Source organism: Phacochoerus africanus, chromosome X, assembly GCF_016906955.1.
Source record: "Phacochoerus africanus isolate WHEZ1 chromosome X, ROS_Pafr_v1, whole genome shotgun sequence".
Classification (NCBI taxonomy): Eukaryota; Metazoa; Chordata; class Mammalia; order Artiodactyla; family Suidae; genus Phacochoerus; species Phacochoerus africanus.
Genome location: NC_062560.1, coordinates 127,062,796 through 127,206,974, shown reverse-complemented (window position 1 = coordinate 127,206,974; position 144,179 = coordinate 127,062,796). Strand labels below are relative to the sequence as shown.

The following is a 144,179-nucleotide window of genomic DNA, read 5'->3' as shown; positions in this document are numbered from 1 at the left end:
CCTCTTGTGTGGAAGAAGCCAGCCCATCCCAGCTGTGCCACCGCAGAGTGAGGGCCATAGGATGAGGTGACACTCAGGGGCCAGAGAGGGGCTGCCAGGGAAGTTGTCCCCCAGGCCCGTGCCCCTGCCTATTGGGGTTGCTTCCTGAGAAGACGCGGGCTTGGTCTGAAGGAAGGTGACCCCTCACTCAGACGTCTTGGCATGGCTCTTTTAGCACCAGTTTCTCCTGTGCCCCCACATCCTCTCTTCCCCCCCCCCCTCACGCCCCCCCCTTCTTCCTTCCAGCATCTCGGGGAGAGACACAGGGTTGGGGCTGGGCATCAGGATAGATACGGGAGCCAAGGGAACTGGGGGGAGGGAAGGGCAGCCTGGATGTCACCGTCACCTCCACCGCTAGAGGATAATGCGACTGGCAAGGCTGAGCATCGCCAAGGCGGGCACTGGGCCTCGGCCTCCACCCTCCGCGTGGCTCCCTGGCAATCCGACGCTCACCTGTCTTCTCATGATTTCCATCTCCAGCCCGTTTAGCTCCTCCAGGCCAATCTCAGCGATCATGTCTGCCCCCAGGTTGCTGGGAAAAAAGACAAGAGCGAGAGTCAGAGCTCCTGGGAGACCCCCATCGATCGGGTCCTTCCCCTCCCTGGTAAGCAGGTCCTGGGGCCTGAAGACTGGGAGGCGGCCCAGTCGCAGGGGTCCCAAACAAGCCAGGGGCCAGGAGGCAACGGAGCCCGAGCCCCACTGGCACGGCCAGCTGCTCACATTCCCCCCTGGCCAGCCTGCCTGCCAGCCCCTGTGGCCCAGCCTTGTCCTCGGGACCCTTCTTACCGCTCGTAAAGGAACCCCATGCCTTGGAAGCCGCCCTCCTGGCTTGGTTCTTTGGACGCTTTCTTTGGCGGCAGCTGGGGCCCCTAGAGAAAGGAACGGTCAGGCAGAGCAGCCTGGACAGAGGGCCCAGCGGAGCAGCTGCCCCGCACTCTGTCCAGGACCCATTGGAAGCGCTTGGGAACCCCACGAGGTGGCCGCCGGCCACACCCTGCATGGACCACGCTCCTCAAGAGCTCTTGGCCACCCAGGCTATGATGAAAGAAGAGCAGTGACGGTGTCCCTGCCCTCTGCCAGCACTGTCACATGCAGACACCGGCTGATCTGAGCAATGACTGAAGGAGAAAGAGGGAAAAGCCCCATTTCAAAACCAAGAAAACTGAGGCCTAGTGAGGTGACCACACTCCCTACGGACACACAGTAAGAGCCGGGGCCCAGGAAAACCGTAGCTTCCTCCTCTAGGGGAGCCCAGCTGTCCGCACGGTCTTCATTTTTATCCACCTGCGGAGGCCTCCCTGGAATAGGAGTCCCTGGCCCAGCACTCTGAGGTCAGGGTGTCTCCTGCCTTGAAGAGCCAGTGTGGGCTAGAGGAGAAGAACATTCCAGACCTGCCCGGATTCAAATCTCGACTGGAGCGCAAGTTGCTCAACACACACCACACGTCAGGGACCACGCCATCCCGTAAGTCTTCACCAATACCAAGTCATTAAAGCCTCATCACAACCCTTCCAAAGGGGTATGGCCATCAGCCCACTTTGAAAGATAGGAAAACTGAGGCACCAAGGTCCAATAGCCTGGCCAAGTCACACAGCCGATAAGCAGCAGAGGTCGGGCTTCCTTTACACTCGGATGCCTCTCCTATTTGACACTGCTTCCCCCTAAGGCTCCATTAAAGTCACTCGAAGACAGGAAAGTGGTATAAACACGTGAGAAAGAAGCTAATGGGGGAGGCAACAGAGAATGAAAGAGCTCTCAACAAGGCTGTGCAATTCGGAAGACGCTGATAAAGAAACCCAGCAAAGCAGGCTTCTGTGTGGTTCACGGCTTGGAAGCTGATGGGGCAGATTCTGCAAGGACATTGGGGGGGGGGGTCTAGAGCTGGGATGGAAAACAAGGGGCATTAACTGAAGGTCCGGACATGGAAGGATAGTTGATTTACAGTACTGTGCATTAGAAGCCTCTTAATTGCCAAAGTAGAAGCTGCCATCTGACAGGCCTCACCCGGACTCATATTTCTGCGCTGCCTCTTCTATTTGCTTCCTTCTTAAAAAGAAGTAGACACCCGGGGCTCACCTGTCACCTGAGAAGGACCTGCAACCCTCCTCTGTTCTTAAGAAAAACATGAAAGCCACCAGGCTCCATTTCTTACAATAGGGTGACTTTTCTTCCTCTCAAAAGTGGACACCGATGGGAGTTCCCTGGTGGCTCTGTGGGTTAAGGATCCAGGGCTGTCACTACTATTGCTCTGGTAACAGCTGTGTGCATACAGATACTAATACGCCTTTTAGGGTGTGCGTGTGAACAGTTGCACTTCGCGGCTGTACTATTTTATTTTCTTCTTTCCCCTCCTCTTCTTAGTTTACCTCTTCTCTTTCTTCCTCTTCTTAAGATATCTCAAAAATGGAATTCAAAGGTCAGTAGATATCACGAAGCCACCAAGATTATAAAGGGGAATTCGATGGCCAGTCTGTAGTGGGTTAAAGGATCTGGTGTTGCCACAGCTGCGGCGTAGGTTACAACTGTGGCTGGGATCTCATCCCTGACCCTTTCCTGCCCTGAGAATTCCATATCCGGTGGGGCAGCCAAAAAAAAAAAAAAAAAGAAGAAGAAGAAGAAGAAGCAACTACAACTATTTCCACTGTATCCTCTCGATTTTCCTATAGATTGAGATCAGAAGGAGAAAAAGCTTTTTCAGAGACTTGAAGGTAACATAAGGATGAGTGATTGTTCTTAGTTGGAGTTCATTTGTTTGAGGTAACATTTTTTGCTTTTAACATTTCAATATAAGAGCTAATTTAACCGGAGTTCCCGTCGTGGCGCAGTGGTTAACGAATCCGACGAGGAAGCATGAGGTTGCGGGTTCGGTCCCTGCCCTGCCCTTGCTCAGTGGGTTAACGATCCAGCGTTGCCGTGAGCTGTGGTGTAGGTCGCAGACGCGGCTCGGATCCCGCGTTGCTGTGGCTCTGGCGTAGGCCGGTGGCTACAGCTCCGATTCAACCCCTAGCCTGGGAACCTCCATATGTCGTGGGAGTGACTCAAGAAAGGCCCCCCCCCCAAAAAAAAGAGTTAATTTAACAACATTTGCAAATTCATGATAACTTGTGATCACCCATCATATGACAGGTCTAAGTGTCCAAAAAACGGTTGTCTTTCTCTCCTTTTGCTTTTAATTTTAAAAATAATCTACTGAGAATTATATACACTGTAAACCATCAGGTTTTTATTAACATTTGATGGAGATTAGGGAATGCTATGAACCATGGCAAATACCAGCTTTCCTCTGTTAATTATTTCAAAATGTTATTTTAATTTTCATGTACTTTTTAAGGCCTGGTACATTTTCCCCAAAAATGGGAAGAACAGTATGTGATTTTTTTTTCAGTTCATGTTGTGATTCTGTCAGAGGCAATAACAGCTCCATTATACCTTTTTTTCTGAACAATAAATAATGAAAGAATAGAATTGGTAAATTGCATTTCTTAATTCTAAATGTTGAATTTAATTTTAAATTCAGTAGAACAACTAAATTTGTTAAAAGTGTACTCCTTTGGTCTGAAGAGGTAACATTAATTCATCAGAGATGAACTAATTCCCTCAACCGCCCCTCCCCAATCCCATCCCACCTCAGTTTCAGGGCGTGCATAGCTTACTGAAGCCTGAACTAGTGGAGCCACTTGATGTGCCTTCAGCCTTTGAACACATGGAGCCAATTCAACGTTTATGGCTTCTTTTCATTCCCAAGAGGTCTGTGACCTGGGACTTCTTTTTATCTTTATTCATTTGTGGCTGGAATCGGTTCCATATTTATTATACCCCATTCCCTAGAAGACTCAGATCTCCTTCCTCCCCAATGGGGCTGCCTTTGCCCGATGGCATTTGCAACAGTTTAACAGTCGTGTTTCTAAAAATTGCCCTCATCCAAGGTGAATGCAGCTGGCGGAATCAGCCAAACAACAAGGACTCCAGTGATTTTTCTAGAGGAGTCACGCGTCCCCCTCCCTAAAATGGCCACCATTTTTCCTAGAACGTTTCCTCAGAAGGTGAACGGGGCTTAAGATGCACTGCAGAACAATGGGACTCAGGTGATTTTCTAGAACATCAAGCCTCCCTCCCTCTCCAACCAGGTTGCCTTCCCTCAGTAACCATTTCCAGAGTCTAACAATCAGGTTTCTAAAACTTTCACTCAACCACAGTGAAAGTAGCTTAAAGGATTGGCTACAGAGCATGAGACTCACATGATCCCCATCAACAGTCCGGTTTTCCTCTTCTGCAACCTGGTTGCTTTTTCCAAGTAACTTTTGCAACAATATAGCCACCATATTTCTAAAGCTTTCCCCCACCGGAGGTGAATGTAGCTGAAAGGACTGGCTACAAAATGATGGCACTCAAGGACTCACTCCATTCCCTAGAGCCTCTCCAAAATGGCTGCCTTTCCCCAGTATCCTTTGCAACAGTAGAACCACCATTTTTTCGAGAACATTCCCTCACTCATATGGAGTGTAGCTTAAAGGATTGGCTACAAACTGCTCAGATGCAAATGACTGGATTTCCTAATGGCCATGGAGCATAGCAATCTCACTTGCCTGAGTCTTGTCCCATCCCTAAGATATACAGATGTACATATATTTATTTGTACGTATATCTCATTTGTATATGCTTATATATTTTTATATTTTATATACTTCTACATAGAAATGCATCTATATACAGGAATAAAAACAAAATATAATATATATTGGGAAAATACAGATATATAGATATACATATGTGGCGATAAATACAGATGTGTTTATTAATAAAAGAAAGTGTTATTTCACACACTTTAGAGTTGCACAGAATACGGTATATTTGTACTCCCCAAGCAATGTGTAATTCAGCATTCTGTACTTTCAATACTGAATTCCTAGCCTAACAATGAATAGTCCTGACCCCTTGTTGGACCATGTGGCCTTCATTTCCCTGCCTACTGCACAGGAGCATCCTCTCTCACCCCTAAGTCAACATCTGGCCTTGCTTGACCTCACCATCTTCAGATTTAGATCCCCTATAGCTGCTACTCTCAAACCCAACCATGTACCAATGTCCCCATATAGTACCGTTTTCTTGGACTTGTTGGCAGCCGAATTCCAAGCTGCAGCAGAATCGGAAATCTTTGAATCCAACTTCTGACGGCGCTGAGAAGCACCCAGGGAACGGATTCCATGCTCCAACATTTCTATGGAGAAAAATGGAGGTCCCAGGAACACACATAAGCTATACCAAGGCTTCATGGGCACAGGACACACCAGAAAAGGGACAAGAACTTCTCAGGAATCACCAAACACCCATTCACTGATATCCACTGGCCAAACCCATGTCTCAGTTTCTTCATCCATTCAAGATGTAGCAGGTATTTACTGAGCATAAAGCTCTGGGCTACATGACTAAAGAGAGGACAACGGCCAGGAGATAAGATGACAGCAATCAGGAGACTGACCATGTATCTCAAGGGAGAGTGAGGGTGGCAGAAAATACTCTGTCCATGTAGATTCAGATCACTAAAAACAAGACAGAAGGAAGGGGCTACATCTAGAAAAGTCAGGAACAACACTGAAAGAGTCCAGCCATGAAAAATCTAGAGAGGCCTGCAAGGTATATGGAACAGCTATAGCACAAGGGCTGTGAGGCAGAAACAATCTTGGGATGTGCAGTAGGTCAGCAGGCCACATAGGCAGGAAACAGCAGGAAATACATGGAGGAGGTGACCTTGATCAGACCTTGCAGATCATGGTAAAGACTTTGGATTCTACTCCAAAAGGCAGGAGAAGGTATTGGAGGGTTAGGAGAGAGAAATCATTTGATTGATCTTGTGAACTGAGCCTTGGGAATGTTTTGCGATAGACACCTCCCTCATATCATCAATCCCTTTCTCTCCAACTCCCCTGTCACTCAAGCCACAAATATATGTGTACGTGAACCAAGGCCCCTCCCACACGTACCCCCAATCCATGCATCAACATACATGCAGATATGAATATCTGCCCAGCCACTCATGCACAGTTTCCCACACACACACTCACACACATACACACACACACACACACACACACACACACACACACAGGTGCAGACACTCAAGGGAAGGTCCATTTCAGGGGCTCCTCACCTGCTATCAGCACTTGCTCGCGGCTAGGCTCCTGGCTTTTAGGAACCAGCTCTTCAGCCAAGGACATTTCTACCTTCTTGGTGTTAGTGGAGCCTCCTGCCATCACAGCCAGCTCTTCACTTGTAAGCAGTGGCCAAGGATGCACAGAGAGCAGGGCACAGAGGACGCTCTGGGAAAATCAGCTCTTTGAGGGGTGGGAGCTCAAGGATATATCTGGACATGGGGGTGGAGCCAGACTCCCCCTCTGCGCTCAGGCCTTGGACCCAGTACCTCCTGTTCCTGCTGTATCTTGCTGGCTGGGTTCGAGGCTTTGTCCCCTGCTACTCTGTAAGTAACTTAGGGGAAGAGATAAGACTTGGAACATTTGTCTGTGAGAACCTCCCTGGTTCTTGGGCCACCCGATTTGGTCCCACAGGGGCACGGGCAGGCTCCACGCTGCATCAATTCTAGAAAGAGGTGGGGGGGGGTCAGTACCCCAGAGCCAGTTTTTGGCCAAAGCAGAGTTACATCCCGAGCCTGTCATGGCTCCTGCAAGGCCTTCTCTGGCCAGTAATCCACCCCGCCTCAGAAGGCATCTTCTGTAGAGCATGCCCTGCCTCCCCTCCAGTCCAGAGTTCCCAGGCAGGGCAGATGGCCTTTTGAGGCCCTGGGTCAGACTGCACAGGAACCCTTAGGGCCAAAGGAGGGAAGGCAAGAGAGTAGGGACCTGCCTACAGCCCCTAGAGCCCTGGGGTCTCCAGGTCCTGCACCTCTTGGTCTAAGTCAAAATTCTCCCTCAGTTTTGCTATCAAAGTCTTTTGTAGCTGTTGTCCATGCCTACAATCAGCGGGCTTGAAGTAAAAGATGTGCCTAATCCTCGATGGTGTGGGTGGGCCTTGTCCAATCAGTTGAAGACCTTAAGAGAAAAGAGGTCTCCCAGAGAATTAATTCTCCTCAAGACTGCAGCATCCACCCTGAAGATTCCAATGCGCTGAACTGCCCTGCATATTTTGGCCTTGCTAGCCTCACAATGGCATGAGCAAATTTCTTAAGATAAAATTTTCCAGACACACACACCCACATGCATACGTACACACATACACATATATGTATCCTATTGCTTCCATTTCTCTGGAGACCCCTGCCTGACGCACCCACCAACGATGAGCCCCCAAGCCCCTGGGGGAAGAGGAGGCTATCTTGTTAAAGAAACCCAGCACAGCTTCGGCCAGGTGGGAGCGAGCTCCGAGGAGGAAGAGGGGAGGGGGAGAGGAAGGGAGGAAGGAAAGGGCAGGGAGAGGAAAGGGAGGGGCCAGACTCGTTTCGAGAGGGTGGCAAGACCTGGGCTGCCTGACCCCCTCCCCAGCCCCATCTGTCCAGCATGGGGAGCAAGCTCTCCAGATCGGATAGGATCGGGTCGGAGCGGACAAAGGCCCTGCCTGCACTCCTGAGGGCCCTGGAGAAGTGCCTCCCGGCTCCAACAGAGCAGCTACGATGAAATCCAAGCCTCCTGGAGGCCACCTTACGAACAGAGAAGTGCACTCTGCAGGACCCAGGAGCCTGGGATGCAGGAGCTGTGGGTTTCTGGCAGGCTAGGGATGCCAATTGATTTGGGATCTCAAATAAACCACAAATAATTTTTTTTTTTTTTTTTTTTTGCAGCATATGGTCTGGGCAATGTTTGGGATGCGGATAACTGAAAAATGATTCAGGGCTTATCTGACATGCACGTTTAACTGGGTATCCTGTATTTTATCTGGCAACCCTAGGCCCTGCCTCTCCTCCCCATGAGCTGAAGAGCTGACCTTGAGCAAGTCTTTCCTTTGGGCCTCCGTCTCCCCATTGGATGATGGCGCTAATAATCCCCTCCCTACAGGGTGCTTGATTTTGAGAGCAGTCACGTCAGCAGAGTGGGACACGTAAGGTTCTCGAGCACGACCGTGCACTGTTGACCTCAGATCAGAATCCACTCTGACTGCCAACTGGCCCTGACCAGCTGGGGCTTCCTGGCCCTGGGGCAATGGGTCCAGGCGCATGCAGAAGCACTGCCCCCTGGTGGCAAAGGACCCGATCACTCGAAGCCACGCAAAGAGGATGGGGAGCCTTTCTTCCCAGTCTCCAGGCCCCGAGTGCCACCCAGAAACCCTGGCATCTCACGACCCTAGCATGTCTGCTTCTCTTGGATTGGGGACCAGGGAGATGAAATTTGCTGTGTAACTTTGAGCTTGTCCCTTAGCATGTTTTTCTAGCATCTAAACCTTTCTCTCCAATACCATAATTTCCTTCTGAAATTGTCCCAAACTCTTACTCCAAACACTCCCAAAGTCCTCTCTTGTCTGGCGTGACAACCGCATGGGCCCAAAGGGCTAGAGTATCCAGGGTGCCAGGTTTAACAGGGTCCAGGAGCATAGCCCATGGCCGACTGTGAGCAGTGGGCTGCAGAGACCTAGACCCCTGTGGAAGGCTTCCAGAGAAGAGCGCTAGTGTCTTCCCAACCTGGAGGTTTGACGCACGACTCTGGGAGGGGGGCGGCAGGAGGGATGCAGGGGACATCTGGCTTAGATGTGTGTGTATATGTTTGCAGAGCGTTTTACACAAATGAGATCATGCATTTGAGGTACGTGCTATTCTGAAACTTAACTTTTTTTGAGGGAACAATGTGCCTTGGGGATCTCCGGTGTCAGAACAAATCTCCCTCACGTCATTTGAATAGAGTCCAGTGTTTTTTGCTGCGTGGCTGCACCCCTGTTTATTGACATGCTCATGGACATTTGGGGTGTCTTAGAGCCTTTCACTTTGATAAACAATGTAGCAGGGAACATTCCTGGACATGGCCCTTTGCACGCATGTGTACTTGTGCTTGTAGAGCAGAAGCCTAGGAGGGGACCCATGGAACCATGGGGTTCTGGGGTTCTAGGGTTCGTGGGCCGACAGTTTTCACCAATATGGACCAAAGTCCCCTCCGAAGAAGCTGCACCCAGTGGGACCTCAGCAAGGGGAAGAAAGTGCCGGCTTTCCGAAAGGCATCATGACAGGTGAAAGATGATATCTACTCATTGTTGCTTTAATTTATATTGCCTTAATTATGAATAAACCTGCGCATTTTTCCTGTTTATTGATCTTCTGCATTTCTTTCCTGTGAACTGTCTGCTGGAGGGCTTGAATTTTTATTAAAATAAAAGCTGTTTTATTAACAGAAAGGGGTGGGGGTGACAGCTCTCCCTCCCTTCAAGCTAAGCATCTCCAAAGAAAACATATCATCTTTTTCCCTAAAGGTGATCATGAGCGTAGAGCCTCCACTGGGGACCAAACAAACGCAATTAACTGCATCCAAGTTTGTGTTGAAATCGAGAGGGCACCCAGCCCCCTTCCCCACAGAGCAGGTGTTCAGCTCGGGCTGTTGCCTGTCTGTCCGCCTGTCTGCCCTCTTCCTGGGTCTCTCCGCCTGCCCAGCCACCTGCCCCCAGCAATGCCTTCCACCCGTTGGCCTCTTCCAGCTGTCCAGCCCGCCATGTCCTCGACTCAGATTCCTGACTGGCTTGCGGTCTGACAAGCCATGTCTGCTCCCTGCTCCCACCAGCCCTTCCAGCGGAAGTGGGAGACGGTGGGAGCCCAGGCCAGGGGTCACTACACCCAGGAGAGACTCTTACCTTGGACACTGGGGCATCTTAGGCAAATTGCTTCCCTTCCTCTGAGCCTCAGTTTTCCATCTCACCTGGAAAATGGGGCTAAAATCTCATTTCAAACTGTTGCCTGATTTCAGGGAAGCGTGCTGGGGCTACTCCACAGCAGGACTTTGACCACTCCCTTAGGTCAGGGTTCTCTGGAAGCCGCCATTCAAAGCCAATGGATGCGACACTCTGCCTCCTCCCAGCTCCGCCTAGAGCACAGTCTCAGGCAGCGACAGTCCCCGGCCTAAGTCAGCAAGTGAATGAGCCAGATTTTTGGCTGCAAACCCAGATCTTCCAGGCATCTGGGAGCTTCCTCTCCACTTGCTAATGAAACTTACGAACCTGTAAACAATTCTGCTTCCTGCTTCTGGAAGCAGCTGGTCCTGAGGTCATCCCAGAGGGGAGAGAGAAGGGGGACTCACAGAGCCTGGCAGCTGTCCCGCCATCCCTTAAAAAGACAGGCAGGACAGACAGCACCCTTCAGGGACTGTGGCCGGCCCCGGGAAGGCGGGACACTTCATGCGCAGAGAGAGAGAAATAAGTGGCAGGACCGCCTGGGGCAGCCCTCAGAACCCACCCCTCGTGGGGACAGGGCCATCAGCAGGAGGCTGCAGGGAGCTCCTCGACTTCCACTGTGGGCTCGTCTCCTTCGGTCTGACTGTCTAGAGTCAAGACGGCCCGGGTGCCAGGAGCTGGGGATAGGCACCAGGTCCCCGTCCTCACGGAGTGCATGCTCCAGAGGGCAGATAGAAAGAGACAGGCCGGAAGTGCCTGGATCTGTGGGGACCGTGGCGGGGCTTGCTTTGTGGCGACCCTGGCCTTAATCTTGCCACGGTCTGGGTGGGCTTCTGTGGCGGTGCGGTGTATGCTTCCTAGAGCTTTGCCAACCTATGGAACCAGGCCTTGTCCACGGCACCTGCAGCCTCCGCTGCACACCTCAGGGACAACTCACCACCTCCCCAGGGGACTCAGCACGGTAGAAGTCTTCTGGGCTTGGAGCGAAAATGCTGTTCACGCCCCCTGGACTCGGGTCCGGTTGGTGCGGAGTGGCTCCAGTAGAAGTGAGTTAGAGACACTGGCACAGCCCCGGCCTGGCTGACCACCTGCCAGCAGGAGCGTGCTGCTGAGCTGGATGTGCCTCTGGGTCCCTTCAGATCACCTCCTAAAGGGCCCCGCTCCGAGGGGCCAGCTGCCAGGACAAGTCAGGCGGAGCTGCAGCCACCCAGTTTAGGACAATTGCTGCTGGCTGGTGGCCTGAGGGACTGTCCTGCGTCAGGGCCAAGAGCAGGACCCAGAACCGAGAGCGATGATGGAGAGCCCGCCCTCGGCGCCTGGGTAGCCAGCGCCGTCCCTGCTGCTCTTCCTTCCTTCCGGTCTCTCTGCTGGCCCCCAGGTCCCTTCTCAGAAAAGCTGGCAGCAGATTCTGAAACCAGAGGGACCTATCGGTCATCTGTGCCTTGGGCACAGGAAACTCTGGTGGCAGGTGGAGGGGCCCCCTTTCCTGATTCCCCAGGGAAGGGATTGGACAACGTGACATCACAGAGCCCCCAGCATCTGCTTTCCATTGTCTCCACTGAAATGTGGTGCATGTGTGGGAGTTCCCGTCGTGGCGCAGCAGAAATGAATCCGTCTAGTATCCATGAGAACACAGGCTCAGTCCCTGGCCTCGTGCAGTTGGTAGGGGATCCAGTATGGCTGTGAGCTGTGGTGTAGGTCGCAGACATAGCACGGATCCCGTGTTGCTGTGGCTGTGGTGTAGGCCAGCGGCTACAGCTCTGATGCGACCTCTAGCCTGAGAACTTCCCATGCCATGAGTGAGCCCCTAAAAAGCAAGCAAACAAGCAAGAAAGAAAGAAAGAGAAAGAGAAAAAGCAATGTGATGTGTGTGTAAAATTCAGAAGAATCAGAGGCCAAAGGAACATGGCCAAGAGTGATGAAGTGGTGAGAAAGGTGCTGCAAAGGCTCAGATGGAGGTTGAGCAGCTCAAGAGCACAAGCAGCAGCAGCACCTCTGACCTGGAGGAAGTCACCGAGGAGAGGAGACCCCGAGCTAAGAAAGTCCCAGGAAGCTGGTGGGTTTTTTTTCAGTATCCCCCATTTCACAGGTAGGCCGCTGGGGCCACAAGAGCACTGCGATGGGAGCCAATTCAGTGGCAGGGCTTAGATGAGAGCCAGGGTCTTCAGACTGGCGACCCTGGGTCCTTGCTAGAAGAGGAGAAGGGCCCAGGGAGGAAATGGCTCAAGAAGGTTCCAGCAAACACTGTCTAGTGTCTTCACCCCAAAGACAGTACCAGCAGGCACGTCATAACACACATATCCACACCAGGGACTACGCAGGGTCAGAGCCCGGGCTCTGCAGTCCGGCTGCCCTCCTCTCCCCGCTGTGCAGTTTGAGTTCCAGCTCTTCACTTAGAGGCTGCGTGACCCTAGGCAGTATGCCTCGGGGATCCCACCTGAAAATGGCCTGGAAGGGGCCATGGAACGTGAAGCACTCCGCTTCTAGCAGAGTTTGAGCTGGAAGCGGGTGCCACGCAGATCTGCACACCGTCCACAGGGCTCGCCCTCTTGTTCATTACAAAGGGTGAACTGCCTGCTGCCAGCAGGGCTGGCAGCCCTCTCATTGGGGCCCCGGCTTCGGCTCTACCAGTGCCCATCCTCCTGGCCTCCCCTCGCCAGGTTCTCCCCTCGCCAGGCTGACCCTCTTCAGCATGGGGACATCGGCACAGGTTTCCTGGCGCCACGAGAGCAGCTCCCTGAGGGCACAGCCCTTGTCAGCTTGGCTCACCTCTGTCTTCCGCACTCAGCGCCCTGCCTGCCACAGCGGAAGCTCATCAGTTGTCAAAAACAAAAATGACTTGAAGGGTAAAGAACAGCAACCACGGCAACCACAGCTGTCTTCCCCTGGCGGGTCGTCTCACTCCTGCTACTACTCCTTCTCCACTCCTCCAAAGCGTTGCTCCCACCTCGGGCTCCGCCCATACATTCCCCCCCTCCGTCCAGTCGGGCTTCCTCATCCACCAGTCGCCAGGCCATGCGCCAGGCCAAGGTCAGCAAAGACCTCCCCTCCTGGCAGCTCAATCCAACGAACCCACTTGACGCCTCATCTTCCTTGACTTGCTGGAAGCATTGAGGTCATTCTCCCCCCTCTTCCGCTGGAAACACGCTCCTCCCTTTTGCTTTCCCAGACTCCCCTCCGGTGGTCCCCTCCCCTCCTCCGGCCTCTCTCTTGACCCCTGGGCCCAGACCCAGACTTCGCGAGCATCTCCGTGGTAACTCAAGTCACTGCTGTATCTCGCGCCGCAGCCTAGGCCGCCCTCCTCAGTTGCCCTCAGGGACACCCCACACCTCCCCCTCAACAGGCTCCCCAGCCCACTCTTCCTCCAGCGTGACCCTTCCCGGAGAAGGGTCCCACCCTCTGTCCGGCGGGACTCCTCCCCACCCCCTCCGGAGCCAGCCAGTCACTGTCTGATTCGACAGGAACTCCTGTGATAACTAATTTATTTTTTGGCTTTTTAGGGCCGTACCCACAGCATATGGAGGTTCCCAGGCTAGGGGTCAAAGTGGAGCTGTAGCCACCGGCCTACACCACAGCCCCAGCAACGCAGGATCCGAGCTACCTCTGCCACCTACACCACGGCTCACCTTACCCCACTGAGCGAGGCCAGGGATTGAACCCGTAACCTCATGGTTCCTAGTCAGATTCGACGGGAACTCCTGTGATAACTAATTTTCTGTGTCGGCGTGACTGGGCGACAGGATGCCCAGAGATTTGGCTGAACCTTATTTCTGGCTGTGTCTGTGATGGTGTTTCAAGGTGACAGCAACATCTGAACCCGTGAGTGAAGAAAGCAGGTGACCCGATCCGGTTAGGGCCTGAAGAGAACTCAAAGGCGGAGTTTTTTCTGTCTCTCTCGTTTTCTCGCACTCTCTCACTCCCGCTCTTGCTCTCTGCCTGATTACTTGAGCTAGAACATTCCTCCTCCCCCTGCCTTTGACATGGAACTTACAGCGCTGGCTTTCCTGGGCCTCCAGTTAGCAGAGGGCACGGCTTGGGGCTTCCGAGACCTCATAATTGCAATTGCATGAGCCGATTCCTTACAATAAATCCATCTCTTTCTCTATCTATCTCTATAGAGGCATTTATTTCTCTGTCTCTATAGCTCCTCCTGGTTCTGTGTCTCTGGAGAACCCTAATAAGACCTCTTAAATATATGATTCGTGTTGTTGATGCTGTTGAGCCTGGTCTCCATACAGCGGGCAGAGAGACTGATGGAAATATAACAGAAGCCAGACACCTTTCCAATCTCATCTTGCACCAGTCTTTCCCCTTTTGCTCTCCTGGCTTTTTCTGTTTCCTCAAAAACATGGTGGCCTCTTTATATGCCGTATACCTCCGCCTGATTTAATTGTCATCCGTGCATCTTGCCTGATGGATATCAACCTGTCCTTTAAGCTTTAGACTGGAGATGGAGTCTTCAGGAAGGCTTTCTCTGGGAACCCCCCCTTCACCCCCCGCATCCCCTGAAAGGCCCCTCACAGAAAGTTCAACACGCTCTGTTGCTATGGCTTGTCTCATGCCTCTCCCATCAAGCCACGCCTAGAGCTCCAAACAGCACCCATCCCTGTATGCCCTGTCAACCCCAGAATTCTGGGGTGCTGGGCTCAGCCAGCCCACTTCCTGTGCTCCTGTGATGAAGTGTAACCAGCCTGATATGAATGGTGCCAACCTCTACAGCTCTGTAGAGAAATCATCAAAAGCCACTGTTATTGGAACTGCCAGGCTTGGGATTCATGAAAACGACATGCTTTGTCTATAGAAAAATTCTGAGTGTGTCTGCTCTTCAGGCTTTGGAGGCTCGCATCCTTTTCCACAGAGAGGCACCCTGGGAAAAGTGCTCCGGAGCCCACGTCTCCTCTCTCAACTGCAACTGCCCTGTGGAGCCCTTCGGCAACTGTCCCAGGCCCGTCCAGCTGTCCCACGGAAGGATCTGCTCCAGGGCGTGGCTGGAGAATGGCAAGGTGCCCCTGTCTCTGCCAGCATCCCAGAGAAGCTTTTCCAGAGTGTTGTGATGTACCCGGGGTCGGGAGAAGGAGCAACGAAGGCTCCCCTGCTATGAATAGTGTTATGGGGTGAACTGTGCCCCCTTCTCAAGTTCATATGTTCACATCCTGACCTGCTGTACCTCAGAATATGATCATATGGGGAGGCGGGATAAGGGATAAATAAGGTTGAATAAGGTCAATTGGGCCTTGATCCAATCCCACTGGTATCCTTAAGATACAGACACACCCAGGGACTTCCGCATTGTGGCTCAGTGGGTTACGCACCCAACCAGGATCCATGAGGATGCGGTTTGACCCCCCGCCTCGCTCAGTGGGTTAAGGATCCGGCATTGCCGTGAGCTGTGGTGTAGGTCACAGATGTGGCTTGGATGTGGCATTGCTGTGGCTGCAGTGTAGGCTGGCAGCTGCAGCTCTGACTCGACACTTAGCCTGGGAACTTTCATATGCCGCACATGAGACCCTAAAAAAAAAAAAAAAAAAAAAAGATACAGACACACGCAGAGGGAAGAGCATGTGAGGACACAGGGAGAAGCTGGCCATGTTCATGCCATGGAGAGAGGCCTCTGAAGAAACCAACCCTACCAACGCCTTGATCTCAGACTTCCAGCCTGTAGAAGCGTGAGACAATACATTTCTGTCATTTAAGCCATCCGGTCTGGAGGACGTTGCTACGTCCCCGAGAAAAACTGCTACATGGAGCTGGGGCTATGGCTAGATACCAAAATCAGTCAACGTATTTTATTTAATGGAATGCCGACTGTGAGGCAGGCACTTCTGGGGAAGAAGTGGTGAGAAAAAAAAAGTTAGACATGGTCCCGGCCCTTATGGAATTAACACTTGGGGTGGGGGGTGGCAGTGCTGGGAGGATGAACAGTCAACAAGAAGAGAAAAGCCAAGCGACCTCCAAAGGTGATCGGCAGTGTCATAAGACTGGCCTGAGGTGTGACAATCCGGACAGACCTGTGTTCACACGATGAGGCTGGCACTTCCTCGCTGTCTGGCCTCAGATTTCACGGGTTCGTTGGGAGAGGATTGTCTCAGGTGATGCATGTACAGGGCCTAGCATACACTAAGTGCTCAATAAATGCCGGGCATGATCAGTTCCGAGCAGAGCTCGTAGCTCTTCTCCACTGTCCTTCAGTCCCTTCATTCTGTGACATCTCAAGCAGGCCGGGGGCTGGAGAGAGCCTAAGAGAGGTCCCACCTCCCAAGGCCTCATGTATCAGCTCCCTAATGGGCTAGGCTGGGACCCTAAGCCATGGCCTTGAGTGCTGGTTTCTGGCATAAAGAGCCTAAAGTCCAAAACCTATGTTCAGAACAGGACCCCATCATCTGTGCGCATCTCCAGGAGGTTGGCATCGTCAATAGGCCAGCTTGGGATAAGCATGGAAGCTAAGGCCTCTCTCTGGCTGTCATTCTTGGCATGGAGCCTCCACATTCAGTCCTCGAAGGAGGCCCCGAATTTCACTACCATTGTCTCATGGCTGCCATGACCTTTCCTATTAAAGGCTGGATTACTTTCATTACTGTGGATGGGCACAACTTTTGCCAGCAACTTCCCACGGCCACATCTCACTTTGTACCAACAGCTGGGAGCATTCGGGGCCAAGACCACGCTTCCCTGAATGGAGGCTAAGGCATCACCTACGCAGGGCCCAGAGGAATTTCTCCCTCCCACCCTCCCCCCAGCTCCCAAACCAAGCGGGACATCTTTCCTAGCAAAGGACACTTGCACGAGTAACCAGGGATCGGGTGAGGGGGTCAGCAGATCATCTTAGACACGTGGGAGAAATTTTGGACCCAGGACCTCTCCGCTTCCTGCTCCTAGACCGGTTTGAGCTGTTTCCCTATCTACAGCCTGACTTTCGGAAAAACAAGTCTGGCCCACAACCATCCATGCCCCGTGCAAGCTTGAGAGTCCGCAAGGATCCAAGATGGATGAGGACAGGACGCAAGTGAATGGCATTTGCTCTTTATTATTATTCATTATCTTCTTGTACAGAAAGAGACCAACAGCTAAAGTCAACAATGACAAAAAGAGAGCAGGAGAAAGGAAATCAGAAGAGTTTGTTGCCCCCAGGCTCCAGTGGAATCCTGACATATTACCGAATGTACAGATTTCCCAGCTGACGCGGGGCAACACATGAATACGAGTACGGTGTAAAGTGGTACCCAAATGAATCCATTTCACAGTAATCATGTCTATAAGCTCAGTTGCACATATCAGGGTTTCCACTGTCACAAATTCACGATCACAGAGTGAAAGAGCAGGTGTGTTCAGGCCTGCGAAAGCGGCATCCATAAGGGTAGACAGATGAGGAGGCAAAAGCAGCTGTGGGATTTGTCCCGATCTTGAAGGTCTGTGTTAACGCTCGGGCGGGGGGCGGGCGAAGGGCAGGCACTGAGTCCGGGGCGGGGGGGGGTGGTGCTGTGCTGTTTGGATGTCTTTGTCCGAGAAATTCTTGCTAGAGAGAGCACGCGCCTCACCGCCCACAGCCCCTGAAAGGAAAAAAGCTCACTGTGTTGGAATAGTCGGGGGCGAACGATGGGAGCGGCCAGTCTGATAGCGAAAACATCTGCTTTGCAGACTAGTTAGCAAGAGACACAGTTGTATTACTGTAAATTGCAGTTTAGTTCACAAACTATTGTATTCATAGAGCAAAGAAGGGAGGAGAATGGAAAAGCTGCCAGAGCCAACATCCCCACAGCAGAGAAGAAACTAACTACGGGTCAGCCTAACGACAACTGCTCAACCCCAAAGCTGAAGGCACGGTGAGGGGATTCTTAATGTCTTGAGCCTTTTATTTGCAAAAGGTACTCCTTTTAAACTCGGTCCCCTCTTACACATAGGACCCTGAACACTGACTAACGGGAAGAATATTTCAAAGACTTCTGCCGAGCGAGAATTGCAGATTCCACGAATGACCTGGAGTTGTGGGTTTTCTCTAAGGTCTGAATGAGTGGGCTTCCAGTTAATGGGCTTTTACTGTAGTCACAGGCAGTCTGATTACAGTACTGTTAAATTAGCTGATTATACAGATTAGCAGGAGAGTTCAGTGGGGAGCCTGTGCTTGTTTCTGAATCGCTGCAGTCCTGACACGGAGCTGTGTCACCTGTCAAGCCGAAAAGCAGCGCAGACGGCAGCTTGGCTGCCCAGCTCCCCGTCTCGGCCTTGAACATGAGGGCACACACATGACACAGAGCACACGTACACACACTCCTAGAAAGACAGAGCGTCAGTGACGAAGAGAATTTCTATCCATCAGCTCGCTCCCTGTCTCTCTCGTGGACAAAGGAACGATCTAGAGGCAGTGTTGTTTTGAGTTCTTCGGTTGTGAGCAGACCCACCCCCAGCCAGAGAAGGGCCATCTGGCTCCAACTCCTTAAGAAAAGGATGCTTTCCTGTCCTGGATCCGTCCTCTTCCGGCTACCAAAAACACCAGGTCCAACCAATCGGGCGGATCCCTATTTTCTGAAGCACCCTAAGGAATTCACACTAATGGCAGTGGGATTCGAGCGCAGAAGAGGCGGCCCCTGGTCTCCAGGTCAGATTGCGCAGCGCTGCACGTCCGTCTGGCCATCTGCACGTCCCCCACGCAGCTGTGCGGGGGCTGCACATACTGGGGGGCACCTGCGCGCCCCGCTCTTTCTCTTGTGCTTCCATTTGGAAAACCCCAGGCAATGGGGAGGAGCAGGGGAGGGATGACGAGATCGTGATGCTTGTTTGAAAGCGTCTTCAAAAGAGTTTGGTTGAGAACACGTGACCGTCACATTCCGAGGAATTTTTTTTAAAGCCTTTTCTCTTTTTTGTTTAAATGAAAAATACCTAAATAACTAGTCCTGCCATTCCCACAGTCAACAGTCACCCACCTTTCCACCAAAAAATAAAAGTAAAAAAAAATAAAATAAAAAGGCTGAGGAGTGCTCAGATTGCCTTCAGCTGCTGATGCTCAGAGAGCAGGCGTGGAGGCTGGGGGCACGACGCCAACAGGGCTTGACAGTGGGGGTCCCACAGCATGGAGTGGCTCCGTCTTCTTCCCAAATCTTTCGGGAAGGGGGTGGAAGGAAGCAACTTTGGCGGGCTCCAACAGCTAAGCTCGGCTTTCTTCACTCAGGGCCCTTCAGACCGGAACCCTCCTGGTACAAATATAGCCACACACCGGCTATTGTTTCAGATAAGCGTGTGAGAAAAGGCAACGTGCACACGTGTATACGGACACACAAACACACACACACACACACACACACACACACACACACAGTCCAAAACCAACAAAAATGTGGCCACTGCAGGTGTAGCATTGTATCAAATCAACGTCCGTACAAAGACAGAGTTGCAAAAGATATGTACAGGGCATTCATAAAAGCCAAATGTGCACCACGAGGAGTTCTGACCATTGTGAACTGTACAGTCTGTTTTCTACGAGATGCTGCAAAAGACGTCCCAGAGGCCACGGTGGCAACCCCACGTGGAAGAACGCTGCGAAGCACCTGACCCGGAGAGCTCTCACCTCCGGCTAGCTGCAAAGGGGCCAAAGGGAGCAGGCGTTCCTGGGCATCCTCCCAGGTCCCAGACAGGCACGGGCCGAGGACATGCTAGAGGCCCGCGGGCAGGAAGAGGAAGGGGGAGAGGTGGAATGCCACCTGGTCAGCACCTCTGGCATCAGGGAGCTCCGGAGGAGGGCGAGGGGGAGGGGCGGAAAGGTTCAACTGGCAGGAGACCGACTCCCGTGTAACCCACAGATTTCTAGAAGTGCGTTCCTGGCCGAGGGCCCAGGGCGGGAAGGGCCTCCAGAAGTCATCGGGGGCCTCTAGGCAGGGCTGCGTTCAAAGAACGAGGCCCGAGGCTTGCCTTGGAAAGCTGTTTAGACAGAGAGAAGCTTGTCTTCTCCGTGGGTTTTAAACCGCTGTGGTTGCCAATAGACCCTGGCTGTGCACTCTTTTTGGGCCCCACAAAAATTTGCTACATTTTGTAAAGCACCACAGAGGAAACATGGTTTGGTGCTGAGGCCAGGAGGATGAAGACGGCGGGGTGGGGAGGCAGTGTCGACAGTGTCTTTTGTGTGCTCACCTCCGCCCCACTGCTGTCCGAAGCCTCCCTGAAATGGAGAGGCGGACAGCTCCCGGGGCCACAGAAGGGGGGGAACTAAAAAGGGACCAGCACCTGGCAATGACGGAGCAAATCCCAGATGGGCCCTCAACCCCAGGTCATGGGCTGCCGCATCCCCCCCACCAAGAAACTCCTCCAAAGGGACCCTTGACGATCTTCTCCCCAGGCGGGCACCAGGTTCATCTCAACACACCTATTCACAAAAAGGCGAATAGCCTCCAAGGTCCAGGAGCCAGAGAGCCCAGCACGGAGAAGGCCAAGTGCATGGCTTTACTCATCCTACGGGCCACCCTCAGGAGGAGGACGCTTCAGCTCTCTCCCCCAGCCTGCCCTCAACCATTCAAAGACCCTGGGTGCCACAGTCTGTCCTCCTCGGCCTAAGCCTGGGCTTGAGCCAGTGGGTGGCGGCTCTGGCTCGGGGGGTACCGGTGCCCCGGGAGCCAAGGGCTGGGGGACGCCAAGGTCCACAACCTGCAGGAGGCAGCTCTGCCAGCCAGGCGCTGCCCCTCATCCTTCACACACCCCGTGCCCCTTCCGGGTGGCTCTAGACATTCCTCGGAACCTGGTCAGGAGCGTGGGGTGGGCGTTGGGGGAGGGGAGTGCCACGGATCCGTGCCACTGATTTCTCTTGAACGCGGCCCAGGGGACAGCGTTGTGTTGTATTGTGTTCAATCAGGTTGTTACTCTTTCCGGTTCTGTTCGGTCCTTGTCCTTGTCACAAGTGAGCCAGGCCCTAGAGCCCAGCAGGGCTAGTCAGGGAAAAGGGTGCTGAAGGGCTGGCTTCTCTCCCTCGTCTCTGCGGCGAGGCTTCAGACAAACGGGTCGCCAGCCACGATCAACTCAACAGGGGGATTCCTTTGGCATAAGAGAAGCCAGGCCCTGACAGGAGGACAGGAGGGCAGGGGCCTGGGGGCTTCTGGAAGAGCTATGGGCTCTCTGGCTCTCGGCTCCTCGCTCCCCCCACCCCCAGCCCGCGGTCGCGGCGCATGCGTGATCCCTACCCCCCGCCACCTGTCTCTGACAATCGACTTCCCGCAAATCCACGGGTGGGAAATTATTTGGCAACGAGGAGGCTAAGGCTGTTTTGTGGTGGCACAGTCTTTAAAAAGTTAAAAAGAAAAGAGGAGACCCCTGAACGAGGCTTTCCCGCTGGATGGGACCCGAGTCCCACTACTTGTCGGAGCCGGGGTTGGCGGCCACTATCTCTTCGTACTTGGGGGGCGGGTCGCTGTAAGAGACGCTCGCCTCCTCGCTGCTGCTCTCCTGGGGAGCAGTCACCTCCTCGTAGGACGGGGGCGGGGTGGCGCTGGACAGTCTGGAGAGGGAGAGCTCGGGGAGGTAGAGGGTGCTCTCGAGGCGGACCGTGGTCCTACCTCCGCGACTGGGCCCCAGCACCACCTGCGGGTGGCTCCCTGCCTCCCGGTGCCCGGAGGACTCGCCCTGGCTGTGCACAGTGCCCCGGTAGACCATGACCCGGGGGAGGCTGTGCCCCGCGCGACTCGCTAGGTACCGGTTCTGAGCGTACGACGGGTGATGACGGGTGGCTTTCTGCAGCTGGCACCTCCAAATGATGAACAAGGCGATGACAATCAGCAAGGCCACGCCCAGAAGGGGCACCACCACGTACATGGCGTCTGAGCTCTGCGCAGGGTCTCGGACGGAGTAGACGGCGTTCGGGTACCCCTTCCAGAACTCCATCTGCGGAAGAAGAAGGGCGGCTTAGAGGCCTGCTGTGACGTTCAGCAGGGTCTGCGGTGGCCCCCAGCCTGCCCTTCGGACGGGCCTCTGAGAGGCCGGGGGACGCCCCGGGCCGGGGGACAAAGGACACCTCTCCCAGGTCAGGAGACCCCCGAGGCGGGCCGATGGGACGCTCAGGGCAGCCTTCTGTTCTTCCAGGGCCCCCGGGGCTTCCGGGGCGTCGGCGATCCCAGGGCCTGCTGGTGTTACTGCTGAGCCTACGCCTGTCCCCAGAACCCAGCCCCCCGCCCCCCGGGCGGTACATGCCGTTTTCTCCTTGTCCTCAAACACCTCCTTGACCTCCTCGTAGCTGCAGATCTCCTCCATGCACTCCCGCTCGATGGTGCCCTGGCGCAGCTCCTCCAGGAACTCGTTAGCACGGGGGAACCGCTTCAGGACCGAATGGGCGTTCTTGGCCTCCAGAAACACTGAGGAGAGAGCCGCGCTGAGGCCGGCGCGGGAGGGGCCCAGAGGCTCCCGCCAAGTGGACTCGGTCCAGGGACGGGTGGGCGCGCACGGGTGGAGGGAAGCGAGGCAGAAGAGGCGGCAGGCAAGACGCCACCGCAGACGCGGCTGGCCCTTGGTAGAAGGGATGGAAGGGCTGGCTTTCTGTGATGCCCTGACGGGTCTGCCTGGAGTATCGTGGCCCCAACAAGACGGGGCCGTCCCTCCTGCCTCATGGCACAAGGAGAGAATCAGAGCCCTTCTCATGAGCACGTGCTCCCCTCTGGGGCTCATGCTGGCCACCCAGTGCCAAAGAGCCCAGCAGATGCTAGCAGGGAGGCGCCCCTCCACCTAAATGGCTACCTGTGCCGACACATGGCCTGGCATCAGTAGCCTTGCCCGAGACAGTCTAGTGCAAAGCCAGGCTGCACTAGATCAGGAGACTGGACGCACGAGAACCTGACAGTACCTCTAGGAAGGCGGGCGGCAGGGTCTGTACGGAGAATCTAGGCCTCTGTCGACTGGGCACAGATGACGGCAGCCAGCTTGTCACCGTCAGGGAGCCATATCTACTTGCTCCCAAGGAGATGCCAGCTCCAGCTGAGCGACTGGCCTAGGATGAGCTGCACTCCCCCGGGAGCCTGAGCTGAGAGTTTAGAGGATGAGGAAGAGGTGACGTCTCCTCCTGGTGTTTCCCGAGAGCCGGGACTTCCTAGTCCCAGGCAGGCAGGCGGGCCTTTGTCAGGAGGCAGGCTCCCTTCCCCAGGCCCCCTGGGCTGCGGGACTCGCTTCTCTCAGAACGGCCCAGGTTGGTGCGACCCCCAGCCAATCAGACAGAGATCACAGGGATGCCCCCAGGGAGACCCGCACCTTTCCCGTGAGTCCCTGGGCATGGCCCTTGACCCCTCGGCCCCGGCCCAGAAAAACTCACCTGCCATCGTGCTCCCTCAGATCCAGTGTCTCACTTGCCTGGCAAAGGAGAAAAGCAGAGTCATGATGAAATCCCGCTTCAAAACCCACAGCGCCCCCTCCTGGCCCTGACCCCTGCCCACACTGGCCTGGTCAAAGGTCAAAGCAGCACCTCGTGGGGCACCTCAGCCTCTGCGGCCACTCAGAGCTCTGCTGCTCTCCCTCTTCTCCAGGCCGAGAAGAGGCAGCAGAGGCCAAAGCAAACCTTTTAGCTATTTCCTCCAAGAACACATTCTGAGGGTCCAGACCTAAGCGTTGACCTTTTCTTTAAGGAAAGAAAAACCTCTACAAGCCGATGCTCCTCCTTTGGCACTGGCCTCAGCGAATCCCTACATTTTGCGGTGGAAAAGCCCTCCGGGAGAAGGGACACTTAGGTGACGTCAAGCAAGTCAACAGTGACAGACAAGGACCTGTTTGGGGAACCAATTTTGCTCGCAATGGCAAGTCCCAGATACCTCTAATGACAAGCACGGTCCCTGAAACCAGGTGGCACGTGTTTAAGAAGCGGGCACTGGCACAGCTTAACATGGCAGCCACAGCCGTCTCCAAAGTCATGGCCCAAGCCCAGATGATGTGCAGCAGGGGACCTAGATACGGACCGACGTGACCCAAACGGACCCACTAGCTAGACAGGAGTGTGGCCTCTAATGGGAACTACAGTCTGTAAGCTCAGGAATTACCCAGCTGACACTCCCACTCATGGCCATCTTCTGGAATACCAGCCAAGCTGTCCACATCTGGGGGCGATCACCCTGCTGCTCCCTTCCCCAAGCAGAAGCTCCGGTTTTACAACTAAACGGACGTAAGACACAGGAACGGTGTAACCCAATGTGCTACCCTTTTTGCCTAGGCTGCCAGGAAGCTCAATGGTAACACTGACCGTGAATCACAGGGGCACTAGAAACTCAGCTGTTGAGCACCTACGTGCTCCTCCCCTGTGACACGGCATTCACTTCTCTATTTACGTTTTCAGCCTTATGTATATTGAAAATCCATCGTCTAAGCCTTTTGGCAAACAGGTAGAAAACGAATCACAAGTAAAATTAAAACCAAAGGAAAAACAGCAACTCTAACGTCCACCTACGGAAATGCCCTGCTAAAAGGGGGCCTTTCTCTTCTGAATGCCACAAGAATCCCACCCAAAACTATCCACATGTGACTATGCCAACAGACGGGTGTTTATAAGAGAGGAGATGGAATATCGTCTCAAAATCTTGCTTCCATTAGGGATCTCTGCGGGTCCCCTAGGGCCACTGCCAGTCCCCTGTCTAGGGTTGTGGGTGTGGCGTGCGTGACAGGAAGGTTCTCGATTGAAGAAAAATGGAGCTGCGTGTCATGGATTGACGAGAGTGAGTGGAGGCTTTACTAATAAGTGACGTTAGAAAAATATCTATCTCATGGCAGTGTTGTGTTTTAAATTTTGATGTGGAGACATTACATAACAGCTTCCATATAGCTACGTCTTGTCCCAAACACACCCGACCGTGGTGCCCGCACACACACCCACACATGTCATAGGCCCCAGTGTGTGAGCCTGACACCCGCCTCAGTCGTTAGCTCCTTTTTAAGCCTCAGACAAGCCAGGCACCCCCAAAACAGCTCCCCGGCAGGGCCCACCCAGTAACAATTCTGTAGCCACCCTCCCTGCTGCTGCTGCTGCTGCCATGAGGCCCCCTCCCCCTCCTTCCCCAAAATTTAGCGCCTGCTTCTTCCCCTATAAATACACCATCAATAGGCCGTTACTATGGCAACAGTGAGGAAGCGCGAGGGCTCCACGACAGAGAATGCTGCTGCAGTCACGCATGTATATGTCCCTCCTGCCCCTGGTGGATACTGTAAGGCCGACTGGAGGCCAGAGGAATTTTTAACCCACTCCCCACAGGAACACAGCTGAATCCTGAAGGCCTGGAAAGGAAGGAAGGCAGGGACGGGCCACCACAAAGACCTTCCTCCACCCCACCCCAGGCTGCAGGCTCCCAGTCGCAGCACTCTGGGACAGAGCTCCCCAAGTCCCTCGCCTGGGGACTGGCGGCCATCAGGGCACCTTAGTGTCCTAAGACGTGGCCTCAAAAACGCTTCTCCAAATCCCAGCCCTTTGCATTTTCCCTCCCTCAGAACTGATCCCCAGGAAAGGCTTCTTCGGAGATCTCCAAATCTCATGACTCATCAACCCACCAGTGACACGGAACTCCCAGATTATGCTCCAACCCAAAGTCTGGGCCCTCCTCGTCCCCTTTCCACTCCTGCCAGCCCCGAACGTGCCAGTCCTCGCCCACTGTCGCCCGCCACCAGTGCCTGCCACCAGCGTCCTGCCCAGGAATTCCTGCTTCTGGCCCAGCAGCACTCTTCTCCCGGGTCTGCTGGAGAACCCCCAGCGCCTTGGCCCGGCCGGGCCTCCAGATCCTCCCCCAACAGTGCCCAGCGCCCCGCTCAGCGGCCCTGGACACGGAACCGTGCCCTCGGGGCTGGGGCGCCCAACCCCAGCGGCCTCACCGTTCTCCGGGCCCAGGAGGCGGCCGCCCTGTTTGCGCACGCAGCCCGCCACCTCGCTGCTGCGCCTCTTCCAGCAGGGCCCCTGTCCCCGCCCACCTGCTCCCCGTCGGCCAAGCCCCCCGGCCCACCCCTGCCGTCTCCTCCCTCCCTCCCTGCCCGCCCCGCTGCCCTCCCGCCGCCCCGGGCGCCCCGGGGCTCAGCCCGGCCCGGGCCGAAGTGCACCTGGAGCTCCCGCCCCTCTCAGCCGGACGCCCAGGCCCTCCCCATTACCTCGGTGCCCCCCTGCCCCTGCTCTCCTCTGGGGCTTCCGCCGCTGCCCGCCCCCCGCACCCCGCCGCGCCAGGTCTGGCCTCGCGCCCCGCGCCTGGCGCGCCACCCTCGAGCGCCACGACCACCGTGCCAGGCCGCGATCGTCGCGCCGCACCGCGCGCCGGGCCGCCGGGCCGCGGAGAGGAGGAGGAGGAGGGGTGGGGGGCGACGAGAGCCGGCCGAGGGGGTAGGGAGGGCGGGCCGGCGAGCTGGGCCGGAGGGGCGGTGGCGCGCACCGAGCACCGCGCGCCCGCGCCCCACTCCGCCGGCGCCGCCCCTGCCCCCGCCCGTGCCGCCGGGGGGCGGGGCCTGGCCGGCGGGCCCGGGGCGCGCCTGGGACCCTCGGCCCAAGGCGCGGGCCGCGGGCCGGCCCCGGGCGCGGGCCCTCGGAAGCCCCGCGCAGCAGCGGGCCCGGGCGGCCGCACCCCAAGCCGGCGCGCCAGGCGTCCCCGCGTGGCCCAACCCCCGCGACCGTCCCCTGTCCCGGCTCACCTGTCATTCCGGCCCGCCCGCCCCGAGTGCCTGCAGCGGCAAGAGGGGCGCGGGCCATCCGCCCGGGCCGGCCTCGTCAGGGCGCCAGAGGGCCTGCAGGAGCGGGGCCGGGTCGAGGCCCCGTTCCGCCAATGACTGGGTGACCTTGGCTTCGTCACTTACCTCCCCCCTTCCCTGCCCCCGGGGCGGCAGGCTCCTCTCCTGTCCAATCTGGGAAATGGGGAGAAGCCTGCCGCCCTCGCGGGGATGCAGCGAAATCAAGGAAGAAACGGGCTGGGGAAACGAAAGGCGCAGAAGTGGGAGAGGAAGGAACCTTCTGGGCCTGCAAGGGGAGCGCGGGGTGGGGGCGGGGGGCCCTCGGGAGGCCGCGCTGTGGGAGGTTCGGCGTGGCGGGACAAGACGCCGGGAGCAGAGAGATGACACTAGTGGGCAGAAGTGCGGGAAGAGCCGGACCGCTAAGAGAGGGCAGGACGGCCCGGGGAGCTCCGGGTCTGCGTCTGCCAGAGCCCCCCAGGAGCCGCCCGGTGCGGCCTGCTGGGCTTTCGGGGCTCTTTTTGTTCGCACCTCTGGAGCGCAGCCGGGCGCTGGGGTTTGGGGGGCAGAAGGGGCCTGAGAATGCGTCCCCCGGGACTGCTCCCACCCCCTCTCCCGCCGGAGAAACACCAGCTTGCTTGCCCGCCGCCCGGAGGTGGGGGGGATAGGGAGGGCCCCCTTCCGTCACCCCCGCCGCTTCCAGTGCAGCTCCTGAGCCTGGGGCAGAAAGCAGCTTTGGCCCCGGCTGAGCTCCCCCCTTCGGCCCCTTCCCCCATTCCCTGCCCAGGCCCTCCCAACCCTCCCCAGTGGCGGCAGGGCCAGCCCCTTGGCCTGTGCCTGGGCTCCCACAGGAAAAAGCAAGTTCACCTATAGGGATAAGAAGGGGTTCCTTTGCGGCCCAAAGGGCTGTATGTTCGTTTTAAAGGCACCCTCAGTTCACAGGGTGAGAACCTGGGCCCTGGTTGGTGGGGGAAACTGCGTAGGGCTCTTTAAGAACTTACTTCCCCCTGGGTCTCCTAGTCCACCACCAGGTCCCCATCCTGAGCTTAAGGACCCCTGTGTTCGCAGAGGACCCCACACAGCTTTCAGTATGGAGCGAGGGTCCCCCGCTTGGCTTCCACCATCCCCAGCTGAGCTTCTGGCTCCAGCACAGCCGGGCTCCTTCCAATTCCCTCTCGGCCCAGAATGCCTTTCCTCCCACTGTCAGCCTCTGTGCACTTGTATTCATTCCTCCCAAATAGCTCAGATGACATCTCTCCTCTCTGGGTCTTGTGGGATTCTCCACCCCCGCCTGTGTTGACGGTTCCATTCTCAGGGCTTTGTCTGCAGGGACTGTGGGGTTCTGTGTGGATGCCAGGGGTGGGAAGGATAAAGAGCAGCGCCTCTGCAGTGCGCTGCCTGCTTCAGCTCTTGACGGTCCCCCCAGATCAGCTCTGGGATCCCCAGCAGGTGACGACACCTGTCTGCATCTCAGTTCCCTCATCTGTGCCTGGGATGGGGCTGGGCCTGATACTTGTCGTGGCTTCTGCCTGCATCCAGCTGTGGTGTTCCTTGGCTTGCTCACTTGGGCTGCACATCTGCCTCCTCTACCTTGAGGCCAGGGACCTTGTCTCTTGGTGTGTCTCTAGCATCCAACTCAGAGGCTTGTCCACAGCAGGAGAGGCTGGGCTGCAGTGAGAAGCTGGGTTCGGGCTCAGCCTTCAATTCGCCACCAGATACTGTCCCCAACACCACCAGCGGCTCTGCTCCGTCTCCATCATGTGCAGTGCGCAGCCTCTCTTACTCATTGCTTTGTTGAGTAAACACGCAAACACACATTGGCAGGCATCTAAACCACATGTGTAGGGCACTAAGGATCATGGGAAGACCCAGCCCCCTAAACAAAAAAAGATATGATACGGTTGCTAATAAAACAAAAAGATGGCAAAAGGCAGATCATATTTCAATCGAAATTCCCAAGGCAGTGCAAGAAGATAGACCTTCCGCCCCAGCCTTGTTCAAACTTCTAACCTGTTTCCATTTCTGATCCAGATCCGATCTGGCAAGAAGAATTTCATGGCTGCTGGCTCTGTGGAGTTGGGACGGGGTCCAATGCCTAGAAAGTTTCCTTATGTTTGGCTCAAGGTTCTGCTGTCACCATCTTGAAATTATTAATACTCTTTGAGCCACGGAACTGCATTTTCATTCTTCACGGGGAACCTCGAAGTATATAGGTGACCTTCCCATCTGTGACATTCCCGACATCAGCGATACTCTCGTCCCAGGGTCTCAACCCCCCACCACTCTCCTGACCCCTCCTCTCCTCCCTTCTGCAAACTCAGGCCAGTCGCTCCTGTCCGCACACTCCACTGCACTGACTCCGTCATCTTCCTCCCCTTGGCCTCTCTGTTTGGCTGAAAGAAGCACCCTCTTCCAGCCTCATTCAACCCTGGCATCTCGCTCTCTATCCCACTGCCATCCATCCTGGCACCAAACCCCCTGTGAGCTCTGTTGCCTGCCCCTCTCTGATCGCTTCACCCATTCCTGAGCTGAAACACCAGTCCCTCCTCCACAGGAGTCTCAAGCCATCGCTGTACCCTGATCAACAGATGAATCAAGTATTATGCACTGAATTGCACCCCCCCCCCCGTTCATATGTTGAAAACTCCAATCTGCCTGGTGTCCTTATGGGAAGAGTTTAGGACACAGACACACGGAGGTGAGATCATGTGAGGACACATTGAGAAAGTAGCCATCTACAAGCCAAGGACAGAGGCCTCTGAATAAACCAACCTTGATGTCATCTTGATCTCAGACTCCTGGCCTTCACATCTGTGAGAAAATACATGTCTCTTATGGAAGCCACCCAGTCTTGTACTTGATGAACAGTACCTGGGGGTTGCCGGTTCGGTCCCTGGCCTCGCTCAGTGGGTTGAGGATCCGGCGTTGCCGTGAGCTGTGGTGTGGGCCACAGACACGGCTCGGCTTCCGCGTGGCTGCGGCTCTGGCGTAGGCTGGCATCTACAGCTTCGAGTAGACCCCTAGCCGGGGAACCTCCATATGCCTTGGGAAGCAGCCCTGGAAAAACGCAAAAAAAAAAAAGAGAGAAAGAAGGAAGGAAGGAAGGAAGGAAGGAAGGAAGGAAGGAAGGAAGGAAGAAAGAAAGAAAGAAAGAAAGAAAGAAAGAAAGAAAGAAAGAAAGAAAGAAAGAAAGAAAGACAGACAGACAGACACTTGGAGGGGTGGCAGCTGAAAAGGAACCAGCAAATGAGACCAGGAAAGGGTGATCAGTGAGGCGGGGGAACCAGAACAAGGTGGAGCCAACTGAAAAAGGTGTATCAAGAAGAAGGGAGTGGGAGTTCCCGTTGTGGCGCAGTGGTTAACGAATCCGACTAGGAACCATGAGGTCGAGGGTTCGGTCCCTGCCCTTGCTCAGTGGGTTAGCGATCCGGCATTGCCTTGAGCTGTGGTGTAGGTTGCAGACGTGGCTCGGATCCTGCGTTGCTGTGGCTCTGGCGTAGGCCGGAGGCTACAGTTCCGATTCGACCCCTAGTCTGGGAACCTCCATATGCCGCTAGAGCGGCCCTAGAAATGGCAAAAAGACAAAAAAAAAAAAAAAAAGAAGAAGAAGAAGAAGAAGAAGGGAGTAAGGAGGAGGGGGAGGGAGTGGGATGAACTGGGAATTTGCACTTAAGAGATGCAAACTATTTATTTATTACTTTATTACTTTATTTATTTATTCACTTATTTTTGCTTTTTAGGGCTGCGCCAGGAGCATATGGAGGTTCCCAGGCCAGGGGTCCAATCGGAGCTGCAGCTGCCGGCCTACACCACAGCCACGGCAACGCAGCATCTGGGCCGTGTCTGTGACCTACACCACAGCTCAAGGCAACTCAGGATCCACTGAGGGAGGCTAGGGATCGAACCCGCATCCTCACGGATACTAGTTGGGTTCGTTACCACTGAGCCCCAACGGGAACTCCTTAACTATGACATTTAGGGTGGATAAGCAATGAGATCTTCCCGTACAGCACAGGGAACCATATCCAATGTCTTGGGATAGAACTTGATGGAAGGTAGTATGAGAAAAAGAATGTGCACATAGGTATGACTGGGTTGCTATGCTGTACCGCAGAAATTGGTGCACCATTGAAAATCAACTATACTTAAATAAAATAAAAGAAGGAGGGATTACTCAATCGCTCAAACGCTGTTGACTGGAGAATTGCATTTAGCAATGTGGAGGCCGTTGGTGACCTTTAAGAGTGATTTCCAGGGAAAAGAGACATTGGAAACAGTGAGTAGTGAATGACAGTTCTCATGGGGAGTTGCACTGCAAAGGAGAGCAGAGAAGTGGGAGCTTGGGGGTTGTAGGGATATGAGGGGACAAGATAAAAATATATATTTTTAAATATGGGAGAAATGACAGCAAATGATGAAGCAAGTCAGCAACGCACAGATGCAGGTAGGTGGGAGAGGTGATGGCGCAGGGAGGGAGCTCAGAGCAGTTCTCTTCTGATGGCTTCTGTTTTCTCAGTGAAACAAGAAGCCAGGCCACGAGCTGAGAGGGGGCGGGGAGAGAGGTGACAGCAGTTTGAGGAGACAAGGCTTGAAGTCGTCTTCTGGGAGATGGGGAGCCTGGATGTTCCATGGACACAGAACATGATGGCTGGGCTGCGTTAAGGGCTCACTTGAGGTTTAATGGCTATTAATTTAAAGTGAAATTACTCAGCATGTCTGCATGGTTTTCTGCAGCCACGCTCAATCTCAAGGATGCAGATTCAGCGTAGGTGGAAAGTTTGGATTTTATCAGGGCTGAGTTTTGCTAGTTGAGTACAAAGACATGATGGTGTGGCAGAGGAGTCTCATGGGGCTTCAAGAGAGAAATTTGGATCATGGATCATGGATTTTAGTTTGGGTAAGGAGCAGAGGGAAGGTGAGAGTCAGGGTTAGGTGAAAGAGTGAAAAAAAAAAGCAGTAGGTTTGTTGGTTGAGGGTCCTGGTGGGGGTCAAAGGACGGTTGGAAAAATAAAGGACCAAAGGAGATGATGCGAGCGGAGAGTTTAACGCAGCGCCTGGTTCAGCGGGGCCTCAGTCAGTGCTAACTACAAAAACACACCAGTCTTGGGTAAATGGCCTGGTGCGGTGGGTGCTTCTGGGCTGATTTCCTGCACCCAGCCTGGAGGTCCGCCTACCATCACAAGGGAAGTTCTGCCCTCACCAGCATCATCCCCACCCTGAGGTTTGGAACATTCCCAGCAATCTCTGAGGTTCTTTTGACAACCTCGGGCAGAGGAATTGGGACAAGGAGAGGCGATGCTGACCTTGAGGTTGCAGGACTAGGTGCATCAGAGCTGCTTCTGCTTCCCCAGCTGGTACTGGACTGCCTCCCATCTATTGGCTCCAGTGCCGAGAATCCTGCTCCATGTGGTCCAAGAGTTTGAGGCTCCGAGGTCCTGCCTGACATTAGAGGCTGGGCCTTCTGTAAAGAGGAAGGAAAAAATCCCTCGGTGGCTGAAAGGTCCCTGGTACCCCTGCCCTGGCATTTCCTCCCTTTCGCTGAGCGATTGTTTTCCCTTTGGTCATCCAGCCTGACTAGGGGTAGAAGCACCCCAGGCCAGTATTTCCCAAAGACTATGATGCACCCGAATCATCTGGGATTCTTTTTAATCACGGCAGTTCTCATGTCTTGCTCTGTATCCCAAGACAGTAGGCCTGGCCGGGAGCCTTAGGTCTGCCCGCTTCCCCACATCCCCTGTGTCAGTGGCTCTAGGATGCGGATACAGACCTGGGCGAGCCACACTTGCAGAAACACTGCTCGGATCCTGACTTTCTGCTTGGGAAATGCCCCAGCGCCCACCCCCTCATACACCTCCCACCCCAGCAGAGGACTAACCTCACATTTGGGATGTCAGGTGAGCAGGCACAGGAGGTATTCAGAAACCTTAGGAGCCAACAAGACCACCTCAAAACCTGGGACACGTCCTCAGTCTGAGTGGGGTTACCTGGGCTGGCCAGCTTGTCCAGGGGCTGAAGAACAAAACCCAGGGCTGGGTGCCCATTATTTAGCTCATCACAGCCGCACACCCCTTTTGTCCCAACACGCACGCATGCACGCACGCACGCACCCCAAGCCAAGAAGAAGATGCTTTAGCACATAAGCTCCCGGGGACCTCAGCCCTGGGGCGCCTCCCTTCCCCTGCTGCCCTCTCCTGGACACTGCAGGCACTGTGGCCACCGCCACAATCCCAGGCAAGCACATTCCTTTCCTCTCTGGATACCATCATCACACAAGTTGCCTTCACCGTGCTTGAGGCTCCAAAGTCAAGTCCAAATACATGCCTTGCCCCTGACTGATGATTGGAGGTGGGGCGCCAAAAGCACGCCAGGTTTCAGAAGGGATTGAGCCTCCTGGAGCCAGTGCCTTGACTGGAGGGGTCACCAAGCATCAGAGGGGGCACAGGCCACCAGCCTCGGGTCTTCAGGGTTAGACACTTTGAAGTGGCATGCTTGCTGTTCCGAGAGCACCAGGAGCACCTTCCTGCCTCAGGATGTTTGCACCTCTTGTTCACTCTGCCTGGAATTCTCTTTGTTCAAAATGTACAATGAGGAGTTCCCGCTGTGACTCACTGGGCTAGGAAACCAACTACAGTGGCTAGGGTCTCTGTGGATTTGATCCCTGGCCCAGTGCATGGAGGTTAAGGGATCCAGCACGGCTGCAACTGCAGCACAGGTCCCAGCTGTGGCTCAGATTCCATCCCTGGCCCAGGAACTTCCATATGGTGCGGCCATAAAATGACGATTTTTAAAAAAAAAAAAATGTTCATTGAGCACCCACTCTGCACAGGTATGTTCTGGAGGCCGAGGGTGCGGCAGTGAACCAAGTCAGCTGAAGCTCTCGTCTTCAGGGACGTTACAGCAGGGAAAACAGGCAACACGCTCATAGATAAGGACAATATGGATCGAATTCCATCAAATCTAAGAAGTCATCAGTTGCACAACCAATTAAGCCTTGCCTCCAATTAAGACATGGTACCGTGCTTTCTTCGCATGTACAATTTTTATTTTGTACCTATTGAAAGAGCTCTTTCAGACTTCATCAGTCATTGCTTTTTTTTTTTTTTTGTCACAGGCCTTTCTGGTGTCTGCATAAAAAGGAAAATATAAGTAAAATCTATTAGTTTAAGTAAACTCGCTCACATTCCGAGGCCAACTCTCCTGAATCATCAGGCATGTGGGGGAGGCTACCTCCCTTTAAATCATGTGCTCTTTTGAAGCCTGCGGGCCCCGACTTTGGCACCACGTCCATGGCCATGGGTTCCTAGAAGTTACAGTGGTCTGTCATCCACTCTCCTGGTTCATGAGTATGGGATCGGCTCCTCCAAACACAGCACTCGGTCTCTCGGGTGGAACTAAGGACTGCGGGCGGGGGGGCGGGGGGCGGTCACAGGCCCACCTCTCCCCCCTCGGTTACTTCCCAACCTACTGCCTCTGCCACTCGCCATTTTTTTGGATTCATTCATGTTTCCCGGTGGTCTGTTTGCCCCACCAGCTCCTCCCTGAAGCCTCAGCTCCTTCCTGCCTTTCTAATCCTGGCCATCACCTAGCCTAGGAAGATGGTACATTTTTTTTCAGTTCTGATTATAAACATAATACGCCCCCATTGTGGCACATTCACACTAGCCAGAGAAAAGCTATTATTACAATTTGTATATATTGCTTTCCTGGTTTTCATTCCATAAATCCAATTTGACATCATTTAGTTTATGTGATGTAAAGATTTTTTTTTTAATTTACTTTGTTTTTATCTGATTACAAAAGTCACAACACGCACATTATAAAAACGTCAAGACCACACACACACACACACACACACACACACAAACTAGAAAGTTAAAAATCACCCTTAATCCCACCACCTGGTGAGAATCACTTTACTATTTGGGATCCAGCCTTCCACTGATTTTTCCCCCCTTAACAAGATCTGTCCTTGTCAGGATGAGACAGACTTCTTTCTGGTCCACACATCCTCAACGTTTTGAAAAGGTGACTCTTTTCACCATTTTGAGGTTTTCATTAGTGAACATGTCAGTTTTTAATCTGCCCAGAATTGAATTTGGTTTAATACTTAAGCTGGGGATTAGCTATATTTTCCTAATTGTTTAATCTGTTTGCAAGACATCGTCATTTCTCCCTCGGGGTTGGAGAGAAAGGGTGGCTTAGGGGCCTTGATCCCCTATAATATCTACTAAAAGTGCCCTCCCCAGCACTTATTTGATATGCACCATTAATATTCCCTCAGCCTTCAAAAATCTGCCCCCGTCTACTGGCCAGAGGCCCACCCTGAAGATCCTTCTCCAAAGCAAGTCTGGAGCCACAGCTAGGCCACACTGATGGAGGTTTGGGGCCTGCCATTTCTTTCCCATATATCCTTGCCTCTGTTTCTGGTCCAGTCCACTAGTCTGGTCCATCCAGCTCCTCCTAGGGCAGTCACACACCGTTAAGGCCAGTGTAGCCCTAACACGCCTGTAACGCCCTCTGCCCCCAGTCATAGCTACTTCCCTGCCTCCATGATTTCATGATCACTTATTTACCCTTCTATCAAAACTCTGGGATACTTTCATAAAGTTACAAAAGAAAACTAATGCCATTGATATCATGGCTGTAATTGCATTAAATTTACACATTAAATTTGGAGGAAACTAATATCTTTACAATATAAATCTTTTCAATCAAGCTCATGGTATTTCTCTTTCTTTTTCTAAATCTTACCTGATGTGCCTTGGTCGTGTTTTCTGGTTTTGTTCTTATAGGCTCTATATATTTTTGAATATTTTTGTATAGTATGTGTGTGTGTGTGTATATATATAAAACATATATGTTAACAATATAATGCTATGATAGTATATGGTGTATACATTACATGATATATTATACATATTACATATTACATGCTAACATATATTATATAATGTATTTTTTATATATATATATTTGTTGCGATTGTGAATGGGGTCTTTTTTTCTGGATAGTTATTGCTGGTTTATGAGAAAGGTGCTGATTTTTGTAAAATGATCTTGTATCCATCTGCCTTACTAAAAATTTTCTTACTCATCTACAGGTATTCAAGTGGGTGATTGTAGAATTTTTTAATGATTTTTATTTTTCCATTATAGTTGATTTACTGTGTTCTGTCAATTTGCTACTGTAGAGGAAAGTGACCCAGTCACATACATATATTCTTTTCAAAGGATGATAAATGTGTCTCTTTCTTTCCAGTAAACCTTCTATTTATTTCTTGCTCTGATCCCACTGCAATGTCCAGTTCTTGGCCTTCATGGCAACACCTATAAGGATTCACGAGGCATAGCGGTGTTCCACTTAGCACTGGTTCAGATGCACCTAATATATCTGAAGAATCCTTTTATTCCTAGTTCAACGCTACTTGCTATTTTAAACTGAAATGGAAATTGAATTTTATTAAATGACTTATTTGCAGTATTTTTAATGGATACAAATAATTTCATTATATGGAGGTTTCAAAATGTACTTAATTCTTCAGGGAATTGAAGGCTGGGTTTTTTTTCTCTTTTTCATTATTGTAAATGATGCTGCAAATCAATATATTTTTTTAAAAAATAAATATGCCTCTTTTTTAAAAAAACACGAGCTTAATTCAGCTCAATAAATAGCCACTGAGTGCTCCTTGTGAATTAGAGATGATATGGATTAAAGACAGATTTTACCAAGCATCTCTCTGCCTTTGAAGGTCTTTTCATGTGAAAGAAAATATGGATAGATTTCCTTTTTTGCTTTTTTTTTCCCCTTGCTTTTTAGGGCCGCACCTGTGGCAGATGGAGGTTCCCAGGCTAGGAGTCCGATCGGAGCTGTAGCTGCCAGCCTACACCAGGGCCATAGCAACATGGGATGGGATCCGAGCCGCGTCTGTGACGTACACCACAGCTCACGGCAACACCGGGTCCTTAATCCACTGAGCGAGGCCAGGGATCAAACCCACATCCTCAAGGGTGCTAGTTGGGCTCATTTCCACTGAGCTACAATGGGAACTCCACTCTTTTTTTTTTCTCAATGTAATGCTTGTCCACCCTGTTTCTTTATAGTTCAGAAGTATGTGCAGAAGCTAAATAGTTATTTCTTCAAAATGTTTAAGTCCATCTACTTACTCATGTATTCAATAAAATAATATATAAGTACACATTGAGGTAACATGTGTTGTTATGAGAGTTTATGACAAGGGTGGGGATTTTACTTAAAATAGTGTAGTAAGACTCAACAAGAAAAGAGAGGCATCCCCGTTGAAAATGATGTGTTGCAAGGGTGTATCATTAATCACAAATTCGATGGTCACCTTCGTAGAAAGCTAAAGATGATTCGCTAACCAATCTCTCAAGTAAGGGATACAAGACAATTTACACACAAAATGGTTTTTTTTTTTTTTATTAAGCAGCGATAACCAGCTAGAAAATACAACAGAAAAAGATCCCACTCCCATCGCAACCTCCACTCTGAGGAAGAGATATTTAAACCGAGACCTAAAGGGAGAGAGGGAGTCAGCCAAGGAAGGAGGTGTTGCGGGATGAGCATTTCTGGCGGGAGCAGCAGCAAGCACAGAGGTTCAAGGCACAGCAGTGCTTGATGCTCATGGGCCGTAAGGGAGCCCAGTGTGGCTGGGGCATAGTGAGCATGCGCTGAGGGCAGAGAGGAGACGAGTTCAAAAAGAGGGCAGGGGCCAACCCATGCAGGGCCTTAGAGGACTTTGCAAGGGGCTCACAAGCTTTCAAAGTGCAATGGAATGCATTGGGGGTTTTAAGCAAGTGACATGATCAGTTTTCTATTTTGTAAAGACCGTTCTGGAAGTGATATAGGGAAGGGACTGTAAGGAGCAAGAATGGAAGTAAGAAGACGAGTGAAGAAAGCACAGCAGAGAGACAGGGAATGTTTCGGATAAAGAGCAGTAGATGGATTCCAGCTAGATGGAGCCAGAGCCATCAAGGTGTGGGTGTTGAGTGCATATGGAGAGTTTAGGCAAAGGAAATACTTAAGGCTGATCCCAAGTGCATTAGTACCACAAACTGGATGGTTTGAATATCAGACATCTATTCTCTCACAGTTCTGGGGGTTGGAAAATTCAAGATCAGGTTGCTGGCAAATTTGCTTCCTGGCGAGGGCCCTCTTCCTTACCTGCAGATGGCAACCTTCTCGTCACCCCTGTCCTCACATATGGCCTTTCCTCTTCTTATGAGGATCCCAGTCCTACTGGATCCATTCCCCACACTTCTGACTTCATTCAACCTTAATTACTCCCCTAAAGACTTCATCTCCAAATACCGTCACACTGGGGGGTTAGGGTTTTAATATATGAATTTGGCGGGGGGGGCATGATTCAGTTCACAACAGTGGTTTAAATGAGAAAAAAAAAATTTTTTAGGACCGCACCTGTGGCATATGGAGGTTCCCAGGCTATGGGTCGAATCAGAGCTGTAGCCACCGGCCTACACCACAGCCACAGCAATGCCAGATCTGAGCCGGCCGCCTACACCACAGCTCACGGCAACGCCGGATCCTTAACCCACTGAGCAAGGTCAGGGATCGAACTTGCATCCTCATGGATGCTAGTCGGATTCGTTTCTGCTCTGCCCTAGATTCTGGGGATGTGGAGACACATCACCTCAACCACTGCCTCCATTTTCACACGCTCTCCTCCCTGTGTGTGTGTGTCCGTGTGGATATTTCCCCTTGTGTAAGAGCAGCGGTCATGTTGGATGCGGAGCCCCCTCGACCCCAGGGTGACCTCATCCTAACTAATATGTCTACAATGACCCTATTTCCTAATAGGACCACATTCTGAGGTCCCAGGGGGTTAGGGCTTCCCCACATGAATATTTGGAGGACCCAACTCAGCCCACAGTATTAAACCAGAAATGAGGATTTAAAACCAAGTCCCCCTAAAACGGAGTTCCTCTGCTGAGTTTATGACTAACATCTCTTATCCGAAATGAGAGCTCCTCAAGATTGAGGAGTATCAAAGAAGAGGGGGAATTTAAACCGGGCAGGGTCCTGTGGGGCTCCTGGGCACACAAGCCTTGCTGTGTCCCCCATTTCTTGTTTTTAGGGGATAAACGTCAGCCTCCAAGACCTGCCCTGACTTCCAAAGGGCAGGGAGGGGATGCAGAGACCAGGGAGGAGCCGTCAAGAGACAATAGTGCAGCTTTGGGGCAGGTCCTGGCTCCTCCTCAAGGAATATACAGAACAATACCTTTGAGTCCCTCCACAGAACTGAAACCCCCAACAAATGGAAGGTGTTAGTGAAGCCTTCTTTATTCTGCAAAGAAGCCCACCAGACCATTGACCACCAGCTTTGAAAACAATGCCAGCTTGCCTCTACCCAGATCCTTACCTGCAGCCCTATTTTTCACTCCCCAAACCATAAAATCACCTCCCAATCTCTCCTAAGGGGGTCACAGTCTTTGAGGCATTAGCCTGCTGTGACCCTCCTTTGCCTAGCAAAGCAATAAAGCTATATTTTCTCCTTGGCCCCAAACTCTTGTCTCTGAGTTTCTATTCAGCACCGGTGAGCAGAGGCCAAGTTCCGGCAACAACATCAGATTTCTGACTTAGAGAACTAGGTGAAGGAGAGCTTCCATCTCCTGAAAGAGGAAAGGCTGTGGGGCAGGCAGGCTTGTGGGGGTATCAGAAGTTTTTTAATATATGAGACTCGAAAAGCCAATGCTAAGTTCAGGGGTATAGAGTGGGCTGTGGCACATCTGAGTGTAGTTCTGTAAAGAAATGTGGGGTGGTGTGGGGTGAGGTGTGTGGGCGTGATTTAAAGTTATGGGACTCGACACTTGGCTGTACAGCAGAAACTGGCACATTGTAAATCAACCATACTTTAATTTAAAATAAAAGTTTTGGGACTCAGTGTGATCACCCAGGCTGTGAAAGGAGATAAGGAAAAATCCAAGACCCAAGTTTTGGACCCAGGAGAAGAATCAGCAGAGGAAGAGTGAGAAGGAGCAGCCAGTGAGGTGGTAGATGTGGAAACAGAAGTGCGAGGTCATAGAATCTAGAAGAAGGCAGCATTTACAGGAAGGCCTGTCTAGTGTGTCAACACGTCTGAGAGCCTGGGTAACACCAGGGCAGAGAGGTGAGGGGGGAACTTGAGGACATGGAGTTCATGGGCGACCGTGGGAGGAGCTATTTCAGTGGAGAGGGAGGAGCTGAGCCTGGATTCAAGTGTGTTGATGACCACACTGGGAAGAGAGAGGAATTGAAGGCAGTACCTGAAGGCAAGTACTTTGAAATGGAGCAGAACAATGTGACACTTTTGGGGGAAGGATGTGAGACTTGAGTGATGATTTTTTTTTTTTTTAGATGAAAAACTAGGACAGAATGTTTGCATGATGAGGAGACTGGTCAAAGTAGAAGGAGGAGATCCAATGATGCTGGACAGAAGGGCAGATGGACAGAAGAGATCTAGAGTGCAGAGCTGGCATCAGCCCTGGAAGAGTCAAGGGAGATTTCCACTGTTTCGGCTTGAGGAGAGGAGAAAAGCTTGGTTATCGAGGAAGGCAGGTTAATCTGCTTGGTGACGGTGTGATGAGAACATTTCCATTCCGTATGTTCTAATTTCTAAAATGAATATGGGCAAGGCCAGCAGGAGGGAAGTGGGAAGATATGGAGACTTTGGGGAGAGTGCCAATCACCATTCTGAGAATGGAGCAGAAAAGCACAAAACACAGAAGTTCTTTTGAGCAGTGAGGGGTGACCAGGTGAGGCTGGAGATCCTACATCGATAAGGGTATATGATCTGCCAGCTTGTGTGATTCCTTCTGGCAACAGAGAGGTACTTAAGTGCAGGCATACAGAGCACAAATAGCTGGGTTCATCTAAAGTTGGGGATTTGCCCAGTTGTGAAAGAGGGAATGAGGGACAGGAGTGATTCTATGATGGATCATGACTCTGAGGGCACGTGGAGAGTAGATAAGGGACATGTACCAGGGAGCTGACCCAGGGCTGGACTGAAGTCTTAAGAATGGGCTTCTGTGCACCATGGAGTCTGGCCCAGTGTAGGTGCTCAGGAAATACTAATTGAATTGGTCACAAGGGAGGCCACTGGAGAGCTGCAATACTGCAACCATACACCAGGGGGCAAGAGACGACAAGAAATGGGTCAGCCCAAGCCCCACCTGAAATTTGGGGGCAGTATGGCTGGAGCTCCAGTGGCCCTCCTGCCTGCTCGCAGCCTCCCTTGGCCGTGGGGGTAAATGATGCTGCCTACGAAAGCTGGAGTCCACTGTAGGCATCACCAGGAGGCTGGTGGTGGAGGGTGTGGGGCAGGAACAGAAGAAACCATGAGCCCGAAGACAGAGATAAGGGAACCTCCTTCCATGCAGACCTGACCTGTGCTCTGAGCAGGTCACAGGAAACAGACTCTGTGTTCCTGGGTCTCCTTGGGCACCGAGAACTGCTACCATTAAGCCCAGCCGAGGTGTGGGCCCTGAGGAGCCATTGCACCTCCCCGCTGAGATTCGTACCATGACATAGAGATTCACACGCTGGCCCCAACCTAGAGGGGGCCTAGAGCTACACGCCCAGGGCCTGCAAAGCTGCTTTGCTGGAGCAGACCTGGGAAGTTTCTGGAGGAGAGGCGAGAGCCCATGGCTCAACAAGTCTTCCCTGATGCCGCCTGAGTGTCCGGCTCATGTTGAGGACACAGGACCAGGTGGACCATCCAGTCATCTCTTGGTCCCTTTACTCTCTCATCTCGTCACACCTTCCCCACCCCCCTACTGTGTGCTAGTGGAGGAAACAGACAGCAATGCCCACTAGGATAGCCCAGGGGAAAGGGAGGAGTCAAGGCCGGTGCCTGACTGTGGGCGCGGGCGACTGAGGGAGAAAGGTGCTTGTCCGTGAGAGGCGAGTTGGTTTCCCGAGATGCTGAAGGGCCTGTCTTGGGCTGCGCTGACACTGGGGTGCCTGGGGATGCCCTGTGGGCCGACGTCCAGGATGCCTACTTGGACGTTGAGCAGAAAGGACCCAATGGTACTGGGGGGGGGGGTGAGTGTGAAGGCAACAAGGAGGGGACGGTGGTCTCTGCAGGGTTGTCCACCTCCTCTGGGACCAGCCACCAGCCCCTCCGTGTCTTCTTTAGGCTGAGGAGGGGAGCACAGGGCCAGATTGCCAAGGCACAGACTGACTGTTTTTTGCTCATTCATCCATCAGTTCCTCATCCAGGAGGGCTCCTGGTTCTGGCCCCATTTGAACAGGCTTCTTATCCTTGCTCCTATGTTCTAGCGAGTCTGCAGAGGCACGTGGAGGTAAAATGATTTTCCCAGGGTTTCAGAACAAGTGGGTGGCCAGTAGAAGCCTAACTGAAGAGTTCAGTGTCTTGCCTTCCTCAGCACCACATCCTGGATGGAAACGGATGAGGGGGAGAGAGTGGCGGAGCAGTATAAACTGGATGGCCCCATCTCCTTCCGGGTCCCCGTTGTCCACACCCGCCCCTCTGATCACAAAGTCTGGCTTTTCCGGCGGACCACAGGCTCCAAGGTTCTGGGTGTAAGTCTCCCTGTTGGCCGAGCTCTTACCCGGAGCCCTGAGTCCTGTTCTCAGCTGCAATGACTGCCCCACTTGGGCTGAACCTCCAGCCCCTCTCCCTCCCACCTCCTCCCCCACCCCGGGCTGGCGGGCTAACCTCTAAATAGATTACACAAACACTTGAATGCGAGATTCTAAATGCTGCAATTTGGGGTCTGTTGACCTTTGCCTCTATGCCTTTGACATGTTTTGATTCTACGGGGTTGAGGGTTTTGTTTCATCAACAAGGTGACCGTGCAGTTAATTACCCTTTGACCTTCGGGGTCGGGGCCTCCATCTGGGCAGGAAACATCCACGGCTCCAGGAGTTTCGGATCTCTTGGCATTTAGTTGTCACTGCCAATCCCCCCTGCATGCCTCCCCCACCTCCCCATCTCCCCATCTCCCCACAGGGTCTCTGCCTGGTGGGAGCCACAGAGGGATGTGCCACCTTGAGTGCAGTGCCTTGTCACCCACCAAGCACCTCCCCCCGGTCCCATGGGGAAGTGGCAATTCAGGGGCCAGGGCGGTGCCCCCACTGCAGGTTCTGAGTTCCCTTCTGGGGCCCGGGGCTGGGAAAGTGGGCTGCCTTTTGGCCCCAGGGACAGCCTGGCCATCCCCATTGCTAGGAATTTGCCCAAGAAGAGGCTGGAAGGACTTTGGTTGTAAAGAGATGGGCTGATGTCCTCCTGCTCAGCCTGGAAGATGCAGTGGGGGTGGGAAAGGCAGAGCTGGGAGGCAGGGACACTCTGGGGACAGAGAAGAGGGCCCAGTCTATGAGGCAGGAAGGCCAGGGCTTGTGTCAAACCCAGTGGTCCCCCAAGGCTGGGGACAGCATGTAGGAAGAATGGAGGGCTGTGTGCTGGTGGAGGAAGGGTGCGGCTGGGCCACGCTGGGCTGAGAACTCAGATTTTCTCTGCTAAGAAATGGGGCTGTTTGGTGTGGTGCTCAGAGCCTGTTCTGAGAGCTGGGGTGGCGTTTGCTGTGGTCTCTCCTGAGGCGGGAGGCTTCTCTCACGCTGGGCTTTTGGCCCAGGTGAACACGCTCACAGCCCAGAAGCTTCATTGCTGGCCAGGGCTGTGCTGTGTCCTGCGAATGCAGGCCAGGAAGATCACGGACCAGGGCTGGGGTTTTAATAGCGCTCTTCCTTATTATCAAAGTCATTTGAGACTAGGAACATTTATAAATTTTTGATGCCATAAAAACCACATGAATATTCAGCGGTTAGGTCTGTGCCTAGAATATTCTATTACGTCCAGCCCAAGTCTTGCTCAGTGACAAGGCTGTGCTGCTGTCCTCCCTCAGTGACAAAGGAGGGAAACAAATCCTCACCGAGCCACCATCGGGGCTTGTGGGGTGACGTAAGGTGACAATGCTCTGGGCCATTGTGGTGAGGGCCTGCCCTCTTGGAACCTTGGGGCTGCTGGTGGCCGCATTGAGGGAACGAAGGCCAGGCTCTGGGGTCCTGGACCAACTGTGTTTGGACCCACTTTTGCCCTGGCCACTCTGTGCCTCTGCCTTTCAGGCCAGGCTGCTGGGGTGAGGGCCAAGGCCACAGCTGTCCCAGCAGAGGCACACAGCAAGGCCAGAAAACTCGGGGGACAGGCAGCCCTTGTGTCCCAAGCCATGGAGAAGCATGGGAGTGGCTGTGCTCAGGGCCTGAGGCCAAAGGCTGCTGCCTCTCTGGGGCTACCCAGGAAGAAGAGCCGAGAGGCCGAGGCTGGGGTGCTGGGGACAGGCGTCCTGGGAGCAGGGCTTGCTTTGCCTCTGCATGGGTTCTCCCTGCCGGCCCCTTCCCTGGGATCTGCCTGCCTCCCACACCCCAGAAGAGTCTGAGAGTAGAGACAAGGCGGCTTGCCCCAGGTGCGCTGTGCGCGCAGCCTGTGAGGCTGGGAGGGACAGAAAGCATTGGTCCTGAGCAGTTCCAGGTGCAGAATCCATTCAAAGATATCCCTGGTGAAACTTGGGGCTGTGGCCTTGGACGCTTGTCCCATGACGGTCTTCTTGACACAAGTCATGGCCAGACTTACCTCCTGCCCTGGGCAAGGCTGGGACAGAGCCCGCCCCTCAGTTCGCGATCAGAGCCCGGGCAAGCCTCACCCACTTTTGCTAAAGCTGCCCCTCCCCCTCACGGAGCTACTGCCAGCCTTTGGCCTGAGAGCCGACAACTTTCTCTGGAGCTGCAAAGGTCAGGAGAGGCTGTGGACCTGGGGGACTAGGGGGAGAGCCCACACCTGGGAAGACGAGGGAGAAGATGAGCAAAGCTGTTGGGCTGCCCGGGGAAGCCAAGTCTCGGCCAGGAGGGCCCAGAACTGCCCAAGAGAGCTCCGGGGCACGGTTTGAGTTGAAACTCGTGACTAGACCATCCCGCGTGCAAACACTGGTTCTGGGCTTTTAGCCCCTGTGCCCTGGCCGCCCCCCATCCGAAGATGGGGTGCCCTTGCAGCTCCTTCCGCAGGGATCCCTGGAAAAAAGCAGGCCAGGCACCTGCCCCTCTGACTCTCTGGCAACCCGGCCTGCAGGCCAAGCCAGAAGATGAGCAGTTGCTGGAGGCAGAGCCTGGGGACCCGAGACCTTCCCGGCTCAGGATCCCCGTCTGAAATCCGGGAATGGTGAAGCCAGCCTAAGCTGGACCAGATCGGACCAATCCCGGCCCAGGCGCACCCTAGGTTAGAGGAAGGGGGGCCACGAGGCTTTAACATATGAACTGAGCATGAACCCATTCAGTCCCTAGCCCCCTGGGAGAGATCAAGCTGCCCGAGGAATGCCAAGCTCCTCCTGTGGGTACATGGGGCTTCGTCTTCTTCCAGCAATGCCTCATCACTCCAAGGCTGACATTCAAGGTGCACGATGACTTTGGCTTCGGGTACCCAAGCACCCTCTACCCCTGCTTCCCTCCACTGTGCAGACAGCTGGGCAGATGCTCTCCTTGGTGCTTGACTGAGAGCAAATCACTCTTCCACCGGGGAGCACACCTGCCCGAAAGGAGAAGGAACCTGCATGCCAAGCAACCTGGGCACCGTGTCCTTCCCCAACCAGGCTGGTGGGAATGCGTGAGGCATGAGCACGGTCTACACAGAGTGGGTGGTCCCAGGACCACTGGGTTGGGCCTCAGCTACCCAGAGGGCCAGGGCACAAGGCCACGTGGGAAGACAGGGACCATTTCTAGGTTCCACAAAGTCAGTTATAAGTTCACGGAGACTTGTAGTAAATAACAATTTTTATTAGACAGTGGAGCTGTGATTATTTTAGCACGCAGTGCCTCTGTTGGGCCAGTTCCAGCTTCCCACAGTTGGCCTGCTCTTCCCCATGGGTTTCCCCAGCACAGCCTGCGGAGGAGGGGCAGGTCTTGATGGCCAAGGCCAAGGCCTCGGAATTCCTGCAGCTTCAGAGGCAACAGCTTCTTACGAGACTGCTAACAGTGCTGGAGAATGTTTCTTGGCAGAGAAAAAGGGTATTCAAACTTGAGCAGACTCTGCAGCCAGCCCGCCAGTGGTGGAGGAGGTGCGTGCGAGGCTGGTCGGGGCAGGTGGGCACAGCGGTCTCCTGCTGTGGCCTGGCGGCTGTCGCACACCCACCCCCCCAGGAACCCTGGGCTGCCCCTGTGGGATTCTGAGAAACAGGTTGTGTTCCACTAACAATGACAAAGAGAACTTATCAGGAAAGGAAATAAGGACCCACCCCACCCCCTACCCCTGCCTCCAGGGAGCTCTGTGAGCCCTGGCCAAGCGGGCCTCCTCAGCCCGCCTCCCCCTCTGCTCTCCAGGCTGGATGTGAAAGCACAGCTGGTGCGGCTACTCGTCCAAGTCGGCCTGCTCGACAGACATGAGGCAGCTGATTTGTTCTTGGACAGTGTCTCCATCCAGAGAGCTCTGGACGTCTGCCTCAGGCGTGGGCACCTGCTGGGAAAAAGGGGCACAAGGTGGGTCCTTTGCTGGAGTCCCCAGGCCCGTCTGGCAATGGTAGGGGGGTCCCTTTCATTCAAATCAGCAGGCTGCTGGGAAGCACGTGTTTGGAGCCGCAGCCTGCAAGGTGCCGCTCAAGGCCAGCCCCCAGGAAGATGGGGTTCATCCCTGCTCTCTCTGCCAACAGCATCTTGGCTCAAAGAGCAGCAGAAGCAGGCCCGGGCTCTCCCAGGCTTGTCTTAACGCTAAGGCTGCGGCGTCCTGGGGCTGGCCCTGGGCAGCCGAGGCCTTGGACAGCCTCCCCCTGTCCCGACCTTCAGGCTCTGCCCTCACTCTGCTCCGACGAAGCAACTTCCACACTGAGCCTGACTCGCCACCACCTGGCTCGCCTGAGCCAGGTGACAGGGAGAGGGAACAACCCAGTCCGGGTGGTGGACGGCGGAGGAGGGCCGGTGGCACAGATGAGGGTACAAAAAGTGGGCTGTGGGAGTCTTTTCTGCTAGAGGAAGAGGGAAAACCCTTGGGCGGGGTTTTGAGGGTGGAACTCAAGGGGGTTGAGGAGAAGGCGGGGGAAACAGAAGGAGCCACGCCGGGCTCTGGGAAGAAAGCTGCCGGCGTCTGGGACCTGGCAAGAGAGAGGGTCCAGGCGGTGTAGACAATGGTGTGGGGAGTCCCGGAGTCTTGCAGACAGGGACGCGCTGCCACCATCCTACCCTCGGCTGCTCCACTGCGTTGTCCCCACTGGGCCGCCTTCTGCCACCCCAGCCCCCCTTCCCACTGCCCTGGGATATCTCTCAGCTTGAGGAAGGGGCTTGGCAGAGTCTGGCTTGGTCACTGAGCCCCAGCGTCCACTGACCATCTCTGACCTCATATAGGTGAAGGAATTCCTGTCGTGGCTCAGCAGAAACGAATCTGAGCAGCATCCATGAGGACGCAGGTTCAATCCTTGGCCTCGCTCAGGAGGTTAAGGATCTGGCGTTGCCGTGAGCTGGGGTGCAGGTCGCAGACGCGGCTCAGATCTGGCATCGCTGTGGCTGTGGCACAGACTGGCAGCTGCAGTTCCGATTCGACCCCTAACCTGGGAACTTCCATATGCCGTGGGTGTGGCCCTAAAAAGACCCCCCCCCAAAAAAAAACAAAAACAAAAAAAAGAAAGAAAGAAAGAAAGAAAAAAGGTTAAGCCCTGTTAGGATTTCTAAAGTCAGAATGCCAACAGCCTTTGTAAGGTTGGGGGTTTGCGGTTCCCAGGGGCCACGCTACCGTCTTTGAGTAAATCACCCTCGGATTTGCTTGGGCTTTGAAGTGTGGGTTTCGCGCATGGCGCGTAGGGGGAAGGGGTGCTCTGGACGGGTCTACCTGGGCCCAGGTGATGTGGTCCTGCCAGGTGGCTTCCTCTCCGGAGGGCCAAGCGCTCCCTCGGAGGTACAGGTGATGCTGCAGCTCTTGGGGCTCTTGCCACAGTTGGGTGTCATCCTCGGGGGTCTCCACGGTGGTTAAGGTGGATTCGGAACTTGGGGGAGACTGAGGAAAACTGGTAGAAGAGAGAGTCTCTGAACTGGGGCTGTGTGGCAACAGTGGCTGTGGACTCGGGCTGGGCCCCAGCTGGTCCTCAGGAAGGAAACTGTAATGGAAGAGCCATGGGACAGTGACATGGATGTAGACACGAGGGCCCAGGAGCCACGGTCCTGCTCACCGGTAGGAGCCCAAGGCCCCTGAATGAGCCTCAATTTGCCAGAGTAAAGCAAATGCAAACACAGAGAAAAGAGAGTCCCTTGTATCAAGTGAGTTTTGTTTCTATTACTCGGACAGTCCTGGTTCCGCCACGATGGTGCTCTCTGGGGCCTTGTGCAGGTCCCTTCAGCCCACCCCGAAGTCAGTGACTGGCCCTTCATCATTAAAGGACCTAGTGGCCGAGAGAGGCTGCAAGGCCTGTTTGCTCGGGTGGATTCTGATGAGCAGGCCAGTGGGAAACCTGGCACTGACCCACCCCACGTGTCAGGTCACTGGTCCTAAAAGAAGGCCCCGAAGGAAATCCGGAAAGTTCTGGGAGCCCTGCTCAGAGAAGTGGCATTCATTCAAAGACAGTTACTGGCCGCCAAGTATGTGCTAGGCCACCCTTCATTGCTGAGCAGAGCCTTCTTTTTCCGGCATTTGGGACCAGAGATCTCAGCCCCCCCCCGAGCAGAAAATGTGTTCATGTGCTCACACCGCCTCCCAGGGCTTGGTCCTTTCGTGTCCTTGGCTCTTTAGGTGTCCGATGGCAACCTAGCAACTTCCTCTCACCTGCTCCCCCCATATGGATCACCAGTGCTATGGGGAGCCCTGTGCCTGGTCTACTGGGAAGATCCCAGTAAAGTGGCAGCAGGAAGCCAGGAGCCAGGAGTTATTCAGCGGGGGGATATTCCCTCTCGACACCCTGTGCGGTGGCACTGGGCTTGGGTGCAGGAAGCCAGGCGATTTCAAGATGAGTGGGGGCACGCTGCTTTGAATGCGGGGACTTGTGGCACCCTGGGGGCAAGCGACCTGTGGTTGTTTCAGGCAGGGGGTCCAGCCACGAGGGGAAAGCAGTGACCTCAGCCCCCTTGTTCCCATTCCAGGCGCTTCTTACCCAGGACTCCGGTTTTCCTGGCCCGCGATGTTTTCATCAGTTGGTAAAGGGGCAGCAACAACGGGGGGCTGGTTCTGCATAAACACCAGTGTGTCTTCAAACATGGCCAGAGAAAGGCCAGTCTGGCCGGGCAGGCATATCTGCAGCGTCTGGTTGTCCACAATGAAATCAGGCTTCTGGGGCTGCTCCTGCAGCCTCTCGTCCTCCACCTGCTGTTCCTCCTGCTGCAGGTACTTGTCCTCCTCCGGGAAGAGCAGCTGCATCACAAGGAAAGAGCTAATAGTACCTCGGGGTCTGCCAGAGCCACACCCTCTCCATTCTCCCACAGCAGAAGAGGACAGGAAGCCTGGCTCCCTGCGTGTGGCCGTCTGGGTGACTGTCTGCTTGTTTGGTTTGCAGCCACGCTCCCGGCTGGGAGAAGCTGCAGTCCAGAGCATGCATCCATGTACGTGTGCACATATGCATCGCCAGGATTTTCTTCTCTCCCGGGCAATTGAGCTGCAGGCAAGGGAGTAGCCAGCACCCCCCTCCCAGGAGAAACAGGAGAGCCCACATTTTCATGAAAATGAAATCCCCTTTCGGCTCCACAGGTAGAACAGGCTTTTTCCATACCTGGGTAGAGAGGTCACAGGGCTCCTCAAGCTCCTCCGGGAACTGGAAAGACTCAGATGAACACGGACCACAACAATACATGTCCTCCTTGAGATCCCAGAAAGAACTCTCCACTGGCTCGATGCGTTGTTTCTTGGCCGCTGGCTCCAAAGACTGGAGCTCAGGGCTACGGACGTGGCGCAAGGAGGACGCCTGCATTTGAAAGGACTCAGTGTCACCGAGGTCTTATTCGGGGCCCACACCTTTCCTGAGGGCACAAGACGCACTGCTCAGGGAGCAAGACCTACCTGCAGGCAAGGCCACAGGAAGCCTTGGCTTTGTATGAGCCACATCAGCCACGGCCAGAGCCCGGCTGGGCCCCTCTCGGTTCATGCAGCCAAGAGAAAAGGGGCAAAGCCATAGGTTCCTACTGAAGACGACTCCAGATGTCCCAGGCTGCCCTGAAGACTGTCCAGGTCCCCTTCTCCCCTCCCTTCTGCCCCTTACACAGAACTGGCGTCTGACCTGAAGCATGGAATCCTGCATGGCCTGAAGCTGCTCCTTCAAGATTTCCAGTGCGTCCCTCTGGGTTTTGATGTCAGCCTGCAGCATCTGACTCTCCTCCTCCAGCTGCTCCCTGAACTTCTTCATCAGCTCCATCTCTCGTCTCTCGAGGTAGGATACGATTGCCGGCGGCAGCTGGGATGGCCGTGGGGAAGAATCGCTTATGGTCCACACTCGGGGCCCCCAGGTCCTCTAAATGCTACCGCACAGATCTCTCCCCTTTTGAGGGCCGTACCCGCCGCCCGTGGAGGTTCCCAGGCTAAAGGTCGAATCGGAGTTGCAGCTGCCGGCCGTGTCGACACCACAGCCACAGCAAGGCAGGATCTGAGTGGCATCCGTGACCTACACTAGAGCTCACGGCAACGCCGGATTCCTGACCCACTGAGCAGAGCAGAAGTGGTCATTTGAAAGGAGCCTGGGTTGGACCCACTGGCTGATCTTAGCAAGCCTTCCAGAGAGACAGGAGGCGACTGGAGCTCACCATGGGACACAGATGCCAGCGTCAGCCACTTAGGGGAGCTCATTCTGCCACGGGGAACTGGTGCTGGCAACTGCCATTTTGGAATGCTCCCTCTAGCTTGCTGGCTCCAGGACCTGCCCCGACCACCATCCTATTGGCACCAGTATTGGGATGTGTCAGGCCAAGCACATCGCCAGGTGGGAATGCTGGCCCCTACCACCAGCAAATTGGCTGCCTTAGGATCACTTGAGCTCCCAGCTACCCCAGGACCTGACCCCACCTACCAGAGGGCTCAGGACATGGACGTGCCCACTAGTGAGCCAGCACTAGCCACAGGACCTCCTGGGCCCCCACCCCGTCCATCAGCAGGCCAACATCAATTCAGAGGCCCCAAGGGCCCTGCAGCCAGAGGCCTCAGGACTCAGCTCCACTCTCCAGCGGCTGGCACTAGCCCTGAAACCCCCAGGGCCCCAGCCCTGGCCACCCGCAGGCCGATACCAGCCCCAGGACAACCATAGCCCACAGATTGCCCTGTCAGGACCTAGTCCACCCACCAGCAATAAATTAATTAATTAATTTTAAAAATAAAATAAAACTTCTAAGAAGAAACCTACCCAAGAAGGTTAAAGACCTGTACTCAGAAAACTCTAAGGCACTGGTGAAAGAAATTGACCATAGCTTCGTAAGTCAATTACATTCAAAACAAACAAACAAACTTGTAGAAAAAGGGACCAGATTTGTGGTTATCACAGGAGGAGGTGGGGAGTGGGGGAACTGGACGCAATGTACAGCATGACAAATGCAATTAACACTGCTGCATGTTATATAAGAAAGCTGTTGAGAGTAAATCCTAAGAGTTCTTATCACAAAGAAATCTTTTTCTTCTATTTCCTTAATTTTATATCTGTGTGAGACGATACTTATCGGGTAATTATTTCATGATGTAGCAAATCAAACCTTTACACTGTAAACCTTAAACTTTTACAGCACTCTATGTCAACTGCATCTCAACAAAACTGGAAGGAAATAAAATAAAACATGCAAAGGCAGGGACACATTTTAGTGAAATAAGAAAGTGGATAGCACTTCTCACCTGATTGGCTGCGGTTGACAGTAAAGACGCGAGATTCTTGGAAAAGAACTATCTGTCAAAGCTGTGAGCAAGACCTAGAATTGCTTGCCTTGACCGGTGCTAGATAATGTGAGTGTCTAACAAGATGAGAGAGCCATAATCCAATACTAATGTTGAGAAAAAGGTACATGGGCATGGCAATTGCTAAAGACAGAAAGAAGACATACTGTGGTCCTTCATCCTCTTTTAGGATTAGTGGAAGCATGTAGCTGAGTTATTAAAGAGAGAGAGAGAAAACTTGCAAGTTGGTTTTTTTCTCACTTGGAATAAAACACTGTATGTGTCATTTTTAATCCATTGAAAATTGTCCCACTGTCCTTCTTTCACTATGTAAGATAGATAGATAGATAGATAGATAGATAGATAGATAGATAGATGATAGATAATCTTCCTATAAGAAAGCAAGCATTCATTAGACAAAAGAAAATCTCAACTCAGGACCCGAAGAGACAAAGCTCGCAGGTTGTCCCTTACCAGGCAGGACTCTTTCTCTGCTGTCCCTGGCAGAGGAGCTGCCACCAAGCTTTGGCTCAAACCTTTCTGTTGAGGAGGAGGGGTTCACAATGCAGGGAGGGAGCCTAATCCTTCTAGAAGGGCTTCCTTGTAGGGAGCAAGAAAACTGCCTGCCCTGAGCTGCTGGATCTCTGCAGAGAAGAAAAATCTCTCAGCAGTGAAAGGGGAACCACAAGTTTTCAGCATACGGGGACATAAAGACAAAGGTGTTTCTACAGAATTTTTCTTTTAAATAGTTCAAAGAATCTTGATAGTGGTCTAAGAATCCCTGCAAGGCAAGCAGACCATTTCAAAGTGGAGAAACTGAGGCTCAGGGATGTGCCAAGGTCACACCACTGAGGCCAATCTCAAACAACTGTTATCTAGCGCCCATTTCCTCTCATTAGGAGAGGATGCCTTTGGCATTGGGAATGAAGAGACTCTCTAAGGCTTGGTGATTAATGCATACAATTCCACCTAACAGACCCTAAACTCATTATCTGGGCTGCCAATCCTGATTATAATAATCCTGTCTAATCTAAGAGATGATCTCCAAAATCTGTGCTATGTACACCAATTTAGGAGTAGAAGAGCAACAAAGAAGTTCATCCAATTGTTTTGATGTGGCCTTGAACCATACACTGGTGCTGACAGTTGAAGGTTGGGTATATCTAACATTCTGAAAGGAATGCACTTAATCTAGGACTGATTCCATCAGGGACTCCAGCACACGGCGGGGAAGTATTGGTGTGGGCAGGCAGGGCAGCCATCCTCTCACAAGATAGCATCCCCCACAAGCCATGCGGAGCATGGATCTTCAAAATGCCACCTTTTTTTTTTTTTTTTTAGTAATTAAGCTTCCCATTTGGCTCAAACTGTCTCTCAAGCACAAAGTGTCTTTGCATATGTCACAGTAAGAGAACAGGACTTGGTCCTACCTAGAAAAACTCCCATCTCCCTGTTTGTTAGGGCACTGGATTGTCAGCTGCATCCGAAAATTTAGTACAACAAAAAAGGCAATACAGTTTAAAAAACCAGAGTGTGCTAAAAGTGAAACTGAGCACAAGAGTGGAAATGTGGGGCTTTGCAGGGTTAGTGGTACAGACAAATATGTGGAGCAAGGCTCCCAGAAGTACCTCGTCACTGATGTCAGCAGCCATGCTGGAGGACAGGAGGGGCTCCTGCACCACCTGGTCCTCCTGCTCCTCTTGGTCCTCCTGGTCCACCTGGTCCTCCTGGTCTTCCAGGTCCACCTGGTCCACCTGGTCCTCCTGATCCTCCTGGTCCACCTGGTCCTCCTGGTCTTCCAGGTACACCTGGTCCTCCTGGTCCTCCAGGTACACTTGATCCTCCTGGTCCTCCTGGTCCTCCAGGTACACTTGATCCTCCTGGTCCTCCTGGTCCTCCAGGTACACTTGATCCTCCTGGTCCTCCTGATCCTCCAGGTACACCTCGTCCTCTTGGTCCTCCTGGTCCTCCAGGTCCTCCAGGTACACCCGATCCACCTGGTCCTCTGGGTCCTCCTGGTCCTCCAGGTCCTCCAGGTCCACCTGGTCCTTCTGGTCCTCCTGGTATACTTGGTCCACCTGGTCCTTCTGGTCTTCCAGGTACACCTGGTCCTTCTGGTCCTCCTGGTCCTCTAGGTCCACCTGGTCCACCTGATCCTCCTGGTCCTCCTGGTACACTTGGTACACCTGGTCCTTCTGGTCCTCCTGGTCCTCCAGGTACACCTGGTCCACCTGGTCCTCCTGGTATACTTGGTACACCTGGTACACCCGGTCATCTTGCTTGTCATAGTACAGATGGTACACCTGGTCCTCCTGCTCATCCTGGAACACCTGGTACATCTGGCCCTCTTCGTCCTCTTGAACATACTGGTCTTCCTCATCTCCCTCATCCACCTGGTCTACCTCCTCCATTTCATACATCTGGTCCATATGCTCCGTCTGTTCCACCTCATCCATATAATTCACATGTCCCAACTCAGGATCAGATTCAAAGCTCTGCAAAGATGATGTAGCTGGGAAAGAAAGGACAGTGGAATTCATGATCAAAAAAAGCAAAAATACTATCAAACAGATTACACAGATTTCTCTCTTTATTTTCTGTAATAAGTTATAAAAAGAGGAGAGTCCATTTTTACTGCATGTTAAAGATTAGATGTGCCAGGTATCAGGAATCATTTAGAACATTACTGAAAATCTGTTCACATTTCCAAACGAAATAAAAGGAGGGAATGTCTAACTTTACCTCCACCCACCCAAGCATAAGTGGGCACCCAACACATGCATGTTAAGTGTCTTGTCATTATAAAATTCTTTTGGCTCTCCTTCTGGAATTTGGTACTTTCCAACTGATAAAGCCAAATCAAACCTATTCATCAATCGCTTCTGAAAAACTAAGTTCCCCAGAATGTGGGATTTTAGGAGTGCTTGAAGTCCTCTTGGAAGTGTTGTGACTTGACTTTCCTTCAATGACCCCAAAAAGCACACACTTCCCATATGGCCCAGTAGTCCCACTCCCAGGAATTTACCCAAGTGAGTTATAAATTTATATTCATACCAAAAACCTCTATGCAAATGCCCATAGTAGCTTTATTTATGATCACCCCAAACTTGGAAATAACCCAGAGGTCCTTTATCAGATGAATTAATTAAAAAAAAACCACCATGGCTCATTCATGAGATGCAGTACTTCTCAGCAAGAAAAAAGGGATGAACCATCGATTCACACGTGTATGAATCTTAAATGCATTTTGTTAACAAAGTCAGACCAAAAAGGCTAGATATGGTGTAATTCCATGTACATGACATTCTGATAGATGGAAACCAGAGATGGACTACAGATCAGTGGTTGCCAGAGGATGGGGGACAGAGTTTGAGTTCAAAGAGGCAGCACAAGGAATTCAGGGAGTGGTGGTGGATATATAACTCTTTGCCTTTGTCAAGAACTGTACACCCCTAAGAGTGGATTTTACTGTATAAGCTAAATTGCTCTTGTGTGTTTTTATACAGTGATATTTATGAAATGTATTTAATATCAAAATTTCTATAGTAAATATCACTGTTTTTGAGAGACTATCCTTTGCCCTTTACTAACAATTCTTTTTATGGTACAGTTTTTAAAAACAAGAGGTTTCTTTGGACTGCACTTGTTATGCCATAGCAGAAAAGGCTACATAAATATGAAAAGATAAGAGGCTACGCCTCCAAGGACTAAGATCTAGCACCAATCTTTAGATGAAAATTAAATGTGGGAGATTTACAATGTTGTGTTAGTTTCAGGTATACAGTAAAGTGATTCATTTATATATGCACACATTTAAGATAAACACACACATATATGTTCTTTTTTAGATTCTTTTCCAGTATAGGTTATTACAAGATACTGATTAGAGCTCCCTGTGCTATAAGTAGATCCTTGTTGATTACCTATTTTATACATAGTAGTGTGTATGTGTTAATCCCAACCTTCCAATTTATCCCTCCCACTTTCCCCTTTGGGAACCATAAATTTGTTTTCTATGTCTGTGAGTCTATTTTAGTTTTGTCAATACATTCATGTGCATCATTTTTTAGATTCCACATATGATATTTCAATAAAAACTCTTAAAAATTAAAAAAAATTAAATGGAAGATAATAATCCAACTTCCAAACACTTGACCTATCCATGAGATATTCATTCTCATTGCTCTTGAATCATTATCTCAAAAAATGTACAGAAGATGAAGGAAGTTAGAATTCACTCTCACGATTTCACATCATTATAAAATAGAACGCTATCTTCATTTGAAAAACTGTAACTCCTCTATAAGCCACTATTTTTCTTCTGATAGGCCCCACCCAAATGTCCACATGTACCCACCTGAAGATTTAGACGTGCTTTCCGAGGAAGATGTACAGGAGTCATAAGCCGTATCTGACTCTATGTTAATTACATAAACAGATTCTTGTGGTCCATACTGCTCGACTGCGACTGTGTTAACTTGATCCTAGAAATTTCCAAAGGGGAAGGAGAAGATGACATTTCATTTGGAGACAAAGGGATCCATAAACAACAGGAAACACGGGCAGAACACAAATTCCGAAGCATTTCACATCATTTCCAACATTGCTTCAATAAATCGAATACCTAACACAAAGCCATCATGAAACATGTACTTGGAAAAAAAAATTGCTGGAGGATAACAACAAGCAAAGATTATGGGTGCCACATGCTATCTGATGTCCAAACAGAGAAAAGAAACATAGTGTAGATGTGCTTTTGAAAACACAAGCATAAGAAAAACATGTGCCTATCAAAGGCCGTGGCAAACATATATATTTCAGAGGTGTTGCTAGGATGCTGGTAGGATGCAGTGAGGTGGGAAGGCTGTAGGAGAAATGCATCCCCATTGATGGGGCCATTTTTCTAAAGGTCCTGCACGTGCAGCCCAGGCTTAGAGAAAGGAAAGGACAACTGGGGGCCATTTAACCCTACTCCGTGTTTTTATGCAAATTAAAGTTGAAAGTATAATTAGCAAAAGTACCTAAAGAGAAGAAGGTCATACAGCAAGTAGGGAGCAGAGTGAGAGCTATAATCCAATGACATACAGCGCCCCTTTCCTTAACCCTGGTACCTCAATTTAAGCCATTTGCTGCTTTCAGCCATATATATTATATTCCAATTTAGTGATCCACTTCTACTTCCGTAACAACTGGATCCTTTCTGCATAGTTTGGGGCTCACTGCTCAGATGAAATTTAAGTACCTGGTTTATCAGTGAAATCTCTTACATCTGCCAAAAGATTGTCTGCTTGTTTACTTGTTTCTTTGGGACTGGATTAAGACATAGACCCATGCTGATTTTTCCTCCAGGAATCTGTTTGTTGGAGCATACTCATCCAGATCAAATCCCAGCATTTCAACTTCAGGAAACTAGGCAACTTTACTGTTCACGTACACTGTGTTTTGTACTCTTCCAAATACGCAATATGTTGCTGGGGATGTGGCAATATTTTCACTATTTAGAAAGAATTCTGCTGGGGTGTATTCATTGAGAAGGGACACAACCTCTCTCAGTCTTCTTGTTTCTGCTTTTATCACAGCCATATATCAATTTAATCACTAGCTCCTTGCTCTCTGGATGATTTTCAATATAAGCGTATATACTTGGGCATGAAGAGGTCCATTTTTGTCCATTCACAATTTTTATTTATTCATTTATTTTTAATTTTGTTTTTGTCATTTTAGGGCTGCACTGGCGGCACATGGAGGTTCCCAGGCTAGGGGTAGAATCAGAGCTGTAGCCGCTGGCCTACACCACAGCCACAGCAATGTGGGATCCGCACTGCATCTGCAACCTGCACCACAGCTCATGGCAACGCCAGATCCTTAACCTACTGAGTGAGGCCAGGGATCAGACCCGCAACCTCATGGTTCCTAGTCTGATTCGTTAACCACTGAGCCACGACAGGAACTCCCCATTCATAATTTTTAACCTATCAATGTAAATGCAGTGAGCTTAAATGATCTTAAAATGACAGAATCATGGGCAGGTATGGTAATCGGCTTGGGAAAGAAACAAAACAAAGAAACCATTTCGGAAGTAGAAAGATACCAGTCTAATATGCACTTAGGACTAAGGCCTGAAGACAGTCTTTCAAGAAAGGCAGCTAGAAGCTGAAAAGAAAGATGAAATGAACATGCGTCCATGGGGACAGGAAGGCAATCCATAAACAAGTTCAAGAGGAGTTTTGGATTCACTTTTATTCCATAATTGTTTCCATGAACTGTATGCTAAAGGTCAACAATGGCTTCCAGGTCCTAAATTTAGTGGTCACTTTTGAGTTGTCAACCTACCTGATCTATCACTCCCTCCTTCTGGAAATACTTTCTTCACTGGTCTCTTCCTCTCAAGTTTCCACTGCTGATTCCTTCTCTTGTCTCTAATTTTAACTCTGCAGGTGCCCCAGGCTTAGTCCTTGCTTCTTATCTCTTATCAATACTTACTCCCTTAGGGAGTACCTATGGTGGCTCAGAGGGTTACAAATCCAACTAGTATCCGTGAGGACGAGGGTTTGATCCCTGACCTCGCTCAGTGGGTTAAGGATCTGGCATTGCTGTGTGATGACATGGCTTGGATCTGACATTGCTGCGGCTGTGGTGCAGGCCGGCAGCTGCAGCTCCAATTTGACCCCTAGCCTGGGAACTTCCATATGCTGTGGATGCAGCTCTAAAAAGCAAACAACAACAACAACAACAACAAAACAAACCAAAAACCTTACTCTCTTGGTCACCTCATTCAAGCTTGTAGCTTTAAGACCATCCATGGTTTTTTTTAATTTATTTATTTATTTTATTTCCCCACTCTACAGCAAGGGGATCAAGTTATCTTTACATGTATACATTACAATTACATTTTTCCCCCACCCTTTGTTCTGTTGCAGCATGAGTATCTAGACAAAGTTCTCAATGCTACTCAGCGATGATGGTTCCCGTATTCCTACCTCCAGTCTAGCTCGACATTTCCAATTGAGTATGTACTAGGCAATTCAAACATTTTCAAAACTGAGACACTGTTATTACACCTCCCAGCAAACACCCTTAAGCCTGCAAAATTTTCCCAGTTTCCTCCATCTCTGTCAACGAACACCATCTTTCCAGTTGCTCAGGTCAAGCACCTTTAAGTCATCCCTAACTTCTTTCTTCTTCTCATATACTTCATCCAATGTCAGCAAACCCAAGGGCTCTATCTTCAAAAAGGGATCTAGAATCTGACCCCTTCTCACAGTTTCCACTGTTACTCCCCTGGTCCGAGCCATCAGCACCACTCCTCACTTGGATTTGCTGAGATAACCTCCTAATTGAGCTCCCAGCTTTCCCTCTTGCCTCTGCTCCCACAGCCTATTCTCAACACAGTGACTCTTTTAACAAAGCAAACATTTTATGCCATTCTTCCACTCGTGACTCTCCAGTGGCTCCCTCCCATTTCATTTAGAGTAAAAGCCCAAATCCATACAATGGCTTCCAAGGCCCTACTTGACCCGGCTGCCATTACATCTCCGACTTCATTCATTCAAACCTACTCTTGCTTTTGCTCACTCTGTTCCAGCTATGCCTCTAAACCAGGGACACGTCCACCTCAAGGCCTTGCGTTGGTTTTCCCTCTTCTTCAATCTCCCCCCAGATATCCCCATGGCTAGCTTTCTCGCCCCCTTCAATCTTTGCTCATACTTAACACTGCACTCTCCCATCTGTTGGATTCCCAATCCTTCTCATCCTGCTCTACTTTTTTTTTCAATAGCTCTCCTCGCCTTCCAATATATGATTGATTTTTTTTTGTCTTTTGTCTTTTTTTTTTTTGTTGTTGTTGCTATTTCTTGGGCCGCTCCCGCGGCATATGGAGGTTCCCAGGTTAGGGGTTGAATCGGAGCTGTAGCCACCGGCCTACGCCAGAGCCACAGCAACGCGGGATCCAAGCCGCGTCTGCAACCTACACCACAGCTCACGGCAACGCCAGGTCGTTAACCCACTGAGCAAGGGCAGGGACCGAACCCGCAACCTCATGGTTCCTAGTCGGATTCGTTAACCACTGCGCCACAATGGGAACTCCTGATTGATTTATTTAAAATATTTATCTTGTTTATCATCTGCCTCCTCCCACTGGAATGTAAGCTCCTCTAGAACAAGACTTTTTCAGTTTTGCTAACTGATATATCTGCTCCCCTTACGCTGAAACAGTGTATGTTACAAAGGTGTTGAATAAATACGTGTTCAATGAATCAATAAATGAATCTAAAATAGTGTTTACAAAATAAATATGTTTAATATGTTCAGAAATATAAAGAAAGAGAAGTCTTAAAACAAAGACTAGGACAATGTAAGAAAATAAAGAGATTTATTTTGAAAGTAGATACTTCATTGCATAGTAAGAAACACAGGTTTTGAGACCAGGCAGGTCTCAGTTTGAATCCTGGCTCTGCTACTTATACTGTGACTTTGGGCAAATTACTCAATAACAAGAATCCAAGATTTACCTCCTGTAAAAATGGAATAATAATGCCTCAGAGAGTTACTGTGGGGGTCAAGCACCCACTGACCTTCTTAGACTATTTTCTGGACACTTTCCTAAGTACCTGTTGAATGAACACAATTAAGTGTCTACCACACGGTAGCTGTAAAATCAATGGAAGATAACTTTCATGATCAGTCCCTAAGTCTTGTTTGCCCTGCCTCTTCATTAATACATAATCAGCTTGGGCAGAGTGCTTCCAGGTCTGATGTATACTATGGTTCTCCTGCCCCACCCAGCCCCTGGCACATGCTCAAAGCCAGCTTCTTCTGAAGAACTGCCTGCTACCTCCAGGAACAATGGATTTGAGTGAAAAGGCAACCTGATAATGTACAAGCTCCAATTTTGCCAAAATGCCTGTGTGCTGCAACACTGTCCAGGAGCAATAGATCTCTAGGGACAGATGCCAGAATGTCAGTAGCAGGCAACAGGAGTCACGTAAACTCATCATCAAAATAAAATATTTGGGACAGAGTCAATTAGGAAGAATTTGCTTTGCACTGCCATCAGTGCTACTACTTAAAACTACACTGCCATTCAAATGGTGGCTTTGGGGAAAGAACTTTGTTCTTAACACATTGCCTTGCTCTCAACTCCTTGCCAGTTAACAGCTGTTATCAACAGAACATGCTTTTTTGAACACAGCATTGTCTATAGTAACAGCTGACAGAACTGGGAGGGGCCAGTGTATGCTTTGTGTGGTTTTCTTCATGTTTCTTTTGCTTACGTTTAGTTGAGATCCTTGGATCTCTGGGTTTATAGCTTTTATCAAGTATGGACAATTTTATGGCCATTAATATTTCAAATATTTTTCTGTACATCCCTCTACACTTTAGAGACTCCACTGACACATACATTTGGCCACTTGAAGAGTTGCCCACAGCTAATTGATGCTCTATTCTTTTTTTCTTGTTCTTTTTAAACTTTTTTCCCCTTGGGTTTAATTTTCGAGAATTTCTACTGCTGTGTCTTAAAACCCCCCTAATTTACTAAATCTGCAATATTTAATCTGCCATCAATTCCAACCAGTGCTGTTTTCATTGCTCCAGTTTCAATTTGAGATTTTTCCCCATCTTTTATATCTCCACTTAAAATTTTGGACATATGTAACACATATGTTAATATCCCTGTCCACTAACTCTAAAATCTGCATTTGATCTGGGTGAGTTTCTATTGATTGGGTTTTCTCTCCAGTAAGAGTCACACATTACTGCTTTTTTTGAGCATCTGCTAATCTTTGACTGAATGCCCAATATTGTTAATTTTACCTTGCAGGGTATTGGGGGGTTCTTTCCCCTCAAAGATCTCATGCCGCCCTCTCCCCTAGACTACCTGTACTCTCACCCCAATCTCCTCAACTCAGGAATTCCACTGGGATCCCTGTGTGTTCTCCCTCTCAGCTACATGGCCTGGAAACCCACTAGGTAGTAAGCTACGGCGATGGTAAGGCTCACTTCATTCATTTTCCATCTCCTAAGAGTCCCAGTCCTTTGTTGCCTGATGTCCATTATCTTGAAAACTGTTATTTCATATATTTTTTTCTGTTTTAGTTTTGGGCAGGGAAGTCAATCTGGTCCCTGTCACTCCATCCTAACTGGAAACACAAATCCCCCAGTTTCATAGTATATTGTACAGTTACTGAAATGATTAAATTGGGGACAGTAGAAAGAAGGAATTTAGTGATAAGTGAAAGCCAAAGGGAATGGAATACCAGGAAAGCTGGAATCATTATGACAAGTAAAAAATAGATGTGATGGTGGACCGAGACTGAATGGAAATAAGCAAAATTAAAGAGCCATTGTACCACAGTGATAAGATTATGAGTTTCTTTAAAAAAAAGAAAAAACAACTTACCTTTACATGTTATAATTACTTAGGTTTTGTAAATTTTATAAAGTGAGAATTTTTTAATCCAACTTTCCCCAAAACACTATATTGAAGGATTGGATTCTTAACACACAGCACACCACAGCTCTTGGGTAAATATTTATTGACTGACTGTAGATGTCAGACTAATGGCCAGAGCTATATGGATGTCTTGGCCTCTTTCCTAGTGTAACTGAAATTAGCGTGTGTGTACACAGAACATTGCTCTGTTTCAATTAACCTTCTTCTACCTAATTTCCTCACTGTTTCACACTGTCTTGAACAGAATGTTAGGTTAAGCAGAGGTATGTCCTCAGAAGGGAGAAAGTTTTGTCTACATGGAAGTACCTTGTTGAAAGAGCAAGAACTGGAAAATACAATCCAAAAATCAGTACATCATAATTACAATATGTGTTCACAGTGTCTCTGTGTTACAGAAGAACTTAAATACTAAAAAGCCTGCTGTTTGCATAGTCCCCAGGAACATGCAAATCCTTTCAGGCAAAATCACGTGGAAGCCTGAAAACCAAAGTAAGATTCCACACATTCAACCTATCGATACTGCTCTTGAAATCCCTTTACCAAATATTTGAAGAGAGCTATAAAAATAATAGAGTGCATGAACATACAAGGTTCATTTGTGCATCTAGTATTTATGAGCACCTACTATGTGTGGCCAGCCTTGTTCAAGACATTTGGTGATATGCTCATGAACAAGACAGCCCCTGTTCTCAAAGAAGCTTCATTCTATTGCAGGAATATGATCTATTAATAAGCAAGTTTCCTTTGAGCATTACTATATCCTTATGAGGTAGACTGGCAGAGACTATTACCACTCTCATTCTACAGATAACAAAACCCAGGCTCTCCATGGTAAAATGAGAGTCCCCAGGTCACGCAATGGGTAAGTGGCAGAATCAGGAATTGAACCCTTTTGTTCTCATGTCTAGGTCATCTTTTCTCTCTGTAGTACTATCATCACGGCAGTGAAACAGCTTAACAGCTATGTTACATGTACCCACGGAGTGGCAGGGAAGGTGAAAGACTATCTATCCATTGGGAAGGCTTTCTAAGATGCTTTTTCTGTTGACCTATATCTATTTTTCTTGCACTTTGATCTTGTCTCCCAGGCTAGAATTTAGATCATTGAGAGCTGAACCCAGGTTTCATATTTTATTAATGTGTATCCCTGTAGGATTCTTTAGAGTAACGTCTTGTGAATAGATAATCGGATGATACATCCAATGGCTTAAGGAGAGGATGGGGGAACAATCCAGATTAATTAGGAACTGGATTCTGCCCCTTGGCAGGCAGGTCAGTAACCTCTAATTTTGCAATACACTCACACATCAAAAAGACCTTGAAGAGTATCTGGCATTGAGCTCAGCTTAATTCTTTTTAAAGCTACTACAGGGACCATTCTAAGCATGGCCATTACTGGCTCCCAATAAGGAATGGCTACAAAATGGCAACTGTGGAACACTGCTCACATGATCTGCCCATATGGGAGACTTCTTGAAATTAACACCTTTCTATGTAAATTATGGGAAGCAGAATTTGTTACCGCAAAATACGTCTCCTTGGCATAAGGATTATTTTGAGCTGGATATTTTTTTTTCCCACTGTACAGCAAGGGATATTTTTAAGAAACAGCAGCTTCAGGAGAAGCTCTGAAAACCAACAGAAATTACCCTTTTGTAAGAAATATTTATATTTATAGAAATTTGTAAGGGTGTCTCCCTTTCTGTATCAGGAAGAAAAGGATGACTTGAAGTTTCTAAAAACTCTTATCAATGTAGAAGGCAAGGACTTAAATCTGCATGACAACCTTACCCTTGCTTACTGTGTCCCCACAACTGATACCCCACTCCCAACATCTTTTATCTTTAGCTGAAAAGGGTATTTAAGGGGATAGCTTGACCCATTTTGGGGAGTTCCTCAGCATTCCTGGGGCTCTCCCATGTATACAGGAGAGGTACATGTTATTAAACTTCTATTTGTTTTTCTCCTGCAAATCCTGTCTTTTTTATTACAGGGGCACCTCAGCCAAGAACCTAGAAGGGTAAAGAATCAACACTGTGGGAATAAAGGTCCGAGCTTTTACTCTATGTACTTAATGTACGTACTTCTGAGGCAGGGCCATCAGGTTCAGCATTCAGGAGTCCCATTCTAGAACTTCTTCTTTGGCCTTGGACACTTCTATAAATAGGTGAAAAGACAGATGGTAAACACATCTCACTTGCCATTTAAATCTAAGTTCTCTATTTCACAGGAAATACAAGTTTCTGTTAGAGAGAAAATTCATGAGCCCCAAATGGCATCACTCATGCTAAAGCCTATGATACCAAACCTAGATTTAATACCTGACTTCATTGCAGTTCTGACTTTCACCAGAAATGTAGTCTTAATCAACCAGTCTGGAATTTCCTGATCAGTACCAATGAGGTCATCTGTCACATGGGCCCTCTCTGTCCCCCAAAGAAAGAAGAGGCAACCTGAAGGATAAAACCCTTGCCATTACCTTTCCCCACAAAAGATGTCCTGGCTTTAAAATAATACTCTAGTTGCTAGACAGGATGATACCTGACTCATGAGTTGCGTAATAGAGCCAATTAGATCTTCAAATTTACTCAGTTAAAGGTTGTTTGCTAACAATTCAAACAAGAAAAAAACCTATTTTTCTTAATATATAACATCATCAACCTTTGAGGTGTCACTTTTCCTACAGAGAAAGTTGTTCTGCACCGTATCTAAAAAGTAAGTCATCTGGACCCTCATTATAATGAAGTTTGCTGCAGGTCTCAATGCCTTTTTTTTTGTCTTTTTTTAAAATTTTTTATTTATTTTGCTTTTTAGGGCCGCACCCGTGGCACATAGAAGTTCCCAGGCTAGGGGCCGAATTGGAGCTACAGGTGCCAGCCTATACCACAGCCACAGCAATGTGGGATCTGAGCCACGTCTTCGACCTACACCACAGCTTACGGCAACACCGGATCCTTAACCCACTGAGCGAAGCCAGAGATTGAACCCACATCCTCATGGATACTGGTTAGATTCAGATTCGTTTCCACTGAGCCACAACGGGAACTCTCTCAATGCCTCTTTTTGGCAATGGTGAGCAAAGTAAGCTTTTTGAAAAAAAGAAGCCAAGGTGTATGACTGAATGTTCTTAAATTTTAAATCAACTGCAATTATAAAAATGCCTTCAGGTGAAATTTAATTTTGTTTCCTATAATTAGAGAAACTCTCCTTTCTCTGGATCATTAACAATTAATGTCTATCAAAATTAGAATTTTGATGCCCAGGGTGAGAATGCAGCTTCATGGCACAGTCAAGTCTAAATACTAGCTGACTTTTCATTGAATAAGTGGAAGATGAGAAAGAAAAAGTGGGAGAGAGAGAGAATATAAATGAATAACCATCTTGTTTTTAATACTAAGATTATTTTTTTAAGCCTCCAAAATTTCATAATTTGAAAGTGAGCAGTTCCCTGCAGGGCCTTCACAGGTCCAACAGCCACTCCGTGTCTCTCACTTCTTGTTTGTAAAAAAAAAGAAAAAAAAAGCTTTAGTCTCCTAGGCTTCTCCTGAGTTCCAAAGAGTAGACTCAAGCAGTTACTAATTAGGGAAGTGAGGGAATAAAGAAACAAAGGAAAAGCAGTCAAGCAAGAGAAATAATGAGAGTTTAAATAATGGTCCAGCAATAAAACAGAGTCCTACTCCTCCAGGGATACAGAACAAGCTGATGCATGTCTTTGAGTCACTCTGCAGAAACTAAGACCCCCACCCAGGTGGAGGAGGTGACTCCATGCTGACAACATGTAGGAAGACTTCAGACTAGTCGGAACCAGAAGGTTGATGGTCAAGATTCCCCAAACAGGAGTTTTTGCTGTGCCTCGCAGTGGGTTAATGATCTGGCTTGTCTCTGTGGCATTGCTAGTTCGATTCCTGGTCCGGCACAGTAGGGTTAGGATTCAGCATTGCTGCAGCTGTGGTGTAGGTCTCAGATGTAGCTCTGATTCAATCTCTTGCTCAGGAAATTCCGAATATGGCAGGTGCAGGCAAAAAAGAAGCAAAAAAAAGAAGAGGGGAAAAAAAAAGATTCCCAAGGCTCTGCCCTGTTACCTCACCACCGACCAATCAGAAGAAAGTTCACAAGCTGCAACCCTAACCCCAAATGTTGCCTTTAAAAACCCTTCCCTGAAAGCCATGAGAGAGTTCAGGTCGTTTGAGTATAAGATGCTCATTCTCCTTGCTTGGTGTCCTGCAGTAAATGTTATACTTTCCTTCACCACAACCCAGTGTCAGTAGGTTGGCTTTGCTGTGCATGGGCAAGTGGACCCAAGTTCAGTTTGGTAACCAACGGAATATTTATTATGGAAATAATTTTTGTTTTCAAGAGTTTTTCTTTTGCAGGCCAAGAAAAGCCCTTATTGCCCTGCAAAATGAGAAACTGGAGCCTAATTACAGATATGATCAAAAGAAAGACCTCAGACTAGCAATACGGTGACACGATGATAATTGTGAAGTGCTGTCAATTTATTCAGAAGCTACAGGCATACTTCATATTACTGTGTTTTGCTTTACTGCGCTTCACAGATATTGCATTTTTTACAAATTGAAGGTTTGCGACAACCCCACATTGAGTAAGTCTATTGACGCCATTTTTCCGTCAGCATTTGCTCACTTCGTGTCTCTGTGTCTCATTTTGGTAATTCTCATTATATTTGAAAGTTTTTCATTATTATTATATTTTTCATGGTGGTCTGTGATTAGAGGGAGATCTTTGATGTTACTACTGTCATTGTTTTGGGGTACCATGAACCATACCCAAATAAGAGGATGAACCTAATCGATAAATGCTGTGTATATTCTTTTTTTTCTTTAGGGCTGCACCTGCTAGGAGTCGAGTCAGAATCAGAGCTACAGCTGCCAGCTTACACCACACCCAGACCAACTCAGGATCCAAAACAGCTTGTGGCAACGCCAGATCTTTTAACCAATGAGCAAGACCAGGGATTGAACCTTCATCTTCATGGATACTAGCGGGGTTCTTAATCCCCTGAACTTCAACGGGAACTCTGCTGTGTATGTTCTGACTGCTCTACTGACCAGCTGTTCCTCAGCTCGCTCACTCTCTCATCTTGGGCCTCCTTACTCCCTGAGATACAACCATACTGAAATTAGGACAATTTATAACCTTACAGTGGCCTCTACACATTCAAGTGAAAGAAGAGTCACACATCTCTCACTTTAAACCAAGAGCTAGAAATGATTAAGCTTGGAGAAGAAGGCATATTGAAAGCTGAGACAGGCCAAAAGGTAGACCTCTTGTACCAAACCATTAGCCAAGCTGTGAGTGCAAAGGAAAAGGTTTTGAAGGAAATTAAAAGAGCCACTCTAGTGAACACACAGACGGTAGGCAAGTGAAACAGCCTCATTGCTGATGTGGAGAAAGTGTTAGTGATCTGGATAGAAGATCAAACCAGCCACAACATTCCCTTAATCCAGAGCCTAACCCAGAGCAAGGCTCTAACTCTTCAGTTCTATGAAGGCTGAGAAAGGTGAGGACGCTGCAGAAGAAAATTTTGAAGCTCGCAGAGTTTCGTTCATGAAGTTTAAAGAAAGAAGCCATCTCCATAGCATAAAAGTGCAAGGTCATGCAGCAAGGGCTGATGTAGAATCTGCAGCAAGTCATGCAGGAGATCTAGCTCAGATCATTAGTGATCAGATTCTCAATGCAGATGAAACAAACTTAAATTGGAAGAAGATGCCACCTAAGACTTTGATAGCTAGAGAGGAGAGGTCAATGCCTGGCTTCAAAGCTTCAAAAGACAGGTTGATTCTTTTGTTTGGGGACCCAGCAATCCCACTCCTGGGCTTATATCCAGAGAAGTCATAATTCAAAAAGATACATGCACCCCTATATTCATTGCAGCACTATTTACAATAACTAAGACATGGAAGCAACCTAAATGTCCATCGACAAATGAATGACTAAAGATGGGGTACATATATACAATGGAATACTACCCAAAATGAAATAATGCCATTTCCAGCAACATGTATGGACCAAGAAATTATATTGACTGAAGTAAGTCAGACAGAAAAAGACAAATATCATATGAGATCACTAACATGGAGCTAATGCAACTGGTGACTTTAAATTGAAGCCAGTGCTCATTTACCATTTGGAAAATCCTAGAGCCCTTAACAATGATGCTAAGTCTACTCTACCTTTGCTCTCTAAAGGGAACAAAAAAGCCTGGATGATAGCACATCTGTTTACAGCATGGTTTACTGAATATTTTAAACCTACAACAGTGTAGTTGTTCTGACCTACTGCTCAGAAATAAAGATTCCTTTCAAAATATGACTGTCCGTTGACAATGCACCTGGTCACCCAAGAGCTGTGACGGAGATGTACAATGAGATTCATGTTGTTTTGATGCCTGCCAACACAACATCCATTCTGGAGCTCATGGTTCAAGGAATCATTTCGATTTTCAAGTCTTATTTTTTAAAAAATATACCTGATGGACCAGGGACTAAGGATCCAACATCATCACTTCTGTGCCTCAGGTCACTGTGGTGGTATGGGTTTGATCCCTTGTCCTAGAACTTCTGCATGCCATGGGTGTAGCCAAAAGACAAAGAGACAAAAAACAACCCCCCCCCAAAAAAAGAAATACATTTCATAAGGCTATGGCTGCCATAGTGATTTCTCTGATGGATTTGGACAAAGGAAATAAAAAACCTTCTGGAAAGGACTCACTATTCTAGATGCCAATAATAACATTTGTGATTCATGGGAAGAGGTCAAAATATCAACATTCACAGGAGTTTGGAAGAAGCTGATTCCAACTCTCATGGATGACTCTGTGGGATTCACGACTTCAGTGGAGGAAACCACTACAGATGTGGTGGAAACAGCCAGAAAACTAAAATCGGGAGTGGAGCCTTTGGATTTGACTGAATTGCTGCAACCTCATGATAAAACTTCAATGGAGGAGGACCTGCTTCTTAGAAATAAGCAAAGAAAGTGGTTCCTTGAGACAGAATCTACTCCTGGTGAAGATGCTGTGAAGATTGTTGAAATGACAGCAAGGGATTTAGAATATGACATCAACTTCGTTGATAAAGCAGCAGCAGGGTTTGAGAGGACTGACTCCAATTTTGAAACAAGTTGTACTGTGGGTAAAATGCTATGAAATAGCAATTCATGCTATACAGAAACTGTTCATGAAAGGAAAAGTCAATCAGAGTGGTAAACTTCATTGTCTTATTTTAAGAAATTGCCTCAGCCTCCCCAGCCTTCAACAACCACTACCCTAATCAGTCAGCAGCCATCAACATCAAGGCAAGACCCTCCACCAGCAAAACAATTACAACTCACTGAAGACTCAGGTGGTGATTAGCATTTTTTTAGCAATAAAATATTTTTCAATTAAGATATGTGCATTACTCTTTAGACGTTCTGCTATTGCACACTTAATAGACTATGATGTATAGTGTAAATATAAATTTTATATGCACTGGGGATGCAAAAAAAATTGTGTGATTCACTTTATTGTGTTATTTTCTTTACTGCATTGGTACAAAACCAAATTTGCAATATCGCCAAGGTGTGCCTGGAGAAAATGAATAGAATAATTGGATTACTCTGCATGGTTTCAAAAAGTGAATACTGATCCAATGGAGAGAAATTTTCCATTCTTTTATTTTATTTTTTGTCTATTTAGGGCTGCACATGCAGCATATGGAGGTTGCCAGACGAGGGGTTGAATCGTAGCTGCAGCTGCCCACCTATACCACAGCCACAACAACGCCAGATCTGAGCCACATCTGAGAACTACACCACAGCTTAGGGCAACACCAGATCCTTAACCCACTGAATGAGGCCAGGGATCGAATCTGTGTCCTCATGGATACTAGTCAGATTTGTTTCTGCTGAGTCACGACAGGAACTCCTGAAAATTTTCCATTCTACATTTCACAGGACACAGCCAAAAATTTCATTTTACTTCTATCATATAGGTAGAAAATTATGAAAAGTTTGAAACATATTTTGGTATCAAAGTAATATTTAGGAAGTATTGATTTAAATAGAATAAACAGCTAGTTAATGAGCTTGAAAATTCAATCATTTGTGTGCACGATGGGGCTACAAAATATCTAACAGGTGTTTCTCACTGTTTAGACTTTCAGTATCAAGTAGCTTAGATATAAACAGAGTTGCAATCTACAGATTCAATGCAATCCCTATCAAATTACTCAGGACATTTTTCACAGAACTGGAACAAACAATCCAAACATTTATATGGAACCACAAAAGACCCAGAATCGCCAAAGCAATCCTGAGAAACAAAAACCAAGCAGGAGGCATCACTCTCCCAGACTTCAAGAAATACTACAAAGCCACAGTCATCAAAACAGTGTGGTACTGGTATCAAAACAGACAGACAGACCAATGGAACAGAATAGAGAATCCGGAAATAAACCCTGACACCTATGGTCAATTCATCTTTGACAAGGGAGGCAAGAACATAAAATGGGAAAAAGAAAGTCTCTTCAGCAAGCATTGCTAGGAAACCCGCACAGCTGCATGCAAAGCAATGAAACTAGAACACACCCTCACACCATGCACACAAATAAACTCCAAATGGCTGAAAGACTTAAATATACGACAGGACACCATCAAACTCCTAGAAGAAAACATAGGCAAAACACTCTCTGACATCAACATCATGAATATTTTCTCAGGTCAGTCTCCCAAAGCAATAGCAATTAGAGCACAAATAAACCCATGGGACCTCATCAAACTGAAAAGCTTTTGCACAGCAAAGGAAACCAAAAAGAAACCAAAAAGACAACTTACAGAATGGGAGAAAATAGTTTCAAATGATGCAACCGACAAGGGCTTAATCTCTAGAATATATAAACAACTTATACAACCCAACAGCAAAAAAACCAATCAATCAATGGAAAAATGGGCAAAAGACCTGAATAGACATTTCTCCAAAGAAGATATACAGATGGCCAGCAAACACATGAAAAAATGCTCAACATCGCTGATTATAAGAGAAATGCAAATCAAAACTACCATGAGATACCACCTCACACCAGTCAGAATGGCCATCATTAATAAATCCACAAATAACAAGTGCTGGAGGGGGTGTGGAGAAAAGGGAACCCTCCTGCACTGCTGGTGGGAATGTCAACTGGTACAGCCACTATGGAGAACAGTTTGGAGATACCTTAGAAATCTATACATAGACCTTCCATATGACCCCGCTATCCCACTCTTGGGCATCTATCCGGACAAAACTCTACTTAAAAGAGACACGTGCACCCGCATGTTCATTGCAGCACTCTTCACAATAGCCAGGACATGGAAACAACCCAAATGTCCATCGACAGATGATTGGATTCGGAACAGGTGGTATATATACACAATGGAATACTACTCAGCCATAAAAAAGAATGACATCATGCCATTTGCAGCAACATGGATGGAACTAGAGAATCTCATACTGAGTGAAATGAGCCAGAAAGACAAAGACAAATACCATATGATATCACTTATAACTGGAATCTAATATCCAGCACAAATGAACATCTCCTCAGAAAAGAAAATCATGGACTTGGAGAAGAGACCTGTGGCTGCCTGATGGGAGGGGAGGGAGTGGGAGGGATCGGGCGCTTGGGCTTATCAGACACAACTTAGAATAGATGTACAAGGAGATCCTGCTGAATAGCATTGAGAACTTTGTCTAGATACTCATGTTGCAACAGAACAAAGGGTGGGGGAAAAAAATGTACTTATGTATACATGTAAGGATCACCTGACCCCCTTGCTGTACAGTGGGAAAATAAAAAAATTATAAAAATAAGTAAATAAATAAATAAATAAGTAGGTAAATAAAATAAAATAAAATAAACAGAGTTGCTTATAAATTTAACCCTACATTATTTAAAAATAATATTCCTAAAATGTTAATCTTTACATTTTCAGTATTTTCTGTCTTTAACTAAATTTATAAGCCTTAGTCTAACAGAATGTTTTCTTAGTTAATAAGAGTTGGACAAAAGACAAAAAAAAAAAAGAAAGGGAGTTCCCGTCGTGGCGCAGTGGTTAACGAATCCGACTAGGAACCATGAGGTTGCAGGTTCGGTCCCTGCCCTTGCTCAGTGGGTTAACAATCCGGCGTTGCCGTGAGCTGTGGTGTAGGGTGCAGATGCGGCTCGGATCCCGCGTTGCTGTGGCTCTGGCGTAGGCCGTCCGCTGCAGCTCCGATTCAACCCCTAGCCTGGGAACCTCCATATGCTGTGGGAGCGGCCCAAGAAATAGCAACAACAACAACAAAAGACAAAAGACAAAAAAAAAATAAGAGTTGGTATTTCTTCAAGATTGTTCTTCACATTCTCTTCTTTCTTTCTCTTACCTCCCTTGCTAACCACATTTTGTCCACTGGCTTCAACAAGGGGCAATGCCAACATCTCTATCTCAAAACCTCTCCTTGACCTGGAGACCCATAGATCAAACTGCCTTTAGGACATGCAGTCTGGATGTCTAACAGATGCCTCAACTCAACATGGTCCAAACAGACTCCTCCGCTTCCAGCTCCTCTTCCTTCTCTTCACTCCCCAACTTCCTTCAGTGTCTCCTATCTTGGTGAATAGTTCTACCCTCCACCTGGTCATTCAAGACTAAAACCTGCAACGTATCTTTGACTTTTCCCTCTTAACTCTCTTTTGTTTTGTAGGAAAGTCTGTTGGAATTTTCTGCCTGCCTTTGCTACCTGGTGAGTTTTTTGATGGCAATGCGTATCCTTTGAACTTCTTGTATCCTCAGCACCTACCACAATGAAGAGCACTTACTAGGTGTATTCATGAATATTTGCTGAGTACATAAAGGAACAAACAAGCTGACCAGTCCACTCATTAAAATATCCACACATCCCTCACCCCAGGCCTAGGTGGCTTGACACAATTATTTCCAAGGACAAGCTGAGGCTTCCATCTGTTCCTTAAAAGCAATTAAATGACTCCATATTGACTTCTGAATAGTAAACATCTTTATACCTGAGATAAACAGCATGTGAATGAGTGTCTGATATGGTAGCACTAACTACATGTGGCTCAATTAAAGTCAAAATTGAATACAATTTAAAATTTAGTTCTTCACTTCACAGCACACATCTTAACAGTTCAGTAGCTGTATGTGGCTATTGGCTACTGTACTAAACAGAACAGATTAAGGAGTATTTCTGTCATCACGCAACAGTTTTATATTCAAAGGATGCAGTGGGAGTTACTGCACAAGACACTAAATTTGACAACAAAACATTGCGATGCATTTAGGTTTTGCTTTAAATCCATTGGTTTGAACATTAAAAATATAAAGAAAAGCAAAGTTTTCCCAATTCTTCCATGAATTTACATTTCATGCTTCTATATATGTCAAAACAGATGGCAAATATTTGACTTCAAATCAGAATGTACAAATAACAAATACACACATCCATTGTTCACGAAAAGCATTAAGGAGTCTTTCATACCTAACCAGTCACATCCATTGCTGGTCTCTGGATCAGAACAGATACAAATGGAACCTTCCTTTTCCAAATTGCATCAGTTAATTTTCAGAAAGAAAGAAAATGATCAAAGAACCCTTTCCTACGTGTATTTACATGAAAAGGACACTTTCTAATTTTACGAAGAAAAGTTCCTCCGTCTCATTATGTAAAATTTCAAAATGTTACTCTGAAATTGGGCCCTTAATGTTTTTCGCCCTCTCTCCATTTTAAATCTTTTCCCGAGGTTTGATATTCATTGGTAAAGTACTCAACACTGCTGAATTACTTTAATGGAAGGTTGTTCTTGGCTCCAAAAAGCATCGACTTCTACTTGCTATATAAATGAAACTGTAAATATGAAAAAGACATCCAATGAATACTGTCCTTTCATACGTCAATGCAGTACAAACTAAGGTGTGTTTTGAATAGTCGTGGCAGAGAGTCAGGAAACTGATGACAGTACAAATATAATCCTAAATGTCTCTGTTTGTTTAACTTACAGCTCAGATGATCTAATCTGAAGCGATGGAAGAAAGGAAAATCAGATTTCCCTTCTTGGTTGCAGGTTATGACCAAAGTTTAAGGAGCTAATTTTTAAGATTATCCTAACCAAAGCTAGTCTGTAGGCCCACAGAGGAAACCCTGTACCTCTCCTTGTCTGAAATGTGAAATCTTGAGTCAAGTTGGGGGCATCCTTTTTTCTTTCAAGCCCAACTACATCTCGGTCGTCCCTGACAACTGCACCGGTACTAGCATCTCCAGAGCCTAACTCTCCCCAAGAGTCAATATGCTCTCTAGTGGGATCATGCCTGCGATGGCCTCCTGCTTTCCCGGTCACCACCATTGTGCCCGGTATGTCAGAGCTGCCATGGAAGATGGAGAGAACGTGTGGTCACCCACACTTGGTTCAAACCTCAGCTCAGATACTTCCTAGCTGTGAGACCTAGAGCAAGTCTCTTAACTTCCCTGAACCCCAGTCTCCTGCTGTTAAAGTGAGACTCATACTACGTACCTTGTCAGGGGCTTGTAAAGATAAAACAATATTTGGAAAAAGTGCTTTGGTAATCTCTACAGTCCAACATGATCCTGACAATGCCCTCATTAGCCTTTCTCCCTTGCATGGCTCCATATGCCTCTAAGTTTCTTCTCCAGTGAAATATATGATTGGGGATGTAGAATAGTGTACTTTGCTTTAAAAAGGTTCTTTAATGACTTGAATTCTCTCTCCCAGAAAATGTGTTCCTCGGGGATGAGTTCTGCATGAGCTATCATTTGTTCCTCAGAGCCAGGAGGCAGACTCTCCAGTGTTCACACAAGAGTTGCTATTGCTGGAGATCCCATCCTGGTGCAATGGGTTAAGAACCCAACATTGCTGCAGCTGTGGTGTAGGTTGCAGCTGTGGCTCGGATTCAGTCCCTGGCCCGGGAACTTCCATGTGCTATGGGTGTGGCCAAAGAAGAAAAAGAAAAAGAGTTGCTATTGCTATACATCACCTAGACCAATACTCTCCTTCAGGAGAGGAAGAGGGGTGTTTGTGGTGACAGGAAACTGCATGAGGTGCACTCTTACGAATAACCCCGAATGAATGTACAAACTGATCCCTCCTAATACAAAATAACTACTGTACTTTTAAAACATTTCTCCCCTTTCAATATAACACCTTGCAATGAATAAATCATTGGAGAATATCATCCTAACAGCCTTACATTATCTGAAGATGGAACTAGTTTATTTCAGGAACCTCATCCAAAGGCACATAGGCAAAGGAGATGACTTTGATCAGTTCAGAAAAATCAGTAACTTGAAGTGAGCGTTCCATCATCACTTTCACTTATCATGTGGCCACTGCTAACTAACCGTACACCCTACCCACCACCAATCTCACATCTGGCAGGGGAGGTACCATCACTTACTGAGTTCCTACTGTGTGGTAGGTACTGTACATATATTATCCTTTTGGATCCTAAAATAACTCAATGATGTGTCCTGTCATTATCCCCACTTTACAGATGAGGAAGATGAAGCTCCATAAGGTGAATAATGTGTAAGGTCTATAAAAAAATTAATAAGCAGAAACTTGAGTTACATTGTGTTGGGAGAGCAGAAGGGGGCGCTGTCCCACCCTGTGGGGATAGCAGGGTGCGACAAGAAGAAGAAAGGCTGCTGTTCTTTCCTGGCAAGGACCAGCCAATGATAAGCGCTGGCCTCTTTGTTCCCCAGCGCCCTCCAGCTTCCTTTCCCTATAAATGTGTGCTCCTTCCCTGGCCCTGCAGTAACACCAGGCAGGCTTGGCCTTCAGCCTGTTCCTTTAAAACGGCTGTTTTCTGCAGGCTGGTTAAAGGAAAAGGCCTTCAGCCTGGCTCCTCCAAGACCAAGCTGTTTCCTTAGGATTGGCTGGATTGGCTTGTAAACTGTTTGAATTGAGCCATTTGTGCTGTAAGCTTTTTAAGCTGATGGAAAATTGTTCTTGAGAGGAAAGCACTCTGGGTCCCAGTTATCTAAGCATTTTGAAGGCACCCTGCTGCTGCCTACAGAGACTCCAGCCCATCTGGAGGAAATACCCTTGCTCCTTCCTTAGGCACATTTCTAGCTGAATGGACTGACCTGACCAAAAGCAATTTAGAATATCAATGGCCAGGATGGAGAACTTGGCAATACCCAGACTTAGTTTCCTTAAAAACAAGTTGGACTGTAATAGCTCAAAAATCTTCAGAACTGACTGGAAGGCTGATTTTGATTGGTATTTTGAGGCTGCCCAATGTTGTCAGGAGTCTGAAAATTTCCTCCCCAGCAAAATAAAATTTTAAAATTAACTGAAACGAACAAAGGATTAAAGAAAAACCTCTGGATGTTCTACTCAACAATAAAGCCCCTGACACAATTTTGTGGGATAAACTGGACTGTATAGGCTTCAAAGCCTTAGAGTTGAGTGAACCCACTTACCCTTGGGCATCCTAATGACCAGATTCCCTTTTTTCCTATTGTATATGAAAAGGAAGAGAACTCGCCCCCAAACAGATGACCACCTATCAATACCATCTGTAATAGCATCTATCAGGGTATTATAGCCAGCAAGTGGACCCTGTGTCATGGGGGTATACCCTTGCTTTAGAGCTGTCATGGCCATTTTGCCCTTTTAGTCAAAACTACCGAGGAAATTGTTGTGGGATTCCCTTTAATCATTTTTGTACCTCATGCAAATGTATCCTACATATTACATACTATCCTATGTAACCTAACATGGAATTCAGACTATCCCATGTTAAAGGCCCTGGCAGTTTTCAGGTTCAAGCTCTGGAAAAAAGAATATGCATTTTCTGATCCATTACTCCAAGGTCAAGAAGGACAGAGGAGGGGAATGATTGGGCTGTGTGTGTGTTGGCACGTGTGCAAGGGTTGGGAGAAAGGCAGACAATGAAATAAGATGGCTTAAGAAATACTGAGTTCTTCTCTCAGATTCCCTGCTCTGAGTGTCACATCCCGCACTGCTCCCTGGGCAAAGTGCAAAGCGGATTGGTACCCGTAGACAATGACGTAGGGTCTGTAAACCAAATGTACTTTCTTTCCCAACAGCATCTTCCATTCTTCCTGCTCAAGCCATGGACATGGATTCTTGTGGCTTTCAAAATCATACTGTTTGTGTGGGCTGATATAAATGTGATAAATAATTGATATACCTGCAGCTAATATATCTAGGCAGATATATAACTGATCTTATATAAAATAGTTCAGATGATTTTACATATTAGAATATGAAGATTTAAAGCAAAATGTTGAGTTTCAACTACTTAAAATATGGAATTCCTTTTAAAAATATTTTGGTAGGTAATGACCTTCATCACATAGCTAAGAAAACTCGATCCTTATCTTAGTTATATGTTAAGAGACTTGGCTTCCAACCACCATGCATACACAACTAAAAAGAAATAAAACTCAAATGCTCCAACCCTCATGCATTTCGATGTTTTACAAAGGATGGCATCCAAATGAGAAAATTTCCACCAAAGGCTTACTCCATCTATTTCATAGAAAACATCACTCTCTAAAGGGCCAGTTTGAACTTCTCTAATGTGCTTTTTGGTTACACCAGTTTTCCACAAACACACAAAAAACATCTAATGGCACTCGGTGGTATTTCCTCACCAGAATGGAAAAACAAGAAATGCACGATATTCATAACACTTTGAAAGCACATACAAATCATAAACATGGTAAAACTACTCTGATGTCCCCTGTACCTCAAAGGGCAAGTAATCTATGATGAGAAGTGCCCTGAGATCAAAGAATAAAAAGAAAGCAGATAAATACCAATTAAACAAAAACCCTATTGCTATGAAAAAAAATACCATAGGCCATCAAAAACCACAAAAACTTTTTTTCAAGGTTTTATCATCCTGAAAAGAATATTGCTGTTATTGGCCTCTTCTGAACAGCATAGAAATATTAAGCAAATAAGAAGGCACCTTGAGAATCCGATTAGTGTTTTGTGGTCTGCCCCCTTTTCAAATGTAGAGAAGGCAACATATAGTGTTGGTTGGTGAGTCACTGGAACATGCCTGGAACCCAGCCTGGATGCCAGCTGCTAACACTAAAGACATTCATGGGCAGAGTGAATGTCAAGGCTACACAGTTCTCCATCATATATTTGTGGAAAATTCATTCCAGGAGAAATTCATAAATCAGACTAGAGACTATACTAAGAGCAGCACTGTGTGGTAAGATATAAAGAGAGTTTGCTCTGTTCCCACTAGCTACTAAGCCTTTTAGGCCAAGCCTTCCCTCAGAGCGTCCCATAGGGTGTATGTCCTACTCTCCAAGTATTTGACGAACTGGAACTGACAGCTCAGATGTGTTTTTGTAGTTCATCTGCTACCATGGTTACTTTCAGACAGCATTATTTTCGTATTATCAAATATTTGATAATCAAAAATACTGATCTATTATCAAAAACGTCCTCTAGCATAAAATGGTCTAAAAACTTTTTTTTAAATTAAAGTTCATCACTTTTCAGTCAAAAGGACTCCCCTGACGTAGCACTTCAAAGGAAGGAAATGCACACATTTCTACATCTCAAAGCAGAGCAAGACCAACTTCTTTTTAATACAGCCAGTGGTTCCAGGGGCCTGGCCTGGGTACATATGTTCATGGTAAGGTTTTGCTAAATGGCCCATGTTTTATTTGGCATCCCGATCTTCCTACTTTAAAATCCCCTCTTACTCATTTCTCAAAGGTGACATTCTGCGTGTTTCTTCTGTCACTTTTAGAGGACTACTACTGAGCCAGTTGTGGAAATGGAGCAACAGAAACCAGTCAAGTCCCAATACATGTTAAAAGAAAAATAACTTCTTATGTGTCTTTCCTACTTTGCCTAAGTGTTGGATGTGCAGATATGAGCTATGGCTTTAAATATGGACTTCTTTTCCTTTTTCATTCTACAAGTCAGACCCCATAGCTTCTAGTGGCAAGGTCCACGCATAAGCTAGTCACACACTTGTCTCCTAGAATTCAGACAGTGAGTTAATTGAATAAGATGAGCTACTTTCTGAACTGAGAGCGACATAAGCTGAATGCAACGTGGAGCTTTTGCTTCTCTAGCTGAAGAGCTAAGTCGGTCCCTATGATCACAAGGCAAAGTGGGGAGTGGCAATAGGAAGGTAGAAAGCAGAGAGGGGAGAGCTCTTCCAACCTGGGCAGCAGGAAGGACTTCTGAGAGGAGGAAGGAACTGGTTCCCCAATGGGGAGGGGGATGTGAGCACACAGAGTAGAAAGGGAAGAGGCATTTTAATCCATGCAGAAAACAGCAACACAGGTACACAGGGTTACAGGGCATCTACGTGGCATGGTGGCTTTATTATAGTTTCTGGTTTACTTGTCCACCTCCACTAGGCAGTGAGTTTTGTGAGGGCAGGCACAGTGCTGGACCCTGAGAACACAGTTTCATGCAGTTTACAGTTTCATGGGGAATCCAGACAATGAACACATAGTCCAAAGATAACTATACACTTACAAATTGCAAAAAGCATGACAAAGTAAAAGGGCAGGGTGCCAGGGGAATAGAGCCCAACGCGGACCTAAGAGAGAACATCCTGCCAACCACATGACAACATAGCAGAGGAGTATTTCAGGCTGAGGCCAGTACAGCTGGAGAAGGACAGATAAGAGGGAGTGTGGCCCAAAATGAGATTCCAGGACTAGGCAGGCATAAGAGCAGTATGCCTCACAGATCACACAACAGGATTGTAGATTTTATTCTAAGAGCAAGGGGAAGCCACTGAAAGCTTTTGAGCAGGTGAAGGACAAGATCGTATTACAACAAATGATTTTGGAACCATCGGATACCCATAGGCTAAAAAATATGAACTTCAATCTAAAATTCACACTTCATAAAAACATAAATGAAAAATGGATCACAGACACAAATGTAAAACTCAGAACTATAAAAAGTTTAGAAAAAAATAAGAGAAAATCTATGTGACTTTTTCTTTGGCTATGCATTCTTAGACATGGTAACAAAAGCTGAATCCATCAAAGAAAAAAAATGGTAAAATTATCCTCCTTCAAAATTAAAAACTTTTGTTGCACAAAGACACTGTTAATAGAATGAAAAAAGAAGCCACAGCTTGGAGAAAGGACTTGTACATCAAATAATTGACAAAGGAGTTATATCCAGAATATACAAAAAATTCTCAAAACTCAATAATAAGAAAAAAAAACACATAATTTTTAAAATAGGCAAAACATTTGAATAGTAAAATGAAAAGATCCTTAATGTCTATATATTTTTTTTTTGGCTGTGCCTATGGCATGCAGAAGTTCCTGGGCCAGGAACTGAACCCAAGCCACAGCAGTGACAATACTGGATCATTACCCTGTTGAGCCACCGGGGAACTCCCTCAACATCTTCAGTCATTAGTGCAATGCAAATTAAAACCATAAATCAACACCTTAGAGAAGTGAAATGAAAACTTATGGCCATAAAAACTTGTACGCCAATGTGTACAGCAGTTTTATTAACAACTTCCAAACCCAGCAATAACCCTGTTGTCCTTCAATAAGTGAATCACTAAACCGTGAGACATCATACAATGAAATGCAACTGAACAATAAAAAGTTATTGATGCATGCAACCACTCCAATGTATCTCAATGGAATTATGCTGGGGGAAAAAAGCCAATCTTTTTTTACTTTCTTTTTGCTTTTTCAGCCACACCCATGGCATATGGAAGTTCCTGGGCCAGGGACTGAATCAGAGCCACAACTGCAACCTGCATGGCAGCAGCGGCAATGCCAGATCCTTAACCTACTGAACCACAGCAGGAACTCCAGAAAGAAGGCAGTTTTGAAAGATTTTACACTGTACGACTGTATTTCTATGACATTCTCAGGAAGACAAAACTATAGAGGTGCAGAAAAAATCAGTGGTTGACAGGGGTCAGGGGTGAGATGAGGTAGAATTGCATATAAAGGGACATCACAAGGAACTTTTCGGATCTGTTGGTTATCTTGACTATGGTCATGGTTACACAAATTTATGCATGTACTAAAAACCATAGAACTTTACACCAAGAGAAAACAAATCAATTGTACTCTATAATGTAACAAATAAATGTTTAATAGTTTAAAAATGAAAATATATCCTGCTGTGTAGCACTGGGAACTATGTCTAGTCACTTATGATGGAGCATGATAATGTGCGAAAATAGAATGTGTACATGTACGTGTAACTGGGTCACCATGCTGTGCAGTAGGAAAAAAACGTATTGGGGAAATAACTATTAAAAAAAAATAATAAAAAACAGGGGAGTTCCCGTCGTGGTGCAGTGGTTAATGAATCCGACTAGGAACCATGAGGTTGCGGGTTCGGCCCCTGGCCTTGCTCAGTGGGTTAACGATCCGGCGCTGCCGTGAGCTGTGGTGTAGGTAGAAGATGAGGCTCGGGTCTGGCATTGCTGTGGCTGTGGCGTAGGCCAGCGGCAATAGCTCTGATTAGACCCCTAGCCTGGAAACCTCCACATGCCGCGGGAGCGGCCCAAGAAATAGCAAAAAGACAAAAAAAAAAATTAAATTAAAAAAAAAATAAAAAACAATGAACATGAAAATATATGTCCACAAAAACGCTCCTAAAAAAAAAGGTTCACTGCAGCTTTGCTCATACTAACCACAAACTAGAAATAAATGCTCATTGATAGGAAACTGCCTAATGAACTGTGATCTATCCATGGACTAGAATAGAATACCCCTCAGCTACAAAAGAGAATGACCCACTGATACACATAACATGCTGGATGTCAGAGACATTGAGTTTAAGAGAATGGACTCAACAGACTATGTATCATATGATTTTTATGAAGTTCTAGTAAAGGAAAACTTAACCTTTAGTGAAAAACATCAGAACAGCGGTTGCCTCTAGATGAGGGGATAACGGGGAAGGGGTACAAAAGAGCTATCTAGTGAGGTGAAAATATTGGATGTCTGGATCAGAATGTGGGTCCTGTGGATTTACGCACTTGTCAAAACTCAAGGAATGACATACTTAAGATCTGTGCTGTCCATTATATGTAAACTTGACCTTAAATATGCAAATAATATGAACTCAATTGAGGAGGTTTGCTTTTCACAACAACATGACTTGACAACTCTACAACTATTTTCCGTGCATTCTAGACTTGAGCAACTAAGTAAATCTATTGAGGATAATGGGGCCAGGCCCCTCTGACAAGTGGAGAAAAGTGTTGCCAAAGTGGAAATGGGAAGACTGGGATGAACCTCATGGTGTTGGCTTAGGCTTGCAGGTATCCCTAGGAGGTCATGGCTTGTATTATTTTATATACACAAATGCACAAAGGTACACACACATATAGATATGGAAATAAGTGTAGATATAAATTTTTATGCCTATGTATATGTGTATTTGTTTCCCACTTAAGAAAACACCTTTAAGCAGTAAGAAAATCAATAAGAAGGAACCTAGTAGTATTCAGATCTCAGTTTCTAAGCAGCTGCTCTTAAGGAAGCCAGGGTTCCCCTTTGACTAAGTCTCAGAGAACCAGCTGATTTCATTGCTAAGGTGGAGAAAGTATTAACAGAACCCATAACATCACAGAGCGCCAGAAAGGAAGAAATGTTTCAAGAATGATGGAAATCATCAGAAAGGCACATCGAAGGGGATGCCGTTCATTTAGTCCGGGACAGTTTGAGCATTTAAATAAGTAATAACGCAAAATGTCATAATCCACTGAATAGACAAATGAAAAAAAAAATAAATCATGAATGAATGAATGAGGCAGGGGGAGGGGAGAGGGAGAAAAAAGAGAAGGGAGAAAAGAGGGGGAGGAGAGCAGAGGAGGAGATGGGAGAGAAGGCAGGCAGGGCAGAAGTGGGAGGGAGGGGAAGAGAAGGAGAGAATAATGATAAAGCACATGGCCCCACAAATAAACAGTTGTGAGTAAAGACAGACACGCAGGGTAGTTCCTGCCAAGATACAAATAAAGGGTTTAAAAGTTAAAAAAAGTGTTTAATGGAACTAAAGTGAAGAATATTCTGAGATTACAAAATTAAAAAGGTAACCCAAAAAGCATTAAGTTGAAAGACAGAAGTATCTTTCTTCTCTTCACCTTGCTATGCTGGAAATTCTTTTTCCAACCTGTGTCCATGGACCATGACAGAACCATCTCATAAAGATGGAGGTTTAAAATGTACTGGCTTGAACCAGAAAAGGAGAACAACCTTAAATGAATAGAAAAATAAATAAAAGTGTTGAAGAAATCACCAGACATAGACTTCAAATCATGTCCATAAACCAGCTTCACAGGTAGCCCTTTGCACTTAATGTCTTTATAGCTCAGTAAGAATTGAGGATAGTTTTAAATTGTAACTATCCTATATTTGGAAGTACTTCCTAACTGATAATAACTTGACTTTGTACAGTATTTTACAAAGCATATAGATTTCATTTACTTGTCAAGGTAGATAGATCTCATTTCCTTATTTCATTGCCATACATATTCTGCAGTAATTACCCTTATTATTTATAGCTAAGGAGCATGAGACATAATGAAGCATCTCCAAGATCACACAACTTGGCAGTGACCAAGCTAAGAGAAAAAAATAACAAATATTGTAGCTTACAAAATCCCACTCCCAGGGGTTTGTTTCTGTTTGGTTGTAACTACATCACACAAGTCCTCCACAGTATTTGCCCAAAGTGACAGGAGGTGGTATGGACCAGGATCAGCCAAGCAGCCTGCAGAGGAAGAGCAGGGAGTCTGGACTGAAGAGCCGGGGTCAGGGCAGGCGAGGCCAGCATGGCCTCCTCCAGGAGTCCATAAGCACAGGGCCCGGCTGACCTGCTCGCACTTCCTCCCCCACAGCCGCTCACACTGTCTTGACCAGAGGGCCCCGTGCCCAAGTTCGTTGGGTTCTAATTCCCATTCCTCTCTGAGCTCCTTTCCTACCAGTCAGCCCGTCCTGAACCTGCCCCAGTCACACTGGCTCCTCAAACACACTTGACATTGCTTCTGCCCCAGAGACTTTGCATCTGCTCTTCCTTCCATCTGCAATGTTTCCTCCCAAATCCACATGGCTTGTTCCTCCATTCCTTTCAGGCTTAACTATAAAGTCACCTTCTTGCTGAGCCCTTAGCTGGCCACCATATCTATTCTATTAACCATCAGAAATCCATCATAAATTGACAGTAACTCATTTTTTTTTTTTTTTTTGCTATTTTAGGGCCACACCTGTGGCATGTGGAAGTTCCCAGGCTAGGGGTCGAATCGGAGCTGCAGCTGCCAGCCTACACCACAGCCACAGCAACAGCAATGCTAGATCAGAGCCACAATCTGTGACCTGCCTACACCACAGCTTGTGGTAACACCAGATCCCTAACCCACTGAGCGAGGCCAGGAATCAAACCTGCATCCTTAAAGAGACAATGTTGGGTCCCCAACCCACTGAGCCACAACAGGAACTATCACAGCATCTTGTAAACTAAAAGAAAATGTCAACTGCATATGGCAAAATCTAATACAATTTAACCTCCCCTTACAACCTTCCCTGTCTCTCTTCAATGCTTAAATATTTTCCCTTGGCCCTCCTCACCATCCAACCTACTCTGATCTACCGCTTGATTTTCTTTCTCCTCCACTAGAACATGGAAGCTCCAAGAAGATACGGATTTTCGTTCACTGAAGTATCCCCAGAGCCCAGAACAGAAACACCCACAAGGCAGGTGCTAAATATTTGCTGTATGACTAAGTTTTACTGGGCTGGAGTGATGAGACTGGGCAAGCTAGGGATCTAGTGGTGGAGAAACCAAAGCAAATGGCAGCTGCAAGGAATGAAGTCAGCTCGGTCTGATACAACCAACCCTCCCTAATTAGCACCATCGGACATCTTTGCAAAATCCTCCTCACACCTTTGTACAAGAGAACTCTTCACCGCAACAAGGTGAAAGGGGAACTAGCCAGGAACATTCTTTTTGGTGCAGGTGCTGACAAGTACAGTCTCCCCAGCGACCCCCCCTCCAGCAAAGGTCAGAGCTACAAGAACCCTTGAAAACCCTGGGCATTGGATTCGCCAGTGTCGTCTACTCGACTTTTGGGTAAAAAGATGCTGTCTTTGTAAAAAGCATTAGGGCTCATCGGTGTAATCGCCTTCCCTACTAATTCTTCCCTCCGTCTAAATTTAAGATGAAATTAAAGAAAAGTTTTCTCTCAGAAACATCCCCAATCAAGTACTTCCCAATGACTCCTTGAGTTTTCTCCTTGCAGTCCCACACCAGCCACAGCTCCTAAACCCGGCGTCCTAACAGGAAGGAACCCAAGACAATCTGCAAGACTTTGGATAAAGTGTAAGTGACTGCATTTTCTCACCACTACAGTGGATCTAAAATCTACCTTATCAATTTGTGGAGACTGGATACACATGAAATCCCATCGTGAAGAATGAAGTACAGAATGCATTTATATGAAGATGATGCTATGACAGAACTTAAGGTCTCATGTCCACACACAAACTGAAAGAGGAGCACAATGCTTCCTGAGCCCAGCAGTAAGGAGATGAGAAAGGGCTACACAGTATTCCGTGCTGTGCCTGCCCCTCACCAACTCTGAAATGTTCCTTGCTTCTTTCTGTATTCGAGCAAGACCCCCCACTCCAGGGCATCTGTAGCTCTAGTGGAAAACTCAGCTGTTGAGTCCCTCTCCTGAAATGGAATGTTCTTTAGCCTCAAATCTGAAACATACAAGGACATCGTACGCGGACACAGACCCTTTCTTGTAAACATTTTAAATTATCCTCTTTTGTGTTTCTTTCAAAAGCGCCCACAAAGCTTTCAAGCCTCTTAGGAGGATGCTACTGGCAAAGAACATTTACAATTACCAAAGGAAGTTCCAAAAGCACTCAGAGCTCTAGGTCCCTATGACCTTCATGCCTGGTTACTTCTTTAACCACCCCCGCCCCTCAGACAATAAAATGGGAGCCAGACTATCAACAACCATGCAGGGTGCCTATAAACTAATGCCTGACTAATGCCTGAATCTCTTCTTCTTGTTACCTGAAAATATTCTGAGGACAAAGAATAAGTCTATGAAAAAATAAAGCCATACTGGCTGCCACCAATCTATAACAATACGGCGCCAAGTTTGAGAGGTCTCATGGCACAGAATGGATTAGCATTTCGATAGGATCAATGAATCAGTCAGTCCCCGAGCAGACGTCCATTTCTGCCTGCTCAATGTCAAACTCTGTGCTAGACAGGGATGAGGCTGACAGGTCCTTAGACTAGTGGATGATCCAGGTCCACCAGCAACCCATCATGTGAGAGCTGAGATGGCTGGGGCCAGAACAGTGACCAGGGTGCTGGAGGAGAGGGAAGGAGGGCTGGAAGGATACGGAGTTTTCTTCATCATATCCATCAGTTCTTTCCTATAGTCTCACTTGTCCATCTTACTATCTACATGCTAAACAATCCATTGCATAATTTTGGAAGAAACAGTAGAAGTATTTTCCTGAGGTCCAAAATGTATAAAACTAGACCACATGCATCCAGTAATGATCATTTCCTCTTATGTTAGAAAGGATATGATTGTAAGGCTTAAGAAAACACTTTTCTTATCTTGTGTGAAGATCAGCGGCATAGATGTAATCGCTGGTTCATTTCCGCATCAGAACATTTTTCATCCAATCAAGCTCTACTTAGAAATAAAATGCAGGTCTCCTCAGTCTCTGAACTCTCACTCTCTGAATATTTGGAATAATGATCTGCTAATTTACACAAAATTCATTACCCAAGCCCACCAAATAAATCTGCTTTCAGGTTGCATGCAAGGCTATGTTTAAGTCATGCGCTCCTGGGTGAAAAGATGTGGTTTGCTGCTATTGTATCTCAGACATGCTGGTCGAATAGTGTCTCTGAGTTCACGTGGCTTAGACATGTCATGCTTTATAGACACCCTCTCTCCCACGCTAGTCAATAAAAGGTCTTCAAACAAAGTGGAGGAACTAATGAAGGAAATGGACAAGCCTAAGAGGTCCATGCGCTACAAGAACAGCATGAACTGCAAGAACAGTTGGGAATAAAAAAGCCCATTAAGAGGACTGAAAGGCTATTAGTCTTAAGCTTGGCCGTGCCCATGTCCTGAAGTCCTAAGAACCACCAATATAAGAGATACAAGGGTGAAGATTTACAAGAAATTTGAGATTCTGCAAAAAATAAAATAAAAATCTTGCTGGAGCGAGTGAGGGTGATAGTGGCATGAACAAACCTGCGACATTCAACACACAATTACAGATGCAGTGTTGTGTTGGCAAGAGTTGCACAAGGCCAAGCAAAGGGAAGGCTAAGACTGCCACCGTCCGCCAGCTCTGTCTTTCGTCCTGTTTCTCTGTGTGTAGCTTCAGATAACAGTTCTCAGCCAATACTCTCTGAGCTCTCCTGCCAGGAAGGGAAAATTCTGCCCTGTTCCTCAGATCTGGACAAGGATGAACCTCAGATATTTCCTGTTTAACTCCACTCCTCACCAGCTTCTTCTTCCTCACCTCCTCCCACCACCAAAGCGTAACAGAGACCACAGCCTGCACGTCCCTCACCCTGCCAGACCTCACACGAACATGCCTGCAATCAGAAGAATCCTCTCAAAAACTCAGCCTGTTTATTTTATTTTGCTAAGTCTTGCTGGTGTGTAGTGCTCATTTTTAATGTATTATTTTGTTATTTATTTACACAGCCACATACGTCGTAATGGAGAAGGAAAACATAGTCAAGTCTCAATATTCTACACTGAGCGGTGTCTAGAATCATGGCTTACTATGTGTTTAGTACTTACTACGAGTTTATCAACTAGCAAATGACTAGATAGTATTACACATCATTTCTATTTTGCAAAGATTCTTGGTAGACTGTTCAATGAGTGTATTCAGGGTCTTCATGATATCTCCCAAGTTGGCATTTTCCTATGGGTTAGGAATGCATTTTCATTTTTCCCACTCAAAAGAGTGGAATGACTCTTTGTTCTCTGAAAATTTGTTAACAAACAAATGTGAAAGAATAGATTAGATTCACACAAAAAAGGGACACCTGTACAATAGCAGTTACCATGATGCTTATGTATTCTTCTACCACGTAAAGTGTTTCAAGAAAGAAGGAGCAATCAAGTGTATTTGTAAATGCATTGTCTTAATTTGAAAGTAATTAAATGTCAGTTAAGGTTGCTTGTTTTCTTTATAAAGAGCCAATCACTTGTGTTTATATTCAGCTAGAAAAATATGAATTATACCAGCTGGGAAAGAAAATTCAAAACTAGTAGATTGCTCATCTGGAGTCAATTTTTTTTTTCATTTTGATGGAAAAAATAGTCATAGGTGTTATTTCTCCATTACTTACGTCAACATTAGCCTCTCACCTGTGGTCTGAAGAGAGATGACCCTCAGGGGAATCTGAAAGCATAGGCGGACCATCTTTCCCCGCCTCCTTTATGGCGAAAAGTTCCTGCAGAAAAACTGGCATTTTAGATACTTAAAATGTATGTACATAGTAAAAATACCTGACATGTGTACAGGATGTACTGCATTGAAAGCCATCTCATCTCTACCTCCTCTGTCTATCAGTGTGAGAAAGGTACCCGATTTTACAGATGTGAAAGCTGAGGAGACTAGAGACAGATGATGTGGTCAAAGACGTAGAGCTAGTAGATGCAGGATCAAAGTAGATCCATTCAAATTCAAAGTTGAATTCAAGTTCATGGCTCTTCCACTGCTGCACAGCCACACTGGGGAAAAAAACCATCTTCCTCCCCAAAACCCTCTGTTCTCACAAGATTTGTTCTCTAAAAGGAGCACGGATATGGAACAAATATCCTAGAAACCCAGAGAAAAAGTGGCATAGATCACAAATAGAGACCCTGCCATGAGGTTTTGCTTTTTCACAGAGAAGGGAGGCGATTTGGAGGGGACCCTCTAGATGGGAAAGCTGCCTTCTCACAGCAGATATGGGAGCTCAAAGCCCGGACAGGAATACTGAGGGTGCCCTTGGACCAAGCAAGTTCCTTCAATTGCCCTTCTCTCTGCCCCTTTTCCCACTGTCTTAAATGTGGAAAAAATCATGACATAGATCACTCGTCTAAAACTGAAGGTAAAGCGTCCTTCACAGCTTCTGAAATGTGGTCAATTAAAGCCCAGATTTTAAAGCAGAGAGGAGAAGTGAAAGCAGGTCTTTTACCCTCTCTGGATGGTAATGATGCTCATGATAAGAATGACAATGGGAGTTCCCGTCGTGGCGCAGTGGTTAACGAATCCGAGGAGGAACCATGAGGTTGCGGGTTGGGTCCCTGCCCTTGCTCAGCGGGTTAAGGATCGGGCGTTGCCGTGAGCTGTGGTGTAGGTTGCAGATGCGGCTCGGATCCCGCGTTGCTGTGGCCCTGGCGTAGGCTGGCAGCTACAGCTCCGATTCGACCCCTAGCCTGGGAACCTCCATAGGCCGCGAGAGCGGCCCAAGAAATAGCAACAACAACAACAACAACAACAATAACAACAACAACAACAACAACAACAACAACAAAAGACAAAAAAAAAAAAAAAAGAATGACAATGACCACGATGCCTGTAAAGGCCTGCATTTACTGAGTCTTACCATTTGGGAGGGGCTGTCTTCTTTGCTCTTCACGACAGCCCCAAAAGGAGGTGCTATGATCGCCATTTATAGAAAAAGAAACTGAGGCTAAAAGCTGTGACTTGGGTAAGGTCATGCAGGGAAAGGATGTGAGCTGGATCCAGGGCCCTCTCTTGTAAGGCAGCTGAATGTGCTGTATGTCACAATGTCACTACAATATTAACATGGCCCAAAACACAGAGTTTTTGCCGTTGCCTCTGCTGCCCCCCCACCGCCCAAGCCACAGGGTTTTGCTCAAGTCAGTTGGTGGCACTTCCATTCACTGCTCAGGCCTAAAAGCTACAGGTCATTGTTGATCAAGGGTGGCAGCTTACCATCATTCAGGGACTCGGTTCAAAAGACAAGTCATCGGAGAGAGACCTTCCCTGACCCTTGTGTTGAATGCCCTGCCCCCACTAGTCATGTGTACACAATTCTGTTTTATTGCCTCCGTGATACATGTCAATATCACCTGTCTAATGCCTGTCTCCCCAGCATCTAGCACAGTGCCTGGTACACAGGAGGTACTTACTAAGTATGTTGCTTAGTGAATAATTCATTAGCCTGAATCTTACAGATGAATTCTAAAGACCGATTACTCTTTGTAGAGACCAGATCCGTGAGTTCTTCTGTTAGGAGATTAAGGGCGGATGGGCAGGAGGGCTGCCTCACACCCCACCTCATGACAGAAGCTTTCCTTTACCCACCTGCCAAAAGGGTCACTTCTCTTAATATTTCCCAGCTGCCAGCCCCAGTAGGCTCTATACCATTACAGGAAGTCCACCTGTAAATGAGGGTGTGCCTCTTTGGGGTGTGTCCAAATCTCCACTCCGATGGTCACCTTCTGAAACATAGGAGCTGAGCTTTTCTCATTCATGTGTCCCTTCAGAGAGCCCAGGTGGCAGCAACGCGGTAGCCCCCCCACACAGCATACTCACCCGTAGAATCTGAGCCCTGAGCATGCAAACGGTCCCCACCAGATAAAAGCGATCCTCCAAAGGCAACTCCGCAGAAGACGGCTGGCTGGGGAAGAAGCTGCGGAGGAGCGCCAAAGGCTCTAAGGGGGCAGAGACACACAAGTGACCGTCTAATAGAGAGGCTGGCACCCGCCACATCAACCTGCCATTCTTCAGCCCACTGACAGTTTTCCGAAGTCCGAACCACCAATTTGTCCTGTTTCCCTTCCATCCCAGCCACCTTCCCCACCCTGGTCTTCATCAAAACATGAAGTCATTACTGAGAAATAATTGTCAATTCAGGGTGATTTTCAGTCTTCTGTTCTTACTCTGCGAATGGACATTTAGTCTCCACACAAAAAAATTAGCTCCCATTCTTTACATAGACCATGTGGGTATCAAATATGTGTGCGTAATCTGTGTGTGTGTGTGTGTAGTCAATTAACGTCTTTTTAAAGGTATCTGATCTTTAGTTTTCAAGGCACGTGACAAAGATATCAGACAGCCACTGCCTTATCAGACAACAAATTTTCATTATTTGTTTACCCATTCATTCATTGTTATATCGTTAGACCTCAGTGGCAAAGAACTAAGTATATTCTTAGTTCATGGTCTCTTGTGAACACAGATAAAATTCTCGCTCTTGTTTTTATTTTTTCTCTCTGTCCCTTTCCCACCCACAGGCACTCAAAGTCATCTACCACCTTTACTGTATAACCTTGTAAAATATGTAGTCTGGTTTTATGTGCTCTGTGTTTTTATAATATACAAAAGTAGCATTGTGCTAGAGGTCTGATTCTATCTCTCTGTTTTTTCAATCAACAATTAAAGTAAGGTCTAACCATGCGGTACTACGTATATCTAGGTTTCCTTGCTTTTAACTATTACAAAGTTTTCCTTATTGTATATTTCCCAAAATTTTACTTGTCCATTCCCCTAACAATGCACACCTAGTCTGTCTCCAGCTCCCTCCTACCACAAACAACACTAGGACATACATAGGACATGACCCCTTAGACAGAGTGGACAGAATTCTACTGATCATTTTAACTCTCTAGGTCTTTTGTGTTGGCCATTGAATGAGTGTTTGATCCAAGCCAATGAAGCCAAGGTATGATTTAAAACTCACTTAAGCCACCACAAAATCAGTTCCCTGTAACTACTGAGTCCTATTGTTTATCTTTTAATTTCGGGCATCCACAGATTTCCCTTTCTTTTAAAATTGGCTATGTGTTAAACTTCCTAGGTTATGTTTTAACAATAATTTCCTTGTTTTCGTAGAAGGAAAGAGCCATCCTTATCAGCTCAGTCCACCATGTTGCCATATGATCCCACCTTGTAAATTTTGCTATGAATTTTTTTAAAGTCTAGTTCATATCTGTAATCAAAACATGTGGTCATGGGATATCAGAGTTGGAGAGAGCTGACTGTAGAAGGGCATTTATATTAGCAATGAAGGGCTGCATAACTCATGGACTTCATCTAGGTTGGATTACAAATTGAATTGCTTACCATCAGAAATATCTTTTATAGTCAGGAGGAATTTCACACATTCATAAGCAGGGTGACTATAATGCTCAGCATCTCCTCTTTTTAAATGACAGCAAAAATTAATATGTTTTCCTACTAAAAGAAAATATACAAAACAAGTTTACATTTGTGAGCCACATTCTGCGGGATTATTTCCTATAGCCATTGTCTTACTTAGACTAGATTTTTTTACAAAAATATTTTCTTCCCATGAACATTAGCACTTACATAGCTATGTTGTATCTGAAGAGTGGGGGTACCAGCTAGAACATAATTTATATAATTATGCAATTATACAGGAGCTGAAATAATCAAGGTTCATGATAAAGAACAAGATTTAATGGAGGATAGATTTTTTAACACTAGAAATATAATTGGTGAAATTAAGTTAAATGAACATATGATCAGCAGTTATATAGGCTCTAGTATCTTTCTCATTCCTCTGAGTGATTGTTAGCTGTCTCTTAAAATCTAAGAACTTAGTATTAGAAAAAAAAAATCTGTACCTGACATTGATAAAGGAAGTTTGATAGCAATCTTTCGGTAGACTTCATTTTTCTCTTCATCAGGCAGAAGGCTTAATAATTTTTTACCTACGATGTCATCCTCAAGAAGGAAGGAGGGAACAAGTTTTGCTATAAGTGCTACTGTATTCACTTCCTCTCTCTCCCTACCTCCATTACGCTTATCATCTGCCCACCTCAGCCGCATCCTGAGGTGGTTGGATTTCTAAAAGTCCCAGTTCACATGACCCCACTCTATGCCCATCGCCTCCAACCTTTCCAGGGTGCTCATGCAAGTACTCCACCTTTCCAAAAATGATCCCACCCACTGAGACCACCAGTCCATTCCCAACCCATTCTCACTGTGCGTGATCTCCTTCAATTCATCAAATCCCTCCTTACAGTTCAGATTCTATAGTCAAGTATTCTAATCAATGCCATGAGCTCTTATTTGCTGGGGAAAATCACAGCTCTGCTTGATTTCAACTCATCATCTGCCCTATACCTTCCCCAAGCAACTGAATGTGTATGGAACTCCACCACCACCACCACCACACACGCTCTGTATTATTTTCTGTGGGCACTCAGTTCTGCCTAGAAATCATTCCACATGTCCCTAGACAATTCGCTCTCCTACTCTTTGACATGACTATCTCTTGCCTCTCCCTCCTTCTTCAAACCCACAAACCCACCCACCCCCGCCATCCTCCTCATATTCAGCTGGGGATGTCATTTCTCATTTCAATAAAAAACCAAGGGAGAAGGAAATGTCAATATTTTCCTGCACCAAATTCACCAATCCTTCTGCCCCTGTGGCCAGAGACTTGCTTTCTCTCCTACTGTACTGAATAAGCTTCTTCCTAAGTCTAGCGCACTGTCTTTCATCCTCTCTCGACTGTTCTAGGACCTCATTCTAGAAATTCTTCCCCTACCCACCCCATCTTCAGGCTTTCCCTTTCTGCTGGGTCTTCCCAGCAGAAAATGCAAATGGTGTAACATCTGTCATCTTAAAAGCCAAAACAACACAACATTCCAAAAACTCAAAACTTTCTTTGACACTGCATTCTCTCCTCTGGCTCTAACTACTTCTCTGGTCCACTTTAGAACAAGCGTCCCTGAAAGGAACTATGCCTGCTGTCTCATTTCTTCACCTCTCACTCTCCCTTGAAGTCATACTAATGAGATTTGTATCCTACTCATTCTACCTTTGTAAGGTTGCCAGTAACCTCCACATTGCCACGCTCAATCATCAATTCTCAGCTTTCATCTTGCCTAACATCTTGGCATTTCATACAATTGATGGCTCCTTTGTCCTTGAAACACTTGCCTTACCTGGCTCCCAGGACACCGCACACATATGGATATCCTTCTGCTTCAAATGCTACTCCTGCACGGTTTTCTTCGGTGGATCTTTCTCCTCTCACTGGGTAACTGGCATTGGAGTGCCCAGGGCCCGCCTGGTCATTGGACCTCTTCTCTTACCCTCCTGTCTCCCTAGGTGGTCTTTTCCAGTCCCATCTCATCAAATATACCATCTAACTGTAAATGACGCCCAACTTTTCGTCTCCAGTCCAGACTTCTCCCGGGACTCCCCTTGAGAACTAAATTTGATATCTAATAGGATTTCAATTTTAGGACATCCAAAAAAGTGCACTGGATATTTTCCCTCACAAACAGTCTCCCCTCAGTCTTCCTTGACTTGCCTTTCTTTCTCTCAAGCCCCAAATCCAGTCCATCAGCAAACTCTGTTGGTTCTACCTTCAAAATACATACAGAATCAAGCCACTTGTCACTACTTGGTTTAAGTTGTCATTGCTATCCTGGATTACTGCCAAGAGTTTCCACTGGTCTCCCTGGATCTATCTTCGCCATACCCCTGTCCCACTCCACTCTCCTCTCCAGAGCAGCTAGAGTGATCAATTTCAAATATAAGTCACATCACGGTATTCCTCTGCTCCACATTTTCCATGGCTATGCAAGTCTTTCAGAGTAAAAGCCAAAGTACTTCCCATGTCCTTGATGGCTCTATATTCTGGCTCTTTGCTGCCTATTGATCTTAGCCCCTCCCACTCTCCCTCTTGCTCACTGCATTCCAGGCACACTGAACCCTTTGCTCAAGATCGAATACACCAAGCAAACAGTCATTTTTGGGGCCCTTGAACTTGCTCTTCATCCAAACTGAAAGACTCTTTCCCAGATATTTGCAATGACTTTCTGCCTTACTTCATTCAAGTCTCTACTCAAAAGTATTTTTTCCATTTTTTGAAGTTTTACTGAAGTACAGCTGATTTACAAGGGTTGTGATAATTTCCACTGTACAAGAAAGTAATTCAGTTAAACATATATACACATCCATTCTCTTTCAGATTCTTTTCCCACAATAGATTGTCATAGAATAGTGGGTAGGGTTCCTTGTGCTATACAGCAGGTCCCCGCTGGCCAACCATTCCATAGACCTCGGTGTGCTTATGCCAGTCCCAAACCCCTAGTCCATCCATCCCCCTGCCACCTGTCCCCTTTGGTCACCATAAGTTTGTTTTCAAAGTCTGTGAGTCTATTTCTGTTCTGCATGTAAGTTCATTTGTATGCTTTTTTTTAGATTCCGCATATAAGTGATCTCATGTGATGTTTTAAACAGCATCAATTCCCTGACATTCTCTTCCTGCGTTTTTTCCATACCACTTATCATTACCTGACATCATAGCCACATGTATACATTTACCTTTTTATTACCTATCTCCCTCAAGATAGAGACAGAGACCTTGGCTGTCTTATTCACTGTCTTATTCACTGCTACATCCTCAACACCTAGAACACAGCTTGGCCCAGGTGAGCACTCAATAAATATTAATTGGAGTTTCCATTGTGGCTCACTGGGTTAAAACCCTGACTAGTATCCATGAGGATGTGGGTTCAATCCCTGGCCTCACTCAGTTAAAGATCTGGTGTTGCCACAAGCTGCAGCATAGGTCACAGATGTGGCTCGGATCTGGCGTTGCCGTGGCTGTGGGGTAGGCTGGCAGCTGCAGCTCCGACTCAACCCGTAGGCTGGGAACTTCCATATGCCACAAGCATGACCCTAAAAAGAAAGAAAAAGACTAAATATTAGCTGAATGAATGAATCACGTCAGACCGTGTAGTTGAAATATGGTGACACAATAAAAAAAAACTGAATATCAGACATTAAGTAATGAGTGTTTAATGTGATAAGACCAAAATCATAAAGTATTCTTTGTAGTTTCATAATGGTTTTGGGTGATGAACCACAAATTCAAATGATTATCTGACTAATATTAATAACCTACAGTCAAAATTTAGAAATATATTTTTATGGCCCATGTGTAGAAGCCAGGCTATGAGGTGGCCAATGCTCAAGTTGGCAGATGGATCCTGTCTCAATCAAGAAAAACCTTGGCTCAATTCAGGGCAGAAGTATAACCATAATTTAGCAAAGAAATCATGAAATTAACAGGCAGTAGATTTTGACAATGAAAGTCACATAGTAGGAAACTGGCTTCCCAAAACAAACAGATATTTTCATTAAACTTAACTTTTTCAATAAAAATGCTTTTATGGGTTTAATTATAAAATATAATTTAGGCACCAAATTAAGTTATCTCTGCTCAGTAGAGACCACTCATTCATTCACTTACCTAATATGTGATTAACAACTGCTCCATGCCTGAACCCTGTGTAACGTCCGTTCTCACAAATGAGCTCACTTAATGCCCCATGAAAGGAAAAAATCTCCTCTATTGTATTCATGAGGCTGTTAAGGCTTGTCCAATTGTTGGCAGGTCACAAGTTCAGAGATGAGATTCACACCCAGCTCCATCCAAGTCCATATCCACTGTTGCTTCCACTCCTCCAAGGCTACCTTGAGTCCAACTGGCACCAAGAGCAGCAGATTTGCTACTGGGCCAGTTTCTTCATTTTGGACATTCCAGGAAATAATTTTTTTTTTTAGACTTATGAGAGTTTAAAAAGATGAACCTGACACATTCATTCTACTTTCAATGAACTCTTGTTCAGTAGGGGAGACGGCACATGCACAATTATGATGCAAAGTATAAAAGAATACCCTAACAAGAGGCACGGTACAAGGTGCTAAGGCTCATCAGTTCTTTCATTAAAATAACATACATTCGCCTGGATGGAAATAGTGGCAATGAGTTTCTTATTAATCAACTACATTCTTTAAGGTGGGCGTGTCAATGAATGCCTTATAACTGACCACCAAATAAAAACAGTGGATGGAAGCATCATTCCAGTGACCCTGCTTTATAGTTAAAGGGCAGAGACCTGAAACCATTATCAACACCATGTTATTTTTGTAAATCTTTGGCATTTGCTCTTCTTATTACACAAGGCAGAAAGATCAAGGTACTTAGAGCTTAATGAAGCAAGGATAAATACCAGTGAAAAATTAAGGAGGGTTTTTAAAAGCCAAGTCTGCAAATACCTATTAGTTGTCCTACAAATATTAGTAAGGTGAGCCTCAGTCTTGCCAAAAAAAGAATAAAGGAATTTACTCCACTCCTTGACATTTACTGAGAATCCGGGCAAGCAGCATCTTTTTCTGGCAGAGACATCCACATTAAACATGCATTAGAAAACTGTTCAACTGTATAGGGCGCCAGGAAGGATGAGCCTTTGTAGGAGGTTCGGATTGCATCCTGAATCAAACAAGACTCATTACTAGTGATTCTCTGCTATACTATAAGCTTCGCAAGGGAGAATGGAGCAAAACTCATCACACTTATCAGAAAATTTGCTAGTCTCTTAAAAACTCAATGCTGAGAAACTCTGTCCATGATGAAATGAGTATTTTAAAAGCTTAATTTGTTTAAGAATTATAAAAGAGAACAATTATATGCTTTTTTCTTTTTAGGGCCACACTGTGGCATATGGAAGTTCCCAGCCTAAGGGTCAAATCAGAGCTGTATCTGCCAGCCTACATCACAGCCACAGCAATGCCAGATCTGAGCCTTGTCTTCAACCTACACCTCAGCTCTCCGCAACACTGGATCCTTTAACCCACTGAGCAAGGCCAGGGATCGAACCTGCATCCTCGTGGATACAGTTGGGTTCTTAAGCTGCTGAGCCAAAATGGGAACTCCTCAATTATATGCATTTGGGGGGGGTGATGAAGTAGGGGTGAGCAGGAAGGCAGTCTTCTGAGACAGGGGCTGGTAACTAAGTAACTACAAGTTACTACTACAAGTCACTACAGGTTTTCCCAAAGGAAGGAACTCTCAAGGACAGCAATGACTGGGAAAACGTGATGGTAGATTTCAAACATAAGTTTAATAGCATGATAATGATGACAATAGCCATCATTTTAGTCATGGTATGTTTGATAACATCATAACTTGGACTCTTGCCATCTTTTTCTCCCCTCCCCCACATCCACTCCATCAATAAACCTTATTTCACCTACAAAACACTGACTACTTCCACATCCACCTTAATGCCATCCATCACCGTCTACTGCAATAGCTTTCCGAGTGGACCCCCTACTTCCATGCCTATCGCCATAGCCTATTCTTAACACAAGAGCCAGAGTGATCCTGATAAAACTTACGTTCAGATCATTTCCTGCTCCAAACCCCTAACGGCTTCCTTCCATCTCAGAGGAAAAGGCAAAGTCATTATAATGGCCCCAAACAAGGTGGCTGTTGTGGCTCTGACTCCATCACCTCCTACTACTTTTCTTTTTGCTCACAGTACTCCAGTCACAGTGGCCTCTTTCCACAGCTTTTCACACCAAGTATATTCCTGCTTTTGCTTCTGCTTGGAACACACTCACTCCAATTACCTGCATGACTCATATACACTCTCCATGTCTCTGTCCAAATGTCACCCAATCAGACAGGCCTTCGCTAACCCCACCATGTGTAATAGCCCACCTCCGGGCACTCTAAGTAATGCTTCCCCCCACTGACAGATGAGAAACTAAAGCTCATGAGAGTTAAGTTAAATTTTAATCTATAAGAGTTCCCGTTATGGCTCAGAGGTAATGAATCTGACTAGCATCCATGAGGATCTGGGTTCCATCCCTGGCCTCGCTCAGTGGGTTAAGGATCCTGCATTGCTGTGGCTGAGGTGTAGGCTGGCAGCTGTAGCCCTTATTTGACCCCTAGCCTGGGAACCTCCATATGCTGCAGATGCAGTCCTAAAAAGACAAAAATAATTTTTAATCTCTAGATTATTTGACTCCAAAGACAAAGATCTCTCCACTCCGCCATCTTATTGGCTTAGCGTTGCCCAATGGACAGAGGTGCCTTAATTTTTAATGAAACTGTAGATTCCCGGAGTCCGGCAGATACTCTAGAAGTGGTTTGGTCTCTGCGTTAATATAAGACAGGTAACTTGTAAAATGATATTCTTAATCAAAGCCTGGGAAAAAACTGCATATTGTTCAAATTAAGAAGAGTTAGGATTTAATGAGGAAAAGTGTGACTCTGCCTCAGGTATAGTCCTTTCCAACTCTGTTTTATAAGAATACATAAATTCATTCCTATTCAGTGTTTATGTACAGATGTAACAGTGATAGTCTCATTTATAGGTACACCAATCTCAGGTTATCAAGTCTATGGTTTAAGATTAGTGGTTCAAACCCATGTCCCAGACCCCTCTACCGTAGAGTGACTGTGTATGCGTATGGAGCGGGGGGATGGTACCACGAATGTTGAAGGCTGAGTCTCTTAGGTTCAGTTTGGATCTCTGAATCAAAATACATAAAGAATCAAGGATAATATTATAACTAACACCACCACTGTGAAAAAATCCTCAGGTGATAGCAAAAAATCACCAGTCTCAGTCAACGACCAATTCGGTTTAGGCAACATCTAATACCGTAAGAACTTGGGTAGTTTTCTGCTCTTCCCTATAACAAAATTTAATCTGTAAGGAATTATATTCCTGCATTCTTTCTTCTAATCTACATTCAATAAGAACCATTCTTCTATGATATAAGCCCTCTAGAGTCCAATCCAATCAATATCTCTAATATTTGTATTTTATTCAGCTGTTTGGTTATCCTATAAACATAAGCTGGATTGGAAAGGTATGCAGTGCTTTCATAGTGAAGTGATATAGTTGGTAGGTGCACAGCCTGAAGATCCAGTATAATTTTAGGAAGTCATGTATTCTAAGTTACTGTTGCTATGAACATATAGAAAGCTTTTCTGCGAGGGATAGAGTAACACCATAGGGCTCAGGAATGAGTGACAATTTCAAACACCAGGGACTCAGACTATAACACATGTATAAGTGTCTCCAGCAATATTTATAACATTGCTAAATTACATGCTCACTTCTATTTTTTGTCTAAATGAGATCAGAGTTTGTTCTTCAACATAAAGAATTAAAAAGCAAATCAGACCTGGCAATGGATACCCTGAGCCAGTATGACCAAATCATGATATTCATTGTTTAATTATTATGTGGTGGACTTAAGAAACGTGTGAAATCAAACACATCATCTTCTGAGGGCTACCTTGCAAAGCAGCCACATGCATCCTCTTTAGAGATCACCTTTGGGGCAGTTCACAAACCACACACTCCCTCTCTCTCTCACACACATACACACATACCACAACACAGACACATAGTATTTTGTTACCTCATATCAGAGTTTGTTTTTATAGATTTAAAACTGAAACCAATGGAGCGGACAATGGAATAGGTGCACGTTTTGACAACATTGAGAATGTCTTCTCTGGTGAGTCATCTTCTCCTGAAAACAAATAATGAACCCGCAAACTACAAAGCAAATATCCTTTCCCCAAAGGTGGAATAACTTACTGGTAGGTGGCCAAGGAGAGATGAGATGTTTTCAGCCACGTAAATTATCACTCCATCTGTGCTCACTATTATCATAAAGCCATCTAATGACTAATGAAGAGAAAATAATAATGTAATTAAATAGTGGAACAATAATAAAATGATAGCTTTATTTCTAAATGCATAAATAATTGTAATTGCACCCTGAAAATGTATTGTGGTCCTTAAATATCAATAAGGCAGGCACAGACTTAATTAAAATTCCATTATTCTGCCTCCTACACAGAATCTACTTAACCTTAAGCAGGAGATGTTTATCAAATGATGTGTCACTTAAACAAATTTCAACGTACACCCAATTAACACAGAACTCTCCAACACAAGCTAGGAAGATTCATTTCCATGTGCAGGTTGTTTCATATTTAATTCAAAATTAATTTCAAAGACAGTGAGGATATTTTGGAGGGCATTTTCATGTGTGGCTACTGTAGTCATCTATTTATAAATATGGATACTGTCGTCGCTTTCCTGCAATGTAATGGATTAGATATCCAGACAAAGGCCTCATGGTAGAGAACACCTAAAATGATGAATAAAATACAGGAAAACTTCTATTTCAAAATCAGGCCAAGCTTATGGTAAAGTAAGGGAAACAATGTGATATCAGAAATGACTAGAACATGAGAATTCAGAGGTAAGGAGCTATCAAAGCTTGCATGTGCCTTGGGAATATCTGCACAGAAAGCAAAGCCAGAGACTGTACAAGGTGGGGGTGAAATCAGAGACTCGGACATAAAGCCACGCCTCCCAAAGGGTCACACTCTCAGCAGGCAAAATCGAAAGATCTTATCCAGCAAAGGGAGCCAGGAAACTCGTATCCTCCCATCCTGCCTCAGCCTCAGCTCAGGCTAGAAAAGGAAAGAAGAAAATGAGTCTCTTCTGGGAATTGCTAAACAGAAGCCCACACTCACACAGATTCAAGACTGGAATTCGTAAACTGCCTGCATAGCCCTCAACACTCCAAGCCTATTATTTACTTTTAGATGGTCCTGACCCAAGATATCCAGTAAAAGAAATTGGAATCTTCTCTGGAGAATGACTTTATTTTCTTTTTTCTTTCTTTTGCTTTAGGGCAGCATCCAAGGCATGTGGAAGTTCCCAGGCTAGAGGTTGAATTGAAGCTGCAGCTGTCAGCCTACAGCTCTGATTTTCCAAAACCAGGGCTCAAAGAATTCATGCATATACATTTCCAAATAACATGAGCTTATTATAAATGATTAACAAACACAGGAAAAAACGAAATATCATGGACAAGAGGCAGTATAAATAATAAAATGCAGAAGCAGGTTCAAAAACTGCAGATACTGGAAATATCACAGATAGAATATAAAGTTAAGCATGCTTACTATGCTTAAATAAATTTAAAAGAGTATTGAAAATATGATGACAAGAGAATTATAACTGAGTAGGAAGATGTGAAACATAATCAAACAAAATATCTGGAAATGATATCATCAAAATAAAAATTCAATAGGTAGGTTAAATAGCAAGTTAGAACATAGCTGGAAAGAATATTGGAACTGGAAGACAGAGCTTGAAGAAATGACTCAGACTGTAGCACAAGGCGACGTAGTGAATGGCAAGTAAGAGAAATTAAACGACACAGAGAAGAGAGGGAGAAAGTGTTCTAGATATTTTACACATGTCCACTTTATTCTCACAACTCTGTGAAACAGAGATATTTTACAGAGAAAGAAATCAAAGCTCAGAGATGGGCATTCTCTCAAGGACACATAACAGGTACGTGACAAAGGCATGATTTATATCCCTGTGTGTCTGACTCAAAAGACCATGATCATTCGGACTTAGTTTGTGGCCTTTGAACTCACTGGAACTTACCAGTTCCTCTGGAGATAGAAACCATAGACATCTCATGTCCTTGAGAAAAAAAGGAACGGCTTAAAGGCTTATTCTGTAAAGTCTGAAAATCTGTGTTGAATGAGTCTACCAGATAATTTCTTAACTCGCCACTAATCTATACAAAGACTACATTTTTATTGTTACCCAAGATCAGTGGATTCATTTGGTATAAGAAACATCTGGGGAACCTATTAGAAATGCAGGTTCCTGGCCCTACCAAGATCAAGATTCTGATTCAGATGCTTTAAGGTGGGTCCCATGAATCTATGTTTTTACCAAGCTCCTTAGGTGATTCTGATTTGCATGGTCTCCTAACCACACTTTGTGAAACACTATTCTTTATCTTTTATCACACGTATTCTACATATGAAGTAATCAAAGAGCAAAATCCCTCTTACGTGTAGTGTCAGACGGTTGAAATCTTCATAGCTATGGAATGATGGAATCCAATTAGATATCTCTCTAGAAGTTTCTGGATTGGCTTTGCCTTTTTAGAAAAAAAGGAAGAAAGGATAAAAATTGTCACATTAAAATGATTAGCTTATGGGTATTAGATTTTCCAAAGTTATAATTAATTGTATAGAAAAGACTCTCAGGAGAAAATGTTGAGTGCTAATGAAGGACCTGATGTAGACTAATTGCTTATAAAGTATCATAAACAAAGAAATGTTTGGATTGAAAAGGACCTTGAAGATCATCCAACTCGATTTCTACTATGCACATCATGACCTCTCTAAACAACTTAACAGTTTTCAACCCTATTTCTTTCCTTTTCTTGACTTAAGTCTTCTGAATTCTACCCAAACCCAGTACTCCTAACACGCCAGATAAGGTATGGGCTGTGTCAAGCGCTCTAGGTATATTCAGACACCTAAAATCTCCCCAAGCCCTGGCTAAAATAAGGAATTCCATGACTTAGTTTCATCTAATTAAGCTTTTAGCCCTTAGGTAGAAAATCCAACATATCTTGTAACTCCTCCAAGGCTGTTGACACTGTTTTCTCTCTCATACCTCTTTACTATCTTCAAGGTTTTCCAGTTTCCCCAATGAGCAGTGTTTCAACTCCTGTGCTCACTCAGAGCCTTTGCTGTCACCCTCTGCCCTTCTCCACCTCCCCCAATTCCACCTACTCACCCGCCTCACTAACCCAGGGACCTCACTAACACAGCCCTCCAATCTCCAGTTATTGCAATGCATGTTAATTCAAGTTCGTTTCTTCTCCTCACAAAAAGGTTAGAGATCCATGGCATAAAACTTTTTTTTTTTTGTCTTTTTGCTATTTCTTGGGCCTCTCCCACGGCATATGGAGGTTCCCAGGCTAGGGGTCCAATCGGAGCTGTAACCACTGGCCTACGCCAGAGCCACAGCCACGCGGGATCCGAGCCGCGTCTGCGACCTACACCACAGCTCATGGCAACACCGGATTGTTAACCCACTGAGCAAGGGCAGGGACCGAACCCGCAGCCTCACGGTTCCTAGTCGGATTCTTTAACCACTGCGCCACGACGGGAACTCCAAAACTTTGATATGTATTAAAAACACTAACTCCCTTGACAAGGACAATTATAGTAGAAGGGCTTGCTTACTTGGCTGGTAGGAGTCTCAGGATCTTTCCTATGCGTAGATTTAGAGAGGAAGGGGGTCAAGCATGAGCATATAAGCCTGAGAAGCCTCACTAAAGAGAGCATGAGGAGAGGCTGTGTAGCTACGTGGGAAGTAGGGATACTATGAAAAACAAACCAGACCAAATGCACAGCTGCCTCAAGATAAGTGTTCCTGGAAGTTCCCGTCATAGCTGAGTGGTAACAAACCCGACTAGTATCCATGAGGACTCGGGGTTGATCCCTAGCCTCGCTCAGGGGGTATAGGCCCACAGCTGCAGCTTCAATTCGACCCCTAGCCTGGGAACCTCCCCATGTCATGGGTGCAGCCCTAAAAAGACAAAAAAGTTAGTGTTCCTGACCACTGTCCCCGCCTGGTAACTTAATTCTGGTCACATCTCTTCAAACTTGGGAAACACCCCAAACGCCACGCTCCTGTGGCTGATTTCTGAGATCATTTCCCCATTGACTTTCAGCTCCACCTAGTGATTTTCATCTCCTATGCTCCCTGCAAAGAAATGGAAAAGACAGAAGAGAGTCCACATATTTCCAAGAAGTAAAACCAATGTATTTTATAAATCAACCATAAAGGACTTTTCTACCTTACCATTACGCATGAACTTGCTCTTATTTTTGCTTCCAGGATGGCACCATATCCAATTCTTCACTAAAGCCCCAGTGTCCAGTATGATACTTGACTCACAACAGGGTCTCAGTAACTCTTGTGAACCCAAACCTCATTCATTCATTTATGTAACTAACATTTCCTGGGCTCCTACTATTTATCCAACTCTGTTTTAGAAGCTCAGGATAGAGCACGAACAGGACAAATGAGGTGACTGTCCTTTTGTACCTTACAAACTGGTAGGGGAGGCAAACAGAAAACTAACACATAGACAGTAGAAGCGATCATTTGATATACCTTTAGTACAATAATTTCAACTGGGTGCTTAGGGAAAGCCTTCCTGAAAAGGTAAGGAAGGACAGGAAGATAGCTATGTGGAAAGCTGGGAGCAAAGAAAGCATCCAAGCAGAGGAAGCAGTAAGTAAAGAAAGAGGCAGGTAAGACTTTGGCATATTTTAAATAATAGGAGGCCAAGGGGGCTACTGCAGGGTGACCAAGGGATGGAGCAGGAAGAAGTGAGGTCTGAGAGACAGGCAGGACCCGATGAGGTAGCATTCATGGTAAGGAACATGAGAGAGTCAGCACCGTTCCAAGCAGAACAGGAAGTGTTTTAAGCAGGAAAGTGACATGTGTTTTGAAAGATCCTTGTGGTTGTTTGCGAAAAATAGTTCAAGTGGGGGAGCAAGAGTGGAAGCGAGGGTCTCGTTGCAAAGCTTCTTCGAAAAGAACAGATAGTGGTGGCCTGTGTCAGGCTGGTACACCAAGGCCATGGTAATGGGCACAGTGAGTGGACTGGGGGTATAGTCTAGAGGTAAAGCCAAAAGGATGGGGGGAGGGGGTGACAGAAATGGAAGGCACAAGAATGACGTCTAGATTTTTATCTTGAGCAGCTAGAAGAATGGGGGCACCAGGGCTGACGGTGCCAGAAGCAATGGAGTGGAGAGGAATGAAGAGTTCCTTAAGGGCCATGTTACCTTTCCTATAAGGTAACCAAGTGAACAAGTCACGTAGGAAACTCTCTTGCTGATTGAATAATGAGTATGATTCTCAAGTATGGAGCTTAGGTAGGAGGTCAAGGCTGCAGATAGATTTGTTGTTGTTGTTGTTGTTGCTATTTCTAGGGCCACTCCCGCGGCATATCGAGGTTCCCAGGTTAGGGGTTGAATCGGAGCTGTAGCCACCGGCCTACGCCAGAGCCACAGCAACGCGGGATCCGAGCCGCGTCTGCAACCTACGCCCCAGCTCCCGGCAACGCCAGATTGTTAACCCACTGAGCAAGGGCAGGGACCGAACCCACAACCTCACGGTTCCTAGTCGGATTCTTTAACCACTGCGCCACAACGGGAACTCCTGCAGATAGATTTTAAAAGTGGGGGGCATTGACAACTAGGGAGCACTTCAAATGAAAGGACTCGATGAGATTTCCTAGGAAATGAGTAGATATAGGAGAGAAATGGTCCTAGGACTGAGCTCTGGGGGATGTCAGTAATTAGAAGCTGGAAAGAGAAAGAGGGGATGCAAAAAAAAAAAAAAAAAAGAGAGAGCGAGCATGGCCAATGAGTGAGTACAGAAACCAGACTGCAGTTACCCTGGAAGCCAAGTGAAAAATGCTTCACGGAGGAGGGAGTGGTCGTTTTCCCAGTGTTTCTGAACTATCATGAATGATGAGGACAGTTAAGGGACCAAAGAAGTCCGCAATGTGGAGGCCACTGCTATTCCTGACAAAAGGACTTGTCCTGGAGTGGCAGGAGCGCCAGCCTCAGGGAAGTGGGTTGAGGAAAGAATGCGGCATGAGGAAGTGGGTACAGGGTTTATACAATCATTTCGAGAAGTTCTGCTGGGAAGGAGTCATGGAGGTAGGGCAACAGCTGAAGGCATCAAGAGGTCAAGAAAAAAAAAATTTTTAAGGCAAGAGATTTTTATTGCATGATCACATGCTTATGGGCAGAACCTGCTCAGATGTTTTAAGTTAAACCTATTTAAGTATCATAGGTACTGTCTGACACCCTTGGGGCCCTGTTTCCCTTAGCAACATTTACCATGTGCCTTCAAGTGTCTGAGGTACAGACATGAACGCACATTATCATTGTCCAGTGTACTTCTACTAATTCTCATTTCCTTGTTCCACTTTTGCATGAACCTCAATAACATTTTCAGCAGCAACCATCAACAAACTTATGAATACAGAGAAACTAAATATCTATGTATTGGAAAGTGTTTCAGGAGATGAATCCCTCCCAAAGATATTTGACGGCTAGTTGAAAAGCTATAATGCTGAGGCAGGGTGCTCAGTCCACACCTTCTTTCTGTGTTTTCGCTCTGTCTCCTTTTACAGGGTAGCCATGCCTTTGCAGCAAGGCACGCAGTCCTGCAAAGAAGGCCTTGACATGTTCCTTCTTTTTATTTTCAGATACCTCTGATGCATCCCTAGTTGACAAAAAAAAACAAACAAACAAACAATCAAGAGGATTAATGGTAAGAATAGGGCTGGGAATTCAGATGATGGAACAGTGGATGGGGAGGAAGGGAGATGTTCATGTCAACATTTGAGCAAAACATCTAGTCCCTGGATAACTCAGGACAACAAAAACTGTCAATATAAAAACAAAGAAGTGAAAGCCAATCTCGTGTCCCTTAGACTGTGAAGCCCTTGAAGGTAGGTTGGGACCAAATCTGTCTTCATGTCTTCCGGAGCAAAGCCCACACAGTGTCTGGCATGGTGGCCTATGAATTCTATAAAATAAATCCAAAATAATTTGAATTTAACGGTGGGTCTTTTGTTCCACCATATACTCTTACCTGCTTTTAGAAGAGTACTTCTGATTGAAGAAAACTGTGTCAAAATGATCTATAATTACTCAAGAGGCTCCCTCAAAGCTAATGCTCCTTCTCAGAGAGAAGGCTGAGCACTGAAATGCAAATCGAGATCTTATTTTTTTTAACCTTTTAAAAAGCAGTTCTGAAAAATCTGACAAAAACTTTTTGATCAGTATACTGGAATTTACTTTAGATTCTTAGAATGGAAAAATAAGGCAATTTATCTTCTCAAATGTAAATTAATTGAAACTCCAGGCAAGCCAAGGCCCCCATACAGGCTTTTCAACCTACCAGGGAATATAAATCATGTATTTAGTGTCAACTCTGGGCAACCACTGTGCCAGGCATGGAGGACACAGTTTGATGGGGGAAGCTGTCACGTAGCAAAGGCAGTGTACTAAGTGTTGTAATAGAGTTGGGGCTAAGGGTTATGGAGCCCCCACCAGAGAGCTCAAATTTCCCTGAGTGAGTCAGGTCTCCCCGGGGAAGTAAAATTTTGCTCGATGTGAAATGGGGACAGAGGATAGGGGCGAGGTCTTTGACGGAAATATCAGTCAGTTATGAATTCATACCTTTTCTCTTTTTCTTTCTCATCCTCATCCATTATTCAGTGATGTAACAAAGGATCCTGAAATCAAAGTAGAGCAACATTTTACTAAAAATCAAATCTATGATGAATCACACAAAGCAATAAGGCTAATCGAAATTCTCAATTGCATAGCACCTTTCCCTCAAGGAATGCCTACTTCTTTTAAAGATAGAATTTCATTAAGTACCCATAATCCTCCCATAGGTTCTGTAGATGTTGAAGACTTGCTTTATTGTGTGATCCCCAGTGAATGTTTGTCACAATAACGTTGCAAATGAATATATTTGAAAAAGTTAAAAAAACATTCTGTGAAGTTGCACTGCTTAATCCAAAAGTCGTGTTTGTAGGTTCAACTCCATACCCTTGGATTCCTTTAAGTTCCACTAACTTCAAGAATACAAGGAGACAAAGAAGATGTGGGTTGAAAGCTTCATATTTGGCCACAATATCATGCCACAATAGACAAAATCTGCATTTACCGTTGACATCACAGAAATCCTTGGCATATAAAAATGACCTTGAAATCACCAAAGTTCTCTGCTTTGAATTGGATAATTAGACTCACAAATCACCTCAAGGTCAAAACCTACAGGTAGATGTCAATGACTTTCAAATACATGTGTGTTAAACAAGAAGGGACAGTTAAAATATAGCAAACAGCTTCTGAAGGCTCTCGAGAAAGTAAAAGAAAGCTCAGGGGTCAAACACTGGAGATGGGAGAGCACAACTATGCAACAAGGGAGCTTAGGCATTAAATGCCCTCTTGGTGAAGGAGAATCTGAGCAGGGAATTGAAACTAAAACCCACCACCCTCTCCCTAGGTATATAGCCCAGACTCCCAGAGGCTACAATTTCATTCAAAGAATCATGCCATCAATAATGCCAGGAAACGAGGTAGTTTGTCTATCTTTTCCCACCCAGAGACCATACTGAGACAACATTTCCTAAACAGCTTTGGAAATCAGAAAATATTCAGAACTGAAGATCTCTAATACTACATATTAAAACCTGTAAAATGCAGCTAAAGCAGTACCAAGGAATGTATACCCATAAATGCTTACTAGAAAAAAAATAAATGAGTTAAGTAAGCAGTCATCAAAACAAATTGTAAAAAATAAGAGTAAAGCTTGAGTTCCCTTATGGCTCAGCCAGTTAAGGATCCAGGGTTGTCACTGCTGTGGCTTGGGTCACTGCTGTGGTGTGGGTTCAATCCCTGGCCCTGGAACTTCTGCATGCCATGGATGTGGCAAAAAAAAAAAAAAAAAAAAAAAAAAAAGTAGAACTAAAGAAAGGAGAAGCAAGGAAATAATAAACATAAGACCAAAAATCACACGATAAAAAATAGGGAGTTCCCATCATGGCACAGGGGAAACGAATCTGACTACGAACTGTGAGGATGTGGGTTCAATCCCTGGCCTTGCTCAGTGGGTTAAGGATCCGGCATTGCCACGAGCTGTGGTGTAGGTCGCAGACTTGGCTTGGATCCCATGTTGCTGTGACTGTGGTGTAGGCCGGCAGGTACAGCTCTGATTCGACCCCTAGCCTGGCAATGTCCATATGCTGCGGATGAGGCCCTAAAAAGACAAAAAGACAAAAAAAAATAGGAGATAGAAATAATAGTTCAGGAAGGCCAAGATGGCAGGAATTTGTGGAACAGAGAACAAAAAAAAAAAAATTAAAAAAAAAACTGTGAAAAAGAAAAAAAAGTACCTCCAGAAATCTGAATACAGTTCTCTTGAATCTTCGGCTAAATACTAAGCTTGCCTGTACAAGACCAGTCAAAGAATAACTACCAGGAAGAACAGATACTGTAAATTCAAATAACAATCTCAGTGGGTTAAGGATCCAGCATTGCCTCAGCTGTGGTGTAGGTTGCAACTATGGCTCGGATTCAGTCCCTGGCCTGGGAATTTTCAAATGCCGTGGGTGCAGCTGAAAAAGAAAAAAAAATCAGTTTACACATGGTTGGAAGACATTTGAGTTTCATCCATCAGAGTGGAGGAAAAGGACTGAAAAAATGAGTTTTTGGCATGGCATAATATCAGGCCATCTAAAATATATGTAACTTGATTCCTAGAAAGGGAAGGCAAAAGTAATATTTGGGTAGCGGCCAATTTTTTCCATACTAGCTGAAAAATATAAACTCACATATTCAAGAAGCTCAATGAATCCAAGAAAATAAACACAGGGGAAAACTTACCAAGGTACATTATAAACAGATTGCTTAAAATCAATTACAAAGGGAAAAGTCTTAAAAGCAGACAAATAAAAGACACATTTAATACAGAGGAGGACGCGGGTTCAATCCCTGGCCTCGCTCAGTGGGTTAAGGATCTGTCATTGCTGTGAGCTGTGGTGTAGGTTGCAGATGTGGCTTGGATCTGGCATTGCCATGGCTGTGGTGTAGGCCAGCAGCTGCAGCTCCGATTTGACCCCTAGCCTGGGAACTTCCATATATCACAGGTGTGGCCCTAAAAAGATAAAAAAGAAAAAAGAAAAAAAAAATCGGACAAAAAGCAACCTAGAATTCCATATCCAGCAAAAATACACCCTTCAAAGAAATTGAAGGTAAAATAAAATCATCTTCAGATGAATAAAATCTGGAAGAAGTCAAGGCCAGTACACCAGCACTACCAAAAATGTCAAAGGAAGGCCTTAAGGTAGAAGGAAAAGGATGCCAGATAGAAACTCTGAGCTACAAATAAAACACACAGGAAGTATAGATTATCAATCAAAAGAGATAAAATGGAATACCAGTTACTCGTTTCATCCAAAAGGAAGCAGAAATAAAAGACAGAGGACAACAGATCAAATGAGACAAACAGAAAACATACAAATAGAAAACATACAGCAAGATGGCAGACTTAAACCTAACCATAGTAATAACTACATTAACTGTCAAAGGACTAAAGGCACAAAAGCCTGGGGTTGTCAAAACTGGGCACAAAAGATGAGCAAACCAACAGGATGCTCGCTTTCATTATTAAGACACAGATAGCTTCTAAGTAAAAGAAGGGAAACATATACACTACATAACTCTAATGATATAAAGCTCGAAGGACTAATGAATATCAAAGACTTAATATTACTAGAGAAAAAGAGAGATATTTCATGATAGAGGAGTCCATCAGGAAGACATATTAATCCTAAATAGGTTATACACCTAAGTACAAAGTTTCAAAACAAAGTAAGAACTGAAAGAAGACACAAGGAAACCTACATTTACAGCCGGTGAGCCAAAACACCCCTCTATCAGGAATCAGCAGAGCAAATAAAGAGAAAATAAGTAAGGAGATTGAAGACTTGCTACACCGCCAACGACCTTGGCCCCATTGGTTTACAGAACACTGGGCCCAGCAACTGTAGAACACACCTTTTTTTTCATTCTACCTTTAACAGTCATAACGGACCAAACTGTGCTGGGCTGTAAGACCGGTTTCAGAGAATTTAAAGCATTAAAATCATACAGATTATGTTCTCTGATCAAAACAGAATGAAATTAGAAATCAATAATCAATCAATCAATCAATCAATCTCTGGAAATCCCTCAAATACTGGGAAATTAAATAACTTACTTCTCAATAATTTCTGGGTCAAAGAAGAAGCATTTGGAAAAGGTTTAAACAAGGACAATTATACAGTATTTCTAACGGAATGATAATGAATATTAATTTTTAATTCCCACAACTTCAATAATCTAATTGTACTTTATTAAAGCTGCATTATGCATATTTATGGTGTTATATATTTCATCAAGAAAAGTCATATCTTTATAATTACTCAAATCACTTTTTCATTTTCCTAAGGTTTATATGTTCTTCATATAGAAAAGAAACTGTACTGTGCTTAGTAGTTAACAAAGATGTGTACAATCATTACAGAGAAAATACTGTGTTTACTGATGAATATAAAAGACAATCTAAATAAATGGAAAGATATGTCATATCCCTGGACAGGATATCTCAATCTCGTAAATTTGTCAGAACCTCCCCAACGAATCTACAAATTAATGTAACTGATCAAAAGCCATCAGATTTTTTGTTTTCGTTTGGTTTTCTATATAACTTCCCAAGTTGATTACAAAATTCCCATGGAAAGCAACAAGTCAGAACTAGCCACCAAGCCTTCTTGTAAAGCTACTTAGTGTTTAGGTCAATGGATGATGGGGTAAAAGCTAAGTAGAGAATAATGGGGCCGAAGAGACCCATTAGGAACAGACCCACGCATAAGTTGAACTTTGTGACAAGAGAAGCATTAAAATTTTGAAATGTCTACCATGGAGTGCGTGTGTTTTAATAGAGCCCTTTCTGTACACTGGGGCAACAAAATTTGCTTGAAAGCTATTCAGACACAGGAGCCAAGTTTTATATGTCTTTGATATTTCCCACAACACCCGGTTCTACACAGAGGAAATATTCAAAACATACCATTCCATTCTCTTGCCAGAATCTCCAAATATATTCTCAGATTATATGAAGTATAAAGGGCAGGATTCGATACTGGCTCCACCATTTATCAGTTACATGCCCTTGTGCAAATTAAATGAAGTTTCAATCTCCTTGTCTGTAAAATGGAGATAATAATAATACCCATCATTTCACAGGCTTGTTGTAAAAATTAAATGAGGGTGCAAATTACTCTGGCACAGTGGTAAATGCCCAGCGCTAAATAAATGTTAATTATTATTAAAACACACACATACACACACTAGGAGTTCTCTTGTGGCACAGCGGGTTAAGGATCCTGCATTGTCACCGCAGCGGCTTGGGTTGTTTCTGTTGTGCAGGTTCAATATCTGGCCCAGAGCTTCCACATGCTGTGGGTGTGCCCCCCCCCCCCAAAAAAAAAACCCACTAAATATCGGCAGACCTTTCTTTTCCCTTAGTAAAGGTAGGCACAGACACCTGTTAATTACTGAGTCCTTTCCACTTAGTAATTCATTTCCCAACAAAAAAAGACTTCGAAACTTACACCCAGGAAAGAACATGCAAAGACTGAAAAAAGAAAACGGTTAATTAATTAAAAGTTCTCAGGCCAAAGGTAGCCAGTCTTCCTATGCAAAATAATAATTATTTCATTCAGAATAGCAGAATGTGCTGAGTGCCTTTTTCCAAAATCAGTGGGGAAAAAATCTAAAATCTTGACAATTGTATTACTTAAGTATAATACAAAGGTCAGGGAGTGCCCTTCAGGGCTCAGCGGTTAACGAACCTGACTAGGATCCATGAGAATGTAGGTTCGATCCCGGCCTCTCGTTCAGTGGGTTGGGGATCCAGCGCTGCCGTGAGCTATGGTGTAGGTCGCAGATGCAGCTCAGATCTGGCGTTGCTGTGGCTGTGGTGTAGGCTGGCAGCTGTAGCTCTGATTTGACCCCTAGCCTGGGAATTTCCATATGCCACGGGCGCAGCCCTTAAAAAAGCAAAAACAAAACAGAACAAAACAAAGGTCAAATGGTCACGAGGGTGATGCTTGCAAAGATTTCTTCTTTGGGGGAAGGCAAGGCTACTTTCAGTTTTCTGGGGGGGGGGTGTGTGTGTGCGTGTGTGTGCACGCACACACACGCACATGCACCTACACACATAATTTTATTTTAGTTCACAAGAAAACACACTGAATATAGATGGATTACGGGAATAGAAGATAAACTGATTTCTGCAACTAATCCTTGGCTCTTCGAGGTTGAGAATCACTTATGCAGATACTTTCTAGTGTGACAATTAGGATGGCAGAAGTCATCGGTGTTCAGCTGGGGTAAGGTCCACAGTCAAAGGAATCTTCACTCAGTTTCTCAGTCTCATAACTGCCAGAAGTAAATACACCGCTGCACGCACAGTTGAGGTTCTGTATCAATCTTCTCTGGATGCAAGTCACTTGCTAATCAAATCTGAGCTTCTGTTGCCAATGCCCTTGAAACATTGTGTAGGTGTCCCGTGTGGGCTCTAGGTGACACACATCACATGGGCCATCACCTCCCAGGACAAATAGTTCAGGACTAAATGACACTAAAGGCTTAATGCTCAGTTAGAATCCAAGTGAACACGTCCTGAGAAGTATTCCCGCACTCCAGGAAGCCAGCGTGTTCAGTCTTCGCTCACCCCTGGCCTGCCTTAAAGACTCTCCGAGTTGTTACACTCTGCACTTGGAGAAAGGAGAAAACAGGCTGATGAGCAACAGAGTAGCAAGAGCTTGGCTTTCTCCGGCTGCAAACCTAGGGCAGCGGAAAGGCTTAGAATAAAGACTCCAACGCTGTGATGAAAGGAATTTACTTGCATATCTCAGGGCTGCCTGCTCTGCTCGAGGATTTATAAAGTCCAATTTTAATGATGTTCCTTGTGAAATGTCTACACTTGTTGCAGTCTTCAGTTCAGAAAAAAACAGTAACATTTGCCCAGGACTAGGAGTCCAAGCTCCCTTTAGCCTTCCTCCCAAGACTATATTGCTTATTTCCTGGAAAGTCTCAGGTTTTCTGACACTTCCCAGTGGATTTTTCATGTGTTTAATCAATGCAGAGGCCACTGGAAAGACATAGTGCCAGCCATTTTATGTATATTAACTTCATTCTTACAAAAACTTTGACAAGTAGGTATTACAATCCAGATTTTACATTTGAGATCATTGAGACTCACAAAATATTGTACAGGGAACAGGACTGGGGGGGGGGGGAACATCCAGAGGTGTCTTGGGGTGATGGAGCTTTGGGAGGTTAAATTTTTTTGGCATTTTCATTTTTTCGTTTTTTATTTAATTTTTTAATTTATTTTTTTATTACTCAATGAATTTATTACATTTATAGTTGTACAATGATCATCACAATCCAGTTTTATAGGATTTCCATCCCACAACCCCAGAGCATCCCCCCACCCCCCAAAGTGTCTCCTTTGGAAACCATAAGTTTTTCAATGTCTGAGAGTCAGCATCTGTTCTGCAAAGAAATTCATTCTGTCCTTTTTTAAGATTCCACATGTCAGTGATAGCATTTAATGCTGGTGTCTCATTGTATGGCTGACTTATTCAGCATGATAATTTCTAGGTCCATCCATGTTGCTAAAAACGCTGGTATTTTGTTCCTTTTAACGGCTGAGTAATATTCCATTGTGTATATGTACCACTTCTTGATCCACTCCTCTATCGATGTACATTGAGGTTGTTTCCATGTCTTGGCTATTGCAAATAGTGCTGCAATGAACATCAGAGTACATGTGTCTTTGTGAGTCGTGGTTTTCTCTGGATAGATGCCCAGGAGGAGGATTGCTGGATCAAATGGTAGTTCTATGTTTAGTTTTCTGAGGACTCTCCATCCTGTTTTCCACAGTGGTTGCACCAATTTACAATCCCACCAACAACGTACTAGGGTTCCTTTTTCTCCACACCCTCTCTAGCACTTACTGTTTGTAGACATTTTAATGATGGCCATTCTGGCTGGTGTAAGGTGGTACCTCATCGTGGTTTTGATTTGCATTTCTCTAATCAAGAGTGATGTTGAACATCTCTTCATGTGTTTTTTGGCATCTGTATGTCTTCTTTGGAGAACTGTCTGTTTAGATCTTCTGTCCATTTTTTGATGGGGTTGTTTGTTTGTTGTTGTTGTTTTTGTCTTTTTTGTTGTTGTTGTTGTTGTTGTTGCTATTTCTTGGGCCGCTCCCGCGGCATATGGAGGTTCCCAGGCTAGGGGTTGAATTGGAGCTGCAGCCACCGGCCTACGCCAGAGCCACAGCAACGCGGGATCCGAGCCGCGTCTGCAACCTACACCACAGCTCATGGCAACGCCTGATCGTTAACCCACTGAGCAAGGGCAGGGACCGAACCCGAAACCTCATGGTTCCTAGTCGGATTCGTTAACCACTGCACCACGACGGGAACTCCTTCTTTTTTTTTTTTTTTTTTTTTTGGTGTTGAGTGGTAGGAGGTGTTTATAAATTTTGGAGATAAATCCCTTGTCAGTCAATTCATTTGCAAATGTTTTCTCCATTCTGTGGGTTGTCTTTTCGTTTCTTTTAGGGTTTCCTTGGCTGTGCAGAAACTTTTAAGTTTAATTAAGGCCCATTTGTTTATTTTTGTTCTTACTGTCATTACTCTAAAAGGTGGATCTGAGAAGACGTTGCTGTCATTTATGTCAGAGAGGGTTTGGCCTATGTTTTCCTCTAAGAGTTTTATAGTATCCGGTCTTATATCGAGGTCTATAATCCATTTTGAGTTTATTTTTGTGTATGGTGTTAGGGAGTGTTCTAATCTCATTCTTTTCCATGGGGCTGTCCAGTTTTCCCAGCACCATTTATTGAACAGGCTGTCTTCTCTCCATTGTATAGTCTCGTCTCCTTTGTCATAGATTAGATGACTGGAGGTGCATGGGTTTAATTCTGGGCTTTCTATCCTGTTCCACTCATCTATATTTCTGTCTTTGTGCCAGTACCATACAGTTTTGATGACTGTTGCTTGGTAGTATAGTCTGAAGTCAGGAAGCCAGATTCCTCCAGCTCCATCTTTCTTTCTCAGGATGTCTTTGGCTATTCTGGGTCTTTTGTGCTTCTAAACAAACTTTAAAATATTTTGTTTGAGTTCTGTGAAAAGTGTCCTTGGTAATTTGATAGGGATGGCATTGAATCTGTAGATTGCCTTGGGTAGTATAGTCATTTTGACTATGTTGACTCTTCGAATCCAAGAGCACGGTATGTCTTTCCATCTATTTGTGTCATCTTTGATTTTTTTCATCACAGTCTTATAGTTTTCAGAGTACAGGTCTTTCTTCTTTTTAGGTAGGTTTACTCCTAGGTATTTTATTCTTTTGGATGCAATGGTAAATGGGATTGCTTCCCTAATTTCTCTTTCTGATCTTTCATTGCTAATGTATAGAAACGCAGTCAATTTCTGTGTCTTAATTTTCTATCCTGTGACTTTGCCAAATTCATGGATGAGCTCTAACAGTTTTCCGGTAGAGTCTTTAGGATTCTCTAGATATAGTATCATGTCATCTGCAAATAGTGATAGTTCTACTTCTTCCTTTCCAATCTGGATTCCTTTTATTTCTTTTACTTCTCTGATTGCTGTGGCTAGGACTTCCAAAACTATGTTGAAGAGTAGTGGCGAGAGTGGACATCCCTGTCTTGTTCCTGATCTCAGCGGGAATTGTTTCAGCTTTTCACCATTGAGAATGATGTTCACTGTGGGCTTGTCATATATGGCCTTTATTATGTTGAGGTAGGTTCCCTCTATGCCTACTTTCTGAAGGGATCTTATCAGAAATGGGTGTTGGATTTTGTCAAAGGCTTCTTCGGCGTCTATTGAGAGGATCATGTGGTTTTTATTCTTCAGTTTGTTAATGTGGTGTATCACACTGATGGATGTGTGGATATTGAAGAACCCTTGCATCCCTGGGATAAATCCCACTTGATCATGATGTACGATCCTTTTAATGTATAGTTGGATGCGGTTTGCTAGTATTTTGTTGAGGATTTTTGCATCTATGTTCATCAGTGAAATTGTCTTGTAATTTTCTTTTTTTTTGTGGTATCTTTGGTTTTGGTATCAGGGTGATGGTGGCCTCATAGAATGAGTTTGGGAATGTTCTTTCCTCTGCAATTTTTTTGGAATAAATTCAAAAGGATAGATGTTAGCTTTTCTCTAAACGTTTGATAGAATTCACCTGTGAAGCCATCTGGTCCTGGACTTTTGTTTGTTGGAAGGTTTTTAATCACGGTTTCAATTTCAGTACTTGTGATTGGTCCATTCATCTTTTCTATTTCATCTTGGTTTAGTCTTGGAAGATTGTACTTTTCTAAGAATTCATCCATTTCTTCTAGGTTGTCTGTTTTATTGGCATATGTGATCCTTTGCATTTCTGTGATGTCTGCTGTAACTTCTCCTTTTTCATTTCTAATTTTATTGATTTGAGTCCTCTCTTTTTCGGCATTTTTAAAGTTTGTCTAATTAGTATGTGTGAGATTCAAAATTGAGAAACATCTTTCAAAAAATAAGAGGAGAGCCAGTGTTGAACAGTGAAGAGCCTGGGGTCTGGAATCAACAGGACCTGGCTTCAAATTCCTATTCTATCTCTTTATAATTGTGTGACCTTTGGTGAGTTCTTTAACTTTTGTGAGTCTCAATGATCTCAACTGTAAAATCTGGATGATAACACCTACATGTCAAGGTTTTTGTAAGAATTAAGTTAATATACATAAAGTGGCTGGCACTATGTCTGGGACATAGTAGCCATTCAATTCAGATAGGTAAAGCTATTGAGTTCGACATAGCAGTTTAAAATCTAAAGGTTGTGAGGAAGCTGCAGTCTTCTCAAGAGAAGGAAGCAATGAGAAAAAGTTGGCAATACAGAGAGGTTTCTTGATGCCATTGTTGGGGAGGAAGGAGAGAACTGTGCAGTGGGCCAGCTGGTGAACCTAATGTGTCATGGACAAGTGGTGTCTCGGGTCTGGGTACAGTCAGGTCATCAGGATGCCTAATGGACATCCTCGCAGGAGCGACATGAGCTGGAAGAGCAGGATTCTGCAGAGGCTCCTGGCTGCACAGAAGCCTGAATTTCTTCAGCAGCAGGCAGCAGCCCATCTGAAGGCATGGGGATGAGGGCATGGTCAGACTGATCCTTTCTCGGAGATTTTCTGGGCCCCAAGGATGGTCAGAGGTACGAAGGATGATGGTCAGAGGTACGAAGGATGTTGGCCAGAAAAAGAAGTTGACTTGTTGGGCCATAATGTAAAGATTAACTAAGTAAAGAAGGTGTGGGCAGGGATGGGGGAGGTTCACGGAGCAAAAACAATTCGGCAGTCAAGTGGCTGGAGTGCACTGGAGGAGAGCACAGAGCAAGGGTACTGCAGTAAGGACAATGGAAGAAGAGGAGGTTGGGGCATCCCTGGGCACAACCAAGTTGAGAAGGACTCCAGGAGTTTCTGATAATACCAAAGACAGTCAGGAATATACCATTCTGTTTCATGGGGAGAGAGAGAGAGAACACGAGCGAGTCTGTCTTCACCCTTCCACCTCCCAAGAGGCTGAGGTGAACCAGTACGAGCTCTATACCCAAGGGAAAAGCTGCCCCCTCTGTGGGCTGCCTGAATCCCAGGCAGTCCCTGGGAGGCCTGGTGAGCAGGTTGGCAGATTCAGTCCTATTTCAGCTGCAGCCCGAACGGCACTCCCCTCCCACTGCCCTGCCAGTCCGTCAGTCAGTTCAGCCAGACTGACAGAGAGAAGGAAACCCCTGTGGCCTCCACCACGCAATAATGGCCAGAAAGTGTTTGACTCATGTAAACATCATTTCCAATGTTTATACAGAATGTGAAAGAAAACCAGAGAGGGTCTGAGGAAAAGCAGAATGTAGTGGTTACATTATTTGTTTATTTTCAAGTAAAAACCTCAAAGTATTTAAAATGACATTGCGGAAGACAATCCCACCATATATTTGTAGTTATAAAATTTGCTGAGTATTATCAGGGATCAACTCTTTCTTTATACAGAGAGACACACATTTTTCTTTTGTTAATAAACAATTGCTCAAGAAAAGCGGTCTTTCAAATCTCTATAGGATGCTGGGGTTTCCTTTAAGTTGAATGAAGTCATCTTCTCTTACTCATATAAGGTTGATTAAAGATATTTAATCAGCAAGAAAGAATGAAATATTTAAAATTCTCACATAGACAGTAATGACTTTAAATGCGAAAACATATTAACCAAGTCAATGGAATTTTCCAATTTATTTTCGATCACAACCTTCTTCAAAAATTACAAACTCATAAGATTACATTTCATCAGTTATTCATCCATCTTAAGGGAACGGAATTTTCCAAAGGAGAAAATCAACACTGGAAATAACCTAGAGCGGACCACGTAGCATGTGCCACGTACCACGCCAAATAAGCCCAGAAAGGCAGGTGGCAAAGTCACCCTCAAAAAGAGATCCAGAATCAGCCTTCCTGACTCCTTCGCTTTTCTCGAACATGAGTTCTTTCGGCCCAGGTGCTGGCCTGGGTGAGGTGGTGGGGAAAAAGCCAAGCAATGAAGAAAATGACTGGACGGCACAGGGCACGCACGCCTATGCAGCGGAAATGCCCACTCTTCTCTAGACCAAAGCTGAGGCTCATTCTCTGCATAGGTTATGGCCTCTTCTGAGGACAAGGCCAAGTCAATGGTGTCCACTGCTGAATTTGTATTCCCAGCACCCCAGGCTGTTCCTGGCAGAAAGCGCAGGCTGGAGAAACGTTTGGAGAGGGAATAAATGGAGAAACACTGAGTCTTACCTGCCAAAATGCTGGTGAGCAGCCAAAGGCTGCTGAGCACCTCTCGCCCAGCTAATCCTGTTCCTAAGACAGGTTGGGGGGGGGGGAGGCAAACCCAGATCTTCAGAGAAACGAAGTCGGATCTAAAAGTGCATCTCTTATTGGTTTTGCACTTTGGGGAATTCTGTCCGGCATGTTCTCTCAGCCTGAGGCAATAAGGAATACGAAAAGGCAAAAGATTCGTATAACCTTCACCATTCTGGCAGAATATTTCCCGATTCGACATGGTACAATCCAGACTGACCCTGGCCCTGAAAGAGATTGGCAATCCATTGCATTCCTCACCCTAGTTTTATTCCAATTACATCTCTGGATCTCCTATAAAACCTTCCCATGGTCCTGCCCATTTGGAAATGTCAGGAATTCATTTCATCCCAGTCCCCACTGCACCTGGGCAGCGTACAGACAGGACAGACATCTACATGCACCCACTGATTCAATGCAAGGGAATAATCCCTGCTGGACTAGAAGCGTCTCAGAAGGTGGTATCGGAGATGGCTGTGTAATGGGCATGGAGGACTTGAGCTGGCAGGCAGAAGAACATCACAGCAGAAAACACAGCCTGAGTAAAGGGCATCCAGGTGAGACGGCAAGATGGTAACATGTGGTTACATGGTTACACATGGTTACAGGGCTTCTTGCCATGTGAACTTGAGCAAGTTATTTAACCTCTCTGAGCCGGAGAGTCCTCGTCTGTAAAAGGGGAATGATAACAGCACCACCTCACGGGGCTGTTGCAAAGATTCTCTGACATAACGGATGCCCAAGTGCCTACCCTACTTCTGGGGATGGGATGTACAGGGCGGCAACAGGAAATACTGCACTGGATGTTGGAAAATTGCCGAATAAGTAGGGATTTTTTGGGGGGAGGTGGTTAATTTGGGGTGGGTTTTTTTTTTTTGGTTTTTTGTTTGTTATTTGCTTTTATAGGGCTGCACATGTGGAATATGGAAGTTCCCAGGCTAGGGGTCGAATCCAAGCTACAGCTGCCAACCTAACCTACACCATAGCCACAGTTCATAGCAATGCCAGATCCCCGGCCTACAGATCTAGGCCAGGGATCGAACCCCCATGGATACTAGTCAGATTCATTTCCGCTGCCCCACAATGGGCACTCTGCCTAATAAGCAGCTCTGCAAAGTTCTCATAACAAGGCAACAAAATTTAACTATGAGAGGTAATGGATATTAACTGAATTTTTTGTGGTCCTCTTTTCACAAATCTATACATATATCAAATCATTAGGCTGTACAGCTTAAGTTTATACAATGCTATGTGTCAATTATGTCTCAATAAAGCTGAAAAGAATGTGTTCAAACTACAGCTGAAGTACGTTGCCTGAGGCTACACGGCCAGAATTGAGATTCCAATGAGTCTACACAACTGTTTCACCACCTCCTTCTGCACTGCCTTTCAAACGTCAGGGAAGATGAGCGCTCCCTGCCTCGCTGTGCCACTCCCGCTCGCTCTCTTCTTAAACTCCGGGGTGACTACCCTGAAAGCTCTCTAAATTCTTTTGGAGGCCACCCCACCCGACGGAGAAGATAGCATATGAATGAAGGGGACACGTCTGAGCTCTCCAGCCCTTGCCTGGGTGGCACATGAAACCCCCAAGTAAACTGCATGCTCGTCCATGGGCAAACTGAGTGTCCCTGCCACAGGCGTGTCTTCCAGAATCCCAAGGCCACCTAGGAATTCGGCTGATCAACAACAGGGAGGTGACCTGAAGTCCACTCCTGCCCCTTCCTCATTTCTCAACAAACTCAACATTTCTTTCCCTGGGCTGCACCAACAGGGCTTCTCCAGCATTAACTTCCACATCCACTGTGCGATCGTTCTCTAAAGAAGCAGGAAGTCAAATTCTTCATCTTTACCAAGCTATGAGCAGACAAAAATCCCAGTTGCCCGACCAAACTCCCCAGTACGAGCATCATCCAGCTAGTCCTGCAAATGCAGGCTGCTAAGCTCCCTTCTCTGCCCTTCTCCCTTCTCTTCCTTCTCTGCCCCCATCTGGGCCCATGTGAGCAGCATCCACAGCCTGACGGCTGTGGCTCACACCCCACTGCTCCAGTCCATCTCCCAAGCCAGACCTCAAGTTCAGCCCCTTTCACCTCAAGCCCTGCGGCCACTTCCCCCTCATTTGTCTCCACTCCTGCCCCTCTCCAGTCCATCCTCCCCGGTCAGCCAACCTGATCCGACACGCCAGCCTGATCCTGTCCCGCCTCCCAAAGCCCTCCCCTGGGTCCTCCGCCGTCCCAAACTTAACGGAGCGGCCCTGATCTCCACAGTAAGCAACTCAGCTGATTCTTGCAACATCTTTAGGCGGCAGCATGCTAATGTTACCGTCTCAGCATCTCAGGAACCCGAGGCACAGAAACGGAGCCCAAGAGCACCCAGCTAGTAAGCGGCACATCCGAGATCTGGACCCAGAGAGGCTGGTACGCTGCCTTTTCCATCCCCATGTCACTGCTTCTAAGAAGTCTTTCCAGATCTCCCCTAAGTCTTTCCTTTGAAGACCCCTGCACAAACTGTGCCCTGTGCGTATTAAAACGTAGGCATCCTCGGGGCAGGGGACTTTTACTCTGCTTTCTATACCTCAAGTACCCAGAATTATTCTCCACACACACAAAGCACTGGGTACTTATTCCTATTCCCAATGTATTTGCAGAGACGAGGCTGACATAGGCTCTGCTCTAGGAAAGTTCACCATTAACAAGGGGAAGCATTTAGACCATTCATTCTAACTCCTCAATTAAAAAAGGATTCCATTAAGTTAAAACAGTCTGTGTCTGGAGTTCCTGCTGTGGTGCAGTGGAGTTCCAACTGCAGCAGCTCAGGTGGCTGCCGAGGTGCAGGTTCCACCTCCAACCTGGGCACAGTGGGTTAAGGATCTGGTGTTGCCACAGCTGCAGCCTAGGTCGAAGCTGTGGCTCAGAGTCAATCCCTGGCCCGGGAACTTCCATATGGTGAGGGTGTGGCCATAAAACAAACAAACAAACAAAAATGTGCAACTGAAAAATACCTTAAACTTTTCAATTTAGTTACCAAGAGTATATTGCTATCCTTCCTCTTGGAAATCACAAGGACATTAGGGTGTGACTTGCTGGGAATCTATCCTCAGGCCCCTTTTGCTATAAGAGTTCCTTGGAGGTGAAGACATTCTCATTGTTATTGTTTTTGTTTTTGTTTTTTTTGCTTTTTAGGGCCCCATCTGCAGCATAAGGAGGTTCCCAGGCTAGGGGTCGAATTGGAGCTGCAGCTGCCGGCCTATACCACAGCCACAGCCACACCAGATCTGAGCTGCATCTGCAACCGCCTACACCACAGCTCACGACAACGCTGGATCCTTAACCCACTGAGGGAGGCCAGGAACCTGCGTTCTCATGGATAATAGTCAGATTCGTTAACCCCTGCGCCACGATGGGGCTTATGCTTATATTTAAGCAATAACCCTCCCCTGGGTTAGAGCTCTGATTCAACCGTATGTGTTGAATTTAGCTTTATATCAGTAGGAAGATAGAAGACTTTTCATACAAGTTAAACATAGAAATAACAGTAGATGACATTAAGCACTTCCTATATCCCAGGCTCTATTATCTTCCCCCGTTCGCACATGAGGAAAATGGGGTCCAGAGAGGCGACCCTGAGAGTCGGCGGCAGGTTCTGTGCATTCACTCATTAGCGTACTCCCGCTCCACGGCTTCACACTGGCCCTCTTTCCACATTTTACCCATCTGCAAACGTCACGTGTCGTGTCCCACCTACCCTCTTCGCGCCCTCCCCTCTTCCGTTCTCCACTTGTGACCTTCTAACTGACTAGGGATAAGCACGAACATCTCATGTTTCTCCCCATTCTGCTTCCCTAGCCCTACATCAACAAATTACTTTGAAGTTCTGTAGCGATCACATTTATGTCCAGTAACCTTTCTGCAACTGATCATGTCCGTGAAACTCACCAAAAATCATAAATATGCTGACAAACTGTCTAAACACATCAGTGTCCTTTGCTGAAAAACAGAGGAGCTTGGTTTCTCTCCCGGTGAGAGCCCAGTCCCTTGAGAGTGATTTGTGAGACACAAGATTTGAGTATTTGAGAATCTCTGGTCTATAGCAAAGAGTGACCTAGACAGCATCAAGGCTGAAGTGCAGCGGCACTCAGGCTTTGTAGGTGGTAAGAATCTCGAAGTGCATTCCATTCATTCCTTCCCCCTCTCCTTCCTCCAGCCCTTGGAGATGATGGGCTCCAAGCCCCATTTCCCACCCAAGAGATCTCCCAGAACCCCCTTGGGTGCTTGTTGCTGTCATTATGCAAGCGGCTCAAGGACTCAAACCAAGGCCGAGACTCAACTCCTTCAATATCTAAGGACACATTGCTCAGAATAGTTCTTGACGTCTCCTAGAGTCAGATATGGAAGGAGAAAAAAGTCTCGGTCTTTCCTTGACACATCACATCTCTGTACCACTTCGGTTACTCACTAACAATGTGCACAACTGAGCTAACAGAGCTGGCGGTACACGGCCTCTCTTTACAGGCTTGGTCAATGGACACTCTCTGCCTCTGCCCTATTCTCTTCCTCTCCCCTTTTCATCAATTAGTCCCCACTTTCCAATACTGGTTCATCTCTAAGAGAATCAACCTAAGAATTTATCAAAAATGAAAGATGAGAAACTCAGAAAGTTTAAGGGTAAGAAGGAGTTCCCACCGTGGCTCTGTGGGTTACAAACCCAACTAGTGTCCATGTGGATGCAGGTTCTATCCTGGCCCTGGCTCAGTGGGTTGAGGATCTGGCACTGCTGTGGCTGTTGTGTAGGCCAGCAGCTGCAGCTCCGATTTGACCCCTAGCCTGGGAACTTCCACATTTGGAGGATGTGGCCCTAAAAAGACAAAAAGAAAGAAAGAAAGTCCAACGTTAAGAAATAAAGAGAACTTAGAGTTCCTGTCGTGGCTCAGTGGTTAACGAATCCGATAGGAACCATGAAGTTTCGGGTTCCATCCCTGCCTTCGCTCGGTGGGTTAACAATCCGGCGTTGCTGTGAGCTGTGGTGTAGGTTGCAGACGTGGCTCGGATCCCGCATGGCTGTGGCTCTGGCATAGGCCAGCGGCTACAGCTCCGATTCAACCCCTAGCCTGGGAACCTCCATATGCCGCGGGAACGGCCCAAGAAATAGCAAAGAGACAAAAAAATAAAATAAAATAAAATAAAAATAAAGAGAACTTGTTAAAGGGAAAAGGTCAACAGTTGAAAAATCTACTTCCTAATATCCTGGGTCTCTTTACCATCTAGCTCTTATGTAAAAAGTGGACCCTAAATTTTGGAGGCAAAGGTAAGCTCCGTCTCATCAGATAACATCTTTCCTGAAGAGCTGTGTGTTAAGTCAAATTCTATTTATTCATTTGACATGTGAGAGACATTTTCTAAGTGTAGACTCTATGGCAGAATCTGGGGGCTAAAGGATAAGTTGACATGGACCGCCTTTTGAGAGATCAGACCTGTAAACAGATAACTAACTAACTACAAGTGCTCTAGAAGCTGAGAGGAGGAATAGAGAGAGGAGCACAGAGTGGACACAGGACCAGACAGAGGCGCAGACGCCGGAATCGGATATTACAAGCAGCGAGGGAGCACCTGGCTAAAGCAATCATGCTTCCTCTCAAAGGCAGCCCCCTGAACTCTGCCACAGTGAAGCTCAGGGTTCCCTGACTAATGGAAAGCTCAGACTGTCAGTCTTAGAACCGCAAAGAAAGTAGACCTGGTCTCCGGAGGAGACTGTTTGGGGGGTGGGGGGGATGCGCCTGGGCTGTGGGATGGAAATCCTGTGAAATCAGATTGTGATGATCATTATACAACTACAGATGTGATCAATTCATTTGAATAATAAAAAAAAGAACTATTAAAAAATAAATAAATAAAATCCGCTCTGCATATAAGAAAAAAAAAAAAGAAAGAAAGAAAGAAAGTAGACCTGAAATGCCGCAGCAGATCAGAGAGCAAACCATTATTGAAGAAAAACGATTTTGACTCATTTCAATAGAAACTTCAATTTCACATCACTGAGGAAAACCGACTTGCATAATGTTACTTTACAATAAAAACAGTGTAAAGCACTGAAGCCCAGCCTCCAAAATTCCAGGAAAAGAGAAGCTCATTTTTTTTTTAAGTTCAGGGAAGCACTGGCCCTAAGCAGATAGGCCTCTGGTGGTAGGTGGCCCCTGTGCACACTGGCCTAGTGGTCCCGGAAGCCCGAAGGCTCGAAGGCAGGCGCTCCAACCGCGCATGCGCACGCTGCGTGGCGTGGCTGCCAGGATCCCGGGAACTGGTCCCACATCTGCAGGGCGCAGGGACAGGCTGGGCCACAGGCAGGAGCATCTGGAGCTATCTCCGGGCTGCCAGGGTCCGTCCGGTCCGTAAATTGTATGTGTCTCCTTCCGTTAGATTTTATAAAAATGACCAAGATACACCTCAACTAAATAAAAGGCTTATGTTAAACTTCCAAATTTTATTTACAAGTTTTTTTTTGTTTTTTTGTTTTGTTTTGTTTTGTTTTTTTTGCTATTTCTTGGGCCTCCCCTGCGGCATGTGGAGGTTTCCCAGGCTAGGGGTCGAATCAGAGCCATAGCCACCGGCCTACGCCAGAGCCACAGCAACGCGGGATCCGAGCCGCGTCTGCAACCTCCACCACAGCTCACGGCAACGCCGGATCGCTAACCCACTGAGCAAGGGCAGGGACCGAACCCGCAACCTCATGGTTCCTAGTCGGATTCGTTAACCACTGCGCCACGACGGGAACTCCCCCTTTTTTTTTTTTTTTGGCCCAACCCCTGGCATGTGGAAGTTCCCAGACCAGGGATGAAACCCAGCTGCTGTGGTAACACCACCAGGTTCTTAAGCCACTGAGCCACAAGGGAACTCCCTATTTACGAGTTTTAAACATTTGGTATGAAACTGTCCACATTAGATCTACTTTATATACAGTATGAACAGATGCTAATTTGTTAAAATTATGTGTTAAATCGAATTCCAATCATATTTGTTGAAAACTCACTGAAACTTGAAGCCAACACTTCCAATTTTTGCAGTATGGGAAAATTACTTTTTACTGTTTCTTTAAAGAAAAGTTAATTTGTCAAACCATAGGCAAAGTCCTTTTTCTACAGTGGAAAAAGATGGGTTCTCAGAAACATGGAATTGGACTTGGTCTGTGGCTCAGCAAATGATTCTTGAACTCTTCTCTGAAGCCACGTACCCTCCCAGCTTCGTGGGAAGAGGTGGAGCCTCCTTGTTGGCCGCAGGTGTGATGCTGGTCCCCCTGCACCTTCTCTCCAGAGACATGGACTCAGTCCCCAAGGCCCATCCTCTCAAAGCCACTCAGTGGAGAGGGACAGGGGAAAGATCTCTAGCGAATATTGTCCCCGTGCAGCAGCCGCTAAGAGCAGAGGGACTATGTCAACAAATCTCAGTCTCGGTTTGGGAGGCTGTGCTGTTTTCTGTCCTCATCTCCGTGGCAAAGAAGGGCAGTTTCTGCTACCTGCACACCTGCTGGACCCTGAGTCAATGCAAACATTCACAGCCTGTTGACCTGAGAGTTGCAATTGACTGCTGATAGTCTTCCTTTTTTTTTTTTTTTTTTTTTTCTTCTTTTTACGGCCACACTTGGACATATGGAGTTTCCCAGGCTAGGGATTGAATCGGAGCTGCAGCTGCCGGCCTACACCACAGCCACAGCAAACATTGGATCCTTAACTCGCCAAGCCAGGCTGGGGATCGAACTCACATCCTCATGGATTCTAGTCAGTTCTTCACCCACTGGGCCACAACAGGAACTCCCGATATTCTTCTTGCTCAGAAATGGCTGGCAAATCTTATTCCTGGGGAGTTCAAGAGGACCAAGCGAGATGCTGGTGCTCACATACATGAACTAGCCTGATACAAGTAACCCAGACTTTGGGAGTTCCCGGGATGGCACAGCAGTAAAGAACCCAACTGGTATCCATGAGGACTTGGGTTCGATCCCTGGCCTCACTCAGTGGGTTAAGGATCTGGCGTTGCCGTGAACTGTGGTGTAGGTCGCAGACGCGGCTCGGATCTGGCGTTGCCCAGACTTTCCTAAAGGCCATTGCTCGGCAGAACACTAATGCCACAAAGGCGTTAATAGGCAGGCAGCAAAAATAAAAGTGAGGAGTTCCTGTTTGTTGTACAGCAGAAGTTACCACTGCATTATAGATCAACTGTATGTCAACAAAACTTGAAAAAATGAAGAAAAAAAGTGAAGTGTTCCTTGGGCGGGTACGTTTGGAAAATGCTGAGTAGAATACAGTGAAGTAGATTTTTTTTCTTCATGACAAGACCCCTCAGGGCTTTCCATGGGTTCAGGGTCACTGGGAACGTGTCTTTGCAATGCCTGCCCTCCCATCCGCAAGCACCTTCAATGGCCAAAAGCATCTTCACTTAGGAGTGACAGCAGGGAAAATTTGAAAACCTAACAATAAACATTTAATGAGCTCCAGGATAAAAATACCAGTCTGTTTTGCTGTTTTTGTTTTTGGCTGTGCCTGCGGCATGCAGAAGTTCCTGGGCCAGGAATGGAATTCACGCCACAGCAGTAACAGTGCCAGATCCTTAACCTGCTAAGCCACCAGGGAACTCCAAAAACACCCGTCTGAGATCCCCCAAAGTTGAAAAGGGTCCAGGGGAAGAAGAATGTGGTAACTACACAGGTCGCTTTTAACTGGTTGACTGGTTTCAGTTCCAGGTGCTCCCCAAGACGTCCCTGGCACAGCCTGCCCATAGCGTTGGACACAACTCGATAGATGAAGCGCTCTCATGTCACCTTTTGTTTTAAAGAACAGTTACAAGGAGTGCTTGCTTCTGCAGCACACATTCTAAAACCGGAATGATCCAGAGAAGCTTCGCATGGCCCTTTGCAAGGATGAGGCACAAATTTGTGAAGCCTTCCAGATTTTTGTACAGGTGGAGCAATAAAGCTGTGGGTTTTTTTTGTTTGTTTGTTTGTTTTTGTTTTTTAAAGAAGGAAAACAGAAGCCTTTCTTCCAACATAAAAAAGAGCAAGTGCAATGACTGAGCATTACACACGTTTCTCAGAATTCGCTATGCAGGGTAATGTTCTTTTTGCAAACAGTATGAACCATAAATTAATATGACCTTAATCTCCAACTTCTAAATAACTCTGAAGCCAGAAACAAGGTAAACTCTGTTGACCAGGTGTCTCACCACATTGAAATATTCCTGGTATATAGAATTTCAAGGGTGCACAGGACAATCCATGTATCTACTGAGATATTGTCATAAAATGAGCAACTTGGCATGAGAGACCTTTAAGTCCCAGGCAGTTTTTGCAAAGATATTTATGGAACTGACCAATTGCATCCTTGGGGAAATGCCCCCTTGGGGAGAAATAGGTGAGAATGAATATCATTGTTACATCCGAAGATTTATAAACCTACTTTTCAGATCTGTTCATGTTTTCATGACAAGTATCAAGGTTGCCAGAGAACCTAAATACCAAATTACAGGCATTACAATAAATATGTGTTACGTTTTATTTTATACATCACAGTTCATAGGAAATATGCAGGTTGTTTTTCATTTATGAGAATATATCATCATATATACACCTAGAGAAATATAAAATTAGATGCAAAAACCAGCATTCAAGTTCAGTTCTTCTGCATTTGCTCTACAATTGAGTTTACATGCATGCCTACACACACACACACACACACACACACAATCACTGATTGAAAATCTCCAATTAAAACCAAGATATCTTTTCTTTCCTTCACCTGGTTTTATAAATCTCTCAGGGACATGGGTAGAGTGCTACCTTTGGAGGGTCCAAGCAGAATAAAATATGATTTGCATTTTACATCCATAGCTGGTAAAAGCCAACAACTCTAGACAGATATTTTTATTATTTGTGTGACACAGCGTTACATGTATTCAATTCACTCGCGTTAATTGTGACTTGAATGATGTTAACATCTTTTTTTTTTTTTTAGGGCCACACCCATGGCTTATGGAAGTTCCCAGGCTAGGGGTCGAATCAGAGCTGCAGCTGCCAGCCTACCCCACAACTCACGGCAACACCAGATCCTTAACCCACTGAACGAGGTCAGGGATCGAACCCAAGTCCTCATGGATACCACTTGGGTTGTTACTGCTGAGCCACAACAGAAACTTCTGATATTATATCTTGACCTGTGCTTTAACTAAATGATCATATCCTTTTTTTGCTTTTCGGCCGTGCTTGCGGCATGAGAAAGTTCCCAGGCCGGGGATAGAGCCCGCAACATAGCAGTGACCCAAGCTTTAGGAGTGACAACACTAGATCCTTAACCACTAAGCCACCAGGGAACTCCTAACTAAGCATGTCCTGACTGGATGAATTATCGACTAATTCAGGGGTTAGTGTTATAATTTTAAAATGCAGCTCATTACTTAGATTCCCCCACAACCACTTACAGGGGACTCTCACTTCATATTAGGTTAGAAGCACACAGTACAATATAAAAGGTAAGAATAAAAGAAAAATCTAAGAGATAAAAGCCATTTTCTTACCCAAGAATGAGAACTGAAGGAACTGGTGAGTGCTGTCTGTGGACACCAGATAGTCTATCCAGCTGACCTTTGAAGAAAGAGATATTTCTAGATCAAAAATAGTGTTCCTAGGAACACAAGGGAAGTCCATAATCATGAAACTGCACATCTATTTATTTTTCAATTTTTTTTAAATTTGTTTTGCTTTTTAGGGCACACGGAGGCTCCCAAGCTAGGGGTCGAATCAGAGCTGTAGCTGCTGGCCTATGCCACAGCCACAGCAATTCAGGATCCAAGCCCTGTCTGCGACCTACACCACAGCTCACAGCAATGCCGGATCCTCAACCCACTGAGCAAGGCCAGGGATTGAACCCGCAACCTCATGAATACTAGTCAGGTTCCTTACTGCTGAGCCACAATGGGAACTCCTAACTGCACATTTAAAATAAAGATAAGGAGTTCCCATCGTGACTCAGCAGAAACAAATCTGACTAGCATCCATGAGGATGCAGGTTCGATCCCTGCCCTTGCTCAGTGGGTTGAGGATCCGGCATTGCTGTGAGCTGTGGTGTAGGTCACAGTTGCAGCTCAGATCCTGCGTTGCTGTGGCTGTGGCATAGGCCAGTGGCTACAGCTCCGAATGGACCCCTAGCCTGGAAACCTCCATATGTGAAAAAAAAAAAAAGGTAAAATAAAGATAAGAGAAGCTTTGTCAACTACCAAGACCTCCCAGGTTAGAACTGACTTTTCCACACAGTGCTGCATTCTCAGAGCAGCGCTATGGGCTGGAGAAAGTGGGATTGCTCCTCGCCCAACAATGTTCTTAAACTGCCCTCAGCTTCTCCATGAAGTCAAATAGCTTTAGTCTTCCCCTAATTTCGGCCCCCTCCAATCACAATGGCAGCCCACCTGACCAAAGGCCCTGAGCTTTCTGATGCTAACTGGTCCAGTTGTCTTGACACAAGCAAGCCCTGGAGATGACGCTAAGATCTGCCGCTACACAAACTCTCCTTTTTGTGCAGTTAGAGAAAAACCTTTTTACTTGCAATCCTTGACTTGGTTTATAGACATAGAAGTGCATGTCTTCCAGCAAGTGTTCTGGATTTTCTCTGCATTCGGCAGGGAGCATGCCTGCCTTCCAGGCGGCACACAAGCCTTGCGCTATCTGGATGGTACTAACACTGAAGCCAAATTACACGATACCCAAATCTCTTTCTGATGTCTGCCAGACATAGTCCGCAGCATCTATGAGGCCCGAAGGTATGTGACATGGGAATGTGTGTCCAAAAAGATATCGCTGTTCTCAGGTTTTTCCAGAATCACGCAGCATGCTCTCTCGCACGTGCTGTCCTCAGAGTCCTCCCCCCTACCGAACCCTCTAGAGCTCATGGTCCACTACCCTCTTGGGGCACTTTGCCACTTTCTAGGACATGGGACCACTATCTGAGCCCTCGTCAGTCTCTCCCACTGGACTATGACGGCGAGCGATCTTAGTGAATCATTTAATTAAGAATCTGCTAAGTCAGTTCGCTTTGGCTTCGGCTCATTTGCATGAGGATCAATCAACTGGCGAGACAGACCAAAGGAAATTATACAAGAACCTCCTCACAGCAGCACTTTTTAAACAGGAAGATTCACACAGACAAACGCACAGAAATTCTGACTTTGCGTCAAAAACTTGAAAGTACTACCCGCTACACTGCAGTATTTTAGCCACTGGGGGTCCATATTTATTAAAGTTCATTCGACTTGGCACGCCATAGAAAGTTACCAAGGAAGCAAGAAGTCTGTTTTCAGGACACTGAGGCCTATGGCTCTGGCTCCTGGGTGTCTTCAGCCCATTTCAAGTGCTTCTATTCATTTAGTTAGTTATGTCCCAAATAGTTATCTACTCTGGGCCAGGCACTGTGCTGGCTATTTTTATTGCTGTCGTCATCAGCCCTTAAAGCTAAAAGACCCACAGAGAAACAATAATTATTTCAAAGAGCTACATAGGTGTCAAAATAATTCTCTAAGACTTGAGACGCTGGGATACTGCAAAGTGTAAGAATCCAATGGGGAAACTGATGTGGTCAAACAGGCCGGGTTCTCTAACTGAAGATCTTACCATTCTCATTTAATGTATAAAGTAGCTGGGCACTACAGCAAATTTCCGAGAAGCGACTAATAAGGTTAAACCAACTTTAAGCGCGAAGGGGCCAGGAGCTTCAGCAGACAGGCTGAGGAAAGGCTTGAGTTTAGGAGGGAGATGCTGCAGAAGGAACAGAAGAAAGTTCAAGAAAAAATGGATTTCAGGCATGCTCTCAAAGAGGGAGGCCACACTGTGGCACAGCGGAAACAAATCTGACTAGCATCTATTAGGATGCGGGTTCGATTCCCTGGCCTTGCTCAGTGGGTTAAGGACCCTGAGTTGCCGTGGCTGTGGCGTAGGCCGGCAGCTAGCTGGAGCTCTGATTTGACCCCTAGCCTGGGAACTTGTGCTGCGGGTGTGACCCTCAAAGGCAAAAATAAATAAATTAATTAAAATAAAATAAAATGAGAAGAGACAAAACATGATGCGGAGGCAGGTGTGATACTGCGGTACAGCGCCCGGAGGCAGTGGGGGCTGAAGTGGCTGAAGGCGGCAAGACCAAGGATGTCCTTTCCCAAAGGCAAAGTGGGCTATGCGAGAGTTTGGAGAGAAAATTCACCAGCTGTAGGTTCTCCTACACAGGTAGGCATCAATGAAAGAAGGAAGAACCCCCCCCCCCCCCCGCCCCTGCGTACAGGACAGGAGTTACTCATTCGACCACGGGGACACGAGAGACAGTCGGATGCGGTCGTGGAGGTCCCGATGAGCGAGCGTGGGGAGTACATTACCCTACCAGAGGCAAGACTCATCACCAGGGTGCCCTAAGGGCGTGGCCTCAGGATGCCAAGACAATACGAGGAAGCCCAGGATCCGAAAGGAAACCAGGAGAGAGCTGGAAACTGATAAAGATGTGTGAGAGTTTGCAGAATGTCAACGAACAGGCTCTGCGCCCCTGAACGCTATACCACTTCAGCCTGTTCCATTTGAGGACTCGTTTGTTCTTTCTCAAGAATATCTTGAAACTAAGAAGATTTTTTGCCGGTGTTCAATTGATCAGCAACAATAGCATTCTGCACAACCAGTTCAATCCGCTTTTCTTCCTAAGAAAACCTAACCTGGGCGATCTCTCTGCCAGCCCCACACAAAGCCTATCTGCTCGGAAAGGCTTAGCGGGCGGGCCTCTGTTAAGGGGCCCTTAGGACAAAGAAGAGGGATTTGCATAAAGGTGGTCAGCTGAGTAGAGCCCCTATTTGAGGCCCCTTAGAGCCTTGAAAGGGCCACTCTCCAACCTGGCAGCGTAATCCGAAGGGAGAGCTTTTGTCCCCAGGCTGTGGTGGGCCACTTTAGGCGGCTGACAATCCACAGTAAAACGATGAATGCACCGCCTCCTCTGGGTACAGCTAATGCAGCTGGCAGCCCGAGGGCCTGATGGCTTCCCCAGTAAGAAGCAGGACAGGTGTCAGCCTCAGACCCAAAAGGTGCGCAGTGAGGGGGTGCCCACTGCTGGAGCATCGCTCGAGACAAAGGTCCTGGAGCCCAACCACAATACTTCCTTCCGAAAGAGATCAGGGCCCTTTCAGCACCACGCAGCCCCTTGGAAAGTTCTGGAGAACTTGTCTAATCATTTCCCAGGTTTCTGGTTTCTTTCACTGATTTCATTTTTTAAAGGAAATTGATTTTCCTTGTCCTCTTTTGGAGAGTGCTAAATTTACAAAATAGAACGGAGACTCGAGGCAAACAATTCTACCACTCAGAGGCAAATAGTGCCATTTCGGATGATTTCTTTCCAGTCCCTTTAATGTAGCTGTGAAATTGCTGTAAATACACTTTGTTTCCAGGGCAAGTCTAACCGATCCCTAATTTTCAACTAAGGAATAAGCCCTTTAGAAGTTAAGTGGTTTCTCTTAACTTATTTTAACCCCCTTAACTTAAGGTAATTTCCCAACTTAACCTTCCGTTTTCCAAAATCTGATTCCACTCTTCTGTGTACCCTAGGCTGCCTTACCCCCCCAAAAATCAGGGAAACTGTCTCCCAGAATCTGTTGAATATTTTTTCAAAAGGGGCCATATCCACTACTGAAAACCCACGAGCAGCAAAAATAATTTGAGATCAACATGTGACCTTATGTGCCAATATCACACGAAATATCAAAAAATATACACCACTTTAGTAAACAGGTTCTCCATTTATTAGCTACACAGTTCTCAAATTAGACAGACAGGCCACACAGAAAATGGAGTTCCCTGGTGGATCCGGCATTGTCCCTGCCATAGCGCAAGTTTGGTCCCTGGCCTGGGAACTTCCAAATTCTGTGGGTGCCACAAAAAGGAAGGAAGGAAGAGGGCCCAAAGAAATCTTCCATTTCCTGAATGAAAAACCATGGACCACCTCACTTCCAGGGCTCTCCCTGGAATCCCTGCTGCTGACCTGGCTTTGCCCAGGCCAGACGCCCTCCTCCCAGCTCTGCAATCCCTTTCCTCAACGCTGATGGGTAAGACACAGCCACATTAAAGGGAGGCCCTGCAAGTGCCCTCCCTGACAGCTGCGATATCCTCCCGCTCAATACACCTCAAATACCTTCTGTGATCACACATGTTGTAACTTTACACGAAAGGTTCCAACTCGTTTCTCGCGGAAGGCACAGAAGAATGAAACAGCTCGCACTGAGAGTTTCCAGATTCTTGACGTGGATTGACTTTGTTTGGGAATTTCACCTCCAAGTCCAATCCCTTTGTGCAGTGGGGCCCTGCCACTTCCCCAGTCAGACTCCCGCCTCTTACTCTACGGTTTCTCGTGTCAAAGCGCTGTGTGGTCCGTGCCACACAGCAGAGCTCACACCTAGGTTTCCTGAGATCGGCAAAGAGAGTTGATACTAGAGAAGGCGAAGAATAAACAGCCTTGACTAAGTTCTGTCTGCTTGACCCAGCCTGGGGAGGACGATGAAGCTTTCACAGCTGATGCCTACGCTAAAGGATATATGTATCGCTTTCCGTGAAGAAACAGCGGTCTTGCAAGCTCATTCTCCCAAATGGGAGACCTGAAGATGATAGCAAGTTAAAACAAAACAAAACAAAAAACCTTGCTTAATCCACATTTTAAAAATTATTCATTGAGGGGTTCCCTGGCAGCCTACCAGTTAAAGACTCGATGTTGTCACTGCTATGGCACAGGATCAATCCCTGGCCTGGGAATTTCCACATGCGTGGGGTTGTAGCCCCCCGCCCCAAAATCAATGGAAAAATAACTTTTAAAGAAAGTAAAACTTTCATTTAAAAATATTATTAATGAAGTAGCTTAACAAGGAGAGGTTGCAAAACTAGTGGAAAATCAGACAGAAGGAGACCAAGATGGTGGAGGAAGAAGATGATGAGCTCACCTCCCCTCACGAACACATCAAAAATGCACCTACGTGTGGAGCGATTCTCACCGAAAACACACCGGAGACTGGCAGAAAGACTCTTCTACAACCAAGGCTGTGAAAAGATATCCGCATGGGAGTTCCCATTGTGGTGAAGCGGAAACGAATCCGACTGGTATCCATGAAGATGCAGGTTTGATTCCTGGCCTCAATCAGTGGGTTAAGGATCCGGCGTTGCCGTGAGCTGTGGTCTAGGTCACAGATGGGGCTTGGATCCCGCATTGTTGTGGCTGTGGTGTAGGCCGGTGGCCGCAGCTGCAATTTAACCCTTGGCCTGGGAACAACCATACGCCATGGATGCAGCCCTAAAAAGACAAAGAAAGAAAGAAAGAAAGAAAGAAAGAAAGAAAGAAAGAAAGAAAGAAAGAAAGAAAGAAAGAAAGAAAGAAAGAAAGGAAGGAAGGAAGGAAGGAAGGAAGGAAGGAAGGAAGGAAGGAAGGAAGGAAGGAAGGAAGGAAGAAAGAAAGATCCATATGGAGTCAGGAAGGAAGGAAAAAGAAACAATTAGGTTGGGACCTCGGAGTGGACCCAGAAGAGGAGGGGGCATATCTAGGGCTCAGAGATGCTCCCTAGGAAATGGGCAGTTCTGATCACATAATGGGCATCTCGGTCCTGGGGCTGGACACTGGGAAGACCCCTGAGCTGCTTGGAAAACCAGCGGGACTTACAGGAAGGCTGTACGAAACTGAGACTTCTCTCGCAAAGAGCGTGCACAAGTGTGCTCACTCCTGCGCCCGGAGGGTGTTATGCTAGCGACATACCTCAGAAGAGAAAGACAAATACTGTGAGATATCATTTATACAAGGAATCTGAAACCACAACAAACTCGTGAAGATAACAAAACACAACAGACTCGCAGATATAGAGAACAAACTAGTGGTTATCAGTGGGGTCCTGGAAGGGAGGAGGGGCATGATAGGGTGAGGGCATGAAGAGGCACAGACTACCATGTACCAAATAAAAAAGCTGCGGGGTATATTGTACAACACAGGAATACAGCTAATATTTTATAATAGCCTTAAATGGACTATAGTCCACAAAAACATTAAATCACTGTGTCGTTCACCTGAAACTTACATAGTATTGTAAATCAACTACTCTTCAATACAAAAGTCAAAAAAATGTAAGTGGACATCGACAAGATTCTCAAAGTCAGGGAATCAGGTCCCAGCTCTGCAGTACCTGTGTGACCTTAGGCAAGTCACCTGGCCTCTCTGTGCACCTGTAAAATGGTGCTAGGCTCTAACCTCACGAACCCATAAGGTCGCTCTTGGGAGCTTTAGATACCGTCAAGGAGGGGAAGTTCTGTGGCCAGTCTAAGGCTCACACATTAACAAGGAGAAAAAACAGCAGGAAAACACACTGGGAATTCAACACCTCTTGGCTTTCTCCTTAAAACAAGAGCCTTCGTGAATTCAACAAATATTGCAGTAACTAAAACACACATTGCCAAAAATTAACAACAAAAAGGAAAAATCTTGGGACTTTATGCACATACATATATTATGATTAAGCATCAACCCAGAGAGAACACTAATCAAGTTGATGAATTTATGCTTTCATTTCCAAAGCTAAATATTAGCTTGATTGAGTCGTATCTAGTGTGCCTTGATGTCAGGGATTAGCATATGAAACGCTGCCTGCCCTCCTAGAGGTATAACTTGTACGGTTAAACCATGGGGTACATTTATTAGCGGTCACGCACACTCTATAATTAAAGAACAACCTGTTACTTAGTGTGCTTAATTGTTAGAATCAGAGGAAAAACTCATCCAAAGCAGTCTTCCCTAGTGGGATATTAGCAAGACTCAGGTCAGGACATATACTCCATAAATATGTATCCAACAACAAGAACAGTATTTCCCATAAATAATATTGGTAAGTCAATTTAATATTTATGCAGTGTTTCTTACAGAGATCCAAACCTCTTGATAAAGGACGAAGGGAAACTGTAAAGTTTTCTTGCAGAGTCTCAACTGGGAGAATGGCTTCACAGGCGTCTAATGTGCTCTACTACACAACCCGACAATGACCTGGCTCTCGTCTCTCAAGAGACGTTCTGGAATTACCACCTTGCAAACCCAGGGGGAGCCTTTGTCACATGCAGCTCCCGCCTACCAACATTCAGGCAGAGCACAAGTCACAGACAGACAGACAGAGCAGTTCTGAGGACTAGAGCAGATAGACAGGACTCAGTTTTCCCACACTGGAGCCATAAAGAGATGCCAAGAGTCCACAGAAACCTCGACGACTCTGGGTCTCAATTTCCATCTCAGTCTGTTGACCGATGGAAGGGTACGGTTCTCTCCCATCTCTGCAAGGACCAAGCCTGTGCTCAGAGGCAGGTATCTCTCTGAGTCATGACTGATCGATGAGGGGCTTGGTACCCAGGCCTTCTCATCACTCAGCCCAAAGGCCTCTCCAACCTGGCCTCATTGGCCCATGTACTTTCAAAATCACGGGTCAAATGTCTTCCAACTCTTCCCTGCAGATTCAAGGAAAGAATCCTCGGTATGACCACACCCCGAGCCTCCCTTTTCTTCGAGAAGAGGCAGAGAAACAAGCGAAATGACACTATGTACTTCGGACACAATTAGACTGTTTTCCCACAGCAAGCTCTTCAATTGGCAGTATGTATTTCTCGTGTGATCACTGCCAATGCCTTCTGGAGTAATTAAAATAGACTGGCTACCCATTTGCCTGCAGCATTTTATAAAAACATGAGGAATCCTACCACTGCCTGGGATGGATATTCAGCCTGAGAATTCCCTCTGTCATGATATTCAGAGTTAAGCAACCAATTTCAAAATAAGAGAGAAGAAGTAGGGCCGAAGCAGGTGTTGGTTCCACCAAGAATAACAAGGAGAAATGTATGGGCATGCTATACTATTTACCTATGGAAACCGTTCACAGCAGTGTTTAAAAATGTATCTTCCTGATAGAAATAGCCACATTCATAAAGGCAAGGATCCCCAAAGAGAAGCAAAATAACCAGCCAAGATGAGAAGAGCCAACTGCCCTTTAGTGGGTCCTCACACACAGCCCCCCCATTGACCTCACCCGCCACCCAAGGTCCCCTGGAGGGAACCACACCTCAAGCCACTGTGCTGTATAAGCAAAGGGCCATATTCGTTCTAATTCAATTATATGTTAAATAATCCCAGTTTCCCAATCCAGACCCTGGGCCATCACCAGCCTGCCTGCTCACACTGCTCTCCCAACATCCAGCAACTGGAACTCCAGGAGCCTCATCTGCCATTTTAAATGGGGAAAAAAAAAAAAAAAAAAAAGGTAACATCCTACTCTTTCGAGGGGTAGTCACTATATGAAAAAGTTATTTATTTTTTTGTTATTTCCCCAATACAATTTTTTTCTACTGTACAGCATGGTGACCCCATTACCCATGCATGTACACATTCTATTTTCTCCCATTATCACGCTCCATCGTAAGTGACTAGACATGGTTCCCAGTGCTACACAGCAGGATCTCATGGCTCATCCATTCCAAAGGCAATAGTCTGCATCTATTAACCCCAGACTCCCCATCCACCCCCACCCCTCCCCCTCCCCCTTGGCAACCACACGTCTGTTCTCCAAGTCCATGATTTTCTTTTGTGTGGAAAGGTTCATCCGCGCCGTATATGAGATTTCAGATATAAGTGATATCATATGGTATTTGTCTTTCTCTTTCTGACTACTATATGAAAAAGTTGATCCTCTTATTTCATTTTGTTTAAAGAAATAGGTTGAAAAATAATAATGCAAAATTTCCCTGATTGGTATCATGAAAATTACTCTCGCGTTCAAATTCCTTCTTCATGTCTGTGGTCAGAGAAATGAGTGATCTGCTGCTGAACCAACCCCAGAAAACCAGCAGGGAAACGATACAGACCTTGCCCTCTCGGTTTTCTCTCTTCTTCTCTTTTTCTCTGCCAGCCTTGCCAGATTTCACAGCTTTCTGTTTTCTTCTCTTTGAGGTTTTGCTTCCACCTGAGAAAGAGCAAAATTTCTTGAAATCCTAAAAGTCCTGGCTTCTCGTACTTGCTCACAACCTCCAAATCACTTAGCACCTTTTATCACACTTCCCTAGTTTGCTAGCCACTAACCTCGCCACGGCCGCCACCTTGGCCAACACCAGCACCTGGGCATTCCTGTTTTAACCTGTTTATGACCTGATCACATTTCATGGTGATTTATTTTTTTTTTCCTTTTGGATAGCCCCATTTTCAAACCCCTAGCACATGACTTCATGGTAGTTTTACTTTCAGAGTCAAAAACTATGTCAGTATTTACAAGCAGAATTTGAACATATAGAATGAAGCCAGTATGTGTTTGCCAGTAACAAAATAAAACTGGGGACCAGGCCGCTGGCAAAATCATTAAGTAAATCAGCTACCTATATAGTAGGTTCATCAGATCCAATTATTAAATAAAAACTCCAATTTTTAAATTCATAGAAGAGTTAAAAGCCACAGCTGCAGCCCTCCCCCCTACAACCAGGTCTTTCTTTTCTTTTCTGGACAGAAAAGAGAATTCAAAACTTCAAGAGTCCCTTCCTTCTCTCAACCAACTTGACTATGTTCTTCAAAAGTTTACATAAATAAAACCGTTTTAACATAAGTTGTTCTACCAATCATAAAAGATTTTCCTCAAACTGAGTTGTCGACCTAGTTTTTGTTGACTTCGTTTACTTTGATGGTGTCCTCTTTACTTATTGCTATAGGGGCATTTATTTCTAGGCTTCGGTCACATATACTGCAGCTTTTTAAGTCCACAGATGTGGCTTCCGCTTGCATGTCGGTATTACCCCTTTTCCAAGAAAGCGTTTTCTGGTCTGACCGGGCATTGTCTGGTCTCAGTTTTGATACACTCTCACACAGACACACCCCAAAGCCAATGCACTCAAAACCAAGCAAAAACAAAAATGCCCCACTAGTGTGAAAGGATATATGCACCCCAACGTTATGGCACCATTATTTGCAATGGCCGCAAGCAAATGTCCATCAACTAATGATTGGGTTAAGAAGATGTGGTAAGTATATACAAAGGAATATTTCTCAGCCATTAAAAAGAATGAGACACTGACATTTGTGACAACATGGAGGACTTAAGGCTACAATATTAAGTGCAATAAGTCAGACAGAAAAAGATAAATATATGATATCACATATATATGGAATCTAAAAAATAAATTTGGGGTTCATAGATGCAAACTATTGCCTTTGGAATGGATAAGAAGGAGATCCTGCTGTGTAGCACTGGGAACGATGTCTAGTCACTTATGATGGAGCGTGATAATGGGAGAAAAAAGAATGTATATATGCATGTGTGACTGGGTCACCTTGCTGTACATAGAAAATTGACAAAACACTGTCAACCAGCTATCATGGAAAAAAATAAAAATCATTATTAAAAAAAGAAAAGAAAGAATACGAATGATCTTATTTACAAGAGAATCAGCCTCACGCACATAGAAAACAAACTAGTGGTTACCAAAGGGGAGTGAGGAAGGGGGAAGCAATTCTACCATTATCTCGTCATAATATATGGTGGAACACAATCTGCAAAAAATAATCACTGTGGTGTACACCTGAAATTAACACAATATTTTAACCCCATTCTACTTCAATTTGAAAATACCACTGAAACGATACAGTATTAAAATTTTAATATAAAAAAACCCCTCAGATAGCTCCTTTGAAAAGCTACCCTTGTGACATGGTCTTCCAAATCAGAAAGTCTGCAGTCCCACAGTGTGCCCACGCTGAGTCTACTCAAGGTGAGTAGTCTCTTGCTTTCCACCCCACCTCAACTGTGCTAAGGGAGGCCCAACCGGAGCCAACTGCCCAGGGGAGTGTCTGGCTCTGCGACCCCGTCATTTCCTTCCAAAATCTGTTTCCAAGGTTTAGGTTGATGCTGGGAAATTTCTCAAAATTCCTGAAGAAGATTCAAAGAGTACCTCCCGCTGCTTGTGATGGCTGCCTCATGGAGGCCTTAAAATGCCAGGCTTCCCACAGAGGCACCCCAGGGCCCTCACAGCCAACCCTCCCTCCCGGGGTGCTGAGGAAGACGAAGGCCCAGGGGAGATGGTCTGTCCAAGGGGCTCCCACAGCAAGAGCAAGATGGCGCCACGCCACCCAAGGCCTTTCACCTCCGTGTGGCCCTCACCTCAGGATGGCCCTGTCCAGAGCCTCCACTGCAAGCAGGGGTGGAGTGAGGGTGGGCGGAGTGAGGGCGCTGAAGCTCCTCCTTGGCCCCCAATCCTCTCTGAAGGCCCTGAAAGTCTGAAAAGGAAGAGGTGCCTCAAACAACGAAACCGCCAAGGGAGCGAGGCCCCCAGGTTGCCAAGCAGGGGTGAGGAGCCTTTCCACCCAGCGAGGTGTCTGAGAGCGGGAGGTCACTTCCGGGACAGGGGTTGGGTGAAGCTCCTTCCGCCCTTTCAGCGCCGAGTCACAGCGCCCCACCCAGCCCAGGCCTCAGCCCTCCCTGGATCCCGGGGCTCTAGGCGAGCCGCACCTGATGAGGGTTGTGGAGCTAGAAGACACAGGTCCTGTCAGTCCAATCTGGGCTCCACTGAGGAACTAAAGCAGCTCAGATCTCATCCTAATCTGGAGGGCTGTTGTAGCGGCAGAGGAACCACCCTTCATCCGTGGCTACGTGGCCGGTTGAGTATCCAGTCCTGCCAGGTTGACACCGCTCGCAGGGCAGGCTGAGTGGTGCCTGGAACCCCAGAGGTCAAAGGGAGATCAAGTGAGAAATGTTTCCCTGCGCCTGCCAAAACACAAGGCCACCCAGACCTGAAGGCAGTGTATCTCACACAGTCTGCCCTCCTTGCCGCCCTTTCCCTGGGGAGACACTCGCCACAGCTTTGCGGGGTTACCCTCAGTTACATGATTTAATGTCTCAGGTCTGTTCCTAAAGACTCTTTAGGAACAGCCCATTACACAGCCTCTCTTAGCCACTCATTCCAGAATCAAATAATCCTCATCGAGGAAGAGATTTGACACTACTTGTTCCTTGTCTCAAGCTGGCCCGTTTGGAGACGAGTTAAAAGAACCTTCAATGACTTGAAAGATTGAAACTCAACTTTAATTCACATCCAGCAGGATGAACAAACTAAATGTTAGTTGACCAACACCACTGATATGAAACTTTGTTCATAATAGTGACCACCCTTGCCTGTCATACAAGGAGGCCGTGCCCCCAAAAATCTCTAGAACTTTCTATCTTTGATGCCATCTTTCTGATTTTCAAAACTGGATCACTTAAGCATTTCACAATGTAGATGTTTATCAAAACGTCACGTTATACATCGTAAATATGTATTTATTTAAATTTGTAAATCCTATCTCATTAAATGTCGGGGCGGAAGGGGGTGGGTTGGACCACTCTCTGGAGTAGTCTTTGGATGTGTTCTTTTCTCCATACTGAAATTTAAAATAAAATTCTAACCTTTTATGGGGTTTAGGGAGAAGTTCCTGAGCTCAGTTTCAGGAGGGACTAATTGTAAAACAGCATGAGTCTTCCCGAAGTGCCTTTTAAATAGACCATCTTACAGCTTTCAGGCAAACAAACTCTAATGATTAGGTTTAAAACCTTCAGCGTGGCAGAACATCTGAAATAACCAGGAAATGATAGAGCAAAAAGAGGTTTAGTGACGCAGGCATTTATGTAACACTTCCCAAATCCTAAAGCACAGTGTTGCATGAGGGGCTGAAAAGTCAAGTCCCATCTTCACCAGCTTTCATGTTCTTTTTTATCCGTGAACAAATGGATTCTTTCAGTGCCAGATTACATGTAACGGGTTAATGACAACGGGCATATGTAAGCTGTGCTTGTCACATGTATAGCCCATCATCAGCATTCATTAACTTTAATTATGCAATTAGTACCAAGGGGTCAGAGACAACAGTCACAAGAGAGGGATTATTAAATGCATTAATCCTAATAACCATCAGCGGAGCTTCCTCGGAAATGAAGCATAACTCGCCCCCCAAAGTAGAGAGGTCAGCAACGGCAGAGCAGGAAGAGCTTGGGCTTAAGTATAGGTCCTGGCCAGTCTTGGAGA

The 144,179-nt window shown here is 46.5% G+C and overlaps 3 protein-coding genes and 1 non-coding gene across 5 annotated transcripts in view; 1 reads left to right on the top strand and 3 right to left on the bottom strand.

Annotated features, from left to right (window-relative positions):
• FATE1 (fetal and adult testis expressed 1) overlaps positions 1 to 7,374 on the bottom strand; it is an 8,065-nt gene extending 691 nt beyond the window's left edge. The window contains exons 1-4 of the mRNA XM_047765453.1: positions 6,188 to 7,374; positions 5,139 to 5,257; positions 826 to 908; positions 493 to 571 (exon numbers count right to left, since the gene is read on the bottom strand). Of these exons, the coding sequence (XP_047621409.1) occupies positions 493 to 571; positions 826 to 908; positions 5,139 to 5,257; positions 6,188 to 6,290 (384 nt within the window). The 5' untranslated portion in view covers positions 6,291 to 7,374. The remainder of the gene's footprint in view (positions 1 to 492; positions 572 to 825; positions 909 to 5,138; positions 5,258 to 6,187) is intronic.
• Positions 7,375 to 16,866: 9,492 nt separating this feature from the next.
• On the bottom strand, positions 16,867 to 25,716 carry PRRG3 (proline rich and Gla domain 3). 2 transcript variants are annotated; one of them, XM_047765452.1, is made up of 5 exons: positions 25,654 to 25,716; positions 23,123 to 23,160; positions 22,661 to 22,837; positions 22,015 to 22,175; positions 16,867 to 21,708 (listed from the first exon to the last, which is right to left on the bottom strand). In XM_047765452.1, the coding sequence occupies exons 4-5, from the start codon at positions 22,072 to 22,074 to the stop codon at positions 21,181 to 21,183; spliced, it is 588 nt and encodes a 195-aa protein (XP_047621408.1). In that variant the 5' UTR covers positions 22,075 to 22,175; positions 22,661 to 22,837; positions 23,123 to 23,160; positions 25,654 to 25,716; the 3' UTR covers positions 16,867 to 21,180. The 2 variants fall into 2 exon arrangements, with proteins under 2 accessions (XP_047621408.1, XP_047621407.1); XM_047765451.1 differs by lacking the exon at positions 22,661 to 22,837.
• Positions 25,717 to 45,725: 20,009 nt separating this feature from the next.
• Positions 45,726 to 107,795, bottom strand: PASD1 (PAS domain containing repressor 1). The gene is made up of 15 exons (XM_047764273.1): positions 107,768 to 107,795; positions 102,551 to 102,639; positions 100,254 to 100,343; positions 92,448 to 92,547; positions 91,924 to 92,034; positions 90,394 to 90,512; positions 88,212 to 88,297; positions 63,860 to 63,932; positions 55,680 to 55,806; positions 52,951 to 53,834; positions 49,692 to 49,865; positions 49,188 to 49,379; positions 48,576 to 48,832; positions 47,324 to 47,588; positions 45,726 to 45,964 (listed from the first exon to the last, which is right to left on the bottom strand). The coding sequence occupies exons 1-15, from the start codon at positions 107,793 to 107,795 to the stop codon at positions 45,857 to 45,859; spliced, it is 2,703 nt and encodes a 900-aa protein (XP_047620229.1). The 3' UTR covers positions 45,726 to 45,856.
• Positions 107,796 to 128,922: 21,127 nt separating this feature from the next.
• On the top strand, positions 128,923 to 129,028 carry LOC125118985 (U6 spliceosomal RNA). Its single transcript, XR_007132957.1, has one exon. It is a non-coding gene; the product is annotated as a U6 spliceosomal RNA (small nuclear RNA).
• The last annotated feature ends 15,151 nt before the right edge of the window (positions 129,029 to 144,179 follow it).

Bases quoted from the DNA above. Each gene is read 5' to 3' on its own strand.
- PRRG3 (XM_047765451.1), bottom strand. The intron at 21,709-22,014 runs GCATGTACCGCC...CTTCTTCCGCAG, and splicing joins TTGAGGACAAGGAGAAAACG to ATGGAGTTCTGGAAGGGGTA.
- PASD1 (XM_047764273.1), bottom strand. From the start codon at position 107,795: ATGAGGATGAGAAAGAAAAAGAGAAAAG. The intron at 63,933-88,211 runs GTGAGAGGCTAA...ACCTATTTATAG, and splicing joins CATCTCTCTTCAGACCACAG to AAGTGTCCAAGGCCAAAGAA. The intron at 49,380-49,691 runs GTCAGACGCCAG...TTTCAAATGCAG, and splicing joins TGCAGGATTCCATGCTTCAG to GCGTCCTCCTTGCGCCACGT.